General features: G+C 36.7%; 1 pseudogene; it reads right to left on the reverse strand.

Annotated features, from left to right (window-relative positions):
- Positions 1-24,481: 24,481 nt before the first annotated feature.
- On the reverse strand, positions 24,482-105,535 carry LOC118842852 (annotated as a pseudogene).
- Between the last annotated feature and the right edge of the window lie 38,644 nt (positions 105,536-144,179).

Consider the following 144,179-nt stretch of genomic DNA (forward strand, 5'->3'; position numbering starts at 1 on the left):
ATCCTGGGCTTAATATTCTCTTCTGATCACAGTAGGTGTTTTATAAATATTCCTGAATTATTGTTTAATGTGCTTTCTAATTCGTGGTTTCCAGTCTGGATTACTTCCTTAAGGAAGATTTGGAACTTTTTAGGATCTCATGAACATGGGCCAATACCTGAAAATGACCTTGGAGACCATTCATTCTAACACCTCTTACACACACACACACACACACACACACACACACACACACACACACACACCCCTTATTTTACCAAGGAGAAACCAGAGTCCCAGTAAAGTTACATGATCCTAAAGTCACAAACTATCAAATGTAGAAGTGGGGTTTGAACCTATTATTTCCTCCGACACTCTTACTAAATGTAAGGGGTTGAGGAGAACACCGTAGCCCTGAAGGCTAAGTCCAGGCTACAGTTGAAATGGAACTTTCTATGCTATCCTGCAGAAGTCAAGCTTACATTTCTCCATCTCTCAGCTTTTTCATCTGTAAATTGAAATGAAAGGAATTCTGGTAATAAACTTTAGAATTATTATTAAAGCAAAACTAATTGTTTGGTGATAGCTGTCTTCTTATTTCACGTGCAAATGGCATGGGATGTGTCCTCAAATCAAATTTTGAGGCAAAATTCTAGTCCATCTGTATAGAAACACCCAGGATAATGTTTTCTGATTTCTGAAAAGGCTGCTGCTGAAGTATTTTGCAGTTACACCTAGGTTAATTTATTACATGTTCATCTTTCAAAGTAGAAGTTAACGACATTTTATAGCTTTCTGTTTTAACTAATTTTTGCTAACTAGATGTTAAGTTATGTTGTTTCAGAGCTACTAAAAGAACTATAAGTATGTTCAATGAATTTAAAATTTTGCCTAGAGTTCCCATTGCTGTGTAGTCACACCACTGATTTCAATGTCAAGCTTAATGAACTTAAAAAAAAGATTAACTTATTTATTTTTAGTTTTTAATATGCATTTCCACAAGATTTTGAGTTACATTTTCTTCCCATCTCTGCCCACCCCCCACCCCAAGATGGCATGTATTCTGATTGCCCTTTTCCCCAATCTGCCTTTTCTTCTATAACCCTCACTTCTCTCATCCTCCTCCCCTCTATTTTCCTGTAGATCAAGATAGATTTTTATACCCCGTTGCCTGTGTATCTTATTTCCCAGTTGCATGTAAAAACAATTTTTAACATTAGTTTTTAGAACGTTGAGCTCCAAATATTCTCCCTTCTTCCTTCCATACCCATCCTCATTGAGAAGGCAAGCAATTCAATGTAGGTTATATACATGGGTCATTATGCAAAACACTTCCATAATAATCACGTTGTGAAAGACTAACTATATTTCCCTCCATCCTATCCATTCCTCCATTTATTCAGTTTTGTCCTTTAACCCTTTCCCTTTTCAAAAGTGGTTGCACCTGACTATTCCTTCCTCCAATCTTCCCTCTCTTCTATCACCCTCTCCTTAACCTCTACCCCCCTGCTTTGCTGTAGGATAAAATACGGAATTGATTTTTTCTGTTATTCCCTCCTTAAGCCAAATTCCATGAGAGTAAGTTTCTCTCATTCCCTTTCACAGTCTCCCTCTTCCCTTCTATTATAACAGCTATTTCTTGGCTCATTTATGTGAGATAATTTATCCCATTCTGTTCCTCCCTTTCTCCTTCTACCAATATATTCCTCTCTCACCCCTTAATTTAATTTTTTAGATATCATCCCTCCATATTCAACTCACCCTGTGCCCTCTGTCTCTGTCTCTATGTCTCTCTCTGTCTCTGTCTCTCTGTCTCTGTGTATGCACGTATGTTTGTATATGTGTATATGTATATATGCATGTATATGCATATGTGTGTATGTGTATATGCATGTTTATATATGTATGTGTATATAAAAGATGTGTGTATGTGAGTACATATACATACATATACACAGACACATATACATATCCAAATGCATATCCACACATACACATGCACACACGTATGTATGTATGTATGTATGCATGTATGTATGTGTATTCCCTCCAACTACCCTAATACTGAGAAAGGTCTCATGAGTCACAAATATAATCTTTCCATGTAGGAATGTAAACAGCTCAACTTTAATAAGACCCCTATAATTTCTCTTTCCTGTTTGCCTTTTCATTCTTCTCTTAATTCTTGTATTTGAAAGTCAAACTTTCTGTTCAGCTCTGGTCTTTTCACCAAGAATGCTTCAAAGTCCTCTATTTCATTGAAAAACCATTTTCTCCCTGAAGTATTATATGCAGTTTTTCTGTGTAGGTGATTCTTGGTTTTAATTCTAGCTCCTTTGATCTCTAGAATATCATATTCCCAACCCTTCAATCCCTTAATGTAGAAGCTGCTAGATCTTGTGTTAACCTGATTTTGTTTCCAAATTACTCAAATTGTTTCTTCCTCACTGTTTGCAATATTTTCCCCTTGACCTGGGAACTCTGGAATTTGGCTACAATATCCCTAGAAGTTTTCTATTGGAGATCTTTTTCAGGAGGTGATCAGTGGATTCTTTCCATTTCTATTTTATCCTCTGGTTCTAGAATATCAGGGCAGTTTTCCTTGATAATTTCTTGAAAGATGATGTCTAGGTCCTTTTATTCATCATGCCTTTCAGATAGTCCAATAATGTTTAACTTATCTCTCCAGAACTATTTTCCTGATCAATGGTTTTTCCAATGAGATATTTCAAATTGTCTTATATATTTTTTTTTCATTCTTTTGGTTCTGTTTTATACTTTTTTGATTTCTAATAAACTCATTCTCTTCCACTTGTTCCATTCTAATTTATAAGGATTGCTTTTCAGTGATCTTTTGGACCTCCTTTCCATTTGGACAATTTTGCTTTTTGAGGCATTTCTCTATGCATTTGTTTTTTGGACCTCTTTTGCCATTTGGGTTAGTCTATTTTTAAGGTGCTATTTACTTTTGTATTTTTGTAGGGGTCTCCTTTAGCAAGCTATTGACTCATTTTTCATGATTTTCGTCTATCCCTCTCATTTCTTCTCCCAATTTTTCCCTAAACTTCTTTTAATTGATTTTCAAAATCATTTTTGAGCTCTCCCATGGCCTGTGGCCAATTCATATTTTTCTTGGAGGCTTTTGATGTGAGATCTTTCACTTTTTTACTTTTTCTGGCTGTATGTTTTCATCTTCTTTGTCACCAAAGTAAGAATCTATAGTCTATTTTCTTTTATACTATCTGCTCATTTTCACCACCAATTACATGACTTTTGAGCTCTTTATCAAGGTATGACTCTGATTCTAGAGTGGAGTGCTCTGTCCCAAGCTTTAGGGGTTTTATCTAGCTGTTTCATGAACTACTTGCCTAGGAGCTGGGAGGAGGACTCCCTCTTTATAGCCACCACAAGTTCTGCCACACTAGCACTCCTCCTCACCCCAGGACTGCCACCCAGGACTGTGACCCACATCCAAGCAGGGCAAAGGAAGAAAATCCTGCCTCAGGGCCAGCTAAAATGACTCCTACACTCCCACTCTGATCAGCCACTTGATCTCCCCACCTTCTGTGTGCCTCTATCTCCGGAGGTAGCCATTGCAGCTGCCGCCACCACCACCACCTGTGTCTGAGGCCTAACCACATCCTTCTCTTACCCAGGTCCAACAGAGATTTCTCACTGACATATTAAGTTGTCTTCAGCATTTTTGGGTTGACAAGTCTGGAAACTGCTACAGCTGCCAGTGATTCAGTGCCCTGAGGCCTGCTCTACCCAGTCTGCTCTGGCCTGTGAAGGCATGACCCAGGTTGGGCTATACCCTGACCCCTACATGGTGTGATTGAACCTTCCCAGCGACCATCCAACCTGTCTTGGACTGGAGACTTATTTCACTCTGTCATTTTGTGGGTTATATAGCTATAGAATTTATATAGAGTCATTTTTACAGGTGTTAGGAGGGATTTGGGGGAGAGCTCAAGCAAGTCCCTGCTTTTACTCTGCCATCTAGGCTGTGGCCCCACTTAGTGTGATTTAGAACATACTATGGCCATGATTGTATATGACCCTTTTTTGCTTAGTCATGTCACTCTTCATGTGAATACACCTAAAATTGGCAGGAAAACAATATAAAGTTGCATAATATCTTTCCTAACATAGTTCCTTTCTCTAGTCTCAGGAAACCAAGGTTAAATTCTTGATTGTTTGAAAAAGTAGAATATCTCTATCCTAAATGCTGATTTCCCTCTTCTCAGGTTTTCTTAAACAATTATTTCCTCCACTGCTCATTTTGATGTAACTTTCATAACTACTTGTTACTTATATGAGTAAAGTTATTCATATTTTAAAATCTGATGGTATAGGAAGTCTTACTTTTAGGTTGGGTTCAGTTTTTGGCACCAAAATTTATGTAAGACACTGATAAACTGGAAAGAATCCAGAGCAGGACAACCAGAATCAGAAAAAAAAATATCTTGAGTCTGTGCTATATAACCATTGAAAGAAATAGTTAAGTTTAGTCAAGAGAAAAGAGGACTCAGCAAGGCTATAATAATCACATTCAAATATTTGAAGGAATTTAATATGAAATAGGGATAAGATGGATTATGTCTGGCTCAAGTAAGCAGAAGCTGAAGCAATGGGTGGAAGTAGAAAAGAGGCAAAGTTAAGCTTTTTGTAAAGAAATTAAGATCCTGGGGCAGCTACATGGTGCAGTGAATAGAGCACCAGCCCTGGAGTCAAGAGCACCTGACTTCAAATCCAGTATCAGACTCTTGACACTTATTAGATGTGTGTCCTTGGGCAAGTCCCTTAACCCAATTGCCTTGCCTTGCACCCTCCAAAAAAAAGAAAAAAAGACCCTGAAAATGAGGCCAATAGAAAAGTGGAAATGCTTCCTCAAGGGGTAATAGATGATCCTCTGTAGATACTTTCAACTAAAAGGTGGTAACCACTTGGCAGCATATATAATAGCCTCCATTCATTGAGGGGTATGGGTTGGATTAGATGGCAGCTAAATTCTTTGCCAAATCAGATTTTGTGTTTTTTTTTTTAATTTTCAAGAGTTTTGAAAATACTTGTGTGTTTGGAAATAAGAAATTACACTCAAATTTTTGTTGAATGAATATATGATTGAGTAAAATGATAACTGAAGCTGTTTTTACCTCCTCATAAAGCCTAGGTGCTAACTTGGGTACATTAAGAACAGAGGATTGTTTTATGACAAAATCTTTACTGAATTGTGTTTTTCTCTGTACACTCTAGAACTAGGCACATGCTAATGGGGCAATGCAAGTGCCTTTGTGTATATGTGTATATGCACATTTACACACTTACATATTTACACATAAGTTACATATGTGCATTATATAGATATATAATATAAAAAGGGGGCAGCTTAGTGTCACAGTAGATTGAGTGATGGGTCTGAAGTCAGTAAGACTCACCTCCCTAAGTTCAAATCTGGCTTCACACACTTATTAACTGTGTGACCCTGGGCTTGTCATTTAACCCTATTTGCCTCAGCTCCTCATCTGTAAAATAACCTGGAGAATGACATGGCAAACCACTCTACCATCTTTGCCAACAAAACCCCAAATGAGGTCATGAAGAATCAGGCATGACAAAAACTAATTAAAGAATAACAAAGTGTAAGAAATAGTGACTTTGAAGAACTCAGAAAATTATGGGAAGAACTTTATTAATGGAGGAAGACAATTTAGGAAGAATTGAGGAAGAAAAATTAAGAATGTTGCTACTATTTAGTGGTTTAGTCATGTCCAATTCTTCATAATCCCAAAGACCATATCTCGCCATGTTCCTCTATCCTACATTATGTCTAGAAGTCTATCCAAATTCATGTTCACTGTTTGTATGATACTGTCTATCCATCTCATCTTCTACTGTCTACTTTTCCTTTTACCTTCAAACTTTCCCAACATCAGGATCTTTTCCAGTGGGCCCCATCCTCTTATTATTTGGCCAAAGTATTTGTTCCAAAATTGAAAGATAAGCAGAAGAATTATACATACAATGTGCACAACAATCCCCTTGAAAAGAATATTTAGATTAAACCAAATACTGAGTAATTTTAATGCATTTATTAATTGTTTGCTAGGTGCCAACCACTGTGCTAAGTGCTGGAAATACAAATGAAAGCAGGGCAGAAGATGGTCCCCATTCTCAAGGACAGCTGGGATTTGTTTTCTCCTCATACGGTGAAATGTATAGCCCATTATCTGGTTAATGCCTATAAAATTGAACTTCACAGCTTATCTTATTTGTATATTTTATGGATTTATTATAAACAAAATCTAATATGAAAACATTTAATCCTAATTTTTAAACAATTTACATTTAAATACAAGAAAATTTGCCCTTAAAATTCCATGACTTTTGTAGTTATTTTCAATGTTTCCTTCCACATTTTTTGTTTCTCCTCCATTAATATCCAATTTTCATCTTATGTGATCATATTTCTTATGTGTTCTGTTTTGATTTTTGCATTATACATTAATTCATAAAGGTGTTTCTATATAATGCATTCTTCATATTTGTTAATTTAATGTCATTTTGTATTCTACGGAGTGAATGCACCGTAATTTCTTTGACCATTCTCCCATCGTTTTGTTGTTGAGTTGTTTCATTTGTGTCTCACTCAGCCTCATTTAGGGTAACCTTGGCAAAGATACTAGAGAGGTTTGCCATTTCCTCCTCCAGCTCATTTTACAGATGATGAAGTGAGGCAAACTGGGTTAAAGGACACTCAGCTAGTAAGTTTTTGAGGCCATATTTGAACTCTAGTCCTTCTGACTCTAGGGCTGGTACTCCATCAACTGTGCCACCTAACTGCCCTATCCCACATCTTATCTGTCTAATTATCTATCTATCTATCTATCTATCTATCTATCTATCTATCTATCTATCTATCTCTCTATCTCTCTATCTGTCTGTTTGTCTATCTTTCCATCTATCTGCGATGGACACATTTATTTGCATGTTTACATATTTGCACACATATTGAATGATAATGACTATTGCTACTATACAATAAGTGAATAAATAAATTTCCCCTTGTTTTTAGCAACATTTTAATGGATTTCCCCATCTACAGGATTATTGGATGAACTTGTACATTTATTTTTATACCATTTTTTAAGAATAGCCTGTGGCCTAAGCATATACCACAAGGTCTCAAAAACTCTGGTTATTTGAAGTATGTATAATCTCTCCTTTCTTTAAGAAGCTTATTGAATTACAAGCTATATCTATCTGCCACATTTCAAATATCTCTAGTTTAGATACATGTATCTGGTTTCAGAAGGAAACCACTCTACTGATTTCTCTTAAGAGCAAGGATGGCTTTAAGCTTATGCTTAACCAGCTCTACTCCTTCCACAAAACACAATTTAGATAAATGACTATTGGGAAAGGTATATTAAACACATCAACTCATACAAGCAAATGGCAAACAAAATTGGAGAAGTTTTACATACACAGAAAACAGAAACAACAAAAATTTTTTACATACACACATGAAAATAGATCAGATCTAACTATACATGTAATTCCACCAATAATGAATATGTGTACTTGTTTCTTCACATCAATGCTTGTAATATTCTGTGTTGTTTTATTATGCTGCAAATTTTATAAGGGTTTAGGTACCTCTTATTTTAATTTGTATATGTTGTATATCATTAGCTGTGTGTTGTTGCCATTTATTTAGCAATATGTCTTAGCTGCTTTCTCTTGTGAAACATTCATCAAAATACAGTGAAGGTGCCTACCATCAGAAGAATACAGATATCTTGAAAGTGGAACATCAGTCATTACATTTCTGGTATTATCTTTAAGCAGAGGTATATAAAATCGAATGTGTAATTTTAGATGTACAGGAAGTTCCTTGTACTATTTCCACTGAAACTGAAAGCTTATGATCCTATTGTATTTTCAGTTTCCACTTCATGTGCCTAGTTTTACAGAATCCAATTCCAAGATAGCTTCACCACTCTAAAAATTGAATGTGTACCTTGGTCTGCTATCAGCCATCAACTATGAAACTCAAACTATCAGCCTCTGACTATCATTAATTTTTTTCCTTAGATTGTGTTCTATATAAACTTCCAGAGACATAGTTTCTAGGTAATTAATCATTTTGTTAATAATGCTAACATGTAATTAATAAAAGGATGATCATTTGACTATCTCTTTTAAACCAAAAACAATCACAGAACCCACTCAACACTCATATGCCCTTGGAAGAGTGGGTGTTTCTTAGGGTAGAAATCAAAGCTGATTGGTTAAAAATTACTAAGGAAGTCAATATTATAGTGAGAGATGGACCTATTCTAATGAGGGGATGGGTTACATGACTCTGATCACTCAATCTTCATCAAAAAGACTTAACTATATTCACATTACCATGTCTGACAAAAGAGAGAATACACATTTCCCCAGACTTGCATGAGGAAAACACAATGGTCCAGGCTTCATCAATTCACCTAACTCTACTTTTTCAAAAAATCTCAATTTTCCCTGTCAGTATTAGCCTTTGACTTCAAAGCCTGTCTGAGTAACCTAAAGGGGATGATTTTTGCATAAAGTAGAAAAGTGGAAAAATCTTGATCCTAATTCAATAATTAATCATTAAATAACACAGAGAAATGATCATTTCTCTTAAAATGAAATTTATAACTTAGCAATTTATATACTTTTTCTCAACCACAAATAGGTATAAATTCACAAAATTATCATTAAAATATAAATAAAATTTAGGAATAATTTTCACTTTTTCTAAGAAAAACCTAGGTTGACTTTATTTTGGTTCACTTATCAACACTAAATAATTTTCAAATTATTTCATCTTTTGTCTTTTTCTTCTTCTTTTTCTTAAATTAAGATTTTGATTTTTAGTTTACAACACTCAGTTCTGCATGATTTTGAGTTCCAGATTTTCTTCCTCCCCCTCCCCCATCCTCCCCCAGATGGAATAGAATCTTATGTATCTTCTACATACAACTTTGCATTAAACTTACTTACACAATAGTCAAGTTGTAAAGATGAATTATGACCAATGGAATGAATCATGAGAAAGAAAAACCAAAAACAAAAGAGAAAAAAAAAAACAAAAGAAAAAAAAAGGAGGGCAAATAGTTTGTCTCAATCTGCTTTCAGACTCCATAGTTCTTTCTCTGGATGCAGAAAGCTCTCTCCATCATGGATCCTTTGGAGTTGACTTTGATCCTTGTATTGCTGAGAAGAGCAAAGTCAATCAGGGTTAGTCATCACAGAATCCATATATCTGTGGTTGTGTATAATTTTCTCCTGGTTCTCTTCCGTTCACTCAGCATTATATCATGTAGGATTTTCCAGGTTATTATGAAGTCTGAAATTTCCCCGATTTCTTATAGCACAATAGTATTCTGTTACATTCATATACTACAACTTGTTCAGTCATTCTCCAATTGATGGGCATCCCCTTGATTTCCAATTCTTTGCTACTACAAAATGAGCTGCTATGAATATTTTTGTACCTATGGGTCTTTTTAACACTTGTGTGATCTCTTTGGGATACAGCCCTAGAAGTGGTATTGCTAGTGCAAAGGGTATGCACATTTTAATAGCCCTTTTCAATGTAACTTTAAATGGAATTTCTCTTTCGATCTCTTGCTGTTAGTGGTGTATAGGAATGCTGATAAGATGGCAGATGGAAAGCAGGGACTTGCGTGAGCTCCTCACCAAGTCCCTCCAAAAACCTATAAAAATGGCTCTGAAGAAATTCTACAACTGCAGAACCCACAAAATAGCAGAGGGAAGCAGGGATCTAGCCCAAGACAGCCGGGATGGTCGCTGGATAAGGTCTATCATGCACAGAGTGGAGGGGAACAGAGCTCAGCATGGGAGGCAGCAGGACCAGCCAGACCAGGAGCCGGGCAGAACAGGCCCTAGCACCCTGAATCAGTGAGCTGTGGCAGTTACCAGACTTCTCAAACCACAAACACCAAAAACAACAGAGAAGGTTAGTGGGAAAAGATGCAGGGGACAGAGTTCATGGTTTGGCCACTGCCCCAGGGGCAGCACAGGAGGTTCAGCTACAGAACTACAGCTGCAGTTACTTCTGGCCCCAGGCCCACATGGAGGGAGGAATTAAGTGGCAGATCAGAGCAGCAGTGCAGAACCTGCTTAAGATTTGCCTAAAGTCTGAGTTGGTGGTTCTTGAGGAAGGAGGAGTGCTGGTGTGGCAGAGCTGGCTGTATAGAAATAGCTGTGAAATCAACAGTGCATCCCCTCAAGCTTGGAACAAAGTACTCTTTGTTCTACAAGCAGTCATACCCCAATGTAAAACTCAGGGGTCAAGTAAGTTGGCTGGGAACGTGGCCATGCAGCAAAAGCTCACTGAAATTCAGTCTCAGACTTTGGAATCTTTCTTTGGTGACAAAGAAGACCAAAACATACAGGCAGAAGAAGTCAACAAAGTCAAAGAGCCTACACCAAAAGCCTCCAAGAAAAAAATGAACTGGTCTCGGGCCATAGAAGAGGTCAAAAAGGATTTGGAAAAGCAAGTTAGAGAAGTTGAGGACAAATTGTGATGAGAAATGAGAATGATGCAAGAAAACCATGAAAAACAAGTCAATGACTTGCTAAAGGAGACTCAAAAAAATACTGAAAAAAAATATTGAAGAAAACAACACTTTAAGAAAAAGACTAACTCAAATGGCAAAAGAGCTCCAAAAAGCCAATGAGGAGAAGAATGCTTTGAAAGGCAGAATTAGCCAAATGGAAAAGGAGGTCCAAAAGACCACTGAAGAAAATACTACCTGAAAAATTAGATTGGAGCAAGTGGAAGGCAGTGACTTTATGAGAAATCAAGATATTATAAAACAGAACCAAAGGTATGAAAAAGTGGAAGACAATGTGAAATATCTCATTGGAAAAACCACTGACCTGGAAAATAGATCCAGGAGAGATAATTTAAAAATTATTGGACTACATGAAAGCCAGGATCATTAAAAGAGGCTAGATATAATCTTTCAAGAAATTATTAAGGAGAACTGCCCTGATATTGTAGAGCCAGAGGGTAAAATAGAAATTGAAAGAATCAACAGATCGCCTCCTCAAAAAGATACCAAAAAGAAAAGTCCTAGGAATATTGTTGCCAAATTCCAGAGCTCCCAAATCAAGGAGAAAATACTGCAAGCAGCCAGAAAGAAACAATTTGAGTATTGTGGAAAAACAATCAGGATACCACAGGATTTAGCAGCTCCCACATTAAGGGATTGAAGGGCTTGGAATATGATATTCTGGAGGTCAATGGAGCTAGGATTAAAACCTAGAATCACCTACCCAGCAAAACTGAGTATAATGCTCCAAGACAAAATATGGATTTTCAATAAAATAGAGGACTTTCAAGCTTTCTCAGTGAAAAGATCAGAGCTGAATAGAAAATTTGACTTTCAAATGCAAGAATCAAGAGAAGCATGAAAATGTAAACAAAAAAGAGAAATCATAAGGGACTTACCAAAGATGAACTGTTTTGTTTCCATTCCTACATGGAAAGATGATGTGTATGATTCATGAGACCTCAGTATTAGGGTAGCTGAAGGAAACATGCATACATACATACATATATATATATATACATATATATACATACACACATACACACATACATATATATAACATATATACATGTGTGTATGCATATATACACATATGTGTGTGTCTATGTATGTGTATATATAGGTATATATATATGTGTGTATAAGTGTATATACATACATACATACATATATATATGTGTATATATATATATATATATATATAGCCAGAGAGCACAGGGTGAGTTGAATATGAAGGGATGATATCTAAAAAATAAAATGAAATTAAGGGATAAGAGAGGAATATATTGAGAGAGGGAGAAAGGGAGAGATGGAATGGGGTAAATTATCTCACATAAAAGTGGCAAGAAAAAGCAGTTTTGTAGGAAGGGAAGGGGGGGCAGTTGAGGAGGAATGAGTAAATCTTGCTCTCATTGGATTTGACCTGAGGAGGGAATACCACACATACTCAATTGGGTATCTTACCCCACAGGAAAGAAGGAGGAAGAAGATAAAAAAGGGGGGACAATAGAAGGGAGGGCAGACAGGGGGAGGAGGTAATCAAAAAGAAACACTCTTAAAAAGGGACAGGGTCAAGGGAGAAAATTGAATAAAGTGGGATAGGATAGGAAGGAGCAAAACATAGTTAATCTTTCACAACAGGAGTATTGTGGAAAGGTTTTACATAATGATATGCATGTGGCCTATGTTGAATTGCTTGCCTTCTTAGGGAGGGTGGGTGGGGAGGCAAGAGGGGAGAGAATTTGGAACTCAATTTTTATAAACAGATGTTCAAAAACAACAACAACAAAAAGATTTTGCATGCAACTAGGAAATAAGATACAAAGGCAATGGGGCATAGTAATTTATCTTGCCCTACAAGAGAAGAAGGGAAAGGGGAATGGGAAGGGAGTGGGGTGACAGATGGAAGGGCTAAGTGGGGAACGGGGCAACCAGAATGTACACCATCTTGGAGTGGGCAGGAGGGTAGAAATGGGGAGAAAATTTGTAATTCAAACTCTTGTGCTGAAAACTAAATGTATTAAATAAAGTTAATAAAAAGAAATACGAAAAAAAGGAATGCTGAGGATTTATGTGGGTTTATTTTATATCCTGCAACTTTGGTAAAGTTTGTTTTTATTATTTCAAGTAGTTTTATACTTGATTCTGTAGGATTATCTAAGTAAATCTTCATGTCATCTGGAAAAAGTGATAATTTAGTTTCTTCTTTGCCTATTCTAATTCCCTCAATTCCTTTTTCTTCTCTTGTTGCTACAGCTAACATTTCTATTGCCAAATTGAATAATAGGGGTCATAATGGACATCCTTGTTTCACTCCTGATCTTATTTGGAATGCATCTAACTTATCCCCATGACAAATAATGCTTGTAGATGGTTTTAGGTAGATGCTACTTATAATTTAAAGGAAGTCTCCATTTATTCCTATGCTTTCTAGTGTTTTTTATATGAATGGGGCTTGTATTTTGTTGAAGGCTTTTTCTGCATGTATTGATGTGATCACGTGGTTTCTGCTACTTTTGTTATTAAATATGGTCAACTATGCTCATAGTTTTCCTAATATTTAACCAGCCTTGCATTCTTGGAATAAATCCTGCTTGGTCATAGTGTATTATTCTCATCATAAGTTGCTGCGTTAAAATTTTTCAATCAATATTCATTAGGGAAATTGGTCTAAAATTTTCCTTCTCTGTTTTGACTCTTCCTGGTTTGAGTATTAGTTCCATATTTGTCTCATAAAAAGAATTTGGTAGGACTCCATCACCTATTTTTCCAAATAGTCTATGAAGTATAGGAATTAATTTTTCTTTAAATGTTTGACAGAATTCATATGTAAAACCATCTGGCCCTGGAGATTTTTTCCCAGGGAGTTCATTAATGGCTTTCTCAATTTCTTTTTTCTGAGATGAGGTTATTTAGGAACTTTACATCCTTTACTGTTAACCTGGGCAATTTATATTTTTTGTAATATTCATCCATAGCCCTAATGTGGTCAAATTTATGGGCATATAATTGGGCAAAATAATTCCTAATTGTTGTTTTAATTTCCTCTTCATTGGAGCAGAATTCAACCTTATTGTTTTTATACTGGTTATTTTGTTTTCTTATTACATTTTTTAATCAAATTGACCAAAGTTTTATCAATTTTATTGTTTTTTCATAAAACCAGCTCTTGGTTTTATTTATTAATTTAATAGTTTTCTTGATTTCAATTGTATTAATCTCTCCTTTGATTTTCAATATTTCTAATTTGGTATTTAATTGGGGATTTTCAATTTGTTCTTTTTCTACCTTTTTAAGTTGCATGCCCAAATCATTGATATCCTTTTTCTCTATTTTATTCATGCAAGCATTTAGAGATATAAAACTTCCCCTAAGAACTACTTTTGCTGCATCCCATAAGTTTTGGTATGTTGTCTCATTATTGTCTCTTGAATGAAGTTATTAATTGTTTCTCTGATTTGTTCTTTGGCCCACTCATTCTTTAGAATTAGATTATTTAGTTTCCAATTAATTCTTAGTTTATTTTTCCATTGTTCTTTATTACAAATAATTTTTACTGCATCATGCTCTGAGAAGGATGCATAGACTACTTCTGCCTTTCTGTACTGGATTGTTAGGGTTTTATGCCCTGCTACATGGTCAAATTTTGAGTATGTGCTGCTGTGAAAAAAAAAAAAAACAAACAAAAAAACATATATTCCTTTTTATTACCATTCAGTTTTCTCCAGAGGTCTATAATATCTGCCTTTTCTAAAATTCTGTTCACCTCCTTGACTTACTTCTTGTTTGTTTTGAGGTTAGATTTATCTAGTTCAGAGAGGAGAATGTTGAGGTCTCCCATTATTATAGTTTTGCTGTCTATTTCTTCCTTTAACTCCCTTAACCTCCCTTTTAAAAATTTGTATGCTCTACCACTTGGTGCAAAGATGTTAAATAATGATATTGCTTCATTGTTTATGGTGCCTTTTAGCAGGATATAGTATCCTTTCTAATCTCTTTTCTTTTGCTTTATCTGAGATTAGGATTGCTACTCATGGTTTTTTTTTTTTTTACTTTGACTGAAGCACAATATATTCTACTCCAGTCTTTTTGCCTTTACCCTGTGTGTATCCCCCTGTGTCAAATATGTTTCTTGTAAAGAGCATATTGTAAGATTATGGTTTTTAATCCATTCTGCTATCTGCTTCCATTTTATGGGAGAGTTCATCCCATTCATATTCACAGTTATGATTACTGTCTGTGTCTTTTTCTGCATACTTTTTTCCTCCCTGTTTATACTTTTATTTCTCCCTTCTGCCTTCCTCAGTTCCTCAAAAGAGTTTTGCTTTTGACTACTGCCTTCCACAATTTACCTTCCCTCTTGATTCCCCTCCCTTATCTTACCTTTTTCCCCTTGCTACTTTTCCCTCTCTTCTGACCACTCCCCTCTCTTTTCTTTCTCCTTTCCCTTCCTGCTGCTTGTAGGACAAGTTTGATTTCTTTTTTTTTATAATTTTTTATTTATTTTATTTAATATATTTAGTTTTCAGCATTGATTTTGACAAGAGTTTGAATTACAAATTTTCTCCACATTTCTACCCTCCTGCCCACTCCAAGATGGTGTATATTCTGGTTGCCCCGTTCCCCAGTCAGTCCTCCCTTCTGTCATCCCACTCCCCTCCCATCCCCCTTTCCCTTTTACTCTTGTAGGGCAAGAGAAATTCCTACACCCCATTGCCTGCATATCTTATTTCCAAGTTGCATGCAAAAACTTTTTTTTGTTTATTTTTGAACTTCTGTTTTTAAAACTTTGAGTTCCAAATTCTCTCTCCTCTTCCCTCCCCACTTCCCTCCCTAAGAAAGCAAGCAATTCAACAAAGGACACATATATCATTATGTAAACACTTCCACAATACTCATGTTGTGAAAGACTGTGTTTTGCTCTTTCCTAACCTATCCCCCTTTATTGAATTTTCTCCCATGACCTTGTCCCTTTTAAAGTGTTTGCTTTTGATTACCTCTTCCCCATATCTGCCCTTCCTTCTATCATCCCCCCTTTTATATCTTCTTCCTCCTTCTTTCCTGTGGGGTAACATACCCAAGTGAGTGTGTATGGTATTCCCTTCTCAGGTCAAATCCGATGAGAGCAAGATTTACTCATTCCCCCTCACCTGCCCCCTCTTCCCTTCCTACAAAACTCCTTTTTCTTGCCCCTTTTATGCGAGATAATTTACCCCATTCTATCTCTCCCTTTCTCCCTCTCTCAATATATTCCTCTCTTATCCTTTAATTTGATTTTATTTTTTTAAATAATCGTCACTTCATACTCACCCTGTGCCCTCTGTCTATATACATACATACACCTACCTATATATATATATATATATATACACACACACACACACACACACACACACACACACACACACACATATATCTATATATATATATATATATATATATATATATATATGCTTATTCCTTTCAGCTCCTCTGATACTGAGGTCTCATGAATCATACACATCATCTTTCCATGTAAGAATGTGAACAAAACAGTTCAACTTTAGTAAGTCCCTTATGATTTCTCTTTCTTGTTTACCTTTTCATGCTTCTCTTGATTTTTGCATTTGAAAGACAAATTTTCTATTCAGCTCTGGTCTTTCCACTGAGAAAGCTTGAAAGTCCTCTATTTTATTGAAAATCCATATTTTGCCTTGGAGCATGATACTCAGTTTTGCTGGGTAGGTGATTCTAGGTTTTAATCCTAGCTCCATTGACCTCCGGAATATCATATTCCAAGCCCTTAATATGGAAGCTGCTAGATCCTGTGTTATCCTGATGTTTTTCCACAATACTCAAATTGTTTCTTTCTGGCTGCTTGCAGTATTTTCTCCTTGATTTGGGAGCTCTGGAATTTGGCAACAATATTCCTAGGAGTTTTCTTTTTGGGATCTTTTTGAGGAGGTGATATGTGGATTCTTTCAATTTCTATTTTTTTTTCTCTGGCTCTAGAATATCAGGGAAGTTCTCCTTGATAATTTCTTGACAGATGGTATCTAGGCTCTTTTTTTGATCATGGCTTTCAGGTAGTCCAATAATTTTTAAATTATTTCTCCTGGATCTATTTTCCAGGTCAGTGGTTTTTCCAATGAGATATTTGACATTGTCTTCCATTTTTTCATTACTTTGGTTCTGTTTTATAATATCTTGATTTCTCATCAAGTCACTAGCTTCCACTTGCTCCAATCTAATTTTGAAGTTAGTATTTTCTTCAGTGGTCCGTTGGACCTCCTTTTCCATTTGGCTAATTCTGCCTTTCAAGGCATTCTTCTCCTCATTGGCTTTTTGGAGCTCTTTTGCCATTTGAGTTAGTCTATTTTTTAAGGTGTTGTTTTCTTCAATTTTTTTTTCAGTATTTCTTGGGGGTCTCCTTTAGCAAGTCATTGACTTGTTTTTCATGGTTTTCTCACATCATTTTCTTTTCTCATCCCAATTTTTCCTCTGCTTCTCTAAGTTGCTTTTGCAAATCCTTTTTGAGCTCTTCCATGGAAGAGGGAATGAGGAAAAGTTGGCCAAATGTACAAACCTAATATCAGGGTATCTGGTGAAAAGATAGTTGGAAATGAATATGAAATACTATAGGAGACTACCTGTAGAAGATCCTGTGAGGCATTCACCTCTCAGGACAGTTGGTGGGAGTTCCAGAGCTATTCCCTCAATTTGCTAGGAACTGTAGTTGAAAGGGTGCTACTTGTCCTGTTCACAGAATCCACAAGTGATTATTGCAATAATGGGCTTTTCTGTCCCCAGTCTCCACAATGTTCTCAGAATGTCTCCAAACACTTCTTTGCCATCATCCTTCTGGGAAGCTTCTGAGAAGTGATTTTTTTTTTCCTTCTAAAATCCTGTGATACTCAGCTTGCAGTAGCCAACTGATGCTGAGATGTGAGTAGACTGGAAGAAAAGACAGAACTCAGACTACATTTTTCTTTCATAGGAAGGCCCTATCACAGGTGTTTTTTTCCAAGGAAGAAAACTTATACTCATATCTGAGATGTGTTAGCCATCTGCAGAGAGGGTCAGGAAGGTCATTCCTGAGCATTCATTGGAGCTTCTATGTTCCCTCATTTCCCATTTTTTAGGGACAGTAATTACAGTGAGGAGGCTGTATGCCACATATCCTGCAGGAGTAGGAAGCTGGTTAGTTGGCACAGACATTTCAGAGCATTAACCTTATTGGTTACATAGGTATTTACTTCTTTGAAGAATAATAAGACACTCAAAGACATTCTAGCAGTATGACATTGTCATGATGGTTTTTGACTTGGGGCTATTAATATGACTTCATTAAAACTTAGTTCTGAGTGAAGAGCTGAGTGCTGAGACAAGTGATGAAATGTCCCTTCTTAGTCAGGGAGAGGGCTTTATGATATGTGTCAAATTCTGGCCCGCAGTGAGGCCTAACATTCCCTTCCTTGAAAAATGCTTGCTTGACAGACAGTGAAAGCACAATAGATGTACAGCAATAGAAATTCTATCTTTGCAATTTGAAGTAAGTATAATTTTTTTAGACAGTGTATAAATTTGCATCATTGAGGAGGAAGGGACCATGGTTAGACAATCTGCTACGTCCAAACAACGACTTTGGAAGCCATGTCCATATAATGACCAATATTTGAATATTTCAGGATAAGAATAAGCCTCTCTTTTTATTTTAATTGAGAGAGTCAATATTACATAATTAAATAATTTTAATGTTTGGGCATGTAACCCTTCATTGTTGTATATATGACCATCTGTTGGAGCCACAGATTTGCTTTTCTTTTTCCTCACTTTTGGAGCCAGTAGGAATATTCAATGTAGGTGATTATAAAAAAAAATAGGAAATGGTTATCCTCTTTACAAGAATTATTCCCTCCTGAATTCCTTTAAACATTGTTGCTTTGATTAGAGTCCCAACTTAACTTGGTCAGATCAATGTTTCAGGAAGATCATTGGCAACAGTGTCTATTATTAAATCAAAAATTCAGTAGCTGTTGTCTATTCACCTCCACAGCATTCCCTTTCTTTCCTCTCATTGTATTTCAGTACAAGGATCACAGTATTTCTTTTTTATCCAAATAGTGGTCTCTTTTAGGGGATTTCTTTTTTTTACATAAGCTAATTTATTCATTTTTAGTTTCAACATTAATTTCCCTAAGTTTTAAATTTTCTCCCCCTCCCTCTCCTCCGTCTCCCAAGACAGCATGCATTCTGATATAGGCTCTGCATATACTATTCACATTAGTCACGTTCTATAGAAGAATTAGAATGAATGGGAGTAACCACGAGAACGAAAAAAAAACATAAAACAAAACAAAAAAAGAAAATAATCTGTTTTGATCTGCATTCAGATTCCATATTTCTTTTTCTGGATGTGGATGGCATTTTCCATCATAAATCTTTTGGAATTGTTTTAGGTCCTTGCATTACTCAGAAGACTTAAGTCTATCAAAGTCAGTCATCACACAATGCGGCTGACATTGTGTACAGTGTTCTCCTGGTTCTGCTCACATCACTCACCATCAGCACATGTAAGTGTTTACAAGTTTTCCTGAAGTCTGTCTGCTCATCATTTCTTATAGTTCAATTTATGCCATTACGTTCATATACCACAACTTGTTCAACCATTCCCCAATTGATGGGCATCCCCTCAATTTCAAGTTCTTGGCCACCACAAAAAGAGCTGCTATAAACATTTTGGTACTTGTGGGTCCTTTTTCATTTTTATGATATCTTTGGGATACAGCCCTAGAAGTAATATTGATGGGTCAAAGGGTATGCACTTTTTATAGCCCTTTGGGTATAGTTTCTAATTGCTCTCCAGAATGGTTGGATCAGTTCACAACTCCACCAACAATGACTTAGTGTTCCAATTTTCTCACATCTTCTCCATCATTTTTTCATTTTCCTATTTTGTCATGTTAGCAAATCTGATAGATTCTTTAATCAATAGTGATTTCGAGCATTTTTGTATGACTATAGACAATTTTAGATATCAGGTGATTTCAACATAGATATTGACAGCTTAGCAAACACTCTAAACTCCCAGTACCTCAATTTTATGTTTTCCAATGTCCCAATCCTCAATCCAGTCCACCCTGAACTCTATAAAAATATTGTAATACCCTTACCTTACCACCATCAACAATATATAATCATTCCACCTCTATCTCTGCCTTACTATCTTATACTCTTTTCTTCTCTTCATTCTCATGGTAACATTTAATCCCTAAACCCCCTTTCCTTTCTCAGGACATTCACCATTGATTCTACTCTCTCCTATTTGTCTTGCTATCTGTTTGACCTCATAGTGTTCTTTGATGTATCTTCATCTGTTTCATATCTGCATCCCCCCTGTGACACCCCCACTCTTGGCTAGGGCTCTGTTCTAGAAACTTTTATCTTCTCCTTGTGTACTAATTATTTCGGCAATCTCTTAGGTTAATGTGGATTCAATTATCATCTCTATGCTGATGATTCTCAAATCTCCTTATCTAGCACTAACTTCTTTCCTCATCTCCACATCTATCTTTAGTCTCATGTCCAACTACTATTAAATATCTCAAATTGGATTTTTAATAAACATGGTAAATTCAACATAGCCCCAAATTGAACTCATCCCTCCCCTGAAATCATCTTTTCTTCTGAACATTTCTGTTACTGTTGAAGACACCATCACTTTCCCACTAACTCTCAGACTACCTAACTTGTTACTCTCTCTCACTCCTGATAGCCGCTCTGTCACCAAGTCATATTGATTCATCCTTTGTAACATATCTTGTATATGCCCCCATTCTCTTCTCTTACATTGAGATGACCCTGGTACATCCCCTCACCATGTCATGCCTTGGCAATTACAATTTTCTGTTCATTTGTCTCCTTGGTTCATTTCTCCAACCTTTGTTCCATCATATACTCAGTTGTCAAAGTGGTCAAGTGATCTTCCTGAAGTGCATGTTATTCTTAATGAAGACCCACTCAATCAAATAAGTGGTTCTTTTCTATCTAGAGGATGAATATAAAATCCTCTATTTGACATTCAAAGTCTCTCATAATCTGGCCCCTACCTACTCTTTTAGTCTCCTTATAATATTAACCCTATGCTCCTTATATACTCTTCCGTCCAATGACACTGATCTTCTTATTCCTAGTGTAAGACACTCCATCTCTCAACTTTGGGCATTTTCTCTGGCTGTTTTCCATTCCAGGATTTCTCTCTCTCCTCATCCATGGTTCCTGGCTTCCATTATTTTTTTCAGGTCATAGCTAAAACTCTACCTTCTTCAATAAGGTTTTCCCAATATATCTTAATGAGTGTTTTCCATCTGTTGATTATTTCCAATTTGTTCTCTCTAGATCTTGTTTGTACATAATTTCTTGCATGTTGTCTCCCCCATTAAACTGTGTTCTCCATGGACTTCATTTTTGCCTTTCTTCACATTTTCATTATATAAAATAATTCCTGCCTTATTAGATGCTTAATAAATGCAGGTAGTTGGTACAGTGGATAGAATTCCTGACCTAGAGGAACACTTATCTTCCTGAATCCAAATCTGGCCTCAGATACTTCCTAGCTGTGTGGTTCTGGGCAAGTCATTTAACCCTGTTTTCCTCATTTTCTTTATCTGTATAATGAACTGGAGAAGGCAATTTAAAAAAAATACTCCAGTGTCTTTGCCGAGAAAACTTCAAATGTGGTCATGATGAGTAGGATATGACAAAAAGATTACTGAACAATAAATGCTTATTGACTGTCTAACTGTCTTCCGTAAGGGAAGTGGAGTGCTTTCTTACCATCTCCTGACTTTCCTTGGGTTTCATTTCTCTTTGTTGTCTAATGGATTTTTCATTTGAGTAAGGTCAATTTGATCTATGATCTTGGCCACAGGAGAAGATCCCTGGATATCCTTCCTATTTTATGTATATCAGCAAAGGCCCTTAGATGATGCACTGGATAGAGCACTGGACCTAGATTCAGGGAGACCTGAATTTAAATCCTATTTCAGACACTTAGAAGCTATGTGACCCTTAGCCAGTCAGTCAAACTCCCTTGGCCTCAATTTCCTCATTTATATAATGAGGATAATAATAGCCCTTCCTTCCCAAGGTAGGTAGGAAGATGAATTCAAATGACAATTTGAAAGTCTTCAACAAGTCTTTAAGAGCTTTATGAATGTCAGCGATGAGGATGATGATACTGATGATGATGGAACTTTCCCTATTAGTAGAAGTTTATTGAGTTGACATTCATTGAGGAGGAAATGGATAAGGATGAGAAAGAAGAAAATAGGAACTGATTGAATTATGGGCAGTTTGCTGTTTACAGAGTTGGGATGATCACAGAGGAGCTTTGTAAAGATTAGTTGTGTTTATTCTTGTTTATAGTAGTGTGTTTTGTCATGTTTTATTTTTAATACGTTGTTGGGATTCTACCCTGGTCTATGCTATAAGAAGTTTATGCTAGGAAGGTGACCAGACACTTTCCTTTTATGGCTCCCATCCATGTTCATAGCTCGGTGGAAGAAAGAAAGATGAACAAGGCATTGCCTCTCCCCAGTGGAGCTTACTGTTTAGTAGGGACAAGAGATTCATAAATAAGTAATATAATGAAAGATGGAAACTAATAGTGTACCATGGAAAGAACAATGGCACTGGAGGCAAGGTACCTGGGTTCAAATCCTATCTCCATTGCTTATTACCTGTGTGACCTTGAGCAAACCATTAAACTCTCTGAGCTCCAGATTTCTCATTTATAAAATAAGTGGGTTGGACCAAATAGCTAACAGCCTCTGTCATCCCTTCTGCCTATGCCTATGGTTTCATCAGCATCAGACAGCACACCTTTGGTTATTAGCTGAAGAAGGAAAGAACCCTGAAGTCACTGATGTTTGCCAGAACTAGATGCACATGTAACTTCTAAGAGCCTCAAATCTGGGTGGCATGGCAGATTCTGCAGTTAGCCGTGAGCCAGAAAATTTTAGGAAAGTGAATGCAGGCAGCTGCTGATGTATTACACTTGGCACCTGTGCAGAGATACCTGAGGTGAAAAATAAGATACAATTTCAAATACATAAATAAATCCTGCCTGTGAATTATTCCTAGGAGAACCACATACAAAATAACCTTCTGAAGGCAATGTTCCTCTCACTCATCAAATTAGATTTGTCACCAAAAAATAGATAACTCTGGATTTTCACATACAAAAAGTACCTGCACATGTTCATTAAATTCACCTTAATTAAAGAATGCTCCACATCAGCTCTAATGGAATAACTATACCTAAATAATTTTAAATTTGGAAATATGTAATTAAATGGTGTAAGTAAAATACAGCATTTATTAGTATCATTATCATCACTAATATTGTTATTATTTACTACAATTTGGCAGAATTATTCAAGGAACTACAGAATTTTAGCCACTTATGTTTTATTCTATGAATCAGGAAATGACTGATGATCATGTGTGGGGCAATTTAAGAAATGCATTTGATATATATTTGTCCTCTTTCTGTAGGAAGCATTAATAAATAGAATAGCAGAAAGAAGAGTTTAAAAATCCCAAATGGAAAATTCCATGATTAGATCTGAGGATGCAGATGAAGCCTAGAATTTCAAGGACCCAGACTTTCTATACAACATCCACTTCAAGCTAATAGCTATTGTATTTTCTTAATTGTTTGTTGATTCATTTCTTCATTCCTTAATTAATTCGATTGCCTATTTTAGGGGTATTGATGACCCATTGTAGAGAATGCTCTAAGTATTGTAGAAGTAGGGGAAAAGAAGAAATAGAATGCTCATAGTTTGAACACAGCTCATATCAAATTGCTTCCTATATCCTTTTGAAAGCAAGATTTCTCTTTGAGGAGAAGGATTTACGGGAGAATTTTGTTGAATACTAAATGCAAAGAGGGGTGATAAAGAAGGTATTATGTAGAAATGGAAATGATGCAGTAGAAAAGAAAAAAGGTAAAAATGAAGTTGGAAGAGAAGAAAAGAAAAAAGAAGAGGACACAGAAAGTTCTGTAGTCATGGCAGTCAGTCAATCAACTATTATTTATTACATAATTACTATATGATAGTCACTTTATCAGGAAATAAAGAAAGGGAAAATACTGCCTGTCTTCAAGAAACCCACATTCTATTGGGGGAGACAACATGTAAATAACCAGATATATATAAGACATATATAGAATACATGGAAAGTAACCTCAGAGGGGAAGGAGATACTATTTGGGAGGTCTACTAAAGAGCTTCTCCAGAATGTTGTGTTCAATTGTCTTAAAGGAAAACAGGGAAATTAATGGGTGGAGTCAAGAAAGGAGAACATTTTAGGCAAGAGTAGAAAAGTGCATAGATATAGAGATATAAAGGACATCAAGTTGGCCATTGTTTGGGGATTTTAGAATGCATGTAGGTGGAGAAGTTGTAAGAAGACAGACAAGAAAGGTGTTCAGGGGTGAAGAGAGATCCACTGGAGTTTATCCAGTGAGGGGATAATGTGGAAAGTTTTACTTTTTTTTTTTTTGGTACTCACTGTTCACACCTATATTTCAAGTTTGGAAACGCATATTTTCAAGCAGCAATACAAAAAAGTATCCATGAAGAACGCATAATCTCTGAAAATTATGGAAACATCCCTGCTACCATTACATCTCTAAATACAAAACTGACTACCATATTGTTGCCTCTGCGTAGTGAGAGAAGTTCATTTTCAAAACAGATAAAATTCAGTCTTTAGGTGTGAATGGTATGAATGACAGTCTTTTTTTTTTTTAAACTTCTTAGTCCTTTAGGATCGTTAAGCATGCAAGCCTCGTGGAGGAGGGTCCACAAAGGAACCGGAGTTGGCTTAGGACGTCCAGTTTAGGCCAGAGCTGGAAAAGCCTCTGGGTCATCTACACCAGGAGCAGAAGCACTTGATTTATCAATTCTGCTTCCGCGGTTGGGCCGTCCACCACGTCCACGCCAGCCTCGCCCACCTCTGCTGCCACGTCCTGGGCGACCAAGGTCTCCAAAATTGATCTCCAGCTGGGATGTGATATCATTGGCGGGCTTACGGAAGTGATGATCCGTCACAGATTCTTCGGTGTGAGCCTCCTCACTCTTGGACTTGTGGAGCACAAATCCCTTTTTCCACTGCCCATCGGCGCCCTCGTTGGGTTTGCGGATATTAAATTCTACTTTTGCCCGGTCCTTGTTCTGGATAGCCTTCCGCTCATCCAAGGTCATTTCTTTCGGGCCCTCTTCCTTTACCTCCTCCACTTCATTTTCTTTATTTTCTGTATCAGCCACTGGATGCTCTTCTCCTTCAGGTGTCACCTCGGTCACAGTGGTTTGCTCCAAGTCAGTCAACTCATCTTTGACCATTTCCCAATTGTGCAAGCCGCTTCCGCCACGTTTATCCTCGTGCTTCAGACCAGATCTATCGCTTCCACTATGCCTATCAAATTCTCTCTTTCCACGAGAGTCAAAACCATCTCCTCTGCCCATTCCACGGCCACGGCCACCACGTCCTCTTCCCCCAGGACCGCCACGACCTCAGATAGGCTTATCAACTGAAAATTCTCCTCCTTCATCCTTTTCTTCAATCGATTTTTCAAATCGTTGCTCACGAGGTGGTCGCCTTTCCGGTCTCCTGTCAATTGGTTTTCCTTTACCCTGAAGTTGCTAGTCAGGCCTTCTACCAACTCCTCTTAGCCCTTCCTTCTTGAGCGCGGCGGGCGGCAGTGGGGCCTCGTCCTTCTTGTCGGCCGCGTTGGCAGCGGCGCTGGGTGGCGCGGGCTGCTGCGGCAGCGGGTTCTTGCGGTCCTTCTGCGACTCCTTGCGCAGCGGCTTCCCGGGCGCGCCCCCGCCGCCCGCCGCCCGCGCCGTCGCCCCCGCCGCCTTCCTTCTTCTTGTTCTCGGCCGCCTTCAGCACCTCGTAGGGGTCCAATTCGTCGTCAAATAGCTGGTCGAACCGGTTGGTGACGATGCAGCCGAAGCCTTCCTGCAGATGGCCGGGAATGATGGGCCCCGGCGGCGCGGCGCGTTCCTCCACGGATTGCAGCGGGCCGAGCCGAGCCTACGGCGCCTGCTTCAGCTCGTCCCCACAAGATGCAAAGTTTTACTTTTTATAAAAAAAAATGTAAATTTCAGCTTAGTGGATGATATATATGGAACTATTTTTGAGGAAAGGAGATCAATTAGCATGTTATTTCAATAGTCCAAACAAGAGCCAATGAGGACCTACAGCCACAATTGTGTAAGCAGAGCAAATTGGGTGTATGTGAGAGATGTTGCAAAGGAATAAATTTCAAAATTTGACAACAGACAAAAACAGTGAGGAGTTGAAAATGATACTGATGTGGATGACTTAGAGGGAAGAGAAGGGGAGCAAGCGTGTGCTAAACACCTACCATGTGCCAAAAGAAGTGATACAAGGACACTTTCATGGTCTCTCTGAAGAAATATGGGAGAAATGGGAGAAACAGTCACAGGACCATCCATCATGGTGTGAAATATCAAAGAAGGTACTGTGTTCTACGAGCAAAGCAGAATTACAGTAGCTAAAAATAAATGGGATACACAAATTTAGAGATATGGCTAGTCTACATAATGATATGGACTATTTGTCCATGGCAGAGACTTCTGAGTTTGCATTGGTCTGATCAGCCACAGCTGGACACAGTGTACATTGACCTCAACATAGTGATATCATTTTGATTCCATGTGAGTATGAAAGACAACAACTCACCATGTTTCAGGCATTGTACTGAGCAATTTCTACAAATATTGTCTCATTTTATACTCATGACAACCCTGCCAGGACAGTGATATTATCTTCATTTTAAATTTTAGAAAACCAAGGCAAACAAAAGTTAAGTGCCTTGCCCAGTATCAAAAGGGTAGTAAGTGTCTGAGGTCACATTTGAACTCAGGTCTTCCTCACTGCAAATGCCATACTCTATGGACTGAACCATGAGCTGACTGTAGTACCACTAGGAAACTGGTAGTTTCATAAACAGTAATAAAAAATAGAAAAGCAGAAGAGTTTTGATTTTTCTGGGGATGAATGAACTCTTCCAAACATTTTGTGATTCAGATTCCTATGAGACAAATAATTTAACATCTATAAAAAGTAGAAGATATTGTAAAACTGTAACATAGGACAGAGTCTTGTCTTCATATAGATCTGCAGAGAAGATAATTTAACTCTCACGGGCTAATCAAATAGTGTAAGTGAGATAGTATAGAGGGAAAAAAAAAGATGGGTTAAGTCAATTCAACAAGAATTTATTAAGTGCCTACTATGTGCCAAATAATTTTCTAGATGTTGCAATCTGGAAACCTAATCATGACAGAACCCTAAGCACCCCTATGATTAGTGGGCATGCCTCACATGAAGATCCAGCATCCATCTTAGGAGACTAAGAAAAATCCAGACAGATAGGAAGACAATCAGAAAAACTGAGTCATGAAAACTAGGTGAGGGAAGGCTATCAGGAGAAGAGGGTGATCAACACTGCCAAATGCTGAAGAGACATTTTATTAGAAATGAGAATCAAGAAAAAGGCTTTGGATTGAGCAATTAAGAGAAAATTGGCAATTTAAGAGACGTTAGTCAATTGAATGATATGGTCAAAAGCCATAAAAGGAAGAAGAGGGTGAAAATATACATGATTTTCTCGAGTTGAGCCAAGAATGAAATGAGAGTGTATAAAACTTGGATGGTATAGGAGAGTCAAATGATAATTTTGTTTCTTTTAATTTCAGTTTTGTTTTCTTTTCTAAGATGGGGAAGACATGGGAATAATTTTAGGCAGCAGGAAATGAACCAGTAGATAGGGGAAATTGAAGATAAGAGAAAATGACAAAGAGAATAGGGAGGGTTGATGTAGAGCAGCATGTAGAGAAGTTTGCCTTGGTACGACAAAGGTCATCTTTTCATGAGAGGCAAAAGTGAAAGAGATGATAACAAAAGAATATCTCTGAGATATGTGAGGTAAGAAGGGTAGGACTGAAATGTCCTCATTTTATTTTCACTGAAATATGAGGTGAATTTCTCAGTGCTAGTGAGTGGGATTCTATGGGAAACTTGAGAAATGGGAAGACTGTTTGGAATAACTGCTTTAGAGAACAGTGAATTCATTAGGGAGGAGTCAAATTATTGCCTTTGTCCTAAATCTCCAAATCTCAGGTCTGATCCCCTCAATCTCCAGCCACCCGCACCCCATCCACTCAACTCAATAAACTCAAGTGGCTCTGCATAGCTCTTAGGATCAAATACAAAATCCTCTTTTAGGAGTTCCGAACTAATAATCTCACCTTCTCCTATCTTTACAATATGTGTTCTTCTATCAGTTGACACAGGATTCCTTGCCTAAGGCTACGATAAGGCTAATTTAGGGTTGAAGTTTAACTGAGTGTGGTTTTTTTAGAAGGACAAAAGCACCTAGTCACTTGGCTGGGTACTCCCCACAGAGACTGAATTTAAACTATACCTGGACCATATCTTTAAAAAGGCAGTGAAAGAGAGAGAAAGCATGTATATCTTCGTGTGTATACACACACACACACACACACAAATATTTATGTATGAAAAAATACTGCCTTATATATAAATTTACGTATGTGTTTATAGACATGCATAAAGACATATACATGTGTGCATATATACACATATGTATGTGTGTATACACATGTGTGTATATCTATATATGTGTATATATATGTATATTTGAAAAAATGTTGTAGATTGAAGGTGATTAGTAGGAACAGTTACAAGAAGTTGAAATTGGAAATAAAAAGATTATTGAAGACTATGAATCTTGAAGGTGCCTTGAGGTTCTAAGAGGTTGATGTAAGGAAGGAATTCAGAACAGCCAGCACAAAGATAAGGAGGTAATATGTGGAGTGTCATATAAAAGGGAAGATAAGAGGCCTTGTCTGTGTCATGAAGTAAATAAGGGTTTATTTGGTTGGTTTGCTTTTAATTTAAAGCCCTTCCTACAATGCCTGCTATTTGGCTAACTGCTGGAGGCATCATGCTAAACTAGAGGGAAAATGGGGAAAAGGTGTAACGTGGCTGGAGAAGTAGTGTGACTGTTAATGATTGAGTATTCCTTTATAGATCCTCAGTTTCCTCACCTGTCAACTGAATGCACTATGAGAAAACATTCAGAAACAAAACATCCCACTATAATTCCAACCACTTGGCATTTTCCCCTTTCTAATCAGTCCATCAGAGACACTGATATATTCGTTCTTTGAGATAAATACCTCTCAGAATTTTTTTTTTTTGTCAGCCCTCCTGCAAAACACCATGCCTCCAGGAACTTCCCATTTTAATAGCTGAATGAAAATGGAACAGTCCTGTCTCAAGTCCTTAGAGGAAGTGGTTGTCTCTATAATGAGACCATTTCAGCAAAGAAAAGTAAATGCCTACCGCTTTGCCTTAGGTTTTAATTTGACAAATGGCCAATTTTAATAGAAAATGAAGGTTGTTTTTGTTTATTTATGAGATTTATATATTTCTGTGCCTGTGGAGAGTTTGTGGAACTAGGGAATGATGTACTGAAAAATAGCTAATGGAAAGGAAGCTGGTCACTCCAGAGTAACCACTCCGCTTTCCTTGTGGAAAGAGTAATACAAGATGACATACATGCAAAGGTTGCTACACACATGATCTCACTGGAGCTTCACAGTCCTAAGATGTCTTTAGGAATAATAGTAGTATAACTCTAGAAATGAAGAAAGGCAAGGTTTGGAGAGGGTAAGGAATTTGCACAAATTCATCCAGAAAAAAAATAGGGAATTGGGATGAGCCTGTGCCATTTCAGGATTATTTGAAGTAATTGATTATATTTGGGTGGGGAAAAGAAAGGAAAGAGGGAGATCGCATATTCTCTATGGTCTCTGCAGTCAGAAGTAAGAATAAAAGATGGAATTTGCAAAGAAGTACATTTTGAATTGATGAAAGAAAGAGGAAGAAAGGAAGGAAGGAAGGAAAAAAGGAAAGAAGGAAGGAAGGAAGGAAGGAAGGAAGGAAGGAAGGAAGGAAGGAAGGAAGGAAGGAAGGAAGAAATCCTTCTCATAATTAGCATTATCCATAAAGGGTTTCATGTTGATGGGGGTGCGGTCTCTGGGATACCCCTTGAGCCTGATGGGGTATAGTCTCTGGGAACCCCCTTGAACTCTCCTTGAGTCTTCCCACTAGATCTGGCCTTCCCCTGAGGTCATAAGCCTTTCCTTATCACTAGGCTCAAATCTCGGTTACCCTTAAACTAGCCTAGCCCTGTATTGTCTGTTATCTCCAGGTGGGCTTCAGCTATTTGACACCCTTAATCTCACTCCTGGAGTCTTCACCTCTAGTCACCCCAGTCTCATCAAGATCCTCCTTAGACTCCTCATCAAAACCTTCTCAAACCCCTCCTCTAGTCACTCCAGACTACTTCACCACCCCTCAATCCCTCCCACAATCTTTCTGTATATAAGTTTCATCGAGCCTCCTTGAAGGCCCTAAGATTTAATCTACCTCAGATTGAATCTGGCCCCCTTATGAAAACAAGGTTCAAAAAGGGTGAGATTTCTTAAGACAACCCAATATGGCAAATCTTTAATAAACTTTGTCTTTTTCTTTGGCTGAGAAGGCTTGAGTTGAATTTATTCAGCAGGACTGGGTGCATTGGTATGTTGGGATTTCAAGCACCCCTAGAAACCTATGGTTCCCTACCCTCATTTGTTTAACCTCATCAATGTGAAATCATCTTTTTTTGTTTTACTACATTATGGAAATGCTTGGGTTTTTTTCCCCATAAATTAAAAATAAAAGAAAAAAAAAAGAAAAAAAATGGGTTTTCCTTCATTGAAAGTTATCATGCAATCTAGATGACCACCTGTCAGTTATTTAATAGAAGAGATTCCTTTTTTGATTTAAATTCCACTTCAGACTTGCTAGCTGTGGGTACTTTCCAGGGATGTACACATTGATAATGAGGTTTATGCACTCATTGCCAGAGCTACCTCAGTGTTTGGGAGGCTCTGAAAGAAAGTGTGGGAGAGAAGAAGTATTAGACTGACTATCAAACTGAAAGTCTACAGAGATGTGGTGCTGATATTATTGTATGCCTGTGAAACCTGGACACTATACCAGCACCATGCCAGGAAACTGAATTGCTTCCAAATGAATTGTCTTGGGAAGATTTTGAAGGTTGCCTGGCAGGATAAGGTACCAGGAACTGAGGTCCTTACTCGAACTAAACTGCCAAGCCTTCAAACTCTGCTTCAGAGAGTGCAACTCCAATGGGCTGGCCACATTGTTCAAATGCAAAACATCCACTTGCCCAAAAGACTTTTATGGTGAACTCACACAGGGAAGCATTCACACGGCAGTCAGAAAAAGCCATACAAGGGCACTCTCAAGAACTTTCTTAAGAACTTTGCAGTTGATTGTGTGACATGGGAGACACTGGCAGAGGACCACTCACCATGGCATGCCCACATCAGAGATGGTGCTGTGCTCTGTTAGCAAAGCACAATTGAAACAGCTCAAAGGAAATGCAGGATGTGCAAATTTAGAGTGTGCACCTCAAATGTTCCATAGACTATTTGTGCCCAACCTATGGTAGAGCATTCCATGCTTGTATTGGTTTGATCAACCACAGTTGGACAAATTGAAACTTGACTCTAGCATAGTGATGTCCTTTTGGTCCTCTGCAAGAACAAGGGACAACAAGGAATCTGTGTGGCAAAAGGAAGTCATTTAACCTCCCTGGGTCTCAGGCTTTTCAACTGCAAAATGAGAGCATTTGACTTAACGATCTTTGAGCTACCTTTTAGATTTAAATCAGTAACCCCATGACTGCCCATTATTTAATCCATTACACTGCCTTCCATACATCAAAATAGAATCTGGGAGTTGGATAAGTGGGACTAGGGTTATGAAAATACTAATACATAGCATAAAATGATTCCTGAAATGCATCTCTCAGGTTGAGGAGAGAATATGCTTCTTCCCTCCCTGTCCCTTTTTAAATGGAACAGCAGCCAATTGCACTGAGGAACTTATTTTAAACTCTTAGAGGAAGAGGAGTGTTCCTGGTTTTTTAAAGTATAAAAACAAATTCTTTGCAATCAGCACATGATCAATAGTTAACTGCCCTGACCAAGCCTTTGACGGTTGTATGAAGGGTGGAAGAATGGTCCTGATTACAGTGACTAGGGTCAGTCATTTCCTTAGTAATCAGAGACAATTTATCCACATATATTACACGCTCAAAATTTTATCCTATTTAGTAGTAAAATGTAAGCTAAATGGAAGAGAATTATGTTCATGTGTACAGAATTGAAAATTCTGTGTCTGCTTATGTTTAACCAACACAATTGTATATCCTTGAAGCAATATTTGAAAAGACTGGGTCAAGTTGAAATGAAATCACTGCAACATGTTCTGTCATAGAACAAGTGAAAAAGCTTTGAACCTGGAGTCACAGGATCTGATTTTAAATCTTGCCTCTGACACTTAGTATCTATCTACATGACTTTGGACAAGGAATTTAACCTCTCAGTTTTGACTTCCTTCTCTGTAAAATGAGGGCATTGAACTACAGGACCTCTGAGCAACCTTTCTACTCTAAATCTATGACTCTATGGTCTATAGCTGTGGTAACAATTAGGCAACATCAAATTAATCGATCCTTTCAAAGAAACTATGTGATGGGTGTTGTATAGATGAAAACCTTGTCAACAGATTTAATGTCCTGGAACTTTTCATCCGTCTGTTTGGAATCATGGGGTACATTTCAGAACAGTTAAGTGATCTATATAGGCTCCTAGAGTAGTAGGAGGGGTCTTAGAGGTTATGTATAGATGAAATCCTTAAGGGATTCCCCCAAGGTTACAGAGCCAAGAAGTGGAGATGTGAAATTTGAACTGTGATACTCTGACTCCAAATGCCTCACACAATCCATTGTAAAAAATTCTCAAGCTGAGAACCTTAAAGTGTTATTATTTTTTTTCAATAACAAGGTGGTACTTCCTTTATCACATCTGGTTAAGGTCTCTTTTTTCTTTCATTATCTAGCTAATTTGGATACTTTTTTTTGGAGGGGGGAAGGCAGGGCAATTGGGGTTAAGTGACTTGCCCAAGGTCACACAGCTAGTAAGTGTGTCAAGTGTCTGAGGCCAGATTTGAACTCAGGTGCTCCTGACTCCTGGGTTGGTGCTCTACTCACTGTGCCACCTAGCTGCCTCTGCATGAATATATTTCCAATCAATAACTCATGTTGTTCCCACATTTGTGTTAGATATATTAGGCATTCAACAGAGAGAAAGAGAAACAGAGACAGAGAGACAGGGACAGAGACATAGACAAAGAGAGACAGAGACAAAGATAGGAGACAGACAGAGATAGAGTCATTTTTAGATGAGTAGAGAGAATCAGGAAGTGAGATTTGTGAGTCCTCAGGGGAAAAAATAATTAAGGTTGGTAGGCCTTAACCTTGACATTTAAGATATTTATTTTAATAACAGAAGGGGGAATGACTATTATTGTGGGTACGGGAGAGTACTTTATGAGAAAGATCACAGAGGTGATGATATAAAAAATAAAAGAAAGTATGGAGCTAGGGACAGGAGTCACAGAAAGACTGTCTTATAAAACTAAGGAATCCCTGAAAGTTTATCCTTTCTCACATAAAGTTAGGTCATGAGACCTAAGTAATTTTTTAGAGGGGAGCCACACAAAAATAAAGGCATGACAGCTCACAGTGGAGAATTAATTAACAAGGGTGAAAAAATAAATAAGAAAATAAAAACAAAAAAAAAAACTATTTGATCTGAGACTCAAGAGAGGCCCAAGATGGAAATCATTTAACAAGATAGCTTTCTATTTCTCTGCTAGTGTAAGAAAGCTCTTGAGAATTAACCCTCCCTTACATACTCCATAATAGTTTAAAAATGTCTGTTGAAGGGTGACCTCTAACAGTTGCAGCCTGGATTTCTTTGTTTCTCATAGTCAAAATTCATTACCAACTGGTTTCATCGATGTCCAGTTATATCTCCCTCTAGGTATTAAAAAAAAATTATGTTTCTCTCTGTCTAAATCTTAGAATATGCTTTTCTCCAAGAGGATGCAATAAATAGGTATTAGTTCACAGTAGAGCTGAACAAATACTGATTGAGGAGCTAGGAGATCTGGTTTTCCACTTATTAACTATGTATATATAAAAAGTCACTCAGTGTTTCTTGCACTCAGTTTCTGTATTTAAAATCAAAAGTTTACACTTTAATAGAAATGTCTTAGGTGACGTCCTGACTATGTCTCTTTGATAATGTAAAGTCTAGAAAAAATTAAGGGGCAAGTTGTCATCTGCTTGTCCCATCTGATTGTAAAGTGTTGTACAATGGGAGGTAGAATTAAACAATGATAGGAGTCCTGAATAAGAAATCAGAGGATTGGGATTTAAACTGCATTGCTTCTATTGAATAACTGTGAGCCTTTGAAAAATTATCGACCACTTGGCCTCAGTTCACCCATCTGCAAATCAGAATTTGGACTTGATGCTCTTTTATTTTCATATCAATTTGGAAAAAAAATTGTGAAAGGCAGTGCTTACTAAAGAAGAGAAACTACATTAGGAGGATATGAGAATTCAAATCGAGAATTTGAAGGTCTCTAGTGTGGAGGAAGAGTTCAGACTTTCTTAATTGTCTTCAGAGAAGTGAATTAGAAGTAGTGAGTTATAAAGAGGGAAACTTAGGATTGAGGAAAAATAAAATAAAAGCAATCTGAGCTACCTATAAATGGAATTAGCCACTGCTGAAGGTGGTGGGTTAACCTGTCACTTGAGGTCTTTAAGCAAAGCCGAACTTTGCTTAAGTTCCTAGTATAGTAACTTCCTAGGTATCTTGTAGTGCAGTGGTTTTGTTTTTTGTCTTTTTTTTCAAGATATGGGTTGAGTCTCTGGGATCTCTGGGGTCTCTTCTAAATCACAAATACCATGATTTTTTTTAACATTGTTGAAAGGTTTTGTCTATGGACTGAGTAAGCTGCAAGGAAAGAAAAACCTAGGAGAACGAGAAGACACAGAAAGAGAGGGGGAGAGAGAGAGAGAGAGAGAGAGAGAGAGAGAGAGAGAACATAGAGTGTCTATGTATGTAGGAATATATGTATTATACTATATATAATATACTACTGCATTAAGTGTGAGTGTATATACATGTATATATTAATATATATATATATATTTAATTGTGCATGTTTGAGAATCAAGTATATAGAGCATAAAATGTGCATGTACATGTATATAATTTATACTCTCTATTTATGTACTCTATATAAAATATACCTTTACATGAACAAATATACATACCACATATATACACACACATGTATACATATATAAACACTATATTTTCTATAACCTATATACATATACTCTATACACATATTTGTGTATGAGATGGAAATTATACAAATCAGAATTTTTTTCTTTCCTACTTTAGTAATTCATTTATTAATCATCTTTGTGACCCTCTTCTGAAGACGTCTAAATTCCCCAAGGCCCTCAAAAGCTGAGAAGATGGGCAATTTACTCACTCTCCTACCCTTACCTGAGATCTTCCATTATTGGATTTTATTGCTTTCTATTAGCACGATGTCAATTCAAGACGTAAAATAGACTTGACCTTTCAGTTTAACAGTGACAAGTTGGCAGAAATCCTGTATTTTTGACAGAATTATCTCAAAATGGTTTTCTGAATTTTTAATATTTGAAAATTGATGGGCAACATATCTTTGATCATTTCAGAGGACCATGCAAGTCTCCATTGAAGGATTCCCTTCAAAGAATCAAAGATTCTATTCTATTTTAGAGCTGAAAAGAAAATATGAAGGCATCTTAATTTTACAGAAAGGGAAACTGAGACTCAGAGAGTTTATTCAAGCTGATTTATTTATTTTAATAGTATTTTTCCAATTACATGTAAAGGCAAATTTTAATAGACATTTAAAAAAAGTTCTAAACTTTCTCCCTCCCTCCCTTACCACCCCCCACCCTAAGATAGAATTCAATTTTATATATGTTATATATGTGCAATCATTTAAAATATATATTCAGTATTATTCATGGTGTGAAAGAACATACAGATGAAAAGAAAAAAAAACATGAAAAAAAGAAAGTGAAAAGAGCATGCTTTGACCTGCACGTAGATGCCATTAGTTCTTTTCTCTGGAAGTGGATAGCATTATTTTTTCCATCATGAGTCTTTTTGAACTGCCTGGGATCATTGTATTGCTGAGGAGAGCTAAGTCATTCATAGTTGGTCATCGAAAAATATTGATTTTACTGTGTACCATGTTCTCCTGGTTCTTCTTACTTCACTTTGCATGACTTCATGTAAGTCTTCTCAGGTTTTTTTTTTTTTCTGAAGCCATTCTGTTTTAATTTCTTATAGCACAATAATATTCCATCACATTCATATGCCACAAGTTGTTCAGCCATTCCTCGAATGATGGATATCCCTTCAACTTCCAATTCTTTGCCACCACAGAAGAAATGCTATAAATATTTTTGTGTGAATAAGTTGCTGACCTACACTGTGGCTCAGGGCCTCCCACTGTCTTTCTGAGGCAGCGCCTGCTGCTGCCTTTCCAGAACACTGCCTGCTCTAAACTGAACTTTCTCTTTTGCCTGAATGAGATGAAACTTTCCTAATGACCTTCCTAGTTGTCTTGGGCTGGAAAATTTTTACACTCCATGTTTTTTTGGTTCTACCCTTCCAAAATTCATTTTTTGGGTTTAATTTTATAGTTGTTCGGAAATGAATTTGGGAAAGTTCATGCAATTTCCTACTTACTTTGCCAATTTAGACATTTAAGTTGATTTAACAGTTGGTAGAGCAAGGATGGAAACCCAGGTCTTCTAAATCCAAATTCATTTCTTTCTCAAATGAACCATCTTTCCCATTAGTAAAATTAACAACACTAAGACTAATACCCTGGTATATAACACTGATTCCAATAAGGAGAAGAGGGAGTTGTAGAATGTTCAAAAATTATTGAAGATCTCCGATTCCTCAGACTGATGAGAGTTAATTACTTAGGATTGATACAGTAGATAGTATGATACAAGGGGTAAATATTGTTCTGGAAGTCATGAGACCTAAGTTTTAATCAGGTTTTGTTGGTGATAGCCTGTGTTACATTGGACAAGTCAGTGAAATTCTCTGCCGCACAGCTTCCTTATGAAATTAAACTTTGTTAGGTCAGGTCTAATGATTCTTAGTGCATCATTTCTATATCCGTCTTCTTTGCCATCTCCCTCCTTCCTTCCCTCCCTCCATTTTTCTGTCTGTCTCTGCCTCTGTCTGTCTGTCTATCTCTGTCTCTGTCTCTGTCTCTCTCTCTCTCTCTCTCTTTGTCTCTCTCTCTCTCATTCACAGTAGGTGATCAGTGAATATGTGTTGCTTGGTAGAGAAGAGAACAACTGATGAAGATGTAGTTATCGCTTTCAATATTGGAGGGACTGAGACCTTCAAGTAAATAAGGCTCATTCTTTTTCTGTTAGGTCTATGTATACAGAAATAGAACAAAGAGGTAGAAATTGTGTGAAGACAGATTTGGACTCAGTAATTTTTCTTTGTATGCTTGATAGATACTAAGTGCTTAATAGATGCTTGCTAAATGACCCCTTAGAGCTTGTATTCATTACTCATTGTAGGACTATTGTGTTGCTTGTCACTATGGGGGGAAATAAAAGGGACAAATGCCAGGGCCCTTTCCCTTCGAGTCTCTTTTTGAATGCATCATTATATAAGACTACATTCTAATCCACTACTCAAATATCTTCCAAGGCTCTATACTGGCCTATGTAAAGTCTAAATTACTTAGTCTAGCATTTGTGGCTCTATTTGACCATAACTTTGCAGCCATTTAGTATGCTGTTTATCCTTTTTTTATTCTAAAATTGATAAAACCTCCCTGTTCTCCAAACATAACTGGCATTTCTGGCCTCCATTTCTTCAATATGTAATTCTCTAGGCCCGTATCCTTTCTCTCCCTATTGATACTTTATCTTTCATTTACAAGTAAAGGGACAGGGACTGGACCCAGGTTTTCAATGGCATAGGGAATTTCCCACTGAGGAATCACCTTCTACCAATTCATGTAGAAGCTTGTAGATATTAAGGGTGCTAAGAACACTAAGCTGTTTATTGACTTGTCTAGGGTCACATTTGTCTAGAGTCAGTATTTGAACATAGGTGTTTCTGGTTTTAAATACCAATCCAAACACCACCTTATCCAAGAAGCCTTTCTCCAGAACCTTTCTTATGAACTCCCTTCCCAATATATTTGAATGAGCCTTTTGTTTTACAGCTTGAAGATTGACTCATCCTAACCTAGAATACAATCATATTCTATGTTTATCTCTGTAATTTTTTGACACTATTGACAAAACTATTAATTGGGACTTTAGTGGACTGTTGGATGTCAGCCAGGCAATTCATTAAACTCTTGAACACAAAACCTGATGCACATTTACTAGCTCTAGTCCTTGGATAAGTTCCTTAAGTTTCTGAAGCCTTACTTGCCTCTTGTGTTAAATAAGTGGATTATACATGATGGCCTCTGGGGTCCCTTATAGTTCTATAACAAGGATTATATCAATCTTTGCTTCTACAATCTGCCCCAAAGTCACCATTTCACTTCCCTTTAAGCCTTTCTGATGTTTAAAGTTATAATGTGTTATGGGGCAGAGTTAGAGCTGGGCCCTGTCCTCCTCAGACCTCCACGCCCAGGGGCCTGCTGAGATAAACTCAGGGCCCTGAGATATGGGTGGAGCCAGGAGGAGGGGTCTCGCCTTTCTTGCCTCCCTAACAATTCCAGGTCTTTGCCCGGACCTGCTTGAGCACATGGAACTTCCGGCTCTCTGTCTGGGCTTGCCAGAGCACATGGAACTTCCGGTTCTTTGCCTGGACTGCCTGCCCGCAGGGAGCTTTGGGTTAGTGTGGGAAGAGAAGGGGAGGAGAGTAGGTGGAGTCGGGGGCGGTCCTAGTACCCAGGTGTCTTGATTTTTACCTGTCTTTTACCCATGTAACCAAAGAATGTACCTACGTCACTAAAGATATAAAAATGCTGCTTGCTGAAATAAAAATCGGAGTCATTCACCATCTTTCTGCTCCCGCCCCATACATTGTCTGTGAGATCAGATCCTTTGCTAGGCAAAGGCCTGGGGCTTGGGGGGAACCCCGAGTTGGTTGCGAGGCCAGGGACTCGCAACAATAATGTATGGTGTGCTCCTGTAAACAGAACGGCCTTTGTTTTCTTTGAGTGACTCAGTTTATCTCATTGAGCCTTGCTGAGTGCTGGGCCCCAGGTGACTCAGTTTATTTCATTGAGCCTTGCTGGGTGCTGGGCCCAGAGCCCTGTTAGGTGTGGAACCATGGTGGGGTAAGGCTAACTCCAGGGAGGGCCTAATTTTCATGTCTGGGATAGCAGAGGCTTTTTCCCCTGAACTAAATGAATGTTCTGAAGTTCGGGGTGCTGGGTTTTTTCCCCTAAACTGACTGAATGCTGGATTAAAGTAAGCTTGTCGGCCCCTTCACCTTGCTTCCCTTGATTAAGCAGATCAAAAGAACTTGTGCTTTCCTGTTCAACCCCTTCACCTTGCTTAAGCAGACTGAAAGAACCTGTGCTTCCCCAACGTGCCGGCTACACTCCCGCAGAAGCTGCTAGCCGGATGGTTAAAAACAGCTTCTATTGGAGCCAGAGGCTGCTACAGCTGAAACTGAAGCAGGAGCTGCCAGTAGCAGAGCTGACCTATGTGTGGACTGAGGAGTGCTGAGCAAGGACTTGAGGCCAGTGAGTAATCTTTTTACCGTAGAGGGCAAGCATGTATATGATTTTGCTTTATACCATCATGCTTCTCTGTGGCCTCCTGGTTACTCTTGTGAAGCGGACTTATTGGGCCTGGAGGCTTTTTATCAATATGTCAAAATGGGGATGCTGGTTTGTGGGTTTGTTACTGTGGAGCTTAAATATATGCTTTGACTCTTCTGCCTCCTACTTTGAGAATTCCTTATATCCTGTGGTTCCGAACCTTTCAGACATATATATGATCCTCTTTGAAATTATAAATTCTGCCTTCATATTACAGCTCCAAAAGATTCAATAAAGTTTCAAATCATTAAAGGTTAAAAATGCACTCGGAATTTGGGGCACCATATACATTTCTGTTCAATGTACCAATATTCTAGCAATGTAAGTTTATAACTTTTAAGTAAGTCATCCTTGATTGTGCCTTCTTTTTCACTTCTACTCCCACACATTCTTCATCCCCCCCCATATATATATGTATATATATATATGTATGTATATATATATATATATATATATATATATATATATATATATCCTAATAACATATAAAAATTAACAATCCTTTATTACAGTTTTGAGTTTCAAATTTTCTCCTTCCCTCCAGGACCTCCTCTCTCCTTGAGAAGGCACACAATTTGATATTGTTCATACAAGTGATTATATAGGGGCAGAAGGTGACAAAAGAGATACCCTGGAGTCAGGAGGACGTCAATTCAAATCTGGGCTGAAACAATTATCTATGTGACCCAGAGCAAGGCCCCTAACCCAGTTTGCTTCAGTTCCTCATCTGTGAAATGAATTGGAGAAGTAAAAATCAAGGCATTCCATTCAGAAAAGCCCAAATGGATTCCCAAAACAGAGCAAATAGGTGGTGCAGAGGGAAGAATTAGGAGCCTAGAGTCAAGACTTATCTTCTTGAGTTCAAATCTGACCTCAGAAACTTATTAGTTGGGCAAGCCATTTAACCCTAAATGCCTGGGTTTCTTCATTGTAAAATGAACTGGAGATAGAAATGACAAAGCACTCCAGGATTTTTGTCAAGAAAACTCCTAATGTCATCAGAAAGAGACAGATATGACTAAAACTAAATGAACAACAGCAAAAATACATGTGAAGTCATGCAAAATGTATTTGTTTATTAGCCATACTGCAAAAGAAAAGAGACTGAAAAAAATGAAGCAAGAAAAATTCATTCGTTGGTTCTGTCTCTGGAAGTGTACCATTTTTCTGCATTGGTCTTTTGGAATTGTCCTGGATCATTATCTGGATCAAATTAGCTAAGTCTTTTACATTTGATCATCCTTACAATATTACTATTACTGTGTACAATGTTCTCCTGGTTCTGCTAACTTCACTTTGCATCAGTTCATATAAGTCATTCCAGGTATTTCTGAGACCATCCTGCTTATCATTTCTTATAACACAGTGGTATTCCATCAATTTGCATATCACAAATTTTTCAGCCATTCTCTAATTGATGAGCATAGAATTGATTTCCAATTCTTCACCACCATAAAAGAGCTGCTATAAATGTTTTATTTTTGTAAAAATAATAAAATTACATTGTTTTTTCCCCTTTCTTTGATCTTTTTGGGATACAGACCTAGAAATGGGATTTCTAGGTCAAATGGTAGGCACAGTTTTTATACCATTGGGTGTAATTCCAAATTTTTTTGTCTGGAATGCTTGGTGTAGTTTGCAACTCCACCAAACATGCACTAGTGCCCCAATTATTCTACATCCTCCTAGTATTTGTCATTTTTTTTTCTGTCATGTTATCCAGTCTGATGGGTGGGAGGTGATATCTCAGATATGTCTTAATTAGCAGTTCTCTATTTAACAGGGATTTAAAGCATTTTCTCATATGACTCTTGATATCTTTTATTTACTCTTAAAAATGCCTATCAATATCCATTGACCAAAGGATATCAACATCTGTAAACAGGGGGATGGTTCTATTTATTTTATAAATTTGGCTCAGTTATCTGTATATTTAGGAAATAAGGTCTTTATAAAAGAAACTCGATGCATTTTCCCCTCCGATTTCCTCTTTTCCTCCTAATTTGGGCTGTTATTGTTTTGCTTATGCCATAGCTTTTTAATTTCATGTAATCCAAATAACTATGTTTAATTTCTCTAATCTACTTTATCTTTTGTTTGGTCATAAACTCTTCCCTTATTTGTAGTTCTGTACATTTTTCCATGCTTCCCTAATTTACTTATAATATGAGCTCTTGTATCTAAATAGTTTATATATTTTGACCTTATCTTGGTATGTTGTGTGAGATGTTGGTTTATTTCATGTCTACTTTCTAACAAACTGCTTCCCAGTTGTCCTAGCAATTTTTATCTAACTGTGAGTTCCTGCCCCAAAAGTTTGGAACTTAGAGTTTTTCAAACACTGCAGCCTTTAACTTCTGTCTACTATGTAACTAATCTGTTCCACTGATTCACTGTACTATTTCTTAGCCAGTATCAGATTGTTTTGATTATTACCACTATGTGATGTATTTTGAAATTCAGAATTGCTAGTCCACATTCCTTTACTTGTTTTTTTCTTTGATTGTCTTGGTATTATTGACCTTTTTCTCTTTCAAGATTATTTTGTTATTTTGTATAGCTCCATAAAACAAAATTTTGGTAGTTTGATTGGCATGGTATTGAATGAGTAGATGAAGTTACAAAAAATTGTCATTTTTATTCTTTTGACTCTACCTACCCATAAGCAATTAATAGTTCTCCAATTGTTTAGAATTTTCTTTATTTCTATGAAAGTGTTTTTTTCATTTTGTTCATATAATCACTGGATTTGTCTTGGCAGGTAGACTCCTGTGTAATTTATAATGCCTGCAGTTTTTTTTTTTAAATTAATATGATGTAACAAATTTTAATATTTATTTTGAAAAAAAATGAGTTCCAAATTATTCCCTCTCTTTTTAAATTTTTCCCTCTACCTAAGAAAGTAAGCAATTTGGTGGAAGCACATATTATAATCATCTAAAGCATATTTCCATATTAGTCATGGTATGAAAGAAGAAACAAACCATGGCACATGCACACACTTGCTCACCCACACAGAGAGAGAGAGAGAGAGAGAGAGAGAGAGAGAGAGAGAGAGAGAGTCAAAAAATAGTATGCTTCAATCTGCATTCAAATGTCATCAATTTTTTCTCTGCATGTGAATAGGATTTTTTATCATGACACCTTTGGAATTGTACTGGACCACTGTTTTGCTGAAAATAGCTAAGTAATTCACAGCTGAGGGTTATACAATACTGTTTCTTTGCACAATTTTGCCCTGGAATTTCTCATTTTAATTTGTATCCATTTGTGTAAGCCTTTCCAGATTTTCCAGAATTCAGCCCAGTAGTCATTTCTTATAGCACAATAGTATTTCATTACTACAATATACCACAACTTGGTCAGTCATTCTGTTCAGTTTCTGCAATTATTTATTTATTTCAAGGGAAATAAGACAATGTCTACTAAAGATGTCTTGCGGGGGAGTTTGACCAAGAAGTTCCTGAAGAGGGGTCTCAGGGGTTAGAAATGAGGGTTACCTCAGTAAAGAGATGCATGAGTGGAGCAACCTTCCCCAGCAGGAGGCTCCTGGGTCCAAGCCAACCTGATGCTAAATCATGGGAACTTGGCATTGGCAAGATGCAGGGGAATGTGGACAATCTGGCCTGTGTACCAACACACACTAAGTTGATCTCCATTATAGGAGACTGCTAATTATGTTCTTTAAGGGCTCTGTTGATTCCTATACCTTGAGTTTATTTCTTTTTCCAAAAGGATTTTCTAAATCTATTACTTTTGTTACTTATATGGTCAATTAACCTAACTGTTTCCTTATATCGAACCAGCACTGCATTGCTGGTATAAGTCCTGCTGGGTTATAGTGCATGATGTTTGTGATATATTACTATAATGTCCTTGATATTATTTTATTTAAGGAAAAATTTGCTTCAAAATTTGTTAAGTAGATTGATCTATAGTTTTCTTTGTGTTTGCTCTACCTGGTTTAGGTATTAGACTGTTGTTTTTTATTTATTTTTATAGTAAAAAGAATTAAGTAGCACTCCTTCTTTACCTATTTTCTTCAAATAGTTTATTTGATATTAAAATCAATTTTTTTCTGAACACCAATAAAAATGGCTCTGAACAAATTCTAGAACTGCAGAACCCACGTAATAGTGGACGGAAGCAGGGCTCCAGCCCCGGACATCCTGGAATGGTCACTGGGTAAGGTCTATTGCATGGAGCTGGGAGCGGAGGGGAGCAGAGGCCAGCCTGGGCTATGCCCCAACCAACCAGACCAGGAGCCAGGCAGAACAGGCCCTAGAGCCCTGAATCAGTGAGCTGTGGCAGTTGCTGGACTTCTCAACCCACAAACACCAAAAACAAGATAGAAGGTTAGTGGGAAAAAACTACTGGGGACAGAGTGAAAGCAATTTGTGGTTTGGCCACTGTCCTGGGGCAGTGCAGGTGGTGCAGCTACAGAACAACAGCTGCAGTTGCTTCCAGCCCCAGGCCAACCTAGCAGGAGGAATTAAGTGGTGGATCAGAGCAGAAGGGCAGAGACTGCTTATTGAGTCCTATCTGGGTTGGCAGTTCTTGGGGGGAAGAAGAGAACTGGTGTGGCAGAGCTTGCTGTGCAGAAATAGCTCTGAAAACAGCAGTGCAGCCCCTCAAGCTTGGAACAAAGTACTCTCTACTCCACAAGCAGTTATACCCTAATGAAAAACTCAAGGGTCAAGGAGTTGGCTGGGAACATAGCCAGGCAGTGAAAACAAACTCAGGTTCAGTCTCAGACTTTGGAATCTTTCTTTGTTGACAAAGAAGACCAAAACATACAGTCAGAAGAAGTCAAAAAAGTCAAAGATCTTACATCAAAAGACTCCAAGAAAAATGTGAACTGTTCTCAGGCCATGGAAGAGCTCAAAAAGGATTTGGAAAAGCAAGTTAGAGAATTAGAGGAAAAACAGGGAAGAGAAAGGAGAGTGATGTGAGAAAATCATGAAAAACAAGCCAATGACTTGCTGAAGGAGACCCCCAAAAAATACTTAATAAAATAACACCTTAAAGAATAGACTAACTCAAATGGCAAAAGACCTCCAAAAAGCCAGTGAAGAGAAGAATGCCTTGAAAGGCAGAATTACCCAAATGGAAAAAGAGGTCCAAAAGACCACTGAAGAAAATACTACCTTAAAAATTAGATTGGAGCACGTGGAAGCTAGTGAGTTTATGAGAAATCAAGATATTATAAAACAGAAACAAAGGAATGAAAAAGCAGAAGACAATGTGAAATATCTCATTGGAAAAACCAGTGACCTGGAAAATAGATCCAGGAGAGATAATTTAAAAAATTATTGGACTACCTGAAAGCCATGATCAAAAAAAGAGCCTAGATGTCATCTTTCAAGAAGTTATCAAGGAGAGCTACCCTAATATTCTAGAGCCAGAGGGTAAAATAGAAATTGAAAGAATCCACCGATTGCCTCCTGTAAAAGATCCCAAAAAGAAAACTCTTAGGAATATTGTTGCCAAATTCCAGAGCTCCCAGATCAAGGAGAAAATACTGCAAGCAGCCAGGAAGAAACAAGTTGAGTATTGTGGAAACACTATCAGGATAATACAAGAACTACCAGTTTCTACATTAAGGGATTAAAGGGCTTGCAATATGATATTCCAGAGGTTAATGGAACTAGGATTAAAAAGAAGAATCACCTACCCAGCACAACTGAGTATCATGATCCAAGGCAAAATATGGATTTTCAATAAAATAGAGGACTTTCATGCTTTCTCAGTGAAAAGACCAGAGCTGAATAGAAAATTTGTCTTTCAAACAGAAGAATCAAGAGGAAATAGGAAAGGAGGAAGGAGATAAAAAAGGGGGGATGGTAGAAGGGAGGGAAGATGGGGGAGGTGGTGATCAAAAACAAACACTTTCAAAAAGGCACAGGGTCAAGGGAAAAAATTCAATAAAGGGAGATAGGATAGGAAGGAGCACAATACAGTTAGTCTTTCACAACATGAGTATTGTGGAAGGGTTTTGCATAATGATACACATGTGACCTATGTTGAATTGCTTGCCTTCTTAGGGAGGGTGGGTGGGGAGGGAAGAGGGGAGAGAATTTGGAACTCAAGCTTCTAAAAGCAGATGTTCAAAAAAAAAGTTTTTTGCATGCAACTAGTAAATAAGATATACAGCAAGGACATATAAATCTATCTTGCCCTGCAAGAAAGTAAGGGAAAAGGGGATCGGGGGGAATAGGGGGGAATGGGGCGACAGAAGGGAGAGCTGATTGGGGAACTCGGCAATCAGAATATATGCCATCTTGGAGTAGGGGGAAGGGTAGAACTGGGTAGAAAATTTCTAATTAGAACTCTTGTGAAAATCAATGCTGAAAACTGAAAATATTAAATTAAAAAAATATTTTTTTAAATATTTGAAAAAATTCATTTATAAATCCCTCTGAGTGCTTATGGAGTTCATTGATGGGTTATTTTTATTTCTTTTTCCAAGGTAGGGTTATGTAAGCCTTGATTCCCTTTTCTTTTCCTCTGGACTACAAACTAACACACACACAGACACATGCATGCATGCACATGTGTTCACATACATATATACACATTATATGTATCTCTACATATATATGAGTGTGTGTAACATATAATTATAAATATTCATTTCACTTAGATTGTCAGTTTACTGTCAAATAATTGGGTAACATTATTCTTAATAATTGCTTCAATTTCATTTTTATTGATCATTCATTCACCCTTTTAATTTTTGATCTCCAATAATTTAGTTTTCTTTTTTCTTGTTAAAATCAAATTAACCAATGGTATATTTATGTTGTTTTTCTTTACATAAAAACACTTTTTAGTTTTATTTTAGTTCTTTTTTTTTTACTTTTTATTTTATTAATTTCTTCTTTGACTTTCAGGATTTTAATTCAGTGTTTAATTGGGGATTTTACTTGTTTTTTTCTTTTTTTTTTTCAATTGCGTACCCAACTCATTGCTTTGTTCTTTATCTCTTTTATTGATTTATGCATTTAGAGATATATTTTTTTCTGCTAATACAGCTTTGGCTTCATCCCAGAAATTTTGTAATGTTATTTTATTTTTTGTCATTCTCTTCAATGAATTTATTGTTTCTATGTTTCATTTTTTGACCCATTCATTCTTTAAGATTGGATTATTTAGTTTCCAAAGAATTTTTAATCTATGTTTCTATGATCTTTTATGGAATGTAATTTTGTTGCATTATTGTCTAAATAGGGTGAATTTAATAGCTCTCCTTTTCTGCATTTTATTGTGAAGTTTTATGCACTGATAAATTGTCATCTTGGTTTTTTTTGTTTGTTTGGTTTTTTGTATGAAGATGCCATATTCAGTTGAGAAAAAAAAAGTTATACTCACTTATCTTGCCATTCAATTTTCTGTAAAGTTCTATCATACCCAAATTTCCAAAAACTGTATTCATCCCTTAACTTCTTTATTTTCTTACCTTATGGTCAAATTTATCTAGTTCTGAGAGGGAACAGTTGGGGTCATTCACTAGTACAGTTTTACTCTCTTTTTACTCTGGCAACTCATTTAAATTTTCCTTTAAGAATTTAGATGATGTGTCATTTGCTGCACATATATTTAATATTGATATTATTTCATTGTCTATGGTGACTTTTAGCAAGATGTAGTTTCCTCACTTTTTCCTTTTAATTAGGTCTTTTTCCCCTTTTACTTTTTCTAAGATTGTGATTGTTCTTCCTGCCTTTTTCACTTCACTTGAAGTATAATGGATTCTGCTCTAGCTGCTTATTTTAACGCTGTGTTTTGTGTGTGTGTGTGTGTCTGTTTAAAATGTGTTTCTTGCAACTAAAGTAGTTTTAGATTCTGGTTGCTAATGCATTCTACTACCTTTTTGGTTTTATGGGTCAGTACATCCCATTCACATTTACAGTTATGATTACTAGCAATGCATTTCCCTCCATTCTATTATCTTCTGTTTATTCTGCTCATGCTCTAATGTCTGTTTTGCTTCTGACCATTGCCTTCTTTTATCTTCCTTCCCTTTTATCACTTTCCCCTTCTCTTATCACTCTTTACTTCTTATCTTTTGGCTAAGATATATTCTATTACCAAATGAGTGTGTGTGCATTTCCCCTTCTTTGAAAAAAAAATTAGGTGTGAGTGAGGTGGAAGCACTGACCACCACCCATGGCCACAATCACCATTTTCCACTCTTTGTGAAAGCTCTTCCTTGCATAGTATTTTAATGTGAGATGTTTTCCCCTATTCTTTCTCTCTTTTCACCATTCTCTCTAGAAATCCCTCTTTCTTGCCTTTCCATTTTTTTAAACATCATTCTAACATAATCAACTCACTCCTATTCCTTCTATGTAGAATTCTTGTAATTGTCCTAACAGTAATTGAGTTCTTAGAAGTTATATGTATCATCTTCCCATATCGAAACACAAATACTTCAACCTTATTGAGTCCCTTATGGTTTCTCTTTCATGTTTACCTTTTTATGATTTTCTCAGATCTTCTATTTTAAAACCAAATTTTATTTTTTTTTTATTTTTAGTTTACAACACTCAGTTCCATAGGTTTTTGAGTTCCAAATTTTCTTTTCCTCCCTTCCCTCTCCCCTCCCCCAAAGACAGCATGGACTCTGATGTGTATTCTACATATACCTTCACATTAAACATATTTACACAATAGTTAAGTCGTAAAGAAGAACCATGATCAATGGAGTGAGTCATGAGAAAGAAAAAACAAAACCAAAAAAAAAAGATGTAGAAAAAAAATAGAGAGCAGATAGTTTCCTTCAATCTGCATTCAGACTCCATTGCTCTTTATCTGGATGTAGATAGCTCTTTCCATCATGAGACCTTTGGGGCTGTCTTCTTTAAATGCAATCAGTAAATGAGAAGATCTTCCCCCACCCCTGCCCATTTGAATAGGCCTCAGGTGGGGCTCCAGGTGGGGCCAATGAAGGGAGGTCTGATTATATCTTCACTCCCAAGCAGGCCCAAACCCCTGGCTACTAGATAGGTGCTAAACCAGTATGGGTGAGAAGCCCCCAGGGTCCTAATGGGAGTTGCTAAGACCAGAGCCAATAGTAGGCACTTAAGTTCTGCTTGCTCAGATGATGTTCTAGTCAATTGCATGACATCTAAGGAATGTATAAAAAGAGAGAACAGAGCTTGGAGAGTGAGATGTGGTGGAAGCAGGAGAAAGAGGAGCAGCAGAAGCAGAACCAGCAGAAGCTGAAGCAGAAGAACGTGAAGTAGCAGGTGTTGCTGAGAGCAGGACTGACCCGCATGGAGACCAAGGAGTCCGGAGCAAGGGCTTGAGGCCAGTGGGTAATCTTCTTACTGGAAGGCCCTAGCATTGGGGGGGAAGCACGAATATGATTTTGTTTACTGCCATAATGTTTTTCTGTAACCTCCTGGTTACTATCATGAAGGAAACTTATTGGGGTCTGGAAGGTTTTGGCTAGGATATCGAATTGGCTACATTGGTCCTTGGGTCTGCTACTTAGGAGCTTTAATAAATACTTTAATTCCTCTGCCTTCTACTTAGAGAATTCTTTATATCCTGTGACTCTGAACCATTCAAGCATATTCATGATTTTCTTCGAAATCATGAATTCTGCCTTTATGCTATATCTGGCGACAAGGATGGGATTGCTAGGCATAAGATCTCTAGTTAGAAGCAGAACTTCAGAGGAAGAGATGAATATCCCAGGGTAGGAGGATCCATTTTATTCCTCGCTAGCAAAGGAATGGGCAAAAGGAACTGGACTCTGTGAAAACTGGGAACCAAGGCTACCAAGAGGAGATCCTAGGGATTTGGAAAGATGGTTACAAGAGGTTAGAATTCAGTCAGGGCATTGGATGTCATAGCAATTGGACTGTGAGGGAAGATGTCCCACCACTGTGTCCAGGAACACCTGGTTCAGCAGGATATGATTTATATTGTATAGAGAATTTTAGGTTGAATAGGAAAGAGATAAGAAAAATCTCTACTGGGATATGTATGAGAATCCCAAAGGATCATTTTGGTTGGATATTAACTAAAGCAGGATTAGCAGCTCAAGGAGTACATGTAATGGATGGAGTGAAAGATTCTAATTATCAAAGAGAAATTGTTGTGAGAAATTGTTTCACCCAGAATTTGGGTGAAAAACCTGTACAATTTTGTAGAAACGATAGGATAGTTCAAGTGATTGTTATCCCCTGTGAAAAAATACCCTTTTTGAAAACTGACCCTCCTCCTAAAATATCTACTGATGGAACAAAAGGGTCTGGCTCTATGGATAGAACAAAATTGGAAGCTAAGGTATGGGTAAAATGGAAGCCGGATGATGTTCCAAAGGCTGCAGAAGTCATAGCCCATGGGAAGGACAATTCTATAACTGTTGTTTATTCAGGGGAAGATAATTACCAAATCATACCCCTGACCCATATTTTTTACCATGAATAGGGCTATAATAATAGATTCCTGGACTCCAGAAGCATGGCTGATGCTGATAAATGCCACAATCCACTGGGAGGGAATGTGATCTTGTGTGATTAACAGATGAAAGTTTGTATCTGGGGAAAAAGCCTTGAGGGCAATCCTAGTTTCTATCTAGAATGGGATTCTGCTGATTTAGTTTCCCACTGCTTTCCCTGGTACATCTGGGGAAAGGCTGGGAGGACAATCTTAGTGTCTATCTAGGATGGGATCCTCCTGACTTACTTTCCTTATCATGTTCCCTTTGAAAAGAAACATTTCCTACCTGAGTTAGCTGTGAGATTGAATCTTTGCATAATTGGAATCTCAATCAAAATGGAGATGGTTTTATTTGAAGGATAATACCCCATACTTACCTACTCTCTTTGTTCTTTGTTTTGGTTACCTTTGTTGCTAGTTCTGCCTCCTTTAGGCTTACACTTTCAGATGACTGATTGCCTAAGCATTTAGCATTCCTGAAATTCCTGTCAGCTTGCTAAAGAACTGACCTCTCAAAGGGGACTCTTGACCTCTTGGGGCAGGGACAGCTCTATGTCAAATTTCAGCAAGAAGAAGCTATGGCAAATGAGACCTTCCCCCCTTACCACAAGATTTTGCACCTTGTATTGCTGAGAAGAGCCAAGTCAATCAAAGTTAGTCATCACAGAATCAATATGTCTGTGGTTGTGTAAAATGTTCTCCTGGTTCTGCTCCTCTCACTCAGCATCATATCATGTAGTTCTTTCCAGGTTATGAATTCCATATCTTCCCCATTTCTTATAGCACAATAATATTCCATTATATTCATATACCACAACTTGTTTAGCAATTCCCCAATTGATGGGAAACCCCTTGATTTCCACCTCTTTGCTACAACAAAAAGAGTGGCTATAAGTATTTTTGTATATACAGGTCCCTTCTCCACTTTTGTGATCTCTTTGTGATATAGCCCTAGAAGTGGCATGGCTGGATCCAAGGGTATGCACATTTTTATAGCCCTTGGGCATAGTTCCAAATTGCTCTCCAGAATGGCTGGATCGTTCACAACTCCAACAACAATGTAGTAATGTTCCAATTTGCCCACATCTTCTCCAGCATTTTTCATTTTCCTGTTTTTATCATGTTAGCCAATCTGACAAGAGAGCAGTGGTACCTAAGAGATGTTTGATTTGCATTTCTCTGATCAATAGTGATTTAGAGCATTTTGTCATATGCTAAATTTTCTATTCAACTCTGGTCTTTTTACCAGAAATGCTTCAAAGTCCTCTATTTCATTAAATAAATGGTTTTTACCTTGAAGGATTATACTCTGTTTTGCTGGACAAGTTATTCTTGATTGTAATCCAACCTCTTTTGCCTTTCTGAATGTCATTTCTTTAATGTGAAAGCTGCTAAATATTGTGTGATACTCACTTTGGCTCCATTTAAATGGTTTCTTTCTGGCTACTAGGAATATTATTTTTCTTTGAACTTGTAGCTCTAGAATTTGGCTATAGCATACCTGGGAACATTCATTTTGATTTCTGTTTCAGGAAGTGATTAATATATTCCTTCACTTTCTATTTTATCTTCTGAGGGCCATCTCCAGGATCTGTAACTTGCCACAGGACCAAGATGGATCTGGATCAGAAAGTGAGGCTGGTAACCATGCACAGCGCTCCCTGACTTAAATCCAATTCATTTGTGAGTCATGGCATCATCTTCCTGATGTCATGGCTCTCTTCAACAATGAAGGACTAACCACAATTTTACCTTCTGCCTCTAAGATAGCAGGGCAACTTTCCTTGACAATTTCCTGAAACGTGATGTTAGGCTCTCTCTTTAATCATGGCTTTTAGGTTGACAAATAATTCTTAAATTATTTATTCTCAATCTATTTTCTAGCTCACTTGGTTTTCCAATGAGATATTTCATATTTTCTTCCTTTTTTCATGCTTTTGACTTTGTTTTATTGTTTCTTGATATCTTAAGGAGTCATTGGGTTCAATTTATGCAGTTATAATTTTTAAAGAATTCTTTTCTTCAGTGAATTTTTGCACTTATTATTTCCTTTTGGGTCAGGGCCAGCTTCCACTTCAATCATATGGTGCTCTCCTTTTGATATCCTAAGTCAGGGGTGTAGAACCTGGAGCCTTAAAGCTGCATATGGCCTTCTTGGTGCTTCAGTATGGCCTTTTGAGTGAGTGTATTATAAAAGAAATCCTTTAATTAAGAAAATTTGTTCTGTGAAGTTTGGATTCAGTCAAAAGGCAACACTTGAGGAACTAGAGAGTCACATGTGGCTTTGAGGCTGCAGGCTCCCCAACCCCATCCTAAGTTGCCTTGGGCTAGAAAAATGCCACATTCTGACCTTTTGTTTTCTCTGTCACTCTAGAATTTGATTTCAGATGTTATTTTAAAGGGTTTTCTTTATCTTGTATTTATTTTTTCCTTTGGAGTGAGATACTGGGAGAGGACAGTTGAATATTGTCTCTACTATGCCCTCTTGGCTCCACACCTGGAACCACCCACACCCATATTCTCAGTTTCAACATTGTTATCTCTAAGTCTCCAACATTTTTATAATTATTATTATTTTTTAATTTCTGTAATAAATGAAGCATTTCTATAACATAGCCAATGAAAAAGATGATTACACATGAAACTGCGAATCTGCTATGTACAACTAGCTATTCCTTTCAAATATACAAAGAAATTATCATGTAACTTTCTTTTTTTTTCCTTCCCTCTTCCTCCCCACCCTAGAGACGGCTATCACTAAAAACAAATACATGTGTATTTGTGTGTGTGTGTGTGTGTGTGTGTGTGTGTGTATGAATTGTGTTTAAAACTTTTCTATACATACTTCTATTTATCATCTCTTTCTCTGGAGGCAAATAGAAACTTTCTCCTTATGTCTTTTATAGTTAATTTGGGAATTTATAATAGTCAAAATACCATACTAATTCAAGGTCTTTCTTAAAACAATATTACTGTTACTATATTAAGTCTTCTCTTGATTCTACACTAGTCTCCAACATTTTTCGCTTCACCTCCTCTCTACTTTCATGAATCTATTTTAGGACTTTTACTGCCTTGTTCAGACAATTGTAATTGTTTTTAATATGTATGTGTTTCTACTATTTCCTTTCCTCAACTGGTCCTCTAAGACCTGCCACGATCATGTATCTTACTATGTTATTTCTCTGCCCAAAATGCAGCAGCAACTACTGCTACTCAAAAAGCAGCAGCAACAATTAGTATCGAGGAAATTGAGTGTTAGACACACATGATTTTTAAAAAAAAATTATTTAATATTTTTAGTTTTCAGCATTGATTTTCTCAAGAGTTTGAATTACAAATTTTCTCCCATTTTTACCCTCCCCCCCCACTCCAAGATGACATATATTCTAATTGCCCCATTCCCCAGTCAGCCTTCCCTTCTGTCACCCCATTCCTCCCCCCACATCCACTTTTCCCCTACTTTCTTGTAGGGCAAGATAGATTTCTATGCCCCATTGCTTGTATATCTTATTTCCTATTTGCATGCAAAAACTTTTTTTTTTAACATCTGCTTTTAAAAGTTTGAGTTCCAAATTCTCTCCCCTCTTCCCTCCCTACCCACCCTCCCTAAGAAGGCAAGCAATTCAACATAGGCCACATGTGTATCACTCAGCAAAACCCTTCCACAATACTCATGTTATGAAAGACTAACTATATTTTGCTCCTACCTATCCTATGCCCCTTGAATCAATTTTCTCCCTTGACCCTATCCCTTTTCAAAAGTTTTGTTTCTGATTACCTCCTCCCCCTATCTGCCCTCCCTTCTGTCATCCCCCCATTTTTATCTCCTTCTTCCTTCTTTCCTGTGGGGTAAGATACCCAACTGAGTGTGTATGTAATTCCATCCTCACATCAAATCCGATGAGAGCAAGATTCACTCGTTCCCCCTCACCTGCCCCCTCTTCCCTTTCTACAGAACTGCTTCTTCTTGCCACTTTTATGTGAGATAGTTTACCCCATTCTCTCTCTCCCTTTCTCCCTCTCTCAATATATTCCTCTCCAATCCCTTAATTTGATTTTTTTTAGATATCATCCTTTCATATTCAGCTCACCCTGTTCCCTCTATCTATCTATCTATCTATCTATCTATACATATATATATACACACACATACATATATATGTATGTATATGTGTGTGTATATATTACAAATATGTAAGTATTTATGTATGTATATATGTATGTCAGTATGTATATTGCCTTCAGCTAACCTAATACTGAGGTCTCATGAATTATACACATCATATTTCCATGTAGGAATGTAAACAAAACAGTTCAAATTTAGTAAGTCCCTTATGATTTCTCTTTCTTGTTTACCTTTTCATGCTTCTCTTGATTCTTGTGTTTGAAAGTCAAATTTTTTATTCAGCTCTGGTCTTTACGCAGAGAAAGGTTGAAAGTCCTCTATTTTATTGAAAATCCATATTTTGCCTTGGAGCATGATACTCAGTTGTGCTGGGTAGGTGATTCTTGGTTTTAATCCTAGCTCCGTTGACCTCCGGATTATCATATGCCAAGCCCTTCAATCCGTTAATGTAGAAGCTGGTAGTTCTTGTGTTATCCTGATTGTGTTTCCACAATACTCAACTTGCTTCTTCCTGACTGCTTGAAGTATTTTCTCCTTGATCTAGAAGCTCTATAATTTGGCAACAATGTTCCTAGGAGTATTCTTTTTGGGATCTTTTTCAGGAGGTAATCAGTGGATTCTTTCAGTTTCTATTTTACCCTCTGGCTCTAGAATATCAGGGCATTTCTCCTTAATAATGTCTTGAAAGATGATATCTAAGCTCTTTTTTTGATCATGGCTTTCAAGTTGTTCAATAATTTTTAACTTATCTCTCCTGGATATATTTTCTAGGTCAGTGTTTTTTTTTCCAATAAGATATTTCACATTGACTTCTGCTTTTTCATTCCTTTGTTTCTGTTTTATAATATCTTGATTTCTCACAAAGTCAGTAGCTTCTACTTCCTCCAATCTAATATTTAAGGTTGTATTTTCTTCAGTGATCTTTTGGACCTCCTTTTCCATTTGGGTAATTCTGCCTTTCAAAGCATTCTTCTCCTCATTGGCTTTTTGGAGCTCTTTTTTCCAATTGAGTTAGTCTATTTTTTAAAGTGTTATTCTCTTCAGTATTTTTTGGGTCTCCTTTAGCCTGTCATGGACTTTTTTTTTATGGTTTTCTTGCAACATTTTCATTTCTTTTCCCAATTTTTCCTCTACTTCTCTAACTTGCTTTTCCAAATCCTTTTTGAGCTCTTCCATGGCCTGAGATCAGTTCATGTTTTTCTTGGAGATTTTTGATGTAGGCCCTTTGACTTTTTTGATTTCTTCTGGCTGTATGTTTTGGTCTTCTTTGTCACCAAAGAAAGATTCCAAAGTCTGAGTCTGAATCTGATAGTGTTTTCACTGCCTGGCCATGTTCCCAGTCAACTACTTGACCCTTGAGATTTTCAACTGGGTATTACTGCTTGCAGAGTAGAGAGCACTTTGTCCCAATCTTGAAGGGATGTGCTTTTGTTTTCAGAGCTTTTTCTACACAGCAAGCTCTGCCACACCAGCATACCTCCTCCCCCAAGAACTGCCAATCAGAACAGTGACTCAGATCTAAGCAGGAACTGCACTCCGCCTCTGATCCACCACTTAATTCCTCCCACCAGGTGGGCCTGAGGTAGCACCTTCAGCTGTGGTTCTGTAGCTGTACCGCCTCCACTGCCCTCAGGGCAGTAGCCTAAGGAGAACTCCTTTCCCTCTGTCCCTGTTTTTTCCCACTAACCTTCTCTGTTGTCCTTGGTGTTTGTGGGTTGAGAAGTCTGGTAACTGCCACAGCTCACTGATTCAGGGTACTAGGGCCTGTTTCTCCTGGCTCCCAGTCTAGTTTTTCAGGGTGCAGCCCACGATGGGCTCTGTTCTGCTCTGCTCCTGGCTCTGTGTGATAGACCTTAGCCACCCCCCATATAGGGTGTCCTGGACTGAAGCCCTGCCCCTCTCTGCTATTTTGTGTGTTTTGCAGTTCTAGATTTTTTTCTGAGCCATTTTTTATAAGTGTCTGGAGGGTCTGGGGGAGAGCTTTAGGCCAATCCCTGCTTTTCAGGCCATCTTAGCTCTGCCCCCACACATGATATTTTTTAAAAATTCTTATATCAGTAACAATATTTAGGTAAAAAAGAAACAAGAACTGAAATTCTCTGAAATGTCAGTTTGGAGAATCAAAGTTACACACACACACACACACATGAAAACACACACACATACACACATGCAATTGGATTGTCTTGTTACTTACAGATTTTAGTATGTCCAAGATAAGATGCCCAAGGAGCAGATGACTACATGGGGCACCTGGAACTAAAAATGTGCTGATTAAATGAGCATTAGGAGTAGGTATCTAGATTAAGTTTATGAAATTTGAAATTATGAAATTTAAGCATATTTTATAAATTTAAAAAAATTAAGAAAATTTTGTCAGTTAATATTAATGATCATAATTGTATTTCTTTGTCCTTTTGTTCTATGATGTTTATGTCTAGTTTTATTGGTGATCTTTTTGAAATGTAAATCTCCCTTCTCAAAATTAGTCCATTGTGAGACCTCTAAGTAGTTTATCTGTAACCTGACTCATGTATCCATGGGAGGAGGGAGCTGCCTACTCCCCCATATATCAAAAATAGAAACCAGGGGAATTTAGGGGATTAGAACAGCAAGTGGTTAATTGTGGGAAGTGAGTGACCCACACTGACTCCATCTTCTCACTCAGTTCTTGTGCTAGCTTAGTTCCCTGTCTGTTCAATTATGAATCTAGTCTATTTTCTGTTGTGTAAGAAAACTTTATTCAATTTGGAGAAGTGGTAGAGTAGAGAACATTATTACATTGTTTGAATCTATCCATGAATGGCTGCGAAAATGCATCACCTCTATCAGCTTCTTAGAGATGTTTCACTAAGGACCTATGTTATAATAACCAGAAAAGTAGCCAGATCCAAAGATTGGTGCAAGGAGTTTTCTCATAGCTCTACATGTCAAGAAATCCATATGTCTCACCTGAAAATGGCCTCATACTGTTCGATTAGTAATTGTTTTCATGTTCCTTTGATTGTTCAAAGATATGTAGGTGGAGTGGGACAACTCTTTTTCTGATTCCAAGGAACCACAGCTGTCCACTGTCCTCCTCACAACTTGGAATATGCCTAGTCTTTTACCCAACTAAAAATCAGTTTATTTAATGTCGAACTGTTCATTTTTAATTAATCGGCCTCATTTGATTAACTGTTTTTTAATGTACAAAAACCCACCTCCTCCTGTGTTCAGGGTCCAGTGCCCAAGCTAAAGAGGGCTACTGATCCCAATTTCTGTGCCAATTGACATGTGTTGCTTAATAAATCAAAATGCAAGGGAGCTCCTATCTTTGGCTTCTCATCTATCTCATCTTTTACCTGCCACACTGCTATTACATCGCCTCTAACTTAAAACAAAAACTCTACCAACTGACGTTTAAAGCCTGCCACAATCTGGCTCCAAAGAACTTTCTTGACAAAGGATGTGTTACTTCCTTTACATCTTCAATATTCCAACCCAGCTATATTGCCAGGCTCAACACTCCATCCCCAATTCTGGACTTTCAGACAAGGTGTCTCAATGATCTTCCTCAATTCGGTCTACCCTATATTTTGCATTTATTTAGACCTGAAATTTAATGTTTACTCATTTCCACTGCATGAAATCTTTCCTTTTTCCTCCTTAGGGTGAATTCAGGTTGCATTTTCTCCATGAAGCCTTCCCAGTTTTTAGCATTCTGCACATCCTGAAATTTATTCATGCATGTACATGGTATAGCCCTTAGGAGGAGGGTAGGGGCCCTTTTATTTTTAATCTTTGGATCCTTAGTTTTAACCACTATGTCTTGGGTTCAAGGGATAACACACAAATGTGTGTGAGTATACACACACACACACACAATACATCTATAGGTGTGTGTATACACACATACTACCGATATATAGTACATATGAACTATATATACAAAATGTGTGTACATACATGTGCACATGTATATATGTGTGCCTATGTGTGTATAAATAAATATATATATATATTTATAGAGAGAGAGAGACAGAGAGAGAGACAGAGAGAGAGACAGACAATATACATATATTTATGTGTATACATATGGATGGATAAAGGTGTGGATATCTACCTGTCTATACAAACACGCACATATGAATATGCAAATATAGATTTACTTAAGATATAACATTTACATATATGTTTCAACCAAGTTTATATCAATTCTCAAAGTACCTATCTTTTGCTCCAGTTCACATTATATTATTTTTTTCAATTTATTTCCATCTAGCAGGCCAGGAAAGTTGCAGTTAGCAAATTGATATGGTAGATAAAATACTAGAATTTGAGTCACTAAGATCTAAATTGAAATCCTAAATCAGATACTAAGTCACTGTGTGACTCTAAGCAAGCAATTTAGTCTCTTAGTCTCAGTTTTCTCACCTGTAAAAATGAGGTAGGGATACTTATTGTAAAGATCAAATGAGATAAGTGACACAATTTGTGTATTTTAAAATGTAACATAACTGTTAGTTTTTTTTATTATTATTCCTCAACCTTCTCCTAAATTTCTTCCTTCTTGGTTATTTATATACTTATTTTAATTGACAAGGCATATTCAGTACCACAGTGATATCCCTTATCAGATTGTTATTGTGCGAATCTCATAAGAGCTTTCTAAATTCCTTAGCCCCATTTTGTGATCTTTAACCTGAGATTATCAGGAAACCTACATATTTCAGCAATGTTTATCCATGCCTATTAATGGAATTAAAAGTCTACAAAGTTTGTAGCTTCCCAGGGCCCAACAGAAGGAAGACTGACAAGTTAAAAACCCTGGCAAGTTTTGTCAAAACATCACTAGATATGATGAGATTCATGGCCATACCAAAACAACTCTTGGGATTCATGATTTTTCAGATATTTAAGCATAACTCAAAGACAAAGTCATTGTCATTAGATATTCTTTTGTTCATGCTCTCTTCACAGCTTGGCATTCATAGCTCTCAAAGTTGTGCTTGTTAAAATATTACTTGTCATAACATCAGAAATTTAGATATGGTAAGGATCTTACAACTCATCTAACATAATCCTTTCATTTGACATATATGGAAACTGGGTACAATCAGAGGTTTGGGACCTTGCCCAGTCACACTTTTAATAAGTGGCATTCCAGAAATTAAATCCAGGTATTTTGTTTCTTATCCATCCTTTCATTTATCTAGCTCAAATTATTTCTCCTACATCAAATCTTTCCTAGGAATCCCAAAGGGGAGTGACCTTCCTTTTTCCTATAAATGGGATTGAATAACTCCCTATGAGTATAGCATTTCAGTTCCACACAAGGAAGGAAATAGACAGCAGACAGAGACAGCAGAAATGCATGAATATATATATATATATATATATATATATATACACATATATATAGTGTGTGTAGGTATGTTTACATATGCATGTATTTATATGTATATGTATTTATGTATATGTATATACACACACATGCATGCATACTTTTTTTCTTTTAATTAGGAGGTTAGGAATCATTAAGAGGCAAGCATTCCAACATACAAAGAACGAGGAAAAATCTAAGACAACTGGGAATATCCACTCCCAATGAGAAGTAACCAAAAATGTAATGGGCTTCATTGGAAGATAGTTGAAATTTTCAAACATAATTTGTATGTGGCAATGGCATGGAATTGATTCTTAAGAAGGTGCTTGTTAGACTAGAAAGCTATAAAAGTCCATTCCACTTCAGATTATGAAGAAGCAAATACATGTTGGCCAAACTTACAGTTTTTTTTAGTAAGATTGAACCAGGATGTACACTTCTCTCTGCTCCACTCTAATCAGGTCAGTCTATATGACACAAAATCATCACCATCGTACCACCATCATCACCATCATTATCATTAACATCATTATAACTAATATTTATATAATACTTTAAGATTTGCCTAGATTTATTTTGCATATGCTTACATATGTTATGTAATATATTTTTTACAACAACTGTGAGAAGTAGGTTTTTTTTTTAATAAAAAAATAAACACTTGTTTTTAGAATTTTGAGTTCCAAATCTTCTCCCTTCTTTCCTCCCCACACACCCTCCTTGAGAAGGCAAACAATTCAATATAGGTTATACTTGTATCATAATATTCATGTTTTGAAAGACTAACTATATTTCCCTCCATCCTACCCTGTCTCCCTTTATTCAGTTTTCTCCTTTGACCCTGTCTCTTTTCAAAAGTGTTAACTTGTACTACCTCCTCCCCCAATCAGCCCTCCCTTCACTCATACCTCCTCTAATCTGCTTCCTCCCTACTTTCCTGTAGGGTCAGATACCCGATTGAATATGTATGTTATTCCCTCCTTAAACAAAATCCAATGAGAGTAAGGTTTGCTCACTCCCTTTCATCTACCCCTTCTTCCCTTCCATTATAAGAGCTTTTCTTGCCACTTTTATGTGAGGTAATTTACACCATCCTATCTCCCCTTTTCTCCTTCTGTCAATATATACTTCTCTCACCCCTTAATTTTATTTTTTAGATATCATCCCTTCATATTCAACTCACCTTGTGCCCTCTGTCTCTCTCTCTGTCTCTCTTTTTCCTCGGTCTCTGTCTCTCTCTCTGTCTATACATACAAATGTTTATTTTTTAAAATTTATTTAATATATTTAGTTTTCAGCATTGATTTTCATGAGAGTTTGAATTATGAATTTTCCCCCCATTTCTACCCTCCCACCCACTCCAAGATGGCGTATAACCATCTAACCCTAATCCCAGTCAGTCCTCCCTTCTGTCACCCCACTCCCCTCCCATCCTCTTTTCCCTTCCTTTCTTGTACGGCAAGACAAATTCCTACATGCCATTGCCTGTGTATCTTATTTCCTAGTTACATGCAAAGAACTTTTTTGTGTGTTTTCGAATATCTGTTTTTAAAACTTTGAGTTCCAAATTCTCTCCCCTCTTCCCTCCCCACCCAACCTCCTTAAGAAGGGAAGCAATTCAACATAGGCCACATGTGTATCATTACGTAAAATGTTTGCACAATACTCATGTTGGGAAAGACTACTATATTTTGCTGCTACATATCTTATCCCCCTTTATTCAATTTTCTCCTTTGACCCTGTCCCTTTTCAAAAGTGTTTGTTTTTGATTACCTCCTCCCCCTATCTGCCTTCCCTTCTATCATCCCCCCTTTTTATCTTCTTCCTCCTTCTTTCCTGTGGGGTAAGATACCCAATTGAGTGTGTATGGTATTCCCTCCTCAGGTCAAATCCAATGAGAGCAAGATTCACTCATCCCCCCTCACATGCCCCCTCTTCCCTTCCTACAGAACTGCTTTTTCTTGCCACTTTTATGTGAGATAATTTACCCCATTCTATCTCTCCCTTTCTCCCTCTCTCAATATATTCCTCTCTTATTCCTTAATTTGATTTTATTTTATTAGATGTAATCCCTTCATACTCAACTCACCCTGCACCCTCTGCCTATATATATATATATATATATATATATATATATATATATATATATATATATATATATATATGCAAACACATATACATATATACATACACACACATATGCATATTCCCTTCAGCTACCCTAATACTGAAGTCTCATGAATCATACACATCATCTTTCCATGTAGGAATGTAAACACAAGAGTTCGACTTTAGTAAGTTCCTTGTGATTTCTTTTTCTTGTTTACCTTTTCATGCTTCTCTTGATTCTTGTGTTTGAAAGTCAAATTTTCTATTCAGCTCTGGTCTTTTCACTGAGAAAGCTTGAAAGTCCTCTATTTTATTGAAAATCCATATTTTGCCTTGGAGCATGATATTCACTTTTGCTGGGTAGGTGATCCTTGGTTTTAATCGTAGATCCCTTGACCTCTGAAATATCGTATCCCATTCCCTTAATGTTGAAGCTGCTGGATTTTATATTACTCTGATTGTGTTTCCACAATACTCAAATTGTTTCTTTCTGGCTGCCTGCAGTATTTCCTCCTTGATCTGGGAGTTCTGAAATTTGGCAACAATATTCCTAAGACCTTTCTTTTTGGGATCTTTTTCAGGAGGTGATCTGTGGATTCTTTCAATTTCTTTCAGGTAATCCAATAATTTTTAAATTATCTCTCCTGGATCTATTTTCCAGGTCAGTGGTTTTTCCAATGAGATATTTCACGTTGTCTACCACTTTTTCATTCCTTTCGTTCTGTTTTATAATATCTTGATTTCTCATAAAGTCACTACCTTCCACTTCTTCCAATCTTATTTTTAAGTTAGTATTTTCTCCAGTGGTCTTTTGGACCTCCTTTTCCATTTGGGTAATTCTGCCTTTCAAGGCATTCTTTTCCTCATTGGCTTTTTGGAGCTCTTTCACCATTTGAGTTAGTTTATTTTTTAAGGTATTATTTTCTTCAGTGTTTTTTTCAGTATTTTTTTTTTTGGTTCTCCTTTATGAAGTCATTGACTTGTTTTTCATTGTTTTCTCGCATCACTCTCATTTCTCTTCCCAATTTTTCCTCTACTTCTCTCTCTTGCTTTTCCAAGTCGTTTTTGGGCTCTTCCATGGCCTGAGACCAGTTTATGTTTTTCTTGGAGGCTTTTGATGTAGTCTCTTTGACTTTTTTGGCTTCTTCTGGCTGTATGTTTTGCTCTTTGTCACCAAAGAAAGATTCCAATGTCTGACACTGAATCTGAGTCTGTTTTCACTGGCCATGGTCCCACCCAACTTGCTGGACCCTTGAGTTTTTTGTCAGGGTATGACTGATTGTAGGGTAAAGAGTACTTTGTTCCAAGCTTAAGAGGGTGCACTGTTGTTTTCAGAGCTATTTCTACACAGCCAGCTCTGCCACACCAGCATTCCTCCTTCCCCAAGAACTGCCAACTGCAAGCTGTGCACTCCTGCTCTGATCTGCCACTTAATTCCACCCACCAGGTTGGCCTGGGACCAGAAGCAACTGCAGCTGTAGTTTTGTAGCTGCACCACCTCCGCTGCTCCCAGGGCAGTGGCTTAACCATGAACTCCTTTCAGTCTGTGCAGGTTTTCCCACTAACCTTCTCTGTTGTCTTTGGTGTTTGTGGGTTAACATGTCTGGTAACTGCCACAGCTCAGTGATTAAGGGCGGTAGGGCCTGTTCCTCCAGGCTCCCATTCTGGTTGGTCCTGGTCTTGGTGTGGTTGGTCCTGCTGCCGCCCATGCTGGGCTCTGCTCTACTCCGCTCCCAGCTCTGTGGGTGATAGACTTCACCCAGTGACTATCCAGGCTGTCCTGGGCTGGAGCCCTTCTTCCCTCTGATATTTCACGGGTTCTGCAGTTCTTCTCTGTTGTCTTTGGTGCTTGTGGTTTGAGAAGTCTGGTAACTGCCACAGCTCTCTGATTCAGGGTGCTAGGGCCTGTTCCACCCGACTCCCGTTCTGGTTGGTCCTGCCGCCGCCCATGCTGAGCTACCCCTCCGCTCCCAGGTCCGTGAGTGATAGACCCTACCCAGTGACCATCCAGGCTGTCCTGGGCTGGAGTCCTGCTTCCCTCTGCTATGTTGTGGGTTCTGCAGTTGTAGAATTTGTTCAGAGCCATTTTTTATAGGTTTTTGGAGGGACACGGAGGGGAGCTTATGCAAGTCTCTGCTTTCCAGCTGCATCTTGGCTTGCCCCCCCCCCAAAAAAAAACATGTTGAAGAAAATTGTTTTTAGATGTAGCTGGGACATAAGGTATTCAGGCAAGGGGCATAGATATCCATCTTGCTGTACAAGACAGTAAGGGGAAAGGGGATGGGGGAGGAGTGGGGTGATAGAAGGCAGTGCACACTGGGGAAAGGGGCAATCAGAATACATACCATCTTGGGTAGGGGCAGGGTATAGATTGGAGAAAATTTGTAACTCAAAGTCTTGTGGAAAAGATTGTTGAAAACTAAAAGTAAATATGAAAAATAGAATTTTATGAAACACTTGCTCTGTACGGATTCTTAACTGACCTTGGGAGTGTAATAGGAGGGCAGAGTTTATAATCTCAAAGAGGATCATAAACATGTCTGAAAGGTTCGGAACCGCCGGATATAAGAAACTCTCAAAGTAGAAGGTAGAAGAATCAAAACATATATTTAGGCTCCACAGTAACCAGCCCATGAACCAGCAACCCCATTTTGATATATTGATCAAAAGCTTCCAGGCCCAATAAGTACGCCTTGAAAGAGTAACCAGGCGGCTACAGAGAAGCATGATTTCGTAAAGCAAAATCATGCTTCCCCCTCTATGGTAAAAAGATTACCCACTGGCCTGAAGTCTTTGTTCAGCTTCCTCCCGTAGGTCAGCTCTGCTACTGGCAGCTCCTGCTTCAGCTGTGGCTGTGGCTGTGGCAGCCTCTGGCTCCAACAGGAGCTGCTTTTAACCATCCAGCTTCTGCGGGGGTATAAGGTACGCCGGGGAAAGCACAGGTTCTTTCAATCTGCTTAAGCAAGGTGAAGGGGTTGACCAGGAAAGCACAGGTTCTTTCCATCAGCTTAAGCAAGGGAAGCAAGGTGAAGGGGCCGACAAGCTTACTCCAGTCCAAGATACAAACAGCATTCAGTTCAGGGGAAAAAGCCAAACTAGTCAAGGGCACTTGTTGACTAAGTGCTAAGGAGCCCATTTTTGGTTGCCAATACAGGGAGAAATACAGATAGTATCATGTTGTATTGTTGCCCTCCAGTGACTCAATCTTCCTGTGTCCTGAAATGGTGGTTCCCAAAATGGGACCAAGGCTCCCCATTGGACCTTGAATTTGTGCCTCAGTGATCGACACTTATTTAGAGGGGAAGAGGCTGCTGCGAGAAAAAGGGAAGCAGGCAGTTGGCAGGAATGCTTTCTTCCAGGAATCTTAACATTGCTTTTCTCAGGCAAGCCAATGAATGAACATTTCAGAAGAACCCTGGGAAGACTTTGATGATGCCACAGATGTCTTTATGCCTCTTCCAATTCAAGATTGTGACCTTAGACAGAAGGAGTTGTATGTAAGAAATGGGCAGGGGTGTTTTCAAGACGGTTTTGAAGGACAGATTTCTTTTTTTTTAACCTTTGTATAGGACATAGCCATGTTAGGCTATGGACCAGGGCAGAGTGGCTTTTCCAGAGACCAAAATGAGCCTGTTTGCCAAGGATCCCCATTGGATGTAAAGCATGCAATAATGGAATAATTTCCTAATTGTGCCTCAGAATGCCTGTGTATGTGTGCATGTGTGGGCACGCGCACGTGCAGCACCTTAACACAGGTGTGCTGGTGTTAAAACTGGCTTTCAAACCATATGACCAAGTTACTATCATGATTATGATTATGGGTGTTGTGATTCTTGCTGCTGTTGTCAGTTGGACCTGTAATTTACTCAGTGTGGAGAGCACCAATTTTTTTTGTTTTTTTGTTTGTTTTCTCTACCTACACTGGAACAGACTGGTAAATCTTCCTTAATTTTAGTCCCTATCTTCCTTCAATTCTCATCCAACATTTCATTTTTGGCAAGAAAACTTTCCTGATTCCCCTTAATGCTAATAACTTCCCTCTAATATTATTTCTAATTTATCTTGTTTGTATTATGTTTATTTGTGGTTCTTTGAATGTTTTCTGCCCGTTAGACTATGAAGTCCTTGAGAGCAGGAAATGTTTCATTTTGTTATCATTTTTTTATCCTAGATATGATGTAGGTACAATTGAGGTCCTAAGGGTTAAAAAGAATGTTAAGGATCACCTTCCCAGTACTTTATGAAGCCATGTAGCTTATCCTGTAACTTGAGGGTATCCTAAAATTCTTTTCCGCTTATCTTGAAATGTCATAAAATTTCTTGCTTTTGTCTCCCTTATCCTTATTTTCCCCATCTCTCTTAATTTTAAGCTGTGTCCCCCGGCCTGCCTTAAATATTTTAAACCATAAAGAATTCCTTTTGTCTCCCTCACCCTATGCCATAATGTCCTTTCTTGTCCTTTCTTTAACCTTTAACCTCCAGAAAAACCTCTAAAACTGTGTCATCATTCTGAAACCTCTGTATTACTCCCCCAAATATTGGGGTCTCAATTAGTTTTCTTGCCAAGGAGACCCATGTTACTTACACGTTAAATAAAACTCCCAATGAATGGCTAAGAGAATGTTATCTAAGTGAATTCATTCACACCCAAACCACTCTCCCAAATCTCACCTCAACAGATAGAGGACATGGCCTGGGGTCAGGAAGACATGAGTTCAATTCTGCCCTCAGAGACTTTATCTATATGATCTGGGACAAGTCATAACCTTAATCCACCTCAGTCACATCAACTATAAAATGACTAATAATATCCCTTACCTTGCAAGATTGATGTGAAGATTAAGTGATTAAAATGGTGCCTGGCACATATCAGGTGGTTACTAAAAGATTATTGCTGATTTCTGATTATAGTCTTAGAGAATTTGATTCGCTACCAAGAGGTTGTGACTTGCCCATTGTGACACAAGATAAAGCATTTGGCATAGAAGATGAATCCAGTTCTTTCTGACTCCTATGTCAGTCTTTCATTATTTCTGTTAACTAACAGAGGTCAAATAAAATAATGGCCAGATATTTGACCCAGAACTTATATTTCTATAGTGAAATATGTAATGATGCTAGCTGCAAATATTTAAGCAAAGATTGAAAATATAGTTCCTTTTGCTCACTTGGGACCACATCCTACCAAAGTCTAATTGCCTTTGAATGCCTGTGTGTCATGCCACTCTATGCTGGATCAAAGCTGGACGAGGTCTAAATTTTAACTGCGATCTTTAAGGATGCAGCCCTAATGAACTCTGCAGTTTCTCACTTATCAATTTTTCACTGCTGTTTTGCTGCCGACAAACTGCTATCTGCCTTGTTTTATTTATTCCTCTCTCTCTTATCTTGTTTCACCAGATCACCTCCACTGACTTCTGGGTAATTAGACAACCGCAGTAGGCATTGTCCCTTTCCCCATTCCCCCTCTTCCACTTTTTGAACTAGAGCTATGGGAGCCTGTTCTATATATGTGTGGGGAGGCAGGGGAGGGATGATATAAACATGATGTCTGAAAAAACCAAACCAAACCAAAAACACCACTGATTTTGTCATATTTATTAGAGGCAGTTTTATAGCTCATTCTATTTAATCTAGTTTACTCACAAAGTCCTATTTGGTTCACATAGGGTTTTTGAATACATTTTGGAACTCTCACCCTCCCCTCCCCATCTAGTCCTATTTCTCAATTAAATCATTTTTAAAAGGAGAGAAAAATACAATGACTCACCTGTAAGAAAGTGAAAAGAAAAATGATCTTTCTTAGGACCATAGTGGCCAATTAAATTGTCAAGTTTCAAACGAAATTTTGCTGCCCAGTGTTCCTTTGTAGGAACCTTTCAAGATTTCATCTAAAATCTATTCATTTCTCATCAGGCCTCCATCATGGCCTCAGGAACCTTATCATCCTGCAAGATAATGCCAGCGCTAGGATTCATACCTCAGCAATAGCCTCTGCTGCTAGGGACCCTCTGACTGGAGGGCAGAGCAGAGAGCTCTGCTCAGAACCTCCTTATCAGGAAAGTTCCCAGATCAGCTATCTCTTCATCTCTCCCTGCTCCTCTCCTATGGACTTCTCCATCATGGCATGAGCTAGGTACTTTCCCTTCCCTCTCTCACTTTCTTCAGGTTCTTTTTATGTGATCTCTCTGCATTTGAGTATAAGCACTTTGAGAGCAGAGATTATCTTCTTGTTTCTATTTTTATGTTTACCACTTAGCTCCATGCCTGGCAAATAGTATGAATTTAATGAATGCTTATTGCTTGACTTATTAAGTGGTTACTCCCATATGTTGCCTTCCTCTTATATGAGACTAGGAGCACTTTGAAACATAGTTGATTCTTCTCATGCAAAAAGCAGACAAGAAATTTGTTCTTTAGCTGAACTTTTTGGTTTAAATAATAATAAATTTTATTTTATTTTTCCAAAATACATGTTAAAACAATATTTAATCTTTTTTTATACTTTTGAGTTCCAGTTTTTTTTCTGCTTTCCTCTTCTTTTCCCCTAATTGAGAAGGCAAGCAATTTGATATAGGTTATTCATGAGCAGTTATGGCAAACATAATTCTATATTAGAAATGTTGCAAAAGAAAAACATAGAAAATTTAGAAAAAAGAAAAAAGGTAATAAGAAGTCTTAAAATTTTGCACCTCCCACTTATATCTGCCTTGTTAAGCTGGTTAATATTTATGGACCTTCTTCCTCAGTGCTGGTCCTAACCTAGTAACTATGGGGGAACAACTTCTTATTGGGATTCCATTTGATTCTCCCAGTGTTCAGTACCCCATCCACAAATACTTCTAAAAATTTATTCTTAATATGTATTGTTTTAACTTATTTATGTACACAATGACTCTCCCTAAAAGAATGTAACATCCTTTAGGGCATGAGTTCTTCTTATTCTCTTGTCTTAACATATTTAGAACTAACACAGTGAAAGACACAGAGTAGGTACTTAATAATTGCTTCCCAAATTGTTTTACCTTGAAAAATAAAAAGAGATTCAAAACAAATTTATTGCAAGGTGCTATGCTTATTAGTTTTCTAATCTAGTTTGAGATCAGCAATAATAATAACAATATGCTTTAAATATTGCAATGTATGCTACAACTTTAAGTTCATTTATTACACATAATCAAGCAAGTTAGCTACTTTTTTGCATTTTAAAGATGAAACTGAGGCTAACAGATGTTAAGTAACTTGAACAATATCACATCATTTATGTATATATATGTATATGTGTATATATATGTATATATACATATGTATATGGCCAGACTTCAACTGAGATTTTCTGATTCTAACAATAATTAAAAGGACTAGAAGGTTAAATAGAATTAAGGCACATTATTTAATGTTAATTTGTATAGCTCACATTCCAAGGTCATGAAAGAGGGTAGAAGGAAATGGAGCAATCCAACAGCAGCTGCATCACACATGAAGAACATGTGTCCATTGGACTATTGACTCACACTTCTACAGCTGGGAGGATTTTAGGCCATGTAGTCCAATCTCCTCATTTTTCAGATGAGAAAACTGAGGCCTGGTGAGAATAAGTGATTTGCTCGAGGTCGCACAAGTGGTAAGTGGCAGAGTCAAGATTTGAACCCATTCTTCTGACTCTTGAGCCACATTATATTGGGAGAGCTATTTCAAGATAAAAGGAGCTCAGATTTCTATAACCCTCCAGGCTTGCCAGTCACTTTGTACGTATGAACTTGATTGATCCTCTCAACAATCATGCAATTTTCATACAAATCTCATCACTTCCATTTTACATAAGCAAATTTAACAACGATGCTACTTGCTGCTACTGTGTCTGTGTAAGGCCAATAACACTGGCACATAGGAGGGCTACTAACACAGGTTCTTTGATCTGCTTTTTAATGAAAGCAACTTTAAGGGGTTAACAATGTTACTTTCATTAAACATATATATATCATTCCCTTAGTTCAGGGGAAAAAGTCAGAACCCTCAGTTTCAGAGAAAACACAAACAGAAAGTATAAGCAGAAATTATATAAACAGCAAAGTAACACAAATCAACATACAGGCTTCTAGCCACCTGACTAAGACATTACATACATAGTTACCAGAGAAAATAGCACCAACATTGGGGTTTTTCAAAGCCAGAGGGCTCCTTGATGTCTATGCAGTCTTGTCTGGTCAAATCACATAACACTCTTCCAGTGAGTGAGCCCCCAAGCAAAATGCTAACCTTCTAGTATATATATATGTTTCTTCAGGGTCAGAGGGCATCACAGCCATGTGGCTCAAACCCCTGTGACCTAGACCTTCCCATGACTTAAGCAGGTCATCAAAGACTTCTGATTCAATCAAAGACTCTTGATTAAAACAAATGTAAGGCTCAAAGGCACTTAATTGCCTTAGTGCTGAGAAGCACCCCAAAACAAAAGACAACAAAAAGTCTCACTTGCTTGATTCAGAAAGAAGCAAGACTCCAAGGCACCTGATTGCCTTCGTGCTGATAAGCACTTCAAAACAAAAGCCAAAAGGTCCAATTTTACTTGCCATTATAGAAAACTGAAGCTAAGGGAGATTATGTGACTTGCTTGGGGGCCATGATGCTAGAGAGTCACACCCATGAGGTTAGGGGGGAAAGCACCAAAGCTGGAGGCAAAAGCTTTGTATTGGATTCTAATATAGGCCATGCTCTTTTCCCATTTAGGAGTGTATGGGTGACTCAATTATCAAATGGCCTTAAAAGAATATGGGCCACATGACTAATATGTCCTGGTGCATGTTTAAATCTATGATACTTAGTGACTGTGGTAGAATTCACAGCCAGTTCCTCCTGAGTCCAAATCCTACCAGATATGCTTTATACTCTTCTCAGCTCTTAGGAATGTGAAGTATAGTGGGGTGAAGCTATGCATGAACCTTGAAGGGCCAAAGATTAGGGAAATATTAATGAGTTGGTCACTTAATAAAGCTGATCTTGAGCATTTAGAACTTTAGTTTTCTTATCTGTGAAATGGGGAAAATAACACTTCCAATGCATCCCTCCCAAGGACATTGTGATGATAAAACGCACCAACTCTAGAAACCTTTGGTAATTGACTAGTGTGCTATGGTAAGTAACTGTGATATAAAAATGGTGGGAGATGGGGTATTGGTTGTTTAATAGGAATCATACAGACTGGTCACAAATGATACAGTAGATGATAAATATGAATGACATGATAATTGTGAAGAAGTATTCGATCAAAATGCTGTCAAAACAACAAGGGCATTACTGTTGATGCGGAGCATCAGAGAAGGTGTCCTGGAGCTGGTGTCCCTTGATCTAGGCTTTAATAAAAGGAAAGGAGTTCCTTGCGATTACGCCATTTTGCAGGAGTGCAGATTGTGTGAAGGAAGTAATCAGTGTATCAAGCAGACATTAATCAACTAATGTATGACAAATAGAGTGCTATGCTCTGGGTATACAAAGACAAAAGAAATAGCCCTTGCTCCCAAGGACTTTAAATCTATCATGGGAAACAAAATGTGACCATAATATTATATACCAAATATTGACAAAGAAGTTAATTAGTTAACTAAGTGATTTCAGGATGGAGGAGCACTAGAACCTGGGTGGAGCATTAATAATTGCTTCATACAAGAAGTTGTGCTTGAACTTAGATTCAAAGGAAGTTAAGGATTCCAAGAGGTGGAGGTAAGGAGGAAGGGCCTGTCAGGAAGCAAGGGCGGGTTTTGCAAAGGTATAGAGAATGAAAATGGGAATTTTCATGTGAGGAACATCAAGGGCATCATGTTCGCTGGACCATAGATATAATGAAAGGGAGCAATAAGAGAAAGAAATCAGAGCCCATTTGTGAGAATCCATAAATGTCAGAGGAGTTTCTGTTTTATAGTACAGGCAACAGGAAGCTACTGGAACTTATTAAGGTAGGGTATGCCATGGTAAGACAAGTGGAAAAGAAATTTAAAATGGATAGATGAAATCCAGATTATGGCAGTTTTAAATGCCAGTGTGGAGAAGGAGTTCCACATATTATAGAGGATATTGGCATGGACTTAGCGAAACCTGGATTCTAAATCCTAACTTGGGGATGTGCCAGGTGTGTGAACCAGAGTAAGCCATTTATATTCTTTTACAATCACTCTTCATTTAAAAAACAAGAATAAAAATTCCTGTCAATACTTAATTCAAAGGGTTCTCCTGAGGATCTAATAAAATTATTTCTAAAATGTATTTTTCATGCCTAAGGGCACAGTACTGATATCATTTATTATAGTTTGATTCTAGAGGCAACAGGTTAAAAATGAAGATTTTTGAGCAGGAAAGTGATATGGTTACTCCTGGACCTGAGAAATTTCATTTGAAAGCTATGGTGAAAATGAATTGGACAACAGAGAGAAAGGAAGAAGTGGGAGTACTTAAAAAGAAATTCTAAGAGTTTAGGGATAAGGAAGGGAGGGCCTGAATTTGGATGATGGCAATTTGGTTGAAGATAAGGAAAGAATTCGTGTTTGAGAAGCAGTGTGAGGTTACTTGGTCTCATGCTTAAGAGACCAAAAGTTTAACATCACTTTTGGCACTAGGTTTTTGCACTTTGGCAAATTTTTCAACATAACCCTTAGTTTCTTAATTTTTAAAACAAAGAAGGTAGACTTTGTCTTCATTTCCAACGCTTAATAATTCTGACCGTATAATTAAGTAGCTTAATTTTTCACTGTGTTCTGCTACCTCATCTCTTTTCAACTTGTCTTTTCATTACCTACATTCTGCTAACCTCCAAATATGGGTTGCTACCTCCATTGCACTTCTCTATTCTTATTGACTTGATGCTGAATAAGTCATGCTGACTGGATCAACTAACATGTACAATATCTAATATCATCTGGGCCCCCACTGTTTCATATGCCTACTCAGTTGTAGACCGAAAGAGTTGGTCATCCTCTTTGCCAAGTCTATATCACTGTGTTGAACCCTTCCACACACTAATCGCAAAGGTTTTACCCTTGATTGTCACCTCTTTATAACCTTTAATCTCTTTTTAATGCACGCATCTTCCTTATTACCTGCCAAGATATGCAGCTATCCCCAACTGACATTTTCATTTTACCATGCTATCTCCTCAAGCTATTGCTCTAAATCTTCTCTTTGATGGTCAGTGGGAATGCTTAATGGGAATGTGCAGTCCCATTCAGGTCTTAAGCCTTTATATTCTGGCTTTTGATCTAGTCATTTGACTAACAACTTTTCAAGTTAGCAATGATTTCCGAATTGTCATATTTAAAGTTATCTTTAAACAGTCCTCATGCTTCTTCACCTCTTTACTGTCACTAACATTGTTGATCCATATCTTCTCCAGGACACTCTCTTTTCTCTAGGCTTCAGTGATACTCCTATCATATTTATTTGCACATTATCACCACTACTGGAATGCAAAACCTTTGGGAATGCTTTTCGATTTTTTAAAAAAAAATTCCCAGCACATGTATAGTGCTCAGAGCAAGCACTTAAACACTTGTTGACTAGTTTGACTTGATTTTGCTGGATGTCATCTATAATCTACTTCTTATATGTGAGTGTCCCCCTATGGCTTTGTCCTGAACAACCTTCTCTTTTCTTTCTCTTTTGTTTAGTTTATTTCAACATCTCCCATGGGTTCCTCTATTCACCCTTTTGCATTCAAAAGCTTGTTTTACTACATTAATTACCCATACTTTGTTCATATATTACATATATGTTTTGACATTATATAGATAACAATGAAGCAATTAGACTATTTCTTCATCAAATGAGAAGCATTCATTTAGGACATTTTTGCTTTCAGGCATTATTCTAAAGGTTAGTAATATAAAAAAAAATCAGGAAATATTCCCATCTCCCAAGGACTTTGCCAACCCTCCTCGTTCTATACTCACATATCACACTTATGATTATCTTTATGCTATTTTACATCAATCAATAAGTGTGCATTGTGTCTAAATTCTATATACTAGGTGAGAAGACAACTGATTGAACAAATGAAAACAACCTGCCTTCAGGGACCCTACTTTATATCAGAGAAGTGTATGCAAGTTTTCTATTCATATGCGTAGTATACAGGCATGTTATTTCTTTGGTATTAGGAATTCCTTTACCAGTAAAGGTTGGTATCTTCTCTACTATCTGTTATCTTAGAGAGTTGCCTAGAGCACTAAGAAATGAAATGATTGTACAGAGTTACAAAGCTTGTCTGTGTTAGAGAAAAGACTTGAATGCATATTTTTTTTTCTGACTCTCCACTATGCCATGATGCCTCTCTATATCAGCACACATAAACACAGTAGGCAAAGTACAAATACAAAGTAATTTTGGAAGGGAGTATATTAGTATCATTGAATATTTCACACCAAAATCATTATTTGAGCTGAATTTTGAAGGAAATACATTATTCTATGAGGGTGATTTACTCTAGACAGAAGAAACAAGTATAAAGGCATGAAGATGGAGATTGGAGTATCTTATATAGGGGAAAAAGACTAATTTGATTCTCCTTACAATGAAGCACTTTGGGAAGATATTGTACCCTGATTATACCTCCTGAGAGCCTCTACGTCAGCTGTCAGGATATTGACAATTTTAATTCTTTATAGCATTTGGCATTCCTTGTGTGGAAGCCATGGTCCAACATTGTTAGAATATTGATGCTAAAAATCTGGGTCCTGGTACTGATGGGTTATATTAATAACAAAATTAAAACCCAAAGTATGACCATGCCTGAGTTTTGGATATTATATTTTGCTTATGTCCTTGGTGATTGTTTGGTATGCTGAGCATGGTCTGATAGACTCACGGCTCAGTATTAGAACATATTGAAATTGAAACTCAAGTTTGTCATGTATAATTTAGGTTTTGTTTGTGGGGTTCTCATTTCAAGAATCTAATTAGAAATGTTCCCAAAATGAAATAATCTGAGGTTAATCACACAAGAAATTGGCACCCTGGCATTGCTGCCCTCATTCATACAGCTCTCCTGTGTTTGAAAATGTTAACCTGTCAAGTTGGTTAACTCTTTATTTCTTATTTTAATGCACTCTTAATTAAAAGGCTATCTTCCACAATATTTCAAACTATAATATATATTTTATGGTGGTGAAGAAAGCTTTTAGGGTACAAGAAGATTCAGAGTTTGTTTACCTTTACAGAGAGTTAGTTGCTGTCTTGAGCAAGACAAATTGGTCATATGCTTTGTCTGAGGCTGCCTAGCTTTGTTGGTTTCTTGGATCATAGATCTCAAGCTAGAAAACACATTAGAGATCAGTTAGAAAAACTCTCTCATTTTAGTGATGAAGTAGCTAAGAAAAGGAGAAGTCAATGATTTTTCCAAGGTCAATGAAGTCAGAATCCAGGCTCGAGGTCAGGGCCTTGGCCTTCAAAATTGTTTCTTTCCCCAGGGAAATAGGCATCATGAATCCAAAACCAATCTTTGCTGTTTGACGTAGTACAGGCCACTATGCTCAGGTCCAGAGACACAGGTCTATCTCTCTACCCCATCAGCCATACAATTATGTTAAATTTGTATAATACTTTTGAATGATGGTGGCTGCCCATGAACCTATGTATATTTTATGCTTAATCCTTTGAGATAAACAGGGTCTATATTAATATTTTTCTAAGCAGGGTAAGGAGAGCAGGGGTTGAAATTCTCATCTCAGTATTCCATTAGGAATTCCTAGTTTGAAACGTTCCTCTACTGAAGCTGATGCTCAACAATATCTTTGAAATTTATACCCTAGAATCTAGAAAGTCAAATACAACATTTCAAGATCCAGTTACTTGCTTTGAGTCATAAAACTAGTCGAAATTAGAAACAGGGGATTTGAACCCAGACCATTTTCATTTCAAGACCAGATTTCCTACTGCTGTATCATGCTGTTCCTTTAAAGGGATTAAACTAAAACTTGAAAGACAAACCAATACTCTCCAGATTAAGTGTCAGAACTCCAACTTGGCTTAACCTCCAGTATTCTTTCCTTTCGATCACAAAGAAAATTAGACAAGTTACCAGGAATCCAAAACAAAATGAAACACCATAGGGTCATAAACCCTAAATTTGATAGAACCACAAAGTTCATCTAGTCCAATAACCTCATTTTACAGATGAGTAAATTAAGGCTCAGATACTTAAAATGAATAGCCATCCTAAATATTCAGAAACAAATCCAAATGAGGGAAATAATTTTGTCATGATATCAAGGTTGGGATTCTTCATTGCAACAGCTAGTACTGGATAAGATAGGACCTCATGTGGTTTCTGGGAATCTAGTACAGAGAGACATGGGATCATGCAATCACATATTTAAAACTAGAAAGGACCTTAGAGGTTACTGAGTCCAAACCCTTATTTTTGAGGTGAGGAATTTGTGGTCCAGAAATATTAAGTGATCCTCTTTGGGTCACACAAATAGTAAATGTTCAGTAAGAAGCTGAGAGACCAGTGATGGAGAGAGCTGAAGAGAAATGATCATATTACAGATTTTATGTTGAATATCCATGACTTAACATACCAAAACTGTAGTCCCTGCTTGAGAAAAGAGGACTAGAATGTATGTGTGTGTGTATGTGTGTGTGTGTGTGTATACATATACATATATATATATATATATACATATACATATATATATATATGGAATACATATAGGAAGAGGAAAGTAAATGGCATGAAGGGTCAGGAGATATGACTCAAAGTCACTAAAAGAGCTAATGATTTTATTCATATGCAAGGTCAAATTCAGAAAACGAGGTCTTTAGAGAAGTCATTTGAACTTAAGTTTAAGCAATCTTTATAGGGACAACAATCAGAGACTACATGGCAATGGATATTCAGGAAAATCACTGAAGACTGAATGTGTGTGTGTGTGTGTGTGTGTGTGTGTGTGTGTGTGCGTCTGTGTGTGTGTTTGAGTGATGGCTTCACAGAAAATTCTGAGAACAAGCCAAGAAGAAGAGAGTGGTGTAGAGTTGGGGAGGAAAAGAGAAACATTTTCCATTTTAAGGAAGAGAAACATACAGAATGATTTGCCTATCCACGCTGCGCCCCCCCACCCCAGTTTCTTCAGCCAGAAGGACTATGAATATAATGACCTGAAGAGTTGCTAATATCAATGGGCATGCATATTTACGACTGTATCCATTTGACTAAGATTCCCCATAACAGACATTATTTCTTTTCCTCTCACCTGCCAAACTGAAAGCAAAGTACTGATTACCCTTTCCTACCTGATTTCTAAATAGACGTCCATCCTTTTCCCTGTAGTCAGATAAGTTTTGACTGCTCTACTTTCCCCATGCTGATTGTCTCCTACCCTTTCAGTAAATATTCTATTCAATCTACCCCTTTTTAATATCAAAATTCATATTTTGATACAAAATATATTTTTAGTGTGCTAAACATCACTACGTGATCATTTGGAGTGTGCAAGCATGAATATGAGGGGGCATGACGTTGTTCTGGAAGAAAATTAATTGGTTCACCCAGAGCTCAGCTCCAGAGAGCAATGAGCCATCATGGACCTGTACCAGCACCCACCACTTTCTAAGTTTGTCCAAGGAAATTATTAGAAAAGATAATTCAAGAACAATGAGAGTACTGTAAAGGAAGTGGTATTCATCCCTAGTGGCAACATAAACCTGGTATATTAAGATAAGAATTGAAAAAAGAGAGGTACCCAGAAAAGATATGGTGACACCTGGTTTTCCCTTACTTCCTCTATCTTTGACATTTGGTTCTTTCACTTGCAAGTCAGCTACTGATATATTATTATCCTTGGATCATTTAACTTGCATTATGTAAGTGACTAGGAAAAAGTCAATATCATTTCCTAGAACCACAGATTGTCCTAGTTAGCAAGAAAATCAAGGGATGGTTCATCCAAAAAAACCTGAAAAGGAATCCCGACTACAGGATAGGAATCAAATGATTCTTCTTAAGACTGTTTCATAACTTCCAATGATGGAGAAGCAAGTAACTACCAAAGTACCTAAAATGATTTGTGATAGTTCTATTCATTATCAAGTTTCCGTTGTTGTTGCTTTGTTTTACTGTTGGTTTGTTTCCACGTGTTTCCCTGACATTGAGCCTGTATTTGCTTCCTAGGTATCTTCTAAATATCCCTCTAGGTTTGGGATTCTAGGGTCAAGCAGATGATGTATTGTCTCTTTTCCATGTGAATCTCTTTCAGATACTAGAAGGAAGCTATCATGGATTCCAGGAGTTTTCTCTTCTCCCAGCTAAATAACCACAGTGTATCAAAACAATCTTTATATGGCATAGTCTCAAGGTGTTTTCTTTTCTATTTTAAGATTCATTTATTTACTTTTAGTTTTCAACTTTCATTTCCACAAGATTTTGAGTTACAATTTTTCTCCCCATCTCTCCCCTCCCCCTCCCCCAAGATAGCATGTATTCCTATTACCCCTTTTTCTAATCTGGCCACCCTTATATCACCAACCCCCAACCCTCACCCTTCCCATTTCCCCTTACTTTCTAGTAGGGCAAGATAGATTTCTGTATGTCATTGCTTGTATATCTTATTTCCCCACTGCATGTAAAAACAATTTTTAACCTTTGTTTTTAAAAGCTTGAGTTTCAAATTCTCTCCCTTCTTCCCTCCCCACCCACCTTCCTTGAGAAGGCAAGCAATTCAATATAGTTTATGCGTGTATTATTATGCAAAACACTTCCATAATGCTTATGTTGTGAATGACCTACTATATTTCTCTCCATCCTATCCTGTTCCCCATTTATTAAATTTTCTCCTTTGACTCTGTCCCTTTTCAAAAATGGTTGCTTTTGAATAAACCCTCCCCCAATATATCCTCCCTTCTATCATTTCCCCCCTTATCCCCTCTCTCCCTACTTTTCTCTAGGGTAAGATACCCAATCGAGTGTGTATGTTTTTCGCTCCTTAAGCCAAATCCCATGAGAGTAAGGTTCACTCATTCTCTTTTATGTCATCCCTCTTCTCTTCCATTATAACAGTTTTTTCTCTTGCCTCTTTTATGTAAGATAATCTATCCCATTCTATCTCTCCCTTTCGCCTTCTCCTAATACACTCCTCTCTCATCCCGTAATTTTATTTTTTAAATATTATCACTTTATATGCAACTCATTCTGTTCCCTGTTTATAGATAGATAGACAGACAGATAGATTGATAGGTAGATAGATTCCCTTCAACTTCCCTAATACTGAGAAAGGTTTCATGAGTTATAAATATCATGTTTTGAAGTAGGAATGTAAATAGTTCAATTTAAATTCCTTATGATTCCTCTTTCCTGATTAGCTTTTCATTCTTCTCTTAATTCTTGTACTTGAAAATGAAACTTTATATTCAGATATGGTCTTTTAATCAAGATGCTTGAAATACCTCTATTTCATTGAAAATCCATTTTTCCTCTTAAGTGTTATACTCAGTTTTGGCAGGTAGGTGATTCTTGCTTTTACTCCTAGCTCCTTTGATCTAGAAAATATCATTAGTCCTTCAATCCCTTAAGGTAGTAGCTGCTAGATCTTGTGTTATCCTGATTGTGTTTCCACACTACTCCAATTGTTTATTCCTAGCTGCTTGCAATATTATCTCCTTTACCTGTTAACTCTGGAATTTGGCTATGATTTGTGTATTCTTTCAAATTCTATTTTACTCTATCATTCTAGAATATGAGGGCAGTTTTCCTTGATAATTTCTTGAAAGACAATATCTAGGCTCTTTTTTTTAATCCAGGCTTTCAGGTAGTCTAATTTTTTTTAAATTATCTCTCCTGGATCTATTTTCCAGGTTAGTGTTTTTCCAATGAGATATTTCACATTGGCATCTATTTTTTTCATTCTTTTGGTTCTGTTTTATAATTGCTTGATTTATCATAAAGTCATTAGCTTCCATTTCTCCATTCTAATTTTTAAGGAATTATTTTCTTCAATGAGCTTTTGGATCTCCCTTTCCATTTGGCCAGTTCTGTTTTTTAAGGCATTCTCCTCCTCATTTGTATTTTGGATCTCTTTTGCCATTTGCCTGAGTCTGTTTTTTAAGGTATTGTTTTCTTGGGTATTTTTTGAGTTTCCTTTAGCAAGCTGTTGATTCGTTTTTCATGATTTTCTTGGATCCCTCTCATTTCTTTTTTGCCATTTTTCCTCTAATCTTACTTGATTTTCCAAATCCCTTTGAAGCTCTTCCATGGCCTGCAACCCATTTGTATTTTTCTTGGATGCTTTTGATGTAGGACATTTGACTTTATTATCTTCTTCAGGCTGTATGTTTTTATCTCTTTTGTCACCAAAGTAAGATTCTACAGTTTAAGTTTTTTTATGCTGTCTGCTCATTTTCCCAGCCATTTATTTTTTACTTTTGAGCTCTTTGTCAAGGTGTAACCCTGCTTCCAGAGTGGAGAGTGCTCTGTCTCAAGCTTCAGTGGTTTTACACTGCTGTCTTTGGAGCTATTTGTAGGTGTCTGTAAGTTTTCAGAACTTCTGAGGTAGTATGATCCAAGGACAGGTGTTTACTCCTTTACTAGCCTGCGTTTTAGTCTGTGAATGACCTTAAGCACTCTTTTCTTCCTTGGAACTGCTGGGAGGACAAGCTCTGCCACACCAGTGCTCCTCCTTACCCTAGCATTGCAAACCAGGACTGTGACCCAGATGCAAGAAGGGCAAAGGAAGAGAATCCTGCCTCAGTGCCAGCAAAGAGATCACTGCACTCCCACTGTAGTCAGCCACTTTGTTCTCCCCACCAAAATGGGGCCTGGAGCTTCCAATGCAACTGCTGCTGCTGCAGCCACCTCTGCTGCCCTGGGGCTGGGGCCAAATCTTGCCCTTTTCTCACCCAGGTCCAACAGAGTTTTCCCTCTGACCTGCTAAGGTACCTTTAGTGCTTGTGGATTGAAAAGTCTGGAAACCTCCACAGTTCAGTTATCCAGTGCCCTGAGGCCTACTCTGCCTGGTCTGCTCTAGCCTCATCTCTGCTGGCATGGCTTATGCTGGGCTGTGTTCCATTCCCAGAAAAGTGTGATAGACTCTTCCTGGTGATCATCCAGGCTATCATGGGCTAAAGACTTGTTTCACTCTTTCATTTCATGGGGTCTGTAGCTCTAGAATTTGTTTAGAGTCATTTTTTATAGGTGTTTCGAGGGATTTGGGGGAGAGCTCAAGCAAGTCCCAGCTTTTACTCCACCATCTTGTTCTGCCCTCATTTTATTTTATTCTCTAAGTTGTTTGCCTTCCTTTAGGCATTTCTCATCTTCACAGTGTCATTCCTAAAATGTGTTACCCAGGACTTTAAATAATATTTCAAACAAAGCCTTACAAGATAACAATACAGGGTACAATGAACTACTTAATCCTAGAACCAATGCTTTTCTTTAATGTAATCCAAGTCTACATTAGTTTGGGGTGTGTGTGTGTATGTGTGTGTATGTGTGTGTGTTTGTCTGTGTGTGTGTGTCTGTGTGTGTCTGTGTGTGTCTGTGTGTGTGTAGAAACCTTTAATGTAAGCTTTCAAATTGCAGTATCAGAACTATATTATATTTAATGTTGCTTCCAGATTTTATGTATTTCAACAGAACTACAAGGCTTTTGAGGGTATGCACTATTTTTCTTGGACTTTATACTGAAGCAACTCATGTAGTTCTGGACCCTAGGAGGGACATGACAAATTCTTCTGTAGTTCTGAATTGTTATAAGGTCCCTTTTTTATCCCCAAAGTTAAGCCTGGTAGAAAAATTTAAAATAGACATTTAATGCTCTTGCTGTTGATTGTGTTGGAAGGGTGGAAATGAAAAGCCAAAAAATGTCAGTGGAATATTGTTTTGAAGCTCAAAATAGTGTGAAATCCTTTGCAATCCAGGAGAAAAATGAATTTAAATAATCTCCTGCTTCCAAGGTAACCTGAATCAAAAGTCTTTGAAAATAGTATAGATTAAAATTAGGTGGTTTATTAGATGTAATTAAATCAAACTCCTTCACTTTCAAATAATGGCTAAAGAAGTTAAGTAATTGCCAAGATTCACAAATATGGTATGTGTCTGAGGCAGGATTTGAAACCAGGATTCAGTGATTCTACTTCCAGAACTCTATTGATTTTGTCACCTTACAACCTTTTTTTATACCCTGAATATCTTTCTGACAACCTGTCAGCATTTAAGAAAGGTTTGGGAATTTTTTTAATGTTTGTGAAAAGGAACTGAATTTTTAAAGATATTTTACCAAAGGTACAGCTTAAATAATGCCTTCTTTTTAAAGCCTTTCTTCATCACATGAAGTTGTTCTGGAAGGAAATTAATCAATTTACCCGGTGCTTAACCACAGAGAACAATGAGGTATCCTGGCCCTGCCAGCACCCACAACATTCTAAGTCTGCCCAAGGTTATTATTGGAGAATATAAATAAGGGACAATGAGAATACTATGAGTGAAACTATATTCACTCCTACCTGACCTTCAGGAGAAATCTAAGATTTAACATTTTCATTAAAATTATTAATTGACTTTCCATCTCCCTTCATAGACCACAAGCTCTTTAAAGGTACACAAAGAAAGAGCCATATTCATTTTCAAATTCACAGGATACTTTGCAGAGAGTAGATCATTAATACTTAATTGTGAGAAAATGAATAAGTGGATGAGTAACTGAATAAATGAAGGTCTTTCATACAAATATGAAGACATAATTACTTTGAACCTAGCATCTAGCCTTTGTGAGGTCTAGAATTAGAGATAAGGATAAAAATTTACTAGCTTTATAGATGAAACAAAACAAGATAATGCATCTGAAATTATTTAGAAAGTTGTAAATCATTATACTTCTTTGTGGTTGGTACACTTGCATTATTATCCTTATGGGTAATGTAATAATATTTACATAAATTATGTTGTAACATATGTTTATAAGAAACTTGTTATCCTATTTGGGTACAAATAATATTAAAGCCTACTTAAATGTGATATCATTTCTTGAAGGTGACTCTGTTTCATTAAAGTCATTGCAACCAAAAACCAAAACACTTGAAAATGCTAACAATTCAGAAACTGCGTATGTTACCCAAGAACCAAAATGGTTAAATTCTTAGGGCTTTATTATGAGTCTGGCAATATAGTGATGAACATTTTGTTTATAGCCACTGTACAATATTGTCTACAAAGTCAAAGAAAGATTGTCATCATCAGTAGATAAAATGCTTATTCCAGAAATCACAGTTCCTTGAAACTTTGAAGTATACCTATCCATCTTTACCTCTATATATCTATCACTTATTCCAACCTATCTTTTTTTCTATCGTGATCTTATCTCTATGACTTCTGTCTATATCATTTATAACATCTACATCATTTAGGAGTCAAATACAACATACAACACTCCTCAGTTCAGGCCAAATCAGATTAAAATTTAATTCCAAGTTTAAATACATGATTTTAAAAAAAATCGATAAGTATCCTAATGTATTGTTTAGTGGCCCCTGTTTCAATTTGATTTAGACATCACTGACGAACATCATCTATAGCTATATCTATGTCATCCTTTTAATCTATGTCACATATAACCATACTGATAGTCATACCCATATTTAGATTATAATACAGTAGAAATAACACTGACTTTAGAGTCAGATACAAAAGATTCTGGATACAAAGGCTACTTCAGGTACTATATGATACTGGGAAAATAAATTACCCTCCCTGTACCACAGTTTCCTGAATCAATAAATGAGGATATTGGACTAGTAGGTCACTGAGATTTTTTTTCAGTTTTATTTTTTTTTTGTTGTTTTTTTTTGGGGGGGGGCAGAGGAAAGCATTTTATTACACTCCCCGAGAGAGCGGGTGTAGTGCTCACGGGAACACTCACCATCACTGAGATTTTTACAAGCATTGTATGTAAGATCTTTTATTTATCTAATTTATATCCATGTACACAGGGATATTTTAACAAAAACAAGATATTGGACCTCATATGTGTGTCACACACTTTGCTTAAACAGTAATTTTCTCATTTCATTCTCAAAACAACTCTAGGAATAATATATTATCATTATTCCAATTTTACAGAACAGAAAACTGAGGTTAAGTGAGTCACCCCTATTCACATAGCCAGTAAGTGTTTAAGGCCAGATATGAACTCATCTTCTTGATTCCATGACTGGTACTCTATCTACTATGCTACTTAGCTGTCTATGTAAGAGAAAAGATTCATTGTCTCCTCAATTAATAAAATAAGGCCCTATCATCTTATCTGAATTAATCAACCAAACATGAGGTGGATGTGAATAAATTCTTAATCATTTTGAAAAGTCAGTAGTGGCTTTGAGTCATCCATCAGATGATATGAGATGATTGCAGAAAGAAATATCTTGTGATTACCTCTTATTGTTATTTTAATCAGTCATGTGCAATGAATCTTCATAGGGTTATTCAGGTGAGTATTTTAGGACTCAAAAATTAATACTTTTGATTTAGAATTACTCTTTAAAGGACATGCCTCCTCTTTCTTTTCCCTTCCACTTTGACCATGCTATTGGAAATGCTGTAATAGTAGGAAAAAGTACATACAGTTGGGAGTAAGAAAAGAAATACCAAGGATAAACAGTACATCAATAGAAACCCCAAGAAAATTCACCCCCTACAACAGAAAGAATTGACCAGGATACAACTAATTGAAATTGGTAAGGGGTGGAGCTAAGATGGTGCCTGGAAAGAAGGGACTTGCCTAAAACTCTCCATGAGGACCCTCCAAACACCTATAAAAATGGCTCTGAACAAATTCTAGAACTGCAGAACCCATGAAATAGCAGAGGGAAGCAGGGCTCCAGTTGAGGACAGCCAGAAAGGGTGCTGGGTAACACCTATCTCATGGATCTGGGAGCGGAGCGGAGCAGAGTCCAGCATGAGCTGCCCCTGGACCAACCAGACCAGGAGCCAGGCAGAACAGGCCGAGTGCCCTGAATCAGTGAGCTGTGGCAGTTACCAGACTTCTCAACGCACAAACACCAAATACAACAGAGAAGGATGGTGGGAAAACTGCAGGGACAGAGTGAAAGGAGTTCCCAGTTTAGTGACCACCACTACAGCTGCAGTTGCTTCTGGCCCCAGGCCCACCTGGTGAGAGGAATTAAGTGGCAGATCCAAGTGGGAGTGCAGAGGCTGCTTAGATCTGAGGTGCTGTTTGGGTTGGCGGTTCTCAGGGGAGGAGGAGTACTGGTGTGTTAGATCCTACTCTGTAGAAATAGCTTTGAAAACAACAGCACAGCCCATCAAGCTTGGGACAAAGTACTTTCTACTCTATAAGCAGTCATACTCCAATGAAAAGCTCAAGGGTCAAGCAATTGGCTGGGAACATGGCCACGTAGCAAAAAAGCTCTCAGATTCAGAATCAGACTTTGGAATCTTTCTCTGGTGACAAAGAAGACCAAAACATACAGCCAGAAGAAGTCAACTAAGTCAAAGAGCCTACATCAAAAGACTCCAAGAAAAACATGAACTGGTCTCAGGCCACGGAAGACTTCAAAAAGGATTTGGAAAAGCAAATTAGAGAAGTAGAGGAAAAATTGGGAAGAAAAATGAGAGTGATGTGGAAAAACCCTGAAAAAGAAGTTGAAGACTTGCTAAAGGAAACCCAAAAAATACTGAAGAAAATAATACCTTAAAAAGTAGACTAACTTGGGGCAGCTAGGTGGCGCAGTCAGTAGAGCACCGGCCCTGGAATCAGGAGGACCTGAGTTCAAGTCCGGCCTCAAACACTTGACACATGTACTAGGACTAACTCAAATGGAAAAAGAGCTCCAAAAAGCCAATGAGGAGAAGAATGCCTTGAAAGGCAAAATTAACTAAATGGAAAAGGAGGTCCAAAAGACCACTGAAGAAAATACTACCTTAAAAATTAGACTGGAGCAAATCGAAGCTAGTGACTTTATGAGAAATCAAGATAGTACAAAACAGAACCAAAGGAATGAAAAAATGGAAGACAATGTGAAATATCTCACTGGAAAAACCTGAAAAATAGATCTGGGAGAGATAATTTAAAAATTATTGGACTACCTGAAAGCCATGATCAAAAAAAGGAGCCTAGATATCATCTTTCAAGAAATTATCAAGGAGAACTGCCCTGATATTCTAGAGCTAGAGGGTAAAATAGAAATTGAAAGAATCCATCAATCATCTCCTGAAAAAGATCCTAAAAGGAAAACTCCTAGGAATATCTTTGCCAAATTCCAGAGCTCCCAGATCAAGGAGAAAATACTGCAAGGAGCCAGGAAGAAAATATTTGAGTACTGTGGAAACACAATCAGGATAACACAAGATCTGTCAGCTTCTACTTTAAGGGATAAAATTGTTTGCAATATGATATTCTAGAGGTCAGTGGAGCTAGGATTAAAACCAAGAATCAGCTACCCAGCAAAACTGAGTGTATATAAATATATATATATATATATATATATATATATATGCCATATATATATATGCCATATATATAAATATATATGTATATGTATTTATATGTATATACATACATACATACATATATATGTATGTATGTATATAGACAGAGGGCACATGGTGAGTTGAATATGAAGGGGTGATACCTAAAAAAATAAAATCAAATTAAGGGATGAGAGAGGAATATATTGAGAGAGGGAGAAAGGAAGAGATAGAATGGGATAAATTATCTCGCATAAAAGTGGCAAGAAAAAGCAGTTTTGTAGGAAGAGTAGAGGGGGCAGATGAGGGGGCAGATGAGGGGGAATGATTGAATCTTGCTGTCATCAGATTTGACCTGAAGAGGGAATAACATAGACACTCAATTGGGTATCTTACCCCACAGGAAAGAAGGAGGAAGGAGATAAAAAGGGGGGATGATAGAAGGAGGTAATCAACAGCAAACACTTTTGAAAATGGACAGGGTCAAGAGAGAAAATTGATTAAAGGGGGATAGGATAGGAAGGAGAAAAATGTAGTTACTCTTTCACATGAGTATTGTGGAAGGGTTTCGCATAATGATACACACTTGGCCTATGTTGAATTGCTTGCCTTCTTAGGGAGGGTGGGTGGGGAGGGAAGAGGGGAAAGAGTTTGAAACTCAAAGTTTTAAAAGCAGATGTTCAAAAAAAAGTTTTTGCATGCAACTAGGAAATAAGATATACAGACAATGGGGCACAGAAATATATCGTGTCCTACAAGAAAGTAAGGAAAAGGGGATGGGGGGGGGAGGGGGTGACAGAAGGGAGCGCTGACTGGGCAATGAAGCAATCAGAATATATGTCATCTTCGAGTGTGGGGGAGGGTAGAAATTGGGAGAAAATTTGTAGTTCAAACTCTTTTGAAAATCAATGCTGAAAAAATAATAAATAAATAAATAATAATTTAAAAAAATTGAAATTGGTAAGTATCATGTGGACTATAAATGGTAGCTGCATTTCTGAAATAACAGTGGCTTATAGCAGTGTCTATGTTCAGAGCTAAAGGATGTGCCAACGATTAGTCAGATACGTTGAGGAAAAGTTGTTTTACAACACTACAAGTACACGTCATAGTCCAGTAGAGAACTAAAACTAAGAAGTACAAAACTATGAAAAAAATTAAGAAAAAATTTTCTAGTAAGAGTCTACTCTCCCCGGGGACATTATATTGTATGAGGGCAATGGATTCCTGATTTGGAAGGAATGTTTTTGTGTATAAAGTTTTGGATATACACACACATACATATATGCATATATATGAATGTATATAAATACATGCACATGTATACAATAAATATATCTATATATATATATACACATACATATATAGATATATGTGTTTGTGTATATATGTATGCGCATGTGAGAGTGATATATGTGTGTGAATGTATATATGTATGTGTATACATGTATATTTGTGTGTTTATGTATATGTGTGTGAGTATGATATCTATACACACATATACACACATTCATAAACATACACACACACACATATATATATATATATATGTATTTCCCTGAAAGCTATTTGATTAACAATTAAAATCTGGATGATTTTAACAAGAAACACACCAGTGGGGACCCCTGCCCAAAAGTCTTAGAAACTCAACCTTTAAAGCTTATTTGTAAAACATAAAAAGGATTAATAGTGGTCTATTTGAGAGATTATCTGCCAATTTAAATGATAACAGTTGGAAAAGAAGCTTCATCATAGAGTCATTACGTGTGATGAGTTCCCTTTGATTAGGGGAAGAATGTTGCGTAATGAATAAAAATTGACTTTCAACAATTATTTAAAATGATGTATTTGAGGAAGCTGAGAAAATGATATCTGGACTATAACTTCCTATTATCTGGTAAAGAAAGATGAAGAAACAACTTGGTTTTGGTTTTTGTGAAGTGGTTCAATATCAAGTTAAAGAGAAATATTGCTAAACCATTATATTATTGTAAATTCCTGCTATCATGGCATGGAAGATACAAAGCTGATTCTAGAAGGCCTATATTCAAATCCTGCATCTGAATCATGAGATTCTTCTCAGCTAATCTCCTAGTGAAAAGAGAAAACTCTCTAAGATTCTGAGATGTGGGGGCACCTAGATGGTGCAGTGAGGAGAGCACCAGCCCTGAAGTCAGGAGGACCTGAGTTCAAATATAGCCTCAGACACTTGACATACTTACTAGCTGTGTGACCTTGCACAAGTCTCTTATCCCCAATTGCCTTGCCTTCTGCCCTCCAAAAAAAGATTCTGAGATGCATATATGAATTGTTATATAGAGTTTCTTCTTTAAGACATTGCTATGTCAATGAAATCACATAACCACTTACAATAGTTTAGCTTTTCTCTCCATGAATTGGAGAATGGGGGTATGAGAAGGGAACATAAAGACTATCTAATGTCCAGACTATGAATTGGGCCTGGAATTAAATAGGCAGAGGAGAACTGACTTGACCGTATTTGGGAAATGGCAAAATTCCATTATTGATTCCCAGAATTCTCCCTGAAACAAAAGGCCATCTATTTAATACTGATATTCTGCTCACATTGTTGTGTGACTGTGAGACACGGAACACTACAATTCCAAAATAAATGAAATTGAAGGCAAGCCATCAAGTTCTGGACCCTAGAAAGAATATGATACTTTTCTGTATTGATCAGAGTTGTTATAAAAAACATTTTTTTATCCCCAAAGCCAAACACAGAGGAGAAATTCAAAACAAACATTTAATACTCTTACTGTTGATTGTGGTGGAAGGGTGAGGATGAAAAGCCAAAAGCATCAGTGGAGAGGATTGGAGAAGTAGTTATTGGCTCTGAATTGTCTGCAATACATTTCAAACAAAGAATAATGATGGAGGAAAAAAAAAAGCAAAGAAATGTAATGAAAAACAAGATGAACCAGTCATGTGGGAAGAGTGAGGAGTAAATGGGGGTGGAGACAAGGTGGAGACCTGAAAACAGCCTCTTACAGGAGGTCTCTCACAAATTCTGCCACATACTTCTAAAAAAGTGAATATGAGCAGATTTGAGAGAGTTAGAAGCCAGTAGTAGACTGAGTGTGGCAAATTTCCAAGTCAGGAGAGTTCTCAGGGTTGACAGGAAAGATCTCTAGGCTGGGAGAGTGCCCAGCATGCACAGCTGCACCAGACCACAGAAAAACTGAAGCAGCTGCAAAAATCAGCCAGCGATCCAGGCTGGGAGAATGCTGGGTGGTGAAGCTGGTGGTGATCCTCAGGCCTCCCAGCCCAGAACAGGAGCCTGTTGGAGCTACAGGAGGAAGCAGCACAGCATCTGAGGCCATGAGAACAACTGTTCCAGAGACTTGAAACCAGCAGTCTAAAGGTTTGAAACATGCCTTCTCGAACTTACAGGACAGCTAAAACGGCTCTCATCCCTACCTCCCTCCTTAACCCATATAATACGTACTCCTTTGGGAGAAACTTTGAAATAGAAGAGCCAGAAGTGGTGCTTTAGTAACTGTTTAGCTTGAGAATTTGGGCAGAGGGCTCTTATCACGGTGGCGGAAGGAGACTAGTGTGGGAAGAGGGGTGTCCCAGCAGGCTCCACCTCAGCAGAATGCTGGGAGTTCCCAAGCCTCAGGAGGGCAGAACCAGCAATCCTCAACACTAGGACCTCTGATGTGCCTTTGCACAGCCAGGGGAAGTGGTAGAATTCAGACATCAGCACAGAAAAGTCTGTAGAACTGCACTAAGGGAAGAGGAGATCTTCAGCAGCCAAACCACCCCTCCCACACACCTCAGGAAACCAGAGGCCATAGCACACAAAGCAAATAACTATGACCTCAATTTCCAGAACAAGAAGTCTGGGACAGAGCCCCTGAACCCCAGAAGCAAGAATATATTTTAAACCCAGGAAAAAGTTAACCAACATGAAGAAGAACTCTAGGAAACCAAAGTACATTGATTTTTTTTTTTTTATGGAGACAAGGAATATTGAAATACCAATTCAGAAGAGGACAGCACAGACATTATACCCCATCTGAAACCTCAAAAGATAATGTGGACTGGTCACAAGCCCAAAAAGTATACCTGGAAAAGCTCAAGGAGGATTCAAAAAATCAAATTAGAGAGGTAAAAGAAAAAAAAAACAGGAAAAAGTTCACTGATGAAAACAAAACTTTAAAGAGTAAAATTCGTGAAAGGGCTAAGGAAATTCAGAATCTAGTTAGAGAAAATGATGCCATGAAAAGTTAAATAAACCAAATGGAAAAGAAGCCCCAGAAGCAAAATGAAGACAATAATTCATTAAAAATTAGAATTGAGCAAGTAGAAGCTAAGGCCTCTATGAGGCATCAAGAGGCAGTCAAACAAAATCAAAAGAATAAAAAAAATAGAAGAAAATGTGAATATCTAATTAGAAAAAGAATTGACCTGAAAAATAGATCCAGGAGAGATAATCTAAGAATTATTGGTCTACAGGAAAGCCATGATGAAAAAAAGAGCCTGGAGAGTGTCTTCCAAGAAATTACTAAAGATACCTGCCCTGAGGTCCTATAACCAGAGGGCAAAATAGTCATTGAAAGCATCCACAGATCACCACCTGAAAGAGATCCCAAATTGAAAACTCCAAGAAATATTATAGCCAAATTCCAGAATTATCAGATCAAGGAGAAAAAAACTGCAGGCAGTGAGAAAGGAACAATTCAAATATTGTGGAACTACAGTCAGGATGATGCAGGATCTTTCAGCTTCTACATTAAATGACAGAAAAAAAATGGAATATGATAGTGTGAAAGGCAAAGGAGATTGGACTACAACCAAGGATCAACTACCCAGCAAAATTGAGCATATTTTTTTTCAAGCAAGCAGATTGACATTCAATGAAGTAAGAGAATTCCAGACCTTCCTTGGAAAATTTGATCTTCAAATACAAAACTCAAGAGAGATGTAAAAAGCTAAAAAGACAGGGGGGTAACCTTGTTAATCAATAAGGGCAAACTGTTTATAACCATATATAGGATTATATTGTTTTTACGTATTTTATATATGTATATATATATGTATATATATATATATATATATATATATACATACATATATCAATCGTGAGAATAGTACAGTTATTATGACAATTGAAAGGGATATACATAGACTGTGGATGTCAGTATAAAATAACTGATATAATGATAAAAACATAATTAAGGAATGTAAAGTGATGGATTTGGGAGAAGAAGCAAGGATATAGTAGAAAAGGGTAAATTACATCACAAGCAGAGGCACAAAAATATAGCATAGTAGAGGGAAAGAAGGGAGGGAGAAGAACTACATTTGAGCTTTACTCTCATCTAATTTGTTTCAAGAAGGGAATAACATAAACTGAGAAGTACAGAAATCAAACTTGTGCTACAGGCAGCAGGAGGGGTAAGAGGAAAGAAGTGGGGCAGATCAGAAGGAAGGGAAGAAGTAACAAAGGGAAAAGTGTAAGATAAGGAGGGAAATCAATAGAAAGGGTAAACTGAGGAAGGCGGCAGTCAAAAGCAAAACTCTCATGAGGAGTGGAAGGGAGAGGAGAAAAACAAAAGCATAAGCAGGGAGGGAAGTAAGATGAAGAAAAAGAAACAGATAGTAATCATATCTGTGAATGTGAATGGGATGAACTCTCCCATAAAATGGAAGCAGATAGCAGAATGGATTAAAAACCATAATCCTATAATATGTTGTTTACAAGAAACACATTTGAAACAGGGGGCTACGCACAAGGTAAAGGTAAAAGGCTGGAGTAAAATATATTGTGCTTCAGCTAAAATTAAAAAAAAAAAAACAGAGGTTGCAATCCTAATCTCAGACAAAGCAAAAGCAAAGTAGATCTAATTAAAAGAGATAAGGAAAGACACCATATCCTGCTGAAAGGCACCATAGATAATGAAGCAATATCTTAACATATAGGCACCAAGTGGTACAGTATGTAAATTCTTAGAGGAGAAGTTAAGGGAATTAAAGGAAGAGATAGACAGCAAAACAATACTTGTGGGGGATCTCATACTCCCCCTCTCTGAACTTGATAAATATAACCTCAGAATAAATAAGAAAAAAGTTAAGGAGGTGAATAAAATTTTAGAAAAGGCAGATATGATAGACCTCTGGAGAAAACTATATGTGGATAGAAAGGAATATACTTTTTTCTCAGCAGTACATGGCACACACTCAAAAATTGACTGTGTAGTAGGGTATAAAAACCTTACAATCCAATGCAGAAAGGCAGAAATAGTAATGCATTCTTTTCAGATCATAATGCAATAAAATTATTTGTAATAAATGCCCATGGAAAGAAAAATTAAAAATTAATTGGAGACTAAATAATCTGATACTAACTGATGAGTAGACCCAAGAAGAAATCATAGAAACAATTAATAACATCATTCAAGAGAATGACAATAATGAGACAACATACCAAATTTTATGGGATGCAGCAAAAGCTGTTTTTAGGAGAAGTCATATACCTCTAAGCTTATACATGAATAAAATAGATAAAAAGGAGATCAACGAATTGGGCATGCAACTGAAAAATCTCAAAAATAAAAAAAATATAAAAAAACCCCAGTTAATTACCAAATTAGAAATACTGAAAACCAAGGAGAGATTAATAAAATTGAAATCAAGAAAACTATTGAACTAAAAAATAAAATTAGGAGCTTGTTTTATGAAAAAAACCCACAATAACATTGATAAAACTTTGATCAATTTGATTTAAAAAAAGAAAGACAAAAACCAAGTTACCAGTATCAAAAATGAAAAGGTTGAATTCACCTCTGATGAAGAGGAAATTAAAACAATAATTAGAAATCACAATCTTAGCGAAATTAATGAATATTTACGAAAATAAAAATTACCCAGGTTAACAGAAAAGGAAGTAAAATACCAAAATAACCCCATCTCAGAAAAAAGGAATTGATCAAAACCATCAATGTACTCCCTAGTAAAAATATCTCCAGGGCCTGATGGTTTTACACATGAATTCTATCAAACATTTAACAAACAATTAATTCTGATACTTTATAGAATATTTCAGAAAACAGGAGGAGTCCTACCAAATTCTTTTTATGACACAAATATGGTACTAATACCCAAACCAGGAAGAGTCAAAACAAAGAAAAAAACTATAGACCAATTGCTCTAATGAATATTGACACAAAAATTGTAAATAAAATATTAGCAAAAATATTGCAGGAAGTTATCACAAGAATAATACACTATGACCAGGTAGGATTTATTCCAGGGATGCAAGGCTAGTTCAATATTAGGAAAACTATTAGCATAATTAATCATATCAACAACAAAACTAGCAGAACCCAGATGATTATCTCAATAGATGTAGAAAAAGCTTTTGACAAAATACAACACCCATTCCTATTAAAAAATACATAGCATAGGAGCAAATGGTGTCTTCCTTAAAATTATAAACAGCATCTACCTAAAACCATCAGCAAATATAATATGTAATGGAGATAAGCTAGATCCATTACTAGGAAGATCAGGGTGAAACGCGGATGTCCATTATCACCCCTATTGTTCAATTTGGTACTAGAAATGTTAGATTTAGCAAGAAGAGAAGAAAAAGAAATTGAAGGAATTAGAATAGGCAAAGAAGAAACCAAGTTATAACTCTTTGCAGATAATTTGATTATTTACTTAGAGAATCCTAGAGAATCAAGTAAAAAACAACTTAAAATAATTTTAAAAAGTTAGCAAACTTGCAGAATATAAAATAAACCCACATAAATCCTTGGCATTCCTATATACTACTAACAAAGCCCAACAGCAAGAAATAGAAAGAGAAGTTCCATTTTAAGTTGCTGTAGACATTATAAAAAATTTGGGAATCTACCTCCCAAGACAAACCCAGGGCCTATATGAACACAGTTATGAAGCACTTTTCACACAAATAATGTCAAAACTAAACACATAGAAAAACATCACTTGCTCATGGTAAGGCTGAACTAATATTATAAAAATTATAATTTTACCTAAATTAATTTACTTATTCAGTGTTATACCAATTGAACTACCAAAATTATTTTACAGAGCTGGATAAAATAAAAACAAAATTCATCTGGAAGAACAAGAGGTCTAGAATATCTAGAGTATTAATGAAAAGAAATGCTAGGGAAGGTGGCCTAACCATACCAGATATTAAACTTTGCTATAAAGCAGCAGTCATCAAAACTATTTGCACTGGCTAAGAAACAGAGTGGTAGATCGGTGGAATAGTTTAAACACATTTGTTGCAGTAGTCAATGGCTATAGCAATGTAATCTTTGATAAACCCAAATACTCCAGCTTCTGGCCTGATAACACACTGTTTTCCAAAAATTGCTGGGAAAATTGGAAAATGGTATGGCAGAAAATGGGCATAGACCAATATCTTAGACCGTATGCCAAAATAAAGTCAAAATGGGCTCATGATTTAGGAATAAAGGCTGATACTATAAGCAATTTGGGAGAGTAAGGAGTAACTTACCTGTCAGATTTATGGGAAAGGGAAGAATTCATGACCCAACAAGAGATAGTGAGAATTAAAAAATACAAAATGGATAATTTTGTTTATGTTAAATTGAAAAGTTTTTGTATAAACAAAGCCAATGAAGCAAAGACTAGGGTGCAAGCAGAAAACTGGGAGAAAATCTTTACAGTTAGTGTCTCTGATAAGGGCCTCAAATCTAAAATATATAGGGAACTGAGCCAAATTCATAGGAATGAAAGTCATTCCCCAGTTGAGAAATGGTCAAAGGATATGAGCAGGCAGCTTTCAGAGGAAGACATTAATGATATCTATAGGAATATGAAAAAAATGCTCTAAATCACTATTGATCAAAGAATTGGAAATCAAAACAACTCTTATGTACCACATCAGTCTTGTCACATTGGCTAACATGACAAAACAGGAAAATGACAAATGTTGGAGAGGATGTGGAAAAACTGGAATATTGTTACATTGTTGGAGGAGTTGTGAACAAATCCAGTCCTTCTGGAGAGCAATATGGAACTATGCCCAAAGGACTATAAATATATGCACATCCTTTGACACAGCAATACCACTTCGAGGGCTGTATCCCAAAGAGATCGCTTGAGGTGGAAAGGGACATGTATGTACAAACATATTTATAGCAGCTCTTTTTGTGGTAGCAAAGAATTGGAAATAAAGGGGATGCACATCAACTTGGTAATGGCCGAACAAGTTGTGGTATATGAATATAATGGAATATTATTGTGCTATAAGCTATAGGGAAGAAATAGAATTCATAATAACATGGTAAGAAGTACACAATATGATTTTGAGTGAGCAGAGCAGAACCAGAACATTCTACACAGCCACAGACATTGATTCTGTGATGACTAAATTTGATATACTTGGTTCTTCTCAGCAATACAAGGTTAAAAGACAACCCCAAAGGTCTCATAATGGAAAGAGCTATCTACCTGAAGATAACAAACTATGGAGTATGAATGAGGATTGAAGGAAACTATCTGCTCTCTCTTTTATTTTTCTATATCTTTTTTTGGTTTTGCTTCTTCTTTCTCATGACTCACTCCATTGATCATGGTTCTTCTTTATGACTTGATTATTGTATAAATGTTTAATGCAAAGGTATATGTAGAACATATATCGGATGCCATGCCATCTTGGGTGAGGGGAAGGGGAGGAAGGGGAAGAAAATGTGGAACTAAAAACCTGTGGACCTGCACGTTGCAAACTAAACATTAAAAAATAAATATTAAAAAAGAGTGAGGAATATAATTCATGGAGAGTACAAATGATCCACTGGTATCCTCTGGACATTGAGACAAAGGGACTAAGTATGCCAGAATTTGTGACGGAATCCACATTGTGACACTGTGGAAATATCCTGAGATTTCATGAATGTGATTATTTCCCTTACTCTCACTAGGTCACATGTCAACCTTAATCTCGCTCCCTCTCCAACACCAAGGCCTTAGTACTCTATTTCAAGAGTTGATACAATAATAATAATTCATCACAGCTACCTCTCCTGTGGTATAGATGATCTTCAAAATTAGCTAGGGTGGTCCTTAGACTAAAACCATGTCAGAATGTATAAGTGAATAACCTCTATCCTTGCTATCTCCACTAGAATTAACCTTCTAATATCACTGTGTACAAGAGTACAATGTCACCAACAAACCGTGATGAAACATCTGAGTAAGACTTCAGTGGAAGAATGCATTTGTTGTTGTTTGGATTTTCCCATTAAAAAAGAAAGAAATTGCATTTGATGTTGTGTATAATGATGGATCTGTCATAAGCCACAACTTTTATTAGTCACACAATAGAAACAATAACTTCAAAATGCTGGTTTTCAAACTCTTTGAATGGGAAGAAACTTTTTTCTCTACATATACATTCTTATTAAACATAGTTTTACATTAGTCATGTTGTATAGAAGAACTGGAATGAATAGGAGGAACCATAAGAAAGAAAAACAAAACAAAACATAACAAAGAGAGAAACTGGTATGCTTTGATCTGCATTCAGACTCCATTTTTCTTTCGATGGATGTGAATGACATTTTCAGTCATGAGTCTTTTGGAGTTGTTTTAGGTCCGTATATTGCTGAGAAGAGCTAAGTCTATCAAAGTCAGTCAGTATACAATGTGGCTGTTACTGTGTACAGTGTTCTCCTGGTTCTGCTCAATTCACTAAGCATCAGTTCATATAAGTGTTTCCAGGTTTTTTTTTCTGAAGTCAGTCTGCCCATCATTTCTTATGGTTGAATTTGTTCCATTACGTTCATATATGACAGCTTGTTCAGCCATTGCCTAATTGACGGGCATCCCCTCATTTTCCAGGTCTTGGCCACCACAAAAACGTTGCTATAAATATGTTTGTACATGTGGGTCCTTTCCCAACTTTATTATCTCTTCGGAATACAGCTCTAGAAGTGGTATTGCTGGGTCAAATGGTATGCACATATTTATAGCCCATTGGGCATAGTTCCAAATTGTTCTCCAAAAGAAATTTTTTAATGAAAAAAAATTCAATTTGCCCAGATCTGCCCAAACACCCAGAATAGTAGATTAACTATCAGAGTTTTGACTGAACTATTGGGCTTATTCTTTTTTTTTTTTTGCTTTTTTTTGGCAGGGCAATTGGGGTTAAGTGACTTGCCCAAGGTCACACAGCTAGTACATGTGTCAAGTGTCTGAGGCTGGATTTGAACTCAGGTCCTCCTGACCCCAGGGCTGGTGCTCTACTCACTGCACCACTTAGCTGCCCCTATTGGGCTTATTCTTACCTGTAATCACTACTATTAGGGAGACAGAGGCCCTGGGGTTCTGAGTTGTAGTAGGATAAATCAGGTTTGCACACTAAGTACAGCATCAATATGACTATGGGGTAAAGCATTCCAGAGCCTGAGAGGTAAAACTACCCATGTCAGAAACAGAGCAACTGAATGTTCTCAGACTGAGCAGTAATGTGATCCAAGGGTGTCCACTGCCCTTCCAGCTTGGGTGAGATAGGGAAACATAGTGTCAAAAAAGCATCATGAAAATAAAAGATGAGAGAAAGTGGCTATGAATTCAATAACTTTTTTAAATGTATTTTTTTATTATTTTTACTTTACAACACAGTTCCAAAAGTTTTTGAGTTGCAAATTTTCTCCCTCTCCCTCTCTCCCCCACCTACCCTCCAAGATGGCATGTAATCTGATATAGGTTCTACATATACCTTCACATTAAACTTACTTTTACAATAGTCAAGTTTTAAAGAAGAATTGTAACCAATGGAATGAGAAAGAAGAAACAAAAACAAAAAAAAGAAAAAAAAGAGACAGCAAGTAGTTTGCCTCAATCTTCATTCAGACTCCATAGTTCTTTCTCTGGACATGCATAGCTTTTCCATCATAAGTCTTTTGAACTTGCATTGTTGAGAAGACCCAAGTCTATCAAAGTTAGTCATCACAGATACCATGTATCTGTAATTGTGTATAATGTTCTCCTCATTCTGCTCTCTTCACTCAAGATCTGTAGATGTAAGTCTTTCCAAGTAATTATGAAATTCATCTGCTCCTCATTTCTTATAGCACAATAGTATTCCATTACATTCATATACCAGTGTTTAGCCATTCCCCAGTTGATGGGCATCTCCTTGATTTCCAATTCTTTGCTACCACAAAAAGAGCTACTGTAAATATTTTTGTACATATGGATCCTTTTTCCCTCTTGTATGATTTCTTTGGGATACATCCTGAGAAGTGGTATGGATGGGTCAGAGGGTACGCACATTGTTATAGCCCTTTAAGCATAGTTCCAAATTGCTCTCCAGAATGGCCGGGAATTCAAAAACATGTTAAAATTAATTTGCATCTTATTACTCACTGTTGCATCTGCTTGTATTTAAAAAATCACAATGCATAATGGCAATAAACACATAAAATGCATTCATTCTACAAAACTATGTCAATATAAATATTGAAAGCAATCATATTAAAAATATACGACATATGTCTTAAATAGAGGACTGTTTGTATTCTGCCTTCCTCATTAAAATGTGAGTTCCTCGAAGTATGGACCATGCTGTTGTCTCTGTTTTATCTTCTTGGCCTTGAACAGTATGTTGAACATGAGTACCTCAATAATGTTTTTGATTAGTTATTTTTGTATTCTTATTGTTATAATACTAATGATAAAAATTCTGAGAAAATGATTAATTATTCAATATGTGCTAGACATTTTAGTAAGAACTGAAAAGTGGGAAGGAGGGAGAGAGAGGGCAGGAGAGAGACAGAAAGACAGAGACAGAGACAGAGATAGGTAGAGACAGAGAGAGACAGAGACAGAGAGAGACAGACAGAAAGGGAGAACAAAATATTGGTAGAGATAGGTAGAGTCAGAGGAAAGAGGTCCATAAAGATAGACAAAGAGACAGGTGAATAGAGAGAAGCTGAGAGAGAAAGAAAGATAAGGAAATTGTGACAGAAACAGAGGTAGAGACAAGTAAAAGAAAGAAAGATGGTAAATGGAGCCATACAGTAAGTTTTTGACATGAGCTTTCCAAGAAAGGTAGTGATAATTTAATTACTACATGTTCCCTGACCTATCAGTGGAATGAGTTTCTGGAGATGGTGGAGGGTTACACATGACATTATAGTATCAAGATGCCGTGCAAGCTACAGCATACCCTGGGTTGGGGTAGTTATGAAAAAGTCTCACCAAAATGGATACCTTCAAGATCCATCAAGCAGTCTAGGGGTCCATAGCCCACGGTTTAGTAGCTACTAATTGAATGAGGACCTCCAACTGATAACTAGGTTCCCTGTTCTATAACTGAGTTCAAGTTGGGGGAAGGAACATATTTTCAATCTGATCCTCTTCAATATAGAGCTTATTCACACCAGGCAAATAGTACTGAGAAGTCAAATAATACAAGTTTAATTGAACTATGCTAGCATAGCCTAATTTAGGGATAAAAAGCATAAAATTTTGGTCAATACCAAATGAATTTGTTTCTCTATTTGGAAGTTCTGTCCACTAATGTAGAACCTGATTTATTCTGTTGGTTTTTATCCTTACCTTCATACATGTTTGCCAGGGGTCTTGCACTCAATATTCAGAATATTGACATTCAGACAATCCGTTCATACAGAAGATATTCAGCAGTTGAGTGAATTCTGTTACTGGAATCAGGAAAACCTGAGTGCAAATATGGGTTTAGATACATTAATGCTGTAAGCTTGGGCAAGTAAATTACCCTTTGCTTGTCTCAGTTTCCCCATGGGGGAATAATAATAAATGAGGTTAATACCAGCACATTCTACTCAGCGTTGTTATGAGGATAAGATAAGAAGACTATATTTGTCAAGTACTTAGCCCAGTGTCTAGTATGTACGAGGTTATGTAAACCCACACATATATACACACGCATGCATATATGTAAATGTGTACATGTACATATACTGATATACATATATACACATACATATGTATGTGTGTATGTATGCATGTTTATTAGTATATATCTATAGAAATGATGATGAAGATAATGATGACATTCTGCTCTTTCTCAGATCTTCTCAAATACCTGCTCCAATACCTGGTCTGTCCACCTGCTATTACACAACCTGAGAGTGTGACAAGGATATATGTTCTTCCAATTATATTATATTAACATATTATATCATATTATATACAAGACAATTTTTAATCTTGCCCTTCATAATTATTTATTGTTGTGGGCAAACTTGTTCATGAGCATCTCCATGTTTTGATATTCTTTTTTAAATAAATTCCAGATAATAATTCTGGAAGCCATATAAATCAATGGACTCCCATTCCTGCCCTTATATGCATACTGCCTAAGGAACCTTACTTAGTATTATAGGGGAAAGAATAGGAAAAAAGGACACATAAAAGGAGTATTAAAACAATATGGCATATTAAGAAGGTATACTAAATATGAGGAAATTAGGGAACCTTAGGGAGTCATCAGGAGGTAGAGCATTTGTATGAAGATCAATGGATGGACTGATATTGCCATAGAACATAAATTACAAATTATAATGGGAAGATAAAAAGATGAGGAATTTCCAAATGTATGTATGTGAATGAGTGTGTGTGTGTGTACATATGTATATGAATATATGTATATATATAATTAAACACATACATATACACATATGTATGTATACATGTGTATATGTGTATATATACATATATACACATATGTATATATCACAAACATGGCAGAAGAGTACTGTAATTTTTTTTCTTTTTTTTTAAATATGTTTAATATATTTAGTTTTCAGCATTGATTTTCACAAGAGTTCGAATTACAAATTTTCTCCCCATTTCTACCCTCCTGCCCAGTCCAAGATGGCGTATATTCTAGTTGCACCATTTCTCAGTCAGCCCTCCCATCTGTCACCTCACTCCCCTCCAATCCTCTTTTCCCTTCTTCTCTTGTAAGGCAAGATAAATTTCTATGCCCCATTGCCTTTGTATCTTATTTCCTAGTTGCATGCAAAAATTTTTTCTTTGTTGTTGTTTTTGAACGTCCGTTTTTAAAACTTTGAGTTGCAAATTCTCTCCCCTCCTCCCTCCCTGCCCACCCTCCCTAAGAAGGCAAGCAATTCAACATAGGACAAATGCATATCATTATGTAAAACCCTTCCACTATACTCATGTTGTGAAAGATTAACTATGTTTTGCTCCTTCCTAACCTATCCCCCTTTATTGAATTTTCTCCCTTGACCATGTCCCTTTTCAAAAGTGTTTGTTTTTGATTGCCTCCTCCCCCCATCTGCCCTCCCTTCTATCGTTCCCACTTTTTTATCTTCTTCCTCCTTCTTTCCTGTGGGGTAAGATACCCAATTGAGTGTGCATGGTATTCCCTCCTCAGGTCAAATCCCATGAGAGCAAGATTTACTCATTCCTCCTCACCTGTCCCCTCTTCCCTTCCTAGATAACTGCTTTTTCTTGCCACTTTTATGTAAGATAATTTACCGCTTTCTATCTCTTCCTTTCTCCCTCTCTCATCATATTCCTCTCTTATCCCTTAATTTGATTTTATTTTCTTATCCCTTAATTTGATTTTATTTTTTTAGATATCATCCCTTCATATTCAACTCACCCTGTGCCCTCTGTGTGTGTGTATACATGCATACACACATACATACATATACACACACCTACATATATACATACATAGACACACACATATGTGTATATATATATGTATACACACACACACACACACACACATATATATATGCATATTCCCTTCAACTACTATGATATTGAGGTCTCATGAATCATACTGATCATCTTTCCATGTAGGAATGTAAACAAAACAGTTCAATTTTAGTAACTCCCTTATGATTTCTCTTTCTTGTTTACCTTTTCATGCTTCTCTTGATTCTTGTGCTTGAAAGTCAAATTTTCTATTCAGCTCTGGTCTTTTCACTGAGAAAGCTAAATGTCCTCTATTTTATTGAACATCCATATTTTGCCTTGGAGCATGATACTCAGTATTGCTGGGAAGGTGATTCTGGGTTTTAATCCTAGCTCCACTGACCTCCAGAATATTGTATTCCAAGCCCTTCGGTCCCTTAATGTGGAAGCTGCCAGATCCTGTGTTATCCTGATTGTTTTTCCACAATACTCAAATTGTTTCTTTCTGGCTGCTTGCAGTATTTTCTCCTTCACATGGGAGCTCTGGAATTTGGCAACATTGTTCCTAGGAGTTTTCTTTTTGGGATCTATTTGAGGAGGCAATCGATGGATTCTTTCAATTTCTATTTTACCCTCTGGCTCTACAATATCAGGGCAGTTCTCCTTGATAATTTTTGAAAGATAATATCTAGGCTCTTTTTTTTGATCATGGCTTTCAGGTAGTCCAACAATTTTTAAATTATCTCTCCTGGATCTATTATCTAGGTCAGTGATTTTTCCAATGAGATATTTCACATTGTCTTCCACTTTTCTATTCCTTTGGTTCTGTTTTATAATATCTTGATTTCTCATCAAGTCACTAACTTCCACTTGCTCCAATCTCATTTTTAAGGTAGTATTTTCTTCAGTGGTCTTTTGGACCTCCTTTTCCATTTGGCTAATTCTGCCTTTCAAGGCATTCTTCTCCTCATTGTCTTTTTGGAGCTCTTTTACCATTTGAGTTAGTCTATTTTTTAAAGTGTTGTTTTCTTCAATATTTTTTTCAGTATTTTTTTGGGTCTCCTTTAGCAAGTCATTGACTTGTTTTTCATGGTTTTCTCATATCTTTCTCATTTCTCTTCCCAATTTTTTCCTCTACTTCTCTAACTTGCTTTTCCAAATCATTTTTGAGCTCTTCCATGGCCTGAAACCAGTTCATGTTTTTCTTGGACGCTTTTGCTGTAGGCTCTTTGACTTTGTTGACTTCTTCAGGCTATATGTTTTGGTCTTCTTTGTCACCAAAGAAAGATTCCAAAGTCTGAGATGGAATCTGGGTGCCTTTTCACTGCCTCGCTATATTCCCAGCCAACTTACTTGACCCTTGAGTTTTTCATCTGGGTATGACTGCTTGTAGAGCAAAGAGTACTTTGTTCCAATCTTGAGGGGATGCACTGTTGATTTCAGAGCTATTTGTATACAGCCAGCTCTGCCACACCAGTACTCCTTCTTCCTCAAGAACCACCAACCCAGACCTGAAGTAAGTCTTAAGCAGGCTCTGCACTCCTGCTCTGATCTGCCACTTAATTCCTCCCACCACGTGGGCCTGGGGCCAGAAGTAACTGCAGCTGTAGTTCTGTAGCTGCACCTCCCCTGCTGCCCCTGGGCCAGTGGCCCAACCAGGAACTCTGTCCCCTGCAGCTTTTCCCACTAACCTTCTTTGTTGTATTTCGTGTTTGTGGGTTAAGAAGTCTGACAACAGCCACAGCTCACTGATTCAGGGCACTAGGGCCTGTTCCAGCCTGCTGCTGGTCTGGTTGGTCCTGCCACTGCCTATGCTGAGCTCCACTCCCCTCTGCTCTGTGCGTGATAGACCTCATCCAGCGACTATCCAGGCTGTTCTGGGCTAGATCCCTGCTTCCCTCTGCTATTTTGTGGATTCTGCAGTTCTAGAATTTTTTCAGAGCCATTTTTTATAGTTTTTTGGAGGGACCTGGCAGGGAGCTCACGCAAGTCTCTGCTTTTCAGCTGCCATCTTGGCTCTACCCCAGGAATCCCAGTACTGCAAATTTTTGAAGCAAAGTTGAATTTTAAATATTGGGACTTCTGCTAGAGCTGTATCTCTGTCATAGGTTAGCAATGAAGAAATCTATGACTTGTTTATGCATAGGTCTACAGAATGGCAAATGCTATTTCTTTGAAATAATGAAAGCGCGCAGAATATTTAACTCTAGGTAAAATAGCTTTAAACTCCTGTACATTGGTTGGGGGCCTGAGGGGGTGCCAGAGATAGAGAAACTATTTAAAAAAGATTCTCTTAGGAGCATCTAGAATGATAAATAATATTCAAAATAGTTTATTCCAAAATTCATCACATCAAATTAACATTATTCTTATTCTTTTTCAGTCAGAATTACTAAATTGGAAGATCAAGAGAATGCTATAGGTATGGTTTCTTTACTTGAATTGTAGTACAAGATTTGATATTATATTCTACTTTCATAAACAAGATAGAGAGATGTATGCTATACAATCATACTTAGGTGGACTCAGCAATGGTTAAATGTTTGGATTAAGAATATAGTTAATGAATAAACGTTAACTTATAAGTAAGTTGATAGTATATTTCCCTAGGGTTCTTTATTTGTTTTAGAATTGGTAAAATATTTTGAATGAATTTCATGAAAATAAGGAAGACACAGATGTCAAGAATTTGGTAGAGGTAGTTAACACTGTACAACAAAGAAAGAATTTAAAAAAAAATTTACAGGAGACTAGATAGACTTCTTAAATTTTACATATATAAATATAAAATTCAGTAACTAGGCTATAAATATATTGACTTAAAAAGTAAATGAATAGATAATCCTTACTAATTTAGAAAAAAAATTCATTAGTTTAATGATTTTAAGTTCAGTTGAACTCAAGAATCTGGCATTTTATGTATGAAAAGTTAATGTTCTTAGGCAATATCAAGCAATATGTAATGTAAGTTCATGGCATGTTGTCATGTCATTCAATTCTGGGTCCTTGTGTCTATGTCTGGAGTATAATATGCAGTTCAGTTTGTCTCATTCTAAATCATTATTCCTATGACTGGTCATATTCATAAAATGGTAACCAAGAAGACTGCAGGATTAGAGATCATGTGAAGATCAATTGTAAGAGCTGTGGAGAAGGGAAGACATAGCAAGAAGGTGTAGGGGATTTGAAGAATATTTTCAAGTATTTAAAGGTTCATCACATGAAAAAAAGTGATTTCACTTATTCTTTTTAACCTCAGAAGGCATAACTAGGAGCAACAAGAGAAAGGCTCAGAGAGACTGATTTTGCTTTTATTACGTAAGGGATAAATTATTGCTAAAATTTACTTCCCTCTTTGGAGTTCTTAAAGCAAAGGGTAGATGATCAACAGTCAGTTATTGTAAAGAAAGAATTATCAGCCAATGGATCCTAACAATGTAACTTTGGCATGAAGTAATTGACTTTTCACGAAAGGGCTAACTTCCCTAGATATCTTAGTAAATGAAATAAAGGAACAGCATGTATTAAGGAAAAATAATGAATAGTAAAACATTTACTTACCTGAGGTGACCCTCTTCTCTCCAATACCCTGGAAATCCCCAGTCTTGAGTCCTATTACTTACTTTGGCTTCAGCTGTCCATTTGTTCTCAAAACTTTCATCCTTAAAGAGTCCATCACAAATCAGGCTTATTTGAATCAGCAGTAAGCCATGGCAAAGCACATATCCCAATAACTTGGAATTCTCCTCCAGTTTAGGCTCATAACTGTTCATTTGAAGCAATGTCATAACTATATCTTGTGATCATATCTTCTCTCAGACTCCATCTCAAAGCGCACCTCACTCAATGCCCTTGATGAAGACAGGGTCAATTACAAAGAGAAGGATATTACATTTTTTTTTTAAATTTCACCACAATGAGCCTCCTAACATTCTGCTCTGTAGATACTCAAAGTGCTATTCATCCCATGTTGCAAATGAGGAAACTGAGGCCCAGAAAAAAAACACAGAATTTTACTATGGTCAGAGTGTTACAGTTGCTGATTAAATTTAGTTAATTCTTATCTTAGGTTTATCTCATCATTCCCTATACTATGTTGTCTGCCATGTGTTATCCATCATTTCTTAAAATGATTGTAACACCAAAGAGGCACAAAAAGAAAAAAAATAACCTTCAAATTTAAAAAAAAATGATTTTAATGTTGATAATGACTACAATAGCAATTATGAATATAATGGTAATAATGATACCTGAAATTTATATTGTGTTTTACATATAGGTCATATTGCATGATAAATGACTAACATTATATCATCTCTGAAGATCATTAAACTTTTGTGTTTGTTTGGTTTTTGGCAGTGCAATTGGGGTTAAGTGACTTGTCCAAGATCACACAGCTAGTACATGTGTCAAGTGTCTGAGGCCAGATTTGAACTCAGGTCCTCCTGACTACAGGGTTGGTGCTCTACTCACTGTGCCACCTAGCTGCCCCAATCTTTTTAAATAAATATCTTTTAAATTTATTTTGCCAAATGTTTTCCAATTACACATATATTTTTAGAATTCACTTTATAAAAACATTCCAAATTCTTTCCCTCCTCCACCACTCCTTGAGAAGAGTGAACAATATGATATTGAATGTGTGTATATATATATATATATATATATATATATATATATATATACATATATATATATATGATGTCATACAAAAAAATTCCACATTTTCTATGTTTCAAAATATAAAGGCTTTCTTTTTAAATGCTTCAATCTTCAGTTAAAGTTTACCAGTTCTTTCTCAGGATGTGTATAGCATTTTTTCATTGTGAGTCCTTTGGAATTTTCTTGAATTATTATCTAACAGCTCAACTTCTGAAGAATGAAAATTTTATTAAAAACTGAAATGGCAGAATCAAGGCCAATATTCTGAAAAGGAACACAATAGTGGAATGGATATTTTGTTGGTCATTGAGACAACTTGAATGTTGGTTATACACAAACATAGTTTCAAAACTTGGATTATTTTTTTAGTATCATAGTCATTAGCACAATCACCATTAACATTATTATAATTTGTTCCTTCAAGGGACCCTCCTTTAGAACTGTTCAAGTATCCCCATTATAATTCAGTTACATAGCTCTTTCTTTCTTGATTTTTTTTAAAATTATTTTTTGGTTTACAACACTCAGTTCCACAAATTTTTGAGTTACAAATTTTCATCCCTTCCCTGCCCTCCCCCTTCACCCCCAAGATGGCATGAAATCCCATATATGTTCTACATATACCTTCACATTATTTACACAACAGTTAAGTTGAAAAGAAGAATTATGACCAATGGAATGAATCATAAGAAATAAGAAACAAAACCAAAAAAGAAGAGGAAAAAAAGAGAGAGAGCAAATAGTTTGCCTCAGTCTGCATTCAGACTCCATAATTCTTTCTCTGGATGTTGAGAGCACTTTGTGTCATAAGTCCATTGGAGCTTACTTTGAACCTTGTATTCCTGAGAAGAGCCAAGTCTATCAAAGTTAGTCATCACAGAAGCAATAAGTCTGTGGTTCTGCAAAATGTTCTCCTGGTTCTCCTCAGCTCTTAATGTGTATGGAGTACTTTCCTCACCACAACCTTATAAGTAAGCACTGACCAAGTTAATAATGGATAAAGCAGAGTGACCCCCAAAGAAGAAGTTTGCTATTAGCTTCGAGGCTATGGACTGTGGGTCCTCTAGAAGTAGCAGATGATACCCAGTTCCAAATAATTAGAGAAATTGTTAGCATAAAAAAGAGTTATTCCAACTAAGTCCCAGAGAGGAATTTTAAGAGAGATAATAGAAGAGCTTTGGCTTTTTCTTCCTCTTGCCATCCTCACTCACAACTCTCTGCCTAGTAAAGGATTTTGTGAACTTTTGGGAATTATGGGATTTTGGACTTCATATTGTTTTACTAATCCTAGCAGTTTCTCCAGTATAGATAGAGTCCCAATCATAAAGGGCCAAGAACAACTGAAAAGAAAATGAAGAAAGGCAGTTTCAAAGCTCTTAAACACACAAAAATGAACCCCATTTCCTCGCACCCAACTGGAAACTCAAGGAAAAAAAAATAGCACCTAGCAGGCATACTGTGAAAATCTGATTTTTCCCCAGTTTGAGTTAATATTGGGAGAATGAGCCTGAGACAATGTTTCTCCCTTACTTGAGTGTATATTGTGCATCTCTAGAATATAAGCTTTTGGCTGATATCAGCTTTTCCTTTTCTTTCTCCCTGTTTTTATTCCTAGGGCCTAGCACAAGTTACTATATATAACAGATGATTAATGAGTGATTCTTGAATTGCAAAGTATAGTATTGAGTTAATTTAAATAAAGTAGGAAGTTTGAATTCTAATAGGAAAACAGCTCTATTGTAATATTCAGTCCAAAGTAATATATGCTTACAGACCTCAGTTTTCTAGGATATGTGTGTTCACTAGATGTTAGCAGTCATTCAAAGGCTCAGTGCCAAATTTCCATCCCCTAATCTTCTCCCATGCTAAAAAGATGAAAAAAAAAGAAAACAAAGTGAAGTAGAAGACAATGACATTGATGGCTATACTTATTCTGGATCGAAGTTGAGTCTGGAACATGAAGGTGTCTGAGTCAGCTCAATATTCTCACATGTATTAAACTTATTGACAAACCAATTTTCCAAATACATTTAATTTAGTAAGTATATGTTTTATTCAAGATACTCTGTGAGGTGCTGGGTATATACACATTAAATAAATAACACCCCCACCAAATCTTTAACTTTAAGGTTTTTTTAAAATATGTTGGAATTTGTCCAATGAGTTAAGTTCATCCCAAATGTCACAGCTATACACATTTCTTTTCAACACACACTGCATAAACTTGATATCTCATCTCTCTTTCAATAAATACAGTCTAAACACAGGTTACATTTTAGGCCAGAGGGATTTAGAAAAAAATAGAAGAAAATAAAGGACCATAAGTGCACAAAAATAGCTACATCTGCTAAATGAAATCTTAGAGAAGAGTGAATATTTATTCAGCTCAATCAAATGATCAAAAGGTAAATAATGTATTGGGTGAATAAACACGGAGTTGATTTTGAAGATGGACAGATGAATCACTTCTTCCTATTCAAAGTTAGGCTTCCTTACAATCGAGCTTTTGATTATTTAATGAAATTGATCTCCCCCACTTCCATTTGTAATCTGAGTAGCTATATCTGAAATTTACATGAAAATATATTGGATGTAGGAATATAATCAGCATCATCAACTACAATCGTTCACTATAATTACCTGTCATCCCAGATAGTTCAAACTTGAATGCTTCAAACTTTGACTCCAAGAAATGTCATTACACACCTATTTCCTTGGCCTGGCTGTTTGAGGTGGAATAGGCTTTAGAGATTATTGTGTCACATTCTTTTCATATGAGGACACTAAAGCTCAGACAGAAGAGACTTGTCCAAGGCCATTTAGGAAGCCAATAGCAGAACCATATCTAGAACCTAGTTCCTGAATTCTAGTTTTATACTATCAGCCATAATATGTTACCTCTCCAAGTACCAACTCACCATAGCAGATGCAACTTCAGGTACAAATTTGAATTAGGAAAAAGCCTGTTTTCCAGTATTTGTCATAGATGACACCTCTTTTGTCTATCTCTAATCTGCCCCTTGGGTACCAGGGCTTTTTTGTCTTAATCTTGGAGATGCCAATTTAAGTGATGCAAAATTTAATAGAGTATTTTCCAAGAATCCTATTTTTAACTGAGTCGACTAAATCATAAAGTATTATTCCCAAGTAGAGGTACCACTGAGACTGCTTTAATGAATACATGACTCAGTTATAATTAGGAGTTTCTCTTAGTATACAAATAACGAATGACATTAAACAAGGTACCATAGTTTAATGGAAAGACTATTAATCTATGAACCAAGTAGAAGGAGTGAATTCTACCCCTGATATTTTACATTAACTTACCCATGACCTTAGACAAATCATTAACCTCCATTGGCCTAAATTTCCTCATCTCTGCAATGAGGAACTGAACCAAGTAACCCTTGAATGGAAAAGTCCATGATTCTAAAGCAAGATGTAATGTTTCTTGCCATGTTTTTTTTTCTCACTTAAGCTACTGGTTTCTTGTAATTTGTTCAATGATATGATGATAAAGCAGATATTTCTATGCCTTGCAAAATAGTTGATCCTTAGATTACTTGGTGAATTTTCAGCCTTGCAAATCTCACTGTAGCTTTTCACTTTGCTACTTAATATTCATCATTGACACCATTTTTGTGGTTGTTTTGTCACTTTAAAAATAGATATTCTTACTTTACATTTTTTCCCATTTATGTAAAGGCAAGTCTGGCCCAGTAGTTGGAAAGCCAGCCTTTGAGTCAGAAAGACCTGAATTCAAGTCTTCCCTCTGACATATACTAGCTTGTGACCTTGGACAATTCATTTAATCTATTATTCATCTGTACAACTCACTAAGACAAAGTTTCAGAGAAGGAATCAAGCAATGTCAGTAGAGAATCTTTCCTCACCTAGGAGTTATCTCTGTATGAAATCAGATGCTGGCTCTTCGTACCTTACTTCTCAGTCATGAACCACCCCTGTTACGCTCATCTATTCTAATTGTCCAATTGTCTCTACCCAAGAATTTGACACTGACTTTTAATGCTCGATGCCCCATTGGTGACAAGGAAGAATTAGGCTAAGCATTCCATTATAATTTCCATGCCTCCAATTTGTTACTTCCAAAATATCTATTGAAGAGAATGATGTTCCTGAATGACAAAGTTTCCAATAAGTTCTAAGAGTAAGAACCACCCTCTACAATATTGTTTCTATTTCTAAAACCGTGAGGGATCCTGGATTTGGAAGATTAAGTTGTGGTGAGTACCATGTGTCATTTAAAGTATTGAACCAGGTTGGTCCCTAGCTTCCTAAAAAGGCTTCCCAGCTGCCCATATAGTTCTCTAACCTATCTTAACATTAACATCATATCATCCTTTTGAAGACATACAGTTATAAAATGCTTTTGCCTGAACCTCTTTAGTTATTTTATTTTGCCTGTAAATTGACATTAACCTCTTCTGCCTGGCATTCAATGCTCCAAACAAACTGATGCCTCTCAGAATTTTCAGCCTCAGATTTGTGAAAAAAAATATATGTCCCTCAACTATCATAATTTATCTGGACTATAAACAATATTGTAAAAATGGGAGAAATGCAAATTAATGTTTTATAAGATTACAGTCACAATCACAAGAAGACATTGATAAGTCAGAATATTGGATCTAATTTAATAAGATGAATATAAGGTTGTTTACTTGGGTAAAAAGAAATATCTTAACATATAACATTGGGAGTAGGATGGGTCCATGACCAGAATCTACTCCATGGGGAAGGGGGGGGGATAATTATATAGAAAAGAAGAGCATATATAATTGTATCATAAGCTCACTAAGTAGGTATAAAGTATGTAATAATGCAACCTAGAAAATATAATAGAACTTTAACTGTCATTAAGAGTGATATAGCAAATAGGACTAGGGAAGGGAGAATTTGAATTTGTTCTTACTCTATGCTAGTTCCTGTCTTTTGAGATTATCATCAAATCCCCTTGGATGTATCTGGTATATACATAATTGAATATATTATCTGCTTAATTAGAATGTGGTCTACTTGATGACAAGGAATGTTGTTGTGTTTATTTTTTTATCCCAATTTATTTTTTTCCTTTTTATTTTTTCTTTTTATTTTTAGTTTGCAACATATGGTTCTACATAATTTTAAGTTCCAGATTTTCTTCCCTCCCTCCCCCCCTCCCTCCCCAGGACAGCATGGAATCCCATATAACTACCACATATAACTTTTCATTGAATTAATTTACACACTAGTCAAGTTGTGGAGAAGAACCATGACCAATGCAATGAATCATGAGAAAGAAAACAGAACGAAAAAATAAATTAAAAAAAAACACGCAACCCAACAACAAATGCAAAAGAGAGAAAAAAAAGTTGGGGGGAGTATAATGTTCTCACATTTCTGCTCTACTCACTCAGCATTATATCATGTAGGTTTTTCCAGGTTATTATGAAGTCCGTATCATCCCCATTTCTTATGGCACAATAGTATTCCATTACCTTCATATACCACAGCTTGTTCAGCCACTACCCAATAGATGGGCATCCCTTTGATTTCCAATTCTTGGCTACCACAAAAAGAGCCGCTATAAATATTTTTGTATATATGGGTCCTTTTCCCACTTTTGTGATCTCTTTGGGATACAACCCTAGAACTGGTATTGCTGGGTCAAAGGGCATGAACATTTTTATAGCCCTTTGGGCATAGTTCCAAATTGCTCTCCAGAATGGCTGAATCAGTTCACAACTCCACCAGCAATGTAACAGTGTTTGAATTTTCCCACATCCTCTCCAGCATTTATCATTTTCCTGTTTTGTTATTTTAGCCAATCTGACAGGAGAGAGATGGTATCTAAGAGTCATTTTGATTTGCATTTCTCTAACCAGTAGTGATTTTGAGCATTTTTTCACATGCCTATAGATATCTTTAATTTCTTCCTCTGAAAACTGTCTGTTCATATCCTTTGACCATTTCCCAATTGGGGAATGACTTGTATTCCTATATGTTTGATTCAGTTCCCTGTATATTTTGGAAATGAGGCCTTTATCAGTCACACTAATTGTAAAGCTTTTCTCCCAATTTTCTGCCTCCCTCCTAATCTTTGTTGCATTGGCTTTTTTGTACAAAAACATTTCAATTTAACATAATCAAAATTATCCATTTTGCATTTTGTAATGCTCTCTATCCCTTGTTAGGTCATGAATTCTTTTCCATAAATCTGATAAGTAAACTATTCTTTGCTTTCCCAAATTGCTTACAGTATCAGCCTTTATTATTAAAGCATGAACCCATTTTGACTTTATTTTGGTATATATATGGTGTAAGATATTGGTCTATGCCCAGTTTCTGCCCTACCCTTTTCCAGTTTTCACAACAGTTTTTGTGAAATAGTGAATTCTTAGCCCAGAAGTTGGCCTCTTCGGGTTTATCAAAGAGTAGATTGCTATAGTTGTTGACTTCTCTATCTTGCGTTCCTGTCCTACTCCACTGATCTACACCCCTGTTTCTTATTCAGTACCAGGTAGTTTTGATGACTGCTGCTCTGTAGTACAGTTTAATATCTGGTATGGCTAGGCCACCTTCTGTAGCATTTCATTTCATTAATGCCCGAGATATTCTACACCTCTTGTTTGTCCAGATGAATTTTGTTATTATTTTATCCAGCTCGGTAAAATAATTTTTTGGTGGTTTGATTGGTATGGCACTGAATAGATAGATTAATTTAGGTAAAATTGGCATTTTTATTTCAATAGCTCTACCTGACCATTAGCAACTGACATTATTCCATTTATTTAGATCTGACTTTGTTCATGTGAAAATTATTTCATAATTATGTTCATATAAAACCTGGGTTCATCTTGGCAGATAGACTCCCAAATATTTTATAGTGTCTACAGTAAAGTTGAATGGAATTTCTCTTTCTATCTTTTGCTTTTGGGCTTTGTTAGTAATGTATAGGATTGCCAAGGATTTACGTGGGTTTATTTTATAACCTGGAACTTTGCTTACGTTGTTTCAAGTAGTTTTTCCTTGATCCTCTAGGATTCTCTAAGTAAATCATCATATCATGGGCAAAAAGTGATAATTTAGTTTCTTCTTTGCCTATTCTAATTGCTTCAGTTTCTTTTTCTTCTCTTATTGTTACAGCCATCATTTCTAGTACCAAATTAAATTGTAGGGGTGATAATGGACATCCTTGTTTCACCCCTGATCTTATTGGGAATGCATCTAGCTTATCCCCATTACAAATAATGCTTCTTGATGGTTTTAGGTAGATGATATTTATAATTTTAGGGAAGGCTCTATTTATTCTTATGCTTTCTAGTGTTTTTAATTAGAATGGGTGTTGTATTTTGTGAAAGGCTTTTTCTGTGTCTATTTAGATGATCATATGATTTCTGCTAGTTTTGTTGTTGATATGATCAATTATGCTGATAGTTTTCCTAATATTGAACCAACCTCGCATTCCTAGAATAAATTCTACCTGGTCGTAGTGTATTGTTCTCATGAAAAGTTGCTTCAATCTTTTTGCTATTATTTCATTTAAAATTTTTGCATCAATATTCATTAGGGAAATTGGTCTTTAATTTTCTTTCTCTGTTTTGAATATTAGTACAATATTTGTGTCATAAAATGTACCTTTTAAATATTTGTTTTCTTCATTGAATTTTTTTCCATTTTTTCTTTTACCTCCCTAATTTGATTTTTAAAGTCCTCCTTGAGTTCTTCCAGTAATGCTATTAGGTTTGGAGACTAGCTCACTTTCCCTTTTGAGGTTTCAGATGTGGGTGTAATGTCCATGCTGTCCTCTTCTGATTTGGTATTTTGATCATCCCTGTCTCCATAATATGAATATATTGTCTTTGAAAGCTACTTGGTATTCTTTTTCATGGTGTTTTTTTTTTCCCTCCTGGTTTCTGCAGTGGATCTCTGCTTCTGGGACTCAGGGGGCTCTGTCCCAAGTTTTTTGTGTTGGGATCTAGCTCTATGTGTTATGGCCTCTGGTTTTGTGAGGTATGGGGAAGGGTTGGTCTGACTGCTGGGAGGGTCTCCTCTTCCCCAGGACTGTTTGACAGAATGCGTGGTCTCAGCTCTTGTCTTTTCTGGTGTCTGCCACTCCCCCTGGCTGTGCAAAGCCAAATCTGGGGTCCTGGCATTGATGTTATTTAGTTCCACCCCCTGGGGCTCAGTTACTCTTGTTGTTCTTCTAAGGTGAGAGCTGCTGGGACACCTCTCTTTCTGCACTAGTTAAATTCTGCCACCATAGGAAAGGCACTCTCCTCCACTTCTCTGGCTACTGAAGACCCCCTTCTGGCTCCTCTGTTTCTCCTGAGGCTTTATTTTCTGGGTTTATTCCAAGGAGGGATATGAGCCCTTTTACCTGCACATCCTGACTCCCAGGAGTCCAGGAAGGTGAGTTTCAAACCTTTAGACTGTGGGTTAGAGGCCTATGGGTTAGTTGCTCCCGTGACTGCAGGCTCTGAAGTCCAGCAGATTCCTGTCCTGGGCTGAGAGGCCTGGGGCTCACTTGCTGCTGTAGCTGGTACTTCTACCCCGGGCCTGTTCCTGCTCTGGCGTTTTGCTCACCCAGGGCTCTGCCAGACTAGTGTGCTGCCTGGATTCCTCTGCTCTTCCCAGTTGGTTTGGTCTGGTGTCCTTGCTTTTTGCCTGGGGTTGGAGGCCTCGGGGCTAGTGGCTCCCACAGCCACAGGCTCTGCACTGACAGATTCTCATTCTGGGCTGAGAGGCCTGGGGCTCGATTGCAATCATGGTCTTAGCCAGAACTTCTGCCTTGGTCCTGTTCCTGCTGTGGTGTTTCACTCACACAGCACTCCCTGAGACCGGCAAGCTGGCTGGATTTCTCTGCTATTTCCAGTTGGTTTGGTCTTGTGCCGATCCCTGTGCCCAGTGCTTCTACCCCTCTCAGTCTACTAGTGGCTTCTAACTCTCTCAAATCTGCTCAGATTCACTTTTTTAGATTTATCTGACAGAATTTGTGAGAGTTCCAGTAGTTTCTTCCTTTCACAGCGCCATTTTGGGTCTGCCCCCACACTTCACTCTTCATAAAGAAACCCCAAATGGGGTCACAAAGAGTCAGACATAACTGACCAAGAACAAGATCTTCTGTCGTAGCCCCAAGGTAGGGTGGAACTTTAAATTTAGTTCTATTTTCCCCCATGAGCTGTCTCTGCTCTGGCTCACCTCTTCTTCCTGGATGTTACCACTTTTCTCCCAACCTGCCGCTTTTATTAAATTTATCTCTAATATTGAGAATCTTCTGGGACTGTAACATCTCAAGCTAGAAAATTTCAGTTTCCTTGTTTCTTAGAACTTCCCTGCTTTTGAGTGGGAGACAATAAGTTGCAGCTTCATAAGAGTGTTTCCATTCCTTATTAAACACCTAGCCCTCTTCATGTTCCCCAAGAATTACATAGGTACATAAAAAGAATAATAAGCTGTAATGGAAGGCAAAGTGGCACTTTCTGTTTTGCCTGTGGTTGTTTGTGTGTGCATGTGTGTGTGTGAGTGTGTGTGTGGGGGGAGTTCTAGTTCTTCTTAGCACTAAGGTAATCAAGTGCCTTTGATTGAGACTTGCCATTGTTACAATCAAGAGTCTTTGTTTGAATCAAGAGTATTAGATAACTTGCTTAAGTCACATGAAAACCTAAGTCACATGAGTTTGAATCACATGGTTGTGACACTCTCTGTGGGCAGACCCTGAAGAAGTGTGTATATATACTCTGAGGTTAGGATTTTGCTTTGGTAGCTCACTCACTAGAAGAGTTTTCTTATGACTTGGCCAGACAACACTCTGCATTAAGGAGCCTCCCTGGCTTTGAAAATCCAGAAGTTGGTGCTGGTAATTATGAATATATTGCTATGGACAGAGAGTTAGAAGCCCTGAGTACTGATTTGTGTAATTTGCTCTGTTTATATAATTTCTGCTTGTAATTTCTATTTGTATGCTCTCTGAAATTCAGGGTGATGACTTTTTCCCTGAACTAAGTGTATGATATATGTATATTTAATAAAAGTGAGATTATAAACCCCTTAAAGCTGATTTCCTTAGAAAAGCAGATCAAAGAACCTTGCTAGCAGCCATCCTGTGTACTGGAGTTATTGGCCTTACAGAGCCACAGTAGGGGCAAGTAGCATTATTCTTACATAAGACCAAGAGTCCTTTTCAGCAGAATTCTAACAGCTTGGTGTAAGCATGTGCCAAGCAATAGACATATTCTCTTGAAAGAGGATTGTAGTATCCTTCATCTGTTCCCAACAAAAAGACCATGATTTTTGAGACTGTATGTCAGCATTCCTCAGTCTTATTCTCATTTTTAATACTCCTTTTTTTCATTATTCTCTAAAATTTAGAGACATGAGTTCCTTCTCATTTTTTATAGGAGCAGTAGAGCTGTGAATATTGCCCTAGTAAGAATGTCTTGTTTTTCCTGTCTTCCTTCCTATTCCTTTTTTGTTGTCTCAATGAAACTTCATGGCCTTCCATTAAACATGCAAAACAAAATGCCGTGTTTTTTTTTCCTGAATTGGTGGGTGTGCCTAACTCTTCTTTGAAACCTAATTAATTCTTACAAATATAATGTAAAATGTCTCTAATGTCACTCAATAAGAAGAAAATTAGTTTCTTCCTTATTCACATTTCTGCCAGAGGATAGCTCCATGTGATATAGCTAGACTGAAGAACTTCAAACAAGCTCCTATTTAAAACGTCTGTGGGTAATCTGTCTTTGACTATTAAATGCTGCTAATGTGTCCAGAGGCTGTAGGGATAATCATAGCAACAAACTTATTAAGTCATCCAAAGTAAATCTCTCATCTGTTCCTATTTCTATTCCTCCTTAATTCTGTTTTAACCTGTATCAAACATTTAATCCTCATGGATCCTTTACCATTGGCAATCTGTTATGTGACACAGAGCTAATTCTATATGCTCTCTGCATTATGTCTCTGTAATACACCTGGTAGCCACCTGTGCTGTGTTGTTTGAGGAGTTCTAGACAGGAAACATAACAAAATAGCTCAGTTTTATTTAGAAAGTTTTTTTAATGTATTTATCTCTATAGAGATTGATAGATATAGATGTCTATCAATAGATAGATTTATAATAGATGATCTATACATATCTGTAGATGGCTATCCCTATCAACCAGTCTCTATCTATAAATGATGATCATGATAGATATTTTTTTAATATTTTTTTCTTCCATACATGATAAATTTTCTCTTCCTTACACTGAAAGAAATAGATATGCTTGGTGCAGTCAGGTAGTAGTGCATAGCCTCTTTTGTTTTATGTAGCCTTTTACCTTTGCCAAAAGATTAAATTTAACCTGATTAAATAGAGAATGGAGTGGAAGGGAGTACTCCAAGGGAACTAAGTCAGGCCTTCTCCAATGTACCTCTTTTATTCATTAATTGCCATGACCTTGTACTATTCATATTGTATCTTCCAGATAACTGTGGGGGTCAGAAGAATAGCATGGATGTTGTGTACTTATTTCGAACATGTAAATAGCTAAGATTTTCTGGAGTCAGATAACCTCACTTGAATGACTTATGTGGCTAACTGATACCACAACTCTGAAATTTAATCAACAAGTGAACCTGTCACTACCTATTTTTTTCTGGTCACAAACTTCATTCCCGTCAACAGACTGTCCACAGTCCTTGTTGATGATAAATAGCACCAATGACAGTAGAGTAGAGATCGTTCAGTACACCTCATTGGAATTATAGTCAAATGGGAGTCAATATGTAGACTCAAGTGGTGATACCAAACTCAAGCAGAAATTGGAACCACTAAAATACACCTAAGTAAATTTAGAGGTGGTTGCATATTATGGCTAAATAGTAGAAAAGAGCAGATTAATATTATTCATGTTTCCTTATTTTTATTTTAGTTTGCTAAATATTTCCCAACTATATTTTAATGGCTTGGGAGACTATTGCAGCTTGCATTCAAATCATGTTTCATGTTTGACAAATACGGACTACAGTCTTTCATTACACCTCACTATCCAACTGAAGACAAAAAACAAAACAAAACAAAACAAACAAAAATGAAAACAAACAAAAAACAGAACCATATATATTTAAGGAGGAGAGGGAGGAAACTAAGGAAACCTTCTGAAAAGACCAGATCCCTTCTTGCCTAAAATGTAAACTAAATTAATATCTGATTTCAAACCAATTGAGATATTACTTTTGATATGATAGGTGGCTTGTTATAGAAGAAAGAGTGCTGGTTCTGCAATTCTGAAGAGCAATTTGGAACTATTCCCAAAAGCTGGAAAAATTTGCATACCCTTTGACCCAGCAATACCACTTCTAAGCCTGTACCCCAAAGAGATCATAAAAATGGGAAAAGAATCCACATGTACCAAAATATTTATAACAGTTCTTTTTGAGGTAGGCAAGAAGTGGAAATCAAAGGGATGCAAATCAAGTAGAGAATGGCTGAACAAATTGTGGTATATGAATGTAATGGAATACTATTGTGCTATAAGAATTGATGAGCAGGGGTAGCAATCCTAATCTCAGACAAAGCAAAAGCAATGATGGATTGAATTAAAAGAGATAAGGAAGGAAAATATATCTTACTAAAGGTGCAATAAACAATGAAGCAATATCATTACTTAACAAATATGCACCAAGTGGTATATCATAAAAAAATTCTTAGAGGAGTAGTTAAGAGACTTACAGGAAGAAATAGACAACAAAACCATATTAGTGGAGGACCTCCACCTCCCCTCTCTGAAGTTGATAAATCTAATCTCAAAAAAAAAACAAGAAAGGAGGTGAATATGACTTTTGGAAAGGTAGATATAATAGACTTCTTGAGAAACCTGAATGGGGATAAAAAGGAATAAACCTCTTTCTCAGTGGTATATGGCACATACACACAAATTGACAATGTATTAGGGCATAAAAACATCACAATCCAGTGCACAAAGGCAGACATAGTCAATGCACCATTTTCAGATCATGACGCAGTAAAAATTATTGTAATAAAGCACCATGGAAAGATGCAAAAATAATTGGAAACTAAATAATTTAATCCAAAAGAATGAGTGGATCAAACAACAAATCACATAAACAATTAATAACTTCACTCAAGTGAATGACAACAATAAGACAACATACCAAAACTTATGGAATGCAGAAAAAACAGTTCTCAGGGGAAGTTCTGCATCTCTTAATGTTAATATAAATACAACAGAGAAAAAAGGAGATCAATAGATAGGCAGGCAACTGAAAAAGCTAGAGAAAGAACAAATTGAAAATCCCTTATTCAATACCAAATTAGAAATACTGAAGAAAAAAAAACAAAGGAGAGATTAACAAAATTGAAATCAAGAAAACAATTGAACTAATAAATAAAAGTAAGAGCTGGTTTTATGGAAAAAAATGATAAACCTTTGGTCAATCTGATTTAAAAAAAAAAGAAAGAAGAACACCAAATTGCCAGTATCAAAAATGAAAATGGTGAATTCACCTACAATGAAGAGGAAATTAAAACAATAATTAGGAATTATTTTGCCCAATTATGTGCCCATTAATTTGACAATCTTAGGGAAAGGGATGAATATTTGCAAACATATAAGTTGCCCAGTGTTTCAACAATCCGGCTAGCAGCTTCTGTGGGGGTGTAAGATCCACCCTTAGCCAGCACCCAGAAAGCTGCCAGCATGCTGGGAAAGCACAAGTTTTTTGATCTGCTTTAATAAGGAAAGCTCTAAAGAAAAAAAGGCCAATCCCTGGTTTTTATATCTTTTTCAGCGTCAGGGGTGAGTCACACATGCGACTCACACACGTGACCTAGAATCATCACAAAGAGGCAGACTTAAACCCACGTGGTCTAAAAGCCTCTGCTCTCCCAGACATGTAAACTAGGCGCTCCCTGGAGTTAGCCCCACCTTGGGCCCCACCTTAGTTGCCAATCCTCACCCACTAAGGTTTTGCACATAATAGGGGTTTGGGCCTGGGGCTTAGCATGTAGTAAGACTCAATCAAAGACACTGAATTAATGAAAGGAAACAAAGGCCAGACTCTTCAAGGGCACTTGTTGAACTAAGTGCTAAGGAGCCCATTTTGATTAGGAGAAGTGGAAGTAAAATACTTAGATGACTCCATCTCAGAAAAAGAAACTGAGCAAGCCATCAGTGAACTCCGTAGGAAAAAATCTTCAGGGCCACATTTATTTACATATGAATTCCATCAAACATTGAAAATTAATTAATTCCCATACTTTATAGAGTATTTAGGAAAATAGGGGAAAGAGAAGTCCTACCAGTTTCTTTTATGACACAAATATGGTACTAATACCTAAATCAGGAAGATTCAAAACAGAGAAAAAAAATATAGACCAATTTCCCTAATGAATGTTGAGGCAAAAATTTTAAATAAAGTATTAACAAAAAGATTGTAACAGCTTATCATGAGAATAATACACTATGAGAAGGGAGGATTTATAACAAGAATGCAAGCTGTGTTCAATATTAGGAAAACAATCAGCATAATTGATCTTATCAACAACAAAACTAGAAGAAACCATTTGATTAGAGATGAAGAAAAAGCTTTGACAAAATACAACACCCATTCCTATTAAAACACTAGAAACCGTAGGAAGAAATGGAGTGTTCCTTAAAATGATAAGTAGCATCTACCTAAAACCATCAGCAAGTGTTATATGTAATGGAGATACGCTTGATGCATTTCCAATAAGACCAGGGGTGAAACAAGGATGTCCACTGTTGCCCCTATTATTATATTTGATACTAGAAATGTTAATTTTAGCAATAAGAGAAGAGAAAGAAATTGAAAATATTAGAATAAGCAAAGAAGAAGTGAAGTTGTCAGTCCTTGCAGAAGATATGATGATTTACTTAGAGAATCCTAGAGAATCAAGGAAAAAACTACATGAAATTAAAAAAAAAAACTTTTGCAAAGTTGCAGGATATAAAATAAAGGCACACAAAATCTTGGGATCCCTATGTATTAGTAACAAAGCCCAGTAGCAAGGGATAGAAAGAGAAATTCCATTTAAAATTACTGTAGACACTACAAAAATATTTGGGAGTCTACCTCCCAAATCAAACCCAGAACCTATATGAACACAATTACAAAACACTTTTCACACAAATAAAGTCAGATCTACATAAATGAAAAAACAAAACAAAACAAAACATCAGTTGTTTGTTGTTACGCCCAGCTAATATAATAAAAATGACAATTTTATGTAAATTAATTTACTTACTCCGTACCATACCAATCAAACTACAAAAAAAATTTTATAGAACTGGATAAAAAAAAAAAGAACCAAATTTATCTGGAAGAACAAAAGGTCCAGAATATCAAAGGAATTAATGAAAAGAAATTCTAGGGATGGTGGCCTACCCATACCAGATATTAAACTGTATTGTAAAGCAGCAGTAATCAGAACTGATTGGTTCTGGCTAAGAAACAGAGTGGTGGATCAGTGGAATAGATTAGCTACAACAGATTCAATAGTCAAAGATAACAGCAATCTACTCTTTGACAAACCCAAAGAGTCCAGCTTCTGGGTTAAGAATTCACTATTTCACAAAAACTGCTGGGAAAACTGCAGAATAGTACGGCAGAAACTGGCCTAGAATAATAGCTTACATTGTATACCTAAATAAAGTTAAAATGAGTTCATGATTTAGGAACAAAGGCTGATACTGTAAGCAATTTGGGAGAGCAAGCAATAGTTTACCTGTCAGATCTATGGAGAAGTGAAGAATTCATGACCAAACAAGAGATAGAGAGCATTACTAAATGCAAAATAGACAATTTTGATTCTGGTAAATTGAAAAGTTTTTGTACAAAGAAAGTGAATGCAGAAAAGATTAAGAGGGAAGCAGAAAATTGGGAAAGAATCTTTACTAACAGTGTCTCTGATAAAGGCCTTATTAATAAAAAAAAAAAACACCTTTTGCAGAAACAAAACTAATGCAGCCAAAGCTAAAAGGAAAATAGGAAATTGAGGAAGCATTTTTTTTTTATTTTTGGTGACACAGTTTCCCTGACAAAAGCCTCATTTTTCAAACATATAGGGAGCTGAGCCATATTTCTATACCTAAAAATAAGAGCCACCCTCAAGCTGATAAATGGTGAAAGGATATAAACAAGCAGTTTTCAGAGGAAATCACAGCCATTAATAATTCCATTTAAAAAAGCTCTAAATCTCTACTGATTATGTAAGTGCAAATTAAAACAATTCAGAGGTATCACCTTACATCTGTCAGATTAGATAACATGAAAGAAAGGGAAAATCACATATACTAGAGAGGATATGGAAAAATTGGAACACTAATGCACTGGTGGCAGACTTGCAAACTGATGCAACTATTGTGGAGAACAATTTGGAATTATTCCCAAAGGACTAGAAAATTGTGCATACCCTTCCTTTGATTCAGAAATACCATTACTAGGAAGGTATCCCAAAGAAATTAAAGGAAATTAAAAAAAAACATATGTGGATAAAAATATTTATAGCACCTCATTTTGTGCTGACAAAGAATTGAAAAGCGAGGGGATGCCCATCAGTTGGGGAATGGCTAAACAAGTTATGATATATAATTGTGATGGAATACTATTGTGTTGTGAAAAATGATGAACAGGATGGTTTTCAGAAAAACCTGGGAAAACTCACATGAACACACATAAAGTGAAATCAACAGAACCAGGAGAACCTCATACATAGTAACAACAAAATTATAAGAATGATGAAGTGTGGAAGATTTAGCTACTCAGATCAAGATTATGATACAAGGCAAATTCAAAGGACTTGTGATTAAAAATACTTTCCATTTCCAGAGAGAGAACTGATAAACTCTGAATGCGGATTTGATTTTACTTTTATTTTTATTATTTTATTTCAGGGCATTTTCTTTGGCAACATATTTAATATGGAAATATGTTTTGCATGACCTCAAATATACAATCAAAAGCAAAGTTCTTGTTTTCTAAGGGAGATTGGAGTAGCAGGAGAGAGGGAGAGAATTTGGAACTCAAAAGTTCTTTTTTAAATTGCTAATGTTTTACACATAACTGGGAAATGCTGAATGAATTAACTAAAATGATTTATTGAATTATACAAGTATCTCATCACCTTTTGGATCTGGAGTAATATTATCACCTACTTTTTTTTAATCAACTCAGGCTGTGACATATCACTTTTCAAAGGCAGGCAGCTGTTTTGTTGTTATTTGTTTCTCTTTGTTTCCTTCTGCTTTGCCTTAGCTGAAGAAAACCAGAGTTTAGTAAGTCAGTGCTTTTACAATTGAAACAGAGCCAGCCTGTAAGAAAACAGAGAAGAAAGGAAAGTTTAATGATTTATTTTTCTCCAACCATTGGGTTCTACTGGGTGGTACTGTATTGCTTTAGTTGGTGTGCTACAAAGATTCCCCCACCCCAACTTGTGAAATGAAATGACTCTTGTTAAGAATCAGCCCCGCCTCTTAGGTGTTTTTAATCTCTAGGCAAGACAGAGGAGAAAGTTTTCTTCTCCCACCATTCCCCCCCCCCCCCACCAAGGATTTTCTTCCCTCCAAAAGCCAGTCCACATTGCCTATTCTTATTGTTACTTGTTTCAGTTTAGTCATTTCACCTATCAAACAACTTTGTAAGTCACATATAATTGAGGGCCTAAGGAAGAAGACCTGAAGGCAGTCTCTGCTTGAGGACACTACTAACTTTTTGTCAGACTACTCCATATGTAAATAAGATATCCAAGCCCATCACCTTTTCTACCTTGAAGAAATCCTGTTTTGTAGATGAAGGCATTTCTTTTTATTTTTTAATGTTTCATAATGTATTCTTTGCCTGCTTACCTTCAGATATTGTTCATTCCACTGTAACATTGTGGTATATATTTGATATTTAATTTAAATATTGATTATTTCTGAACGTCTCTCAAGTCAGTGCAGATAGTGCACACAAGAGGTGATAAATAAGTTTTATTGGAATTGAAAAACAAAAGTCTATAGAATATTGGTTTTGACATTTGCTGAAATTATTGTTAACATTTGTCAGTTTCAGGAAATGACCAGTAACACTATTTTCTCATCATGTTATTGAAATATATTTCAAGGATGGACCTTCCTCAGTCAGAAAAAAAAATAGTAAATATAACTTGATTTTGTGATGAAAAACAATGCATGAAGATTTCAGTTCTCCTATAGCCCCCCATGCAAAGAATGCTAAGGATGTACACACAGACAAAAGGCATTGTTTAGGATTATCAAAATGCCCAGGTAAATATTGAAGAGATAGGAGTTAAAAGAAAGAAAACTATCTTTCTACACCTATTACAAATTGATGCACTACTTACAGTTAAAAGGAGAGGATAACTGAAAAAGAGACCATTGTGGCATTCCAGAAATGCCTGGGAATTCATGAATACATTACACATGCAATAACTTCTTCTGGCAAAGAGCAAAATGCCATTTAGCATGGGGGTTTATTTTGTGCAATAAAAATACATTGTTGGAAAGACACATTTTCATGCAAATTCATGCATCAGAATTTGGTACCTTAGGATAGGGGCAGACCCGTGAGAGAAAGGGCAAATTTTAATGGCAGACAAATGTGATTTTAACATGGTGGGGAAAATTGAGTTATCGTCAACATAATCAGTCTGTGAACACCAACCTCAAGAAAAGTGACTCAGCAATGCAGCAAATGTGGATGGGGTTTCCTTGTTCTGCTATTAGTTAAAGAAAGCAGGGTATAGAACGTTGATGGTTTTATAATTGAAACAGCTGCTTTGAAGAAAGTAGGAGAAAGAAAGGTAAAGGTAAATGCTGATCTCATGGCATGATTCCTTCTCTGCCCCAATCTATTCTGTACCCCCTCTCAAAACATAGGATTATAGTATAACTGCTTCAGTGTTAAAAGAGATCTTGTTGTTGTGTCTATTTTCTATCCTGTTAGAATCTTCATGACCCCATTGGGGTCTTCTTGGCAAAGATACAGGAGTGGTTTACCATTTCCTTCCCTAATTCATTTTACAGATGAAGAAACTGAGGCAAACAGGGTTTAAAAAAACACATTCACAGCTTGTAAGTTTCAGAGGCCAGATATGAACTTAGGAAGATTAGTCTTCCTGACTCTGAGCCCAGCACTCTATCCACTGAGTCGCCTATTAGAGACCACTTAATTTGACCCTCTCATTTTAAGTGATTTGTCCAGAATCACAAAGCTAGTGACTATGTGAGGTAGGACTTGTCTATAGGTCTTCCTGAGTCCAAGCTTAGTGCTCTTTTAACTGCACAAGCTACATGTACCAATTATAACTTTATTCACCCAATATAAGGATTACTTCATCATCATACTTGGTTCTTTTTTCTTCTTTTTTTGGTACAACTTTCAAAATCATTTTTAGATTTTTTATTTTTAGTTTACAACACTCAGTTTCTCAAGTTTTTGAGTCCCAAGTTTTCTTCCTCACCCTTCTCTACTCCCTCCCCCCCACCAATTTGGCAAGGAATCCAATAAAAGTTCTACATATATCTTCACATTAAACTTATTTATACAATAGTCAAGTTGTAAAGAAAAATTATGACTAATAGAATGAATCATGAGAAAGAAGAAAGAAAAATAAAAACAAGAAAACAAGAGAGAGCAAATAGTTTGCCTCAATCCGCATTCAGACTCCATAATTCTTTCTCTGGATATAGATACCTCTTTCCATTATGAGTCCTTTGGAGCTGTCTTTGAACCTTGTATTGCTGAGAAGAGCCAGGTCTATCAGTTAGTCATCACAGAAACAATATGTCATGCCTCACTGAAACAAAAGGTGGTCAGTTATATTGCCATCACCTATAGATTTGCCACCTCTATGTCATGGATTATGAAATTTCCTCATCTGAGCAGTCATTTGGTATTCCAGCTCTTTTTCTCCCTTCCAAACCCCACTTTCTGTCCACACCATCACCTCTAATCTAGCAACCCCTCAGTTCTTTCCCAAACTATCACCAATACTCTCTTTCTTTCCCCATCTAGACCCATCAATTAACCAGTTCAACTCTGTATTTTTATCTTCTGTTGTATTGTATCCCTTTCCCCAATTTTCATTAATCTTGTCCTATTTAATCCTTAGTTTTAGCTCACTCTCACAATTCCCTGTCTTCACCCTTTTTCAATGTTATTAAATGAAGGTTAAGAAAAGTGTGCCATCATTCTGACTGAGTCCAGTACAAATTTGTGTTACAGAACCTCAAAAGGGCTCTCACTACTTCTAACCCATCATTTTATAACTCCATAATTAATTAACTATCTTGTTCATTAATGTAGTTCTTCCAAACCTTTTTATCCCTACTCGATCTGCTATCGCCCCACCTCCCCAAATTTCTCTGCTGAGAAATTTTCCTCATATTTTACTGTAAAAAAGTAAAGAGCTGCCACTTCTCCTTTCCTTATATAACAGCATTTAAAGGCCTTGTGTGTCACTGTCTCCTTAATCACCCCAATCTCACATGTTGAAGTGGCCCTTCTATTTGTCAAGGTCAACAGTTTTATCATATTCACTATCTAATCTCCTGATATAAAGACTTTTCATATTGCCTGCAAACATTTAAAAAAAACTCAATACATCAATCCTTGCAAAATATTTTCCCATTTCTATTTTGACTTTTCTGTCTAAATTTCTTGAGAAGATATTATAATGAAATATTATTATGCCATAAGAAATGATAAGCAGGATGATTTCATAAAAATCTGGAAAGATTTATATGAACTGATGCAAAATGAAGTGAGGACAACCAGGAGATCATTATAGACAGTAACAGTAATATTGTAAGATGAATTTAGGGTCAGGGTTAGGGTGAGTGACTTAGCAATTCTCGGAAATACCATGATACAAGCCAATCCCAAAGATTTCATGAAGAAAAATGTTATCTGTCTACAGAGAAAGATATGATAGAGTCTAAATGCAGACCAAAACATACTCTGTCTCAAGTTTTCTTCTAAAAATGACTAATATGGCAATGTTTTGCATGATTGCCTATACATAACCAATGTCAGATTGCTTACTGTGTCAGGGAAAATTGAGGGGAGGGATACAGGGAGAGAATTTGTAACTCAATTAAAAAAGGAATGTTAAAAGGGTTTTTTACCGTGTAATTGGGGAAATAAAATATTATTAAAATTTCTTGAGAAGACCATCTGCAATAGATGCCTCCATTCCATTCTAGTCACGATCTTTTGTCTGGCTGCTGACCTCATTATTTAAACAAATCTTTTCTCTCAACAGTTCCAATGATCTTTTAATTGAAAAATTCATTGATATTTTCTTAATCTTCATCTTTTTTAACCCATCTACAGTTTTTGATATTATCATTTGCCCTCTTCTCCTTACTATTCAGTTTTCTCCAGTTGTTCAAAACATTATTTTCTCCTGGTTATCTTCCTATTATTTCTTCCCAATATCCATCCCTTTTTATATCTTTATCTAGGTCACACCAACTAATCATAGTTGTCTAACGGTGCCCTCTCTTGGACATTCTTCTCTTCTCAAACTGATCTATTTCTATTCATGATCTCATCTGATATGATGTATTTAATAATCATCTCTCTGGTTTTATTCCCAAATCTATTTATCTAAACACAGATGAAACAATGATCAGTAAAAAATGGATCCTGACCTCAAGAAGCTAAAAATCAGAGTGGGGTGGGGGCAACATGCAAACAATTATAACCAAGCTATATACAGAGTAAATGAAAATAATCCAAAGGAGGAATGCACAAGACTTTACAGAGATTGGACTGTGGGGAGAGAAGGGCACAGGCCCTCATATAGTGCATAGTATGAGTCAAACAATGTTTTTAAAATCTCATTGGATCCTCTGTTGGGATATGTATTGTTATTATACCCATTTTACACTTCAGGAAATTGATGAAATCAGAAGGTAAGTGACTTGCTCTTGGTCACTCAGATATTGTTTTTATGGATCGAATGTTTTGCCAAGAAAACTCCAAACAGGGTCACAAAGAGTTAGAGGGGATTGAAATGATTAACAACAAGAAGAATGTGACTGGATTAGAACTCAGAACTTTCTGAATTCAGACCAACACTTCATTCACTGTGCCATCTGATTGGGAAAGGATTACTGTAGAAGACTGGATTTAAGATGACTACTGAAAGAATTCAAGGAAGCCAGGAGCTGGGGATGAGAAGAAGAGTATGTCAGGTGTGGAGGACAAGCAAAGGGATATGCAGTGTTTTGTGGCAAGGAGGCCAGTGTTAACAGAAAGAAGAATAATTGGGGATAAAAGGTGTAAGAAGACTTGTAAGGTGTATGGAAGGAGAAGATAGGTAATAAAGGTGTTTGAACTGAAAATAGCAGAGTTTTCATTTGATCCTAGAGTTTACTGTGGGTGGTGGTGGTGGTGGTGGTGAAGGGGTGTGCGTGTGTGTGTGTGTGTGTGTGTGCATGTGTGTGTGTGTGCGTGTGTGTGTGTGCGTGTGTGTGTGTATGTATGAAAATGATCAGACCTCTGCTTCTGAGAAATTATTTTAACAGCCAAATGGAAGATAGACTAGAAGGGAGAAAAACAAGTTTATAATCTGATTTAAAATGAAATTAAGTTAGTCTGCCATTTTTGTGATGAAACTGTATTTCCTCTTTGTAATGATCACTCATCTTTCTGTATGTTTGCTAATCCACTCATTAATCACCAATTTTAGAATTTCCCCAGGTATCAATTTCAAGTACACCAACCTATAATTTTTGACACTTATCTTTCCATTTTTGAATATAGGGACATCTGCCATTTTCCAATCTTGTGGTACTTCTCTAATTTTCACAATCTTTCAAAAATCTCTGATAGTGGCTCACTTCACTTAGGAAAAAAAAAAAGATATAGTTCCTTTGGGCCAGATGGCTTGAATTTAGCAAGGGAATCTAGTTTTCTTTCTCCCTTAATATCTCCTTAATTACCTTGGTTATCAGCTTTTTTGATAATCATTTTCATTTTGTCATTTCTAGAATAAAATTTATGTCCTTTGTGGTCTTATGCATTTACATCAATTTAATTACCATTTAGATCTTCCTTTTTATAAAGTCCTGTGCAAGTGATGCACAATATATAGTCCCCGACCTTAAGATTTGCCCTGCTGTAGTAGGGCAAATAAAACATAAACTAGTATTTGAAAGTCATTTAGAATTGTACATATATTATTTCAATTCACCTTCACTATAGCCCTGTATATTGTTCAGTTTATTTTTTCTCATTTTATAGGAGTATAATTGGTTCACCTAAGTTCACCAAGATGCTAGTGATGAAATGTTCATATTAATTACTAAGATTAAATCATAATTCATCAACAAACTAATTAATTCTGAGCTCCCACAATAGTTTATAAATTAGATGTATATTTATATAAATATATTTTAAGTTTTTATATAAAAATTACATATTAAGTATACAGTAAAATGTAAATTATATGTATAATTTGTTATGCTAGAGAAACATCATTTCCCTTAAATATTTACATATGTCAAACATTTCGTATGCTCATATTAAACAATATTATTAGAAATACTGTTCATTAACAGTAAAGCAAATAGGGGCATGTAGGTGGTGCAGTGAGTAGTGTACCAAATCTGGAGTCAGGAGGACCTGAGTTCAAATCCGGCCTCAGACACTTGACACACTTACTAACTGTGTGACCTTGGGCAAGTCACTTAACCCCAATTGCCCTGCCTTCCCCCCTCAAAAAAAACAGTTTAACAAATAACAAAAAGAAGTCACATTATAATTTACAATGCATCAACTATAATAAAGATCACAAATTTGCCTTTAATCATCACTACAACTGTTAACTTCTAAATTCTGGAGCTATAGTACCACCATTCTATTCAGACATTTGGCAGAGGCCCTTGTATGGGTCAGACTCCCAAGGCTCTCAGGAAGGGATGCTCTGATCACTCACTCACCTGAATACCTCCTCTGTGGGGCACTCCCTTGCCACCAGTCCCTCCCACCAGAGGGGGAAACAGCAGTCTTGGGCTCAGAGAACTGTGGTGACCTTCTGGAGCCCATTGGTGACTCTTAGGGCTCACTCCATCAGCCTTCAGAACAAGCTACTCTCCAGAAGTATCTGGCCACCGCCAAGGCAAAGTCACCCTGCAAGTGAGTTGGGACCTTACCTCGATGTCATCCCTGGGAGCACAGACTGAGACAAGGGCATAGAGTTCTGCCAAGCTTTAATCTTATCCCAGCCTCAGAAGACCCCCTCATGAGAATGGAAAGGGAGACTCCCTGTCCTTGAGAACATCCCTGATTCATTCACATCCATACACACCACCTGCTACAGGAGGCTCAGTGCAACAACCCCATCTTTTGGGAGGGATGGTCCTGTTACCTTGTCCATAGTTGGAAGAGGTTACAGTGCTACTCAATACATTTTATTATTGGCCCACTCCGCCCCCAAGAAAGAAATAGAATTTCAGAAAAGTTATTATGACAGACTTAGAGAAAAATAAATGGGACGAGAAAGGAGTGTATCTTTTATTTGGTTGTATATAGCAATTCAGAAAAAAAAAGTTGACAAAGTATTAAAGCATAAAAGGCTCACAACCAATGAAGAAAAGTAAAAAAAATATTAAATGCAACTTTTGAGGGCCAATAACATAATCAAATTACATACAATCAAAATCATGGAATCATGTACTAAAAAATAATTTGAGACCAAATAATATAATTCTAAAGCAGGAGTGAATAAACAATAAATCTTATAAACAATCACTAATTTCATTAAGGAAAATAATAATGAGAAAACAACAAAAAAGTGTTAAAGTAGTATTTGTGGAAATTGAATATCTTTAAATTATTACATAAATAAAGGAGGGAAAGGGAAGAGCAATTAATGGGTCATGCAACTTTAAAAATGCTAACGAAATAAAGATCACCAATTAAACACAAACATATATCCTGAAAATTGAAGGGGAAATCAATAAAATTGAAAGATAAAGTTAAAAAATAATCAATAAAACATGAATCTTATTTTGTGAAAAAGTTAATAAATTAGATAAATATTGCTTAAATTGATTTAAAAATGAAAACAAATATTAAGTATTAAAAATGAAAAGATAAATACAAAACCAATAATAGTGAAAGTACAGCAATTAGTAGGAGTTATTTTGCTCAATGAAACTGAAAATCTAAATGAAATGGATGGTTATTTAAAACATAAATTGCTCAATTTAAAAGAAGAATTTGTAGTACTTAATTTTATGTTAAAAATGAAGGCACAAATGAAAAATTGAAATTAAAGACTAAAGTTTTCTCTAAGAAAAAATCCTTGTGGCTAGATAGATTTACAAGCGAATTCTAAACAACATTAGCAGAACAATTAATTTCAATTCTATATAAACAATCTGAAAAATAGGTAAAGAAATTCATTCTATGACATAAATATGATATATACATCTAAAGTATAAGGCAAAAAAAAACAAAGAGAGCTGTATACCAATTTTCCTAATGAATATTGAAGCAAGAATTTTTAAATGGAATTTGAGTAAAGAGACTACCACCATATCTTACAAAGATCATACACTGTTACTAATTTGGCTTTATACCAGAAATGCAGAGATGGGTTGACATTAGGAAAACCATAAAAATAATTGACCATACCAATAACACTTAGACAAAAAAATCATATAATTTTCTTAATGAATGTAGAAAAAGCTTATTGAAAAAAAATCAACATAGGAAACATAAGAATAAGTGTAGCTTTTATTCAAATGATGAGTAATATTTATCTAAAAGCAAGAGCAAATTTTATGTTTAATGAGGATAAACAAGAATCTTTTGAAATAGAATCAAGAGTGGGAGGTGGAGCAAAGATGGCAGAGTAAAAGCAGAGACTTGTTTGAGCTCTCTCCCAAATCCCTCCAGATACCTGTAAAATGGCTCTAAACAAATTCTAGAGGCACAGAACCCACAAAATGATAGAGTGAAACAAGTCTCTGGCCCAAGACAGCCTGGGAGGTTGACAGGAACAGGTCTATCACACCATAATGGGAGTGGAGTGCAGTCCTACTTGGGCCACATCAGCAGAGACTGGGCTAGAGTGGATTGGCTGGAGCAGGCCCCAGGGCACTGAATCACTCACAGCTGTAGCAGTTTCCAGACTTCTTAACCAACAAAAGCCGAAGAGAACTTAGCAGGTCAGTGGGAAAACTCTGTTGGACCTAGGTGAGAGAAGACAATTGTCTCCACCAACCTTGGGGTGGCAGTGGTAGCTGCATTGGTGGCAGGAGCAGTGGCAGTGGCTCAGCAACTTCTTCTAGAACTTTAGGGCCAAAACAGTGGGGGTAATCAAGTGGCTGATCAGAGCCAGACTGCAGGGGTATCTTGGCTGGCACTGAGGAAAGATTGTCTTGCTTTGCCTTTCTTGGATCTGGGTCACAGTCCTGGGTGGTGGTCCTGGGGTGAGGAGGAGCATTAGTGTGACAAAGCTTGTGGTGGCCATGGAGGGGGAGTCTGCCTCATGGTTCCAGGGTAGAAAGGAGGGCTTAGGGTCACTCAGAGACTAGAACACAGGCCAAGAGAGGAGCAAAAACTCTCCTTAGATCAAACCAACTCATTAGACCTGAAAATTTACAGGTGTTTAGAAATAGCTCTGAAAACCACTGCCCAACACCCCTGAAGCTTGGGACAGAGCACTCTCCACTCTGGAAGCAGAGTCACACATTGACTAAGAGCACAAAAGTCAAGTAATTGTCTGGGAAAATGAGCAGACAGTATAAAAAAAACCTCAGATTGTAGAATCTTACTTTGGTGACAAAGCAGATCAAAATATACAACCAGAAAATGACAACAAAGTCAAAGACTGTATATCAAAAGCCTCCAAGAAAAACATGAATTGGTCACAGGCCATGGAAGAGCTCAAAATCAAGTGAGAAAATTAAGTAAAAGAAGTAGAGGAGAAATTGGGAAGAGAAATGAGAGTGATACAAGAAAATCATGAAAAATGAGTCAACAGCTTGCTAAATGAGATCCAAAAACGTACTGAAGAAAATGACACCTTCAAAAGGAGACTGACCCAAACAGCTAAAGAGACCTGAAACATCAATGAGGAGAAGAATGCCTTAAAAAGCAGAACTGGACATATTGAAAAGCTCCAAAATCTCACTGAAGTAAATAATTCCTTAAAAAAATAGAATGGGGCAAATGGAAACTAATAACTTTATGAGAATTCAAGAAATTATAACATAGAATCAAAGGAATAAAAAGTAGAAGACAATGAGTAATATCTCATTGGAAAAGCCACTGACCTGGAGAATAGATCCAGGAGAGATAACGTAAAAATTTTGGGACTACCTGAAAGCCATGATAAAAAAAAAGAGGCTAGACATCGTCTTTCATGAAATTATCAAGGAAAACTTCCCTGTTATTCTAGAGCACGAGGGTAAAATATAATTTGAAGGAATCCTCTGATCACCTCTTCAAAAAGACCCCAAAATGAAAACAACTAGGAACAGTGTGGCCAAATTCAAGAGTTCCTAGGACTAGGAGAAAATATTGCAAGCAGCAAGAAAGAAACAACTTGAATATTGTGGAAACACAATCAGGATAACACAAGATCTGGCAGCTTCAACATTAAGGGATGGAAGGGCTTGGACTATGATATTCTGGAGGTCAAAGGAGCTAGGATTAAAACAAAGAATCACCTAACAAGTAAAACTTAGTATAATACTTTAGGGAAAAAAAAGTGTATGCTCAATGACATAGAGGAATTTCAATCATTCTTGATGAAAAGACCAGAGCTGAACAAAAAAATTTGCTTTCAAATATAAGAATCAAGAGAAGCATGAAATGGCAAACAGGAAAGAGAAATCATAAAGGACTTATAAAATTTGAACTGTTTACATTGCTACACAGAAAGATATTTGCAACTTATGAAACATTCCTTAATATTAGGTAGTTGAAAGGAATCTACATCTACATCTATATAGATATAGATATGGGTATATATATATGCATATATATATTATATATATACACATACATATATGTGTGTATATGCATTTATTTACATATATACACATATGCATATATGTGTTTATATGAATATTTATATTTGTATATATGTACACAAATACACATATGAATGTGTATACACACACACACACACACACACACACACACACATATATATATACATATACATATAGACAGAGGGCACAGGGTAAGTGGAATATGAAGGTATGATATATTAAAATTAAGGGGTGAGGCAGGAATATATAAAAGGGAGATATCAAATGGGATAAATTATCTCACATAAAAGAAGCAAGAAAAAGCTGTTATAATGTTAAAAATTGTTTTTCCATGCACCTGAGAAATTAGATATACAGTCAATGGGATATAGAAATGCACTACAAGAAAGTAAGTGGGAGTGGTGATAGAAGGGAGAGCAGACTGGGAAAGGGCTAATCAGGATGCATGCCATCTTGTGGTGGGGGAGGGGAGAGAGGGGAGAAATTTTGTAATTTAAAACCTTGTGGAAATGAATGTTGAAAACTCAAAATCAATAAATTAGTCTGAAAACTATGAGGCCTGAAGGAAGGATGCCCTTTACCACCATTACTGTTCAGTGGGGGTACTAGAAGTGCTACATATAGGAATAAAACAAGAAAATGAAATTGGAGGAATAAGAACAGGCTAGAAGAAAACAACGCTATCATCTTTCAACATAACATGAAAATTTACTTACATAACCCTAGAGCATTAACTTAAAACGAGATGAAAAACTTAACAACTTTACAATATTAAAGGATACAAAATAAATCAACTTAAAGCATCAGAATTTCTCCATATTACCAACAAAACACAGCAAGAAAAGATAAAAAAAAATTTAAAACTACTGAAGTTTAAAATATTTGTGAGTTTATCTGAAATGACACATCCAGGAAGTACATGCAAAAAATACACACTTTTCACATAAATTAAGACATAGCTAAGCAACTGAAGGAATGTTAATTTTTCATGGATAGGTGGAGGCATTTAGCTGAAATTAATTTATTTATTCAGTGTCACACTGGTCGAACTACAAAATAATTGTTTTATAGAGCTAGAAGAAATAATAACACAATTCATCTGGAAGAACAGAAGTTCAAGAATATCAAGGGAATCAATTAAAAGAATAATGGAAGTTGGCCTCTCAATACCAGATTTCAAACAATATTAGAAAGTGGTAATTATCAAAACAATTGGTACTCACTAGGAAATAGAGTGGTTGATCAGATGAAATATACTCACTACAAAATATATAAATGGCCATACTAATCTAGTATTTGATAAACCCTGAAATCCAAACTTTGAGAAGAACAAACTATTTGACAGAAATTACTTTGAAAGTTGGAATTCATTGTGACATGAAGTAGGTAGAGCACCATCTCATACCACATACCAAGATACGGTCAATATATGTGCATAAGGTATACATAAAGCATGATATCTTAGGTAAATTAAGGGACCATGGAGGGGAAAAGCAACTATCAGATCTGTGACTATGGGGAGATTTTCTGACAAGATGAGAGACAGAGAGAATCACAGTATGGGGAGGGGTGCAAAAGAATATTTTGATTAAGTTATTGATTATTATTGAATCATTAAGTTATTAAAATTGATTAAATTAAATTAAAATCAAAACCAATATAGCCAAAATTATCAGGAAAGCCAAAAATTGAGAAAAAATATTTTTCACAGTTTCTCTGATAAAGGCCTTGTTTCTCAAAATTATATAGAAGACAGCCACATTTATACAACTAACAGCTACCCCCAACTGATAAATTGAAAATGCATATAAAAAAACATTTTCTTCAGAAGAGGAAATCAAAGCTGTCAATATGTATATGAAAAAAATCATCTAAAACACTAATCATTACAGAAATTCAAATTAAAACAAGTCTGAAGTACCACTTCACACCTATCATATTGGCTAGAGATGACTGAAAAGTACAATGACAAATGCTGGATGGGATGTAGAATGAATGATGGTGGGGGTGTAGAAATGGGTGAACTGACACATTATTGATGAAGTTGTGAAGTGGTGAATCATTCAGGAAAAAAATTTGGAACTAACCCCAAAGGACTATAAAACTATACCCTTTTGCAAGCAGTATTATTACTACATCTTTATTTAAAAGGGAAGCAAAAAAGGAGAAAAATCCCAAATACACAAAATTATTTTAGCAGCTCATTTTATGGTGGCAAAGAATTCAGATTTGAAGAAAAGCCCATTCATTGGAGAATGGCTAAACAACTTGTGGTGTTGTGATGTAATACTATTGTGCCATAAGCAAAGATGAGCAGGTTGGTTTTGGAAAAATCTGGGAAGACTTATATGAACTGGTTCAAAGTGAAATGAGCAGAACCAAGAGAGTATTGTACGCAGTATCAGCAATATTTTAATAATGATAAACTGTGAAAGACATAGTTACTCTGATCAATAAAAATCTGAAAGGAATCATGAAGAAAAATTCTATCCTTCTTAAGAAAGAAAACTGATGAACTCTGAGCATAGATTGAAGCTTTTTTTTCTTCTTTTTTTTGTATTTATTTTGCTTGTTTTCTCAAATTGGCTGGTATGGATATGTCTTGGACAACTTCATGAATCTTGAGTATTCTCTATGTTTGGTGGAGGGGCTAGAGAGAGAGAATGTAGGATTTAAATTTTTTAAATAAATGTTAAAACATTGAATTGTTCTTAAATCTATGGACAGACTTGAGTGGTTGGTCAGATGCAACTCGATCCTTGATATGAGTAAAATTAGCCTGTAAGGTGGCAGGAAACTGGAGAGAAATTTTATGTTAGTACAAGGGATATAGGGCTGTATTTTGGAAATAACAGTGCCAGGAGATAGAAAGATGGAAGGAGAGAGGAGGGAGAGAGAGATAGAGACAGAGACACAGAGACAGGGATAGACAGAGACACAGACACAGAGACACAGAGAGTCAGAGATATAGACAGAGTCAGAAGCAGACAGAGATGGTGACAGTAATAGATATAGACATATAGAGTGCTATTTTGATTTCCTCAAAGTATTAATGCAGTTTTCCTCTATTTATCAATCTGTCTATCATCCTTCTGTCTGTCTATCTATCTGCCTCTTATATCTATCTATATCTGTTAGTCTCTATATGGTGTATATAGCTGTAGCTATTTGATAGATAGATTTATTCCTTTTCATAGTTTTAAAAGAGAATTTTGGGAATATCCTCATTTGTCTGCAACAATAATGTAAAATTCAAATAGAAATATGTTATTGCAGGTCGCATATTGACTTAGAAAACCACAAATCAATATTACCTGTTTTATTATTTATTTCTCAAACAATTCCCAATTACATATTAGTCTGGCTCCAGCCCACTCAAGAATTTTGCATACATGACCCTTAACCCTCAAGCTTAATACCTCTGTTCTAGGACATCTAGAAAAAAGACTGATCATTGTTTTCACCGATATACAGCATAACTGTTATATGTCATAGGTTACCCTGTCAAGGATGAATATTCCCTTATCATTGTCACTGATTACTGACAGAGATCTTTTAATGTAACAAACATTTTAGTTGGTCCTATGCTAACCATAAACATGGCAACTGTCTTGTAGAAGTGTACAATCTAGTAGGATAGTAATATACTAACATAGAATGTAACAGTAAGACATAATTTTTAATTGTGGGAGAAGATGATTGGCTGGTTTACATTAGAAGAGTAAAAACCAAAGAGCAATGTATGATCGTGGCAATAAGGTGTTTACCTACCAGGAAATGGGCAAAGGCTCCCTAGGAGAGTGTACTTTTGCTGGATCTTAATCATTGGGTAGGAATTCACAAGCCTGAAAAAGGAAGGCTTAAGAAGCAAAATGGAACATTTCAGTATGAGCGTTTGGGCCGAGGTGAGAAGTGTGCATTTCATGATACACCCTGGATATAAACCCAGTTTTGAACTCTGAATTCCTGTGCTCAGAATGAATCTCTGAACCTTAAGGGGAAAAGTGATAGGCAGTACTTTGTTTATCTGTGCATAATCTAGAGAATGTCCAGGAATAGGCACCCAGGATGATAAAGGGACTCACCCATTTCATATGAAATTTGCCTGAAGGAACTTGGAATCATTAGCTTAGAGAAGAGAAGATTCATGACCAAATGGCAGACCTGTGATAGGCTTTCATATAGAGGAGAAATTAGATTTCTGAATGATTGTAGAGGGTAGAACAATGGCTAGAAATTAAAGGAGAAAATTTAGGATGAACATGTAGGCAAACAAGAACTCCAAATTTTCCTAGCTAGTAATGCCCCAAATTTGAATAATCTGACTTGAGAGGTGATTCACTCCCCCTCTTTAAAGCAGAATAGGGCAAGATTGTCAGAAATATGATAATAGAAATTGCCTTTTGTTTAAATATGACAATACATTGTCACTGAAGGCTTGCATTCAGTGATATACAAGAATGCAGAAACTGTGGCTTATCTGTACTTGTATTTCCCACTACAATGTCTAGGACATAGCTTCTTATAAAATATGTCTTTTGTAGTCATTAGTAGACTGTGGTTGAAGAACTTTCTGTTAAAATGAACTACTTGTCAGCAAATAGTGCCCAATGTCTTAGAACACTCTATGTCTTTCAGATCCGATTGGGTACCCTGGGGATTATTTATAGGAAATACATAAAATGAATGACTAAGTTTTAAAATTTTACTCATTATAGCCAGGCACTGTTCTGGGCAGAGGGGACAAAGACAATAATCTAAACAGAGTCTTCTCTACATGTGTTATATTCTATATGTACACAGATAATGGGAATCAGAAATGCCCTTTAAGGTAAGGCAAAAGAGGGAGTTGGGGCACAAAGAAGTTGTTACTCACCCAAAGTCACATGACTAATTGTAGAAGGAATTGGAATTCTCTCCCAGAGAATCACCCAATCTAGTCTACTTTCCAATTCTCATTCAATCATAGAAATAAAATCAAAAGAAATGTCAGAGATCTAGCCTAAGTCAATTATCCAATAGATACAAAAACTGAGCCCGAGGAGATTAGGGATCTTGACCAAATTCTGAGATCTAATAAGTCACAGAAAAAAAAAAAAAGATTTGAATCCAGTGCCTCTCCAGCCCTGGAGTTAGTCTTCTTTCCACTGTGTCATGTGGTGTTCCTATCCAGGTCACTTTTTCTCCATCCTAACACTTACTGACCTCATGCTGATTAATTCGTTTCTACCCTAGGCAGTATTCTTTCTGCAGAAACGATCGCCGCTCATAGAATCATACTAACCTATCATCCTTTAAGCATTGTTATTTTGCACAGCAGGATAACAGTAAAAATAGTAATATGGTAAAGTTCTTTACGTTCACTTTCCAAAAAATAACAGCATTTTTGTGATAAGAGAAGACCTTGGAGACTATCCAAACTTCTTGATTTTGGACACTTTGCTTTTCTCCCCCTACTTTTCTGAATCCTAAAACAGAGTAACATGGGAAAAGTGACTTAGTGTCAGATGACCTGGGTCCAAATCCTGATTCTCCCCCTTACTCCATGTGATATCTGGAACAAGTCAGCTCTCTGTGTCTCCATTTACCTATCAGTAAAAAGAGGGCTGCACTTAGTTGCTAAATAGTCTCCATAGTCACTTCCAGATGTAAATCTATAATGTCGTGATTTTGTGGTTGCTAAGTGGCACTGTAGATAATACAATGGGATACCATTCAGTAAGCCCTGAGTTCAAAAACAATCTCAAACACTTACCAGCTTTGTGAACTGGGGCAAGTCATTCAACCTGCCTCTATCTTCTGTTACATGGGAATAATCATAGCACCAAGCAACCTGGGTTGTTGTAAGGATAAAAGTAGATAATATTTTAAAATCTTTCTGCAAACCTACAAGCACTATGTAAATACTTTTATTATCACTACTACTACTACTTCTACTACTGCTGCTGCTGCTACTCCTGCTGCTACTCAAATTGAGTTCAACAGAGAAAGAACAGTTCCAAGACTGTTCTTTGGTACTGCAAGGACCTACAACTTTATTAATGTGAATATTCTTATTCAATGCAATCTGGATCAAACCAAAACATTGCACATGGTCTTGAGTTGTTGTTGATCAAGATGTCATTATCTCTAGACAAAGTGGTGGTCATCCACTCTTCACATTGTTTGCCTAGTCCTTTGGGAATAAATATGCAACACACTGTCAGGTCTCTACTTAGAAGAATTGGTACTAACTGTGTGACCCTGGGCAAGTCACTTAACTTTGTTTGCCTTAGTTTCCTCATCTGCACAATGAGCTACAGAAGGAAATGGCAAACAACTTCAGTATATTGGCCAGGAAAAGCCCAAATCGGTCACAGAGAGTTGGACGCAACTGAAAACAACTGAGCAACAAGCTTTGCTTTATTATTAAAGAGATTCTACTCTGATAATAATCAAATATCCTCCATACTACAGTGAGAAAGCATAGTTGGTCTTTGGTAGACATCCCTCAGAATCAAACTGCTTATTAACAGCTTATTGAAAATAAGAAAGCAGGTAACCTGTCCACTGATCCAATATGCTTTCCACAGTCCCCCTGCAACCCTGTAGCTTATCAATGATATGCATACAAAAATGTGACAAAAGAGGGACTTTGCCTTGAATAAAACTCTCATTTATAATTAATAGAACAATTACAGAAACACACAGAATTTTTTTTAAATGATGCAGCATGTTGTCTATTTGGATTGATAAATACTGTCTCTAGAACTGAGATTAGGAAATATACCTCCCTACTTTCTATAGAGAGGTGGAGTCCCATGGCTTAGAACATTGAATGTGCTGTCAGCTACAATTTACATGATAAATGGTTTGTTTCATTTGCTTCCCCTCCCCGCTTTGAGAAAAGGGAAACTTCATGTGGGGACCTTGGACAGGATGGTTATATTCAGAAATGACTGCAATATAAAAACACAATGTGTCAATAAAACTTGAAACAACAGCCATAAAGCAAATTGGATTCAAGCGATGTTTCAGTGGACTAAATCATATACTAAAGACAAGAAAGGGTCAATGAATTCTATCCTTTCACACATTCAATAAATGTTCATGTTATGAGAAGTATATGTAAGGCAGAAGGCCATAGCCTCACTGTTGAACTGGAAAGCAAGCAGCAGTCTTGCATTTAAGTTCCCAGTTGTATGCTCATCAGCAGTTACATAAAAACAAATTGTGGAAAACCAGCCTGATTGCCGAACCTTGGCTCCACTTCAGAGATGCTGAGGTCTACGTAAGACTAGACATCCTCAATTCTAACTCAAGCAGCCACATTGGAATGTGATTAGCCTCTGGATTTCTATAAATAATCTTCACATGACCCCTAGAAACTCATTTAACCACCATAAGCCAGAACAGCTACACATATTAGTTGCTTCAATAAGGTCGATGAAGGTCACTAAGAGTTTGCAATATGCTGGCATGGATAAAAGGGACCATTCCTTTTAAATGTTGAGAAAGCTACTGCTTGCAATTTGTCCAAGCCAAAATATAGGCAAAATTATTAAGATTTGTCTCCAATACCCTCTCTCCACATCCTCAACATTTCACTGCCCCCAAACACATTTCCAGTAACCATCATACCAGAAGTTACTTTACAATGACCTTATACTCTGTCATAGCTAAAGGGAAATAGAACACTCACAAAATGATAAATCCTTCAGAATGTGTGACCGAAGTTCTACTAGTGGTTTCCACTGCTCCTAGCTGTCTAGGATCCGGCAGAAAAAGGGAAATGTGGTAGTCAGTGATGGAGTTAAGAAAGCTGCTCACCAATTAATTCAATTCAACCAGTATTTATTAAGTGCTTAATGATATATATTAAATGTATGACACATCATCTGGCCAGTCACTGGGGATAGAAAGAAAAAACGAAAAAATATTCCTTTCAATATGTTAACTTTCCACTGGGGACATGACAAATATACCTAGTACACAAATAAGTAAATAAAAGCATATACCAAGTTATAATTCAAGGAGGTTTATAATAGTAGCTGGGTATAGTTGTTGTCAATAAAGACTTCCTGTAAAAGACAGGCAAAGAGGCACTATTTTAACTTTTGTAGACAATCTATGCAAGAAAATGGAGATGGGAGATAAAAATGAGTCTTACTAGCAAAAGCTAACATTCAAATTTGGCTATAATGTAAAACACATGAAATAGAGTAGTGGGAAATGAGATTGTAAAGGTAAAAGAGAGCCATGCAGGGGAAGACTTTAAATGAAATTATAAATGTTTCACATTTTATTTTAGAGTCAATTGGCAACCGCAGAAACTTTTTGCATAGAGTATTGACAGGATTATCGCTGATTTTTTTTCTTTTTGAATAAATATTAATTGGGCAGCTGTGTAGACGATAACTTAAAGATAAAAGATCTGGAAAATAGCAATAACATTTATAACAGTTCAGGTAATATGTGATGAGGGTCTGAATTACTGTAGGGACTATAAGAGTATATACAATGCAGTGGACGAAATCTATGGTGTAAAGCCGAAGTTAACAAGATTTGGTAAATGAGAAGCCATGAGTGGAAGAGATAAAAGTCAATGGTGTGTCACCAGTGGAAAAACTGGGTGAATCACATAGCAGTGGCCTTGAAAAACAAGGAAGGAATTACAGAAATGGAATGGGTTTGGAATTTTTTGCTCTTTCTCTAAGGTCATTATGAAATGTCAGAATTAAACTGAACATAATTGCAAGAAATCTACGCTGTTACTAATACTAATTATGAGTAGTGTGTATATTTTCAATCAGTAATGCAAGTGCATATCTTGTCTGATAATATAGAAACCATTAATGACCCTTACTAACTGAGGAGAAGCTGCTAGGTGACTCAGTGGGCAGAGTACTGAGCCTAGAGTCCAGAGGACTCATAGTTCTGAATTCAAATCTGACCTTAGATACTTACTAGCTCTGTGATCCTGGGCAAATGACTTAACTCTGTTTGCCTCAGTTTCTTCACCTTTAAAATAAACTGGAGAAAGAAATGGCAAACTACTCCAAAAACAATAAAAACAATAAATTAACAGGCCACAGAACTGGAAAAAAAAAGTTGTTTTTGTAGTTATATTTAAAAGTCTTATACTTCAGGTAAGGAAGCTGAAACACAGAGAGGTGGAATTACTTACCCAAAGTGATAAAGCTAAAGTGTGGTAGAGCTTGCATTAGTTAGAAGTTAGGCCTTCCAAAACTATTCTGGTGTGTTTTCTTTTTCTTTCTATATTAACTTATAATTAGTTGATGTGTGACTCTTTATACTTAACATATTTACATATAAGTAATACCTTTGTTATCTCAACTCAAGGAAGAAAGTAAACGTGGGGATGTCAGGGTTCAGAAAATAAACAATTAATGGGCAATATTTTGTTCGTGGTAGAAGGAGAGGGCAAATGGAACATAGCATTTGGAGTTGGCCAGGACCCTAAATTCTATCTAGTTTAAGACAATAATTTACAGATAAAGGTGAGGTGGAGCAACATTATATAACTTGTCTAAACATACCCATATTCTTGTGTTGAGAGAGAGGGAGAGAGAGAGAGAGAGAGAGAGAGAGAGAGAGAGAGAGAGAGAGAGAATGATCATGATGATGTTTATAGAACCTATATCCAGTTCAATTTTCATTATACACCATGACTTGGGTCACATTAAACGTCATTAAATGGAGAGTCTCTTGTTTTGCCTAG

The sequence above is a fragment of the Trichosurus vulpecula genome, chromosome 3 (genome assembly GCF_011100635.1).
Source record: "Trichosurus vulpecula isolate mTriVul1 chromosome 3, mTriVul1.pri, whole genome shotgun sequence".
NCBI classification, from domain to species: domain Eukaryota; kingdom Metazoa; phylum Chordata; class Mammalia; order Diprotodontia; family Phalangeridae; genus Trichosurus; species Trichosurus vulpecula.